Source organism: Euleptes europaea, chromosome 10 (genome assembly GCF_029931775.1).
Source record: "Euleptes europaea isolate rEulEur1 chromosome 10, rEulEur1.hap1, whole genome shotgun sequence".
Lineage (NCBI taxonomy): Eukaryota > Metazoa > Chordata > Lepidosauria > Squamata > Sphaerodactylidae > Euleptes > Euleptes europaea.
Window position 1 is genome coordinate 64,480,524 of NC_079321.1, and position 125,686 is coordinate 64,606,209.

The 125,686-nt window shown below is 42.4% G+C and overlaps 1 protein-coding gene across 1 annotated transcript; it reads left to right on the forward strand.

Annotated features, from left to right (window-relative positions):
• Positions 1-9,451: 9,451 nt before the first annotated feature.
• Positions 9,452-85,138, forward strand: AFG1L (AFG1 like ATPase). The gene is made up of 13 exons (XM_056856200.1): positions 9,452-9,875; positions 13,760-13,983; positions 22,617-22,668; positions 24,334-24,435; positions 25,825-25,955; positions 34,568-34,667; positions 41,107-41,165; positions 60,377-60,459; positions 64,394-64,464; positions 64,721-64,821; positions 74,697-74,837; positions 82,430-82,543; positions 84,970-85,138. The coding sequence occupies exons 1-13, from the start codon at positions 9,452-9,454 to the stop codon at positions 85,105-85,107; spliced, it is 1,740 nt and encodes a 579-aa protein (XP_056712178.1). The 3' UTR covers positions 85,108-85,138.
• The last annotated feature ends 40,548 nt before the right edge of the window (positions 85,139-125,686 follow it).

Below are 125,686 nucleotides of genomic sequence, written 5' to 3' on the forward strand. Positions count from 1 at the left end.
GTGTTCCAAAATCACTGGAAAAGTGACTGCACTGCATTCAGCAATGCTTGCATAAAATGGTTCTCAGATTCTTGGCTTCCAGAGGAAACAGCTTAGTCATATTCTGGGAAAGAATCTAAACCAATCCTGTCTTTCCACCATTCTTTCAGACTCTGGTGACAAATGTCAGAGCCTTTCCTCAGAATTTTAAGAAACATGTCTAAACAAAACCCATCTAATTGTGCAATACTTAGTTGTCAAAGAGTGTTCTTTAAGCTTGCAGTCTTGAACTATAAGATTTGAATACATGTAGTATGGCTAAAACTGTCAAATCAAAATAATGGAAAAAAAATTATAAGTACATAAAAAAGATACATTTAAAATGCTTCTGCATGTACAGAAAACATAAGTCAGCATTTTCTCTAAATTAGGGATGATGTTTGTAAGGATTTCTTCCAACCCCCTTCTAGTGTCCTTTCCTGACATTGTAAATCAGAATAGAAGTTGCTTATTCCACAGGTAAATCCCCACCAGGGACACACATTCCAACTAGGTTAATGTGGCCAGGACATTTTTGCAGCCCAAAGAGCAAAAGATACTGTTTCATTGAAGACAGACTCAGCAGTTTCAGGTCCTGAATTAGAAGCCTGTTCTTGATCCTGGAACATGAATCACCAACATCATGCATTAGTCAGAATTGCTATGCTCTGCACTTGCAAGCTGGGCGGAGTGTGCTTGAACATCTGGAGTGTCTTTCACTACTGCATAATTGCAGCCAGACCCTATTAATTTAGTATTAATATGGAAGGCTTCTATGACAGTGAGTAGCTTTCAAAGTGATGAATATTGGCTCCATCTTTCACCTGATTTCCAATAACACGATTTTGACATTAGGTTTAGTGATAAAAACGGGTGGCGTGCTATCTCTGATGGCAAGCTTAAACTGTTTGATCTATATGAATCAAAACATTCACTGGAGGGAAATTTAAATTGAGGGGCAGAAAGTTAAGGGTGCCTGTTTATATCATCAAATTATCTTGGTTATGATGTGTTATTTTAATAAGGAATGAAAAAGAATTCAAGATTGCCCTTCCTTCTAATGCTTCTAATGTAAAGTGCTATCAAGTTGCAGATGTCTTACGGCAATCTCACAGGGTTTTCAAGGCAAGAGATGTTCAGGGATGGTTTGCCATTGCCTGCCTCTACATAGAAACTCTGAACTTTCTTGGTGGTCTCTCATCCAACTACTAACCAGGACTGACCCTGCTTAGCTTCTGAGATCTGATGAGATCACGCTAGCCTGAGCTATCCTGGTCAGGTCTTCTTTCTAATAAGTGGTCGCTATTTATTAAACTATTAAGTCATCTCACAGTTTCTCCATTAGAACACTAGAAACCTGAAATGGTGATAAACATACAGGGGGGTAAGCAAGTCAACACATAAGCGGACAGCCTTAACCCAAAGCAACATTTATTCAGTACTTCAGATTCCTAAAAATTCAACCAGAAATCTTAGCCTCCACTTAGCAGGTAGGTGTGGCTATAGAGACCTTCCACAATGTTTTTTGTTGTTGTTGTTAATATCTAGGTAGGGGGATGGAGCTAAGCAGGGTCAGCCCTGGTTAATACTTGGATGGGAGACAACCGAGGAATACCAGGGTCATTATGCAGAGGAAGGCAATAGCAAATCACCTCTGCTTAACTACTTGCCTTGAAAACCCTACTGGGATGCCATAAATCGGCTGTCATTTGACAGCACTTTATACACATGCACACAGGGAGGTATGTAAATCATTTCTCCACTAAGAAAAGGGCCAGAGACTTACTTTTTAAATTAAAGCAAGTAAGTCAGATCATGGGAACAATGTAACATTTTCCCCCAATAGGAAATGCCAATTTTTAAAAGCCTGAGAAAAGCCCTCTGGTGGCAGGGGAGGGACAGCAACCACAGGAGGATGAGGCAAGGGAAGTGTGGGGAAAGCCGCCATGTGGATTCTCCATTGCCACTATAAATGCTTCTGTATTCACAGCAGGAATGATAAATACTTGGAGAATTGTCTCCATGTGGAATCAGCCAAAGACACACAGGCCCTTAGTGAAGATTAAGGAACCACCTATTATTCACCAGCAGCAATAAAGGACACTTTGCTTGGTAGAACAGAATGGATCATAACACCCGGTTTCATGTGCAGAAATACAAAGTGTCCCCCCCCTTACCCCACCTCTTTCACTGGACTAAGGAGATACAGCAACAGATACTTCATACCTTGGAATGCTATCAAGAACAAGTCTGACCCACACTGGAAATTTGACTGTGCCCTTAACAATGCTGGCTCTTTTGTCTGGTGCTATAATTGTACAGCTGGATCAGGCGTGCTGATGTCATTCTCACAGATGCACAATTAAAACTCTGCTGTTTGCAACTGAAAAGAAGGACCTGCATTATGGGAAAGGTATATTCCAAGGAAAGCAGACAAGATTGCACCCATTTTCTCAACACAGCCTTTCCTGCAGAAGTCTTCATAGCTATATTTAGCACAAATTTTGTCTCAAATGAATTCCCGGATACTGTGATTGGAGGCATGCCCCAGGGTTGCTTCAGCCCCAAGAAAAAAGGTACAGGAGACAGTGTTTGCTACTTCATCCCACATGCAATATGTTGATATCACACAAGAAGACGGAATATGAGCACAGCACACAAACACACAGTTTTTAGCCTGCAGGATTGCAGATCAAAAGGTTAAAGAGAGGATTTATTAAGAATGAGTAGTGACAATTTAAATAAATCAGATGTTTTTGCCGAAGATTATGCTGTGATTTTCTCCAATTATTCCTGACATTTCACCCATTCATATCGTGATGAGAGTTAATAATGCAAAGAGGGGGAAAAGACTCTTGTCTCCTTGTTTATTCATTGTTCTCAAGGAGCTAAGCTGTTTATAAGGAGAAGTTATTTGTTATTTAAATCACTTTTACTGAAGTTGTTTATTTCCTTGTTTGAGTTTCTAAAAATATTGCTTCTTACAATTGCAATGCCTTTTTGAGATGACTGTTCAATTCAAAGTGATTTGTGCTGGAATTCTTTGTTAAATGGGCCCAGGTGCTGATATATTTAACAAATCCAAAGTGAGTCAAAACCCATAAAAGCTCAAAGAGACAGGGAAGAGAAAATTCATTCCTAAAACCCATAAAGATGATATTATTATTAAACAATGTACATACAAATTACAAAATAATGTTAAATGTTTTGCAAATCTCATAGGACCCAGTTCAGCCATTACATTTTTTCATTTTTATTTTAGCTGCACATACAAAGTTTATTTTATTTTCAGCCAAAACAAAGGAAACACAAAAGAAAGTAAAACACTTTAAAGTCCCACTGATTGCAGTGGAAAAATTAGGCATATGTTTAACTTACTCTATTTGAAAACAATTAGACATGAAAAATCATGAATTTGGCTGAATTATATCTATAACTAATTTGCCATGATTACTGTTTAAACTGTATTTTCTGTATTAAGAACATTTACATAAGAAAATTTACTGTTAAAATGATAAATGGAGAGACTCATATGCTTCTTGGGAAGCCTTAAACATTCACATTACATAGCAAAACAGAACTCATTCTATATAGTGCAGAAGTTTACCACAGGGATTAAGGCTGCAATGCTTTCCTGGAGGTAAACCACACTGAATAAAATGAAATTTACTTCTAAGTAGACCTTATTGGGATTGCTCCTTAAGTAGGGTTGCCAGCTCCAGGTTGGGAAATTCCTGGAGATTTTGGGGGTGGAGCCTGAGGAAGGTGGGGTTTGGGAAGGGGAGGGACTTCAATGGTGTATAATGGAATGGAGTCCACCTTCCAAAGTAGCCATTTTCTCCTGGTGAACTGATCTCTGTCATCTGGAGATCAGTTGTAATAGCGGAAGATCTCCAGCCACCACCTGGAGGTTGGCAACCCTATCCTTAAGGGTTATTCTAGACAACAGGAAATAAAATTTTCAGTTTCTATGTTTTAAAGGAACTCCCCCTCACAAGTGGTTTCATTTACCATATTACCAGGATTACAGAGTTAGAGAACAATGCAAACAAAAACTGTCTAAGGCAGTGGTTCCCAAAGTGGACAGTACCATCTCCTGGGGGGCGGTGGGATTACCTAGGGGGGCACTAAGAGGCAAGAGGGCAGCAGGGGGGGTGCTAGAGGTGGGCCCTTCAACTGTGTTGTTCACTAATTTACAATAGATCAAGCTATGCTGGCAAATTTGGTGGAAACTATCAGATTTTTTTCCAGACTTTGAAGGGCTGGTACCACTGGATCAAGTTCATCAGTTCTGTTGAATAAATTTCAACTAAAAAGTTTTAACTTGATTATGAATTGCAGCCAACTTAGGCCAACCCAGTAGGGTTTTCAAGGCAAGTGTTTAAGCAGAGGTGGTTTGCCATTGCCTTCCTCTGCATAATGACCCTGGTATTCCTCGGTAGTCTCTCATCCAAGTACTAACCAGGACTGACCCTGCTTAGCTTCTGAAATCTGATGAGATCAAGCTAGTCTGGGCCAACCAGGTCAAGGCAACAATATTTTAGACAATAATATAAATGATGCCCTTCACCCAACGGTTTCTCTCTGACAAATATCAGGCAGATAGGAAAAAGGATCCCAGTTTTGTAGGCAATTACATTTTTCATACAGAGCACATCATGTCAGACATTAGTCGCCTATGGAAAGCAGCAGTGTTACAAAGAAGGCACAGGGAAGAATTTAGCACCTGTGAAATGCCAGTTGCATTGCTTGCATTTGGAAATCCAAGAAAGGCAGATAGCATGGAACAGGAGGAACAGACACTCACATTTTGACACCCCCATTAGGGGCTATGATTCTTCTGGTGTGTCTTCTCACCCTTTTCCAATCAAAAATATTTGTCTATCTCTAGAACAGCAGAATTCCAAGGGAGACAACTGATTCTGTGCATTATTAAAATGGCCAGGCAGGGTTTCATGGTGAGTAGAAGGAAGGCGCTTGACCCGAAAAGCACAATGAGAGAGGAGACAGTCTTGCTGGCACCCTTGGCAGCAGCCCATCTCCCAAGACAAAGTGTGGCTTTTGGGGGAGATCAGAAAAAAACAGCAGGCAAGAGCACTGATATCTAGAAGGAACCACTCCAGCAGTAGAATGAGCATCATGGTCGCCACATCTGGCCATCACTGAAACACCACAAAACTGCTGCTTGGGCACAAGCCACAGAGGGGGCAGTTGGGAGCAGAGCTACCACCCAACCCCTCTTCTGCATCCCTGGCCTGTTTGTTTTTCCTCTATCCATTCCCTAACTGGTGAACTAGTTTCAGTCTTTCTGTTTTACTCTTTTGCCTGTGTATTACACATTCTTGAAAATGTTATTGAAAAAATGGTGCCAGATATCCAGGAGAAGGGGGCACAAGCAAAATATTAGCTCTTGTGGAGACTGGACTACTGTAAATGCCTGCATCACAAAGTTAAGGGTTAAACCTATACTAATCATATTAGATGCCACTGCTGACCTGTGATCCACCAGTGCTTCGTTATATGCACAGAATTGTAATTTAAAAAGTAAAGAAGTGGATTTATTATAAAAGGAAACCAGAATTTATATAGTGTTTATAAATAAAAGGCAGAAAAGAACTAAACGTAGCCAAAGGCATTCAAAAGCAATAAAAACAGGTATCTTACCCTGAGTGGAGCCAGTCCTTAAGGGTGAATAGAGCATAAGTTTGTATAAGTGCAGGACTTTGTTAAGATTAGGAAAATACGGATTGAATTTCTGTTGCTAGCTGGCTTTCCCCCCTCTTTAATATGTGAATAATTCCACTTGGAATATGGCTTGAACGAAATGATTTTGGTAATGCAAATAAGCCTTATAACTGTATCGGGCTTTAACAGCTAGCACTGTTCAATGTCCGAAGGCCTTAAAAAACATATTCCGCTTCTACCTGGCATCCGAGGGAGGGTAAGCAAGATTTTTGTACCCTTCCCAGTCTGCACTACATGTCAAACAAAGCAGTTACTTCTGTGCCCTTCTGAAATTGCCCCTAAAGCAGTTTAACCTTATACTAACCACTAAGGGAAAAGGAATGGGTGATAGCCCCAAGCTACCTATTTAGTAATTGCAGCAAAATATCAGAGAACAAGCAAACAGGACCCACTGCTTATACAGAATCAAGAAACCCCTTCCCAACTCACACCGTGGAAAGAAAGGCCTATCAAGAAAAATCTCTTCCAACCAGTATGATTGTGATGACTGGAAAGATTCCTTGTCAATTTCATTATGATTCTCTCTCTCCTCCTATCTGTGAGTCTGTCTGGCCAAAAAGATGAATATTAATGAATTTCATTATTATTCCTATTCATTTTCATTATGACAATGATTAATGAGTCATTTCCATTACTAAATAAACCAATAATAGAAACTATACCTAACAGAAACTTTGAGAAAAAATTCAGTTCCATATCTAAATATGATGCTAGTGTTGGATCAGAATTATTATTACTTAAAACATGGTGGAGGGGAGAGGTACTGTCATCTAGAAAGACCCTAAATACAACAGGAAGGCCATGGTGAAGACTGGGTCTCAGGTAGGGTATGCAACCCAGCCTTGGAGTGGCACAGAAGGAGGTGCATGCCACCTCACCACTCATGCTGCTGCCACTCAGCTCCAACAGCTTGTAGAGCCACTCTGCACCTCCTTGGACCTGGGGTAGCAAAAGTGGAGAGGGAGCACATGCCTCTTCTGCTGCCATCTTGGCTCCAATGAGGTGTAGAGGGAGTCACAGGAGGTGGCATCCTTCCTTCTGCCTGGATCCAATATGAGGCATGTTATTTACTTAATTTATACCCCATCTCTCTTCTCATTGGGGACCCAGAAAGGCTTACAACATTTTTCTCTCCTCTATTTTATTCTCACAACCCAACCCTGTGAGGTAGGTGAGGCTGTGTGTGACTGGCCCAAGGTCACCCAGCAAACTTCCATGGCAGAATGAGGATTCAAACCTGGTTCTCCCAGATGGTAGTCCTACAAACTAACCACCACATCACTAGAAGCTGAGGTTAGGCAGCAACAGCAGGAATGGTGGGGGTGTCACTTCCTCCTCCCATGCTGCACTTCTGCCACTTGGGGCAGCCAATGAGTTGAACTGACCCTGACCAGGGGAGAGTTACACTCTTAGTCTCACCTAACTCACAGGGTTGTTACAAGGATACAATGGGGAAGGGGAGAATCACAGCTGCCACCCTCAGTTCCTTAGAGGAAAGGTGGAATACACATGTGATGACAGATAGAATAAGGGGTTTACATCTTGGTTAAATTGCATAGGATTGAGTGTTTAATGATATTAGAAGCAATATGGTGGAGGGCTTTGGCTCAGAGGAACAACATGCACTTTTTAACAGAAGGTCCCAGATTCAGTGCCTAGGATTGCTAGCTCTAGGTTGGGAAATTCCTGGAGATTTAGGGCAGACCCTGGGGAAGGCAGGGTTTGAGCAAAGGAGGGACCTTACTGCAAAATAATCCCATAGAGTTCACCTTGCAAAGCAGCCATTTTCTCCAGGGGAAGGGACTTCTATAATCTGGAGAGCAGTTGTAATTCCAGGAGACCCCCAGGACTCACCTGGAGGTTGGCGACCCTATCCTGGCATCTCCAGTTAATAGATGATCCAAACGACTCCTGAGAGCCAACACCAGTCAGAGGAAATAATGCTAACCATAATATATCAAAGGCCCAATTCAGAATTTCTGTGTTCAGGAAATCGGCTTTATGGCTGCAATCTTACACATGCTTATTGGGAAGTAAGCACATGAAACCGTAGAGGAATGGGGCCACCAGTGACCTTGAATAAACTTTTTAACCCTTACTGACACTCGCCAGAGTACACGGGTTGTCAGCCTCCAGGTGGGGCCTAGCGTTCTCGCCGAATTACTACTGATCCCGAGACGGCCAAGATCAGTCCCCCTGCGGGAAACGGGTGCTTTACAGGGCGCACTCCATGGCATTATACCCTACCGAGGTCCCTCCCCGCCCCCAAACCCAACCCTGCCTGGGCTCCACCTCCAAACTCTCCAGGAATTTCCCAAACCAGAATTAGCAATCCTACCAGAGTACTTGTAAGACTGTGATGCCAGTTTTTTAATGTCGCGGGGCACAGAAGAGTTGCAGTTCTCCGACGCAGAATATTTCAGAATTAGCAATCCTACCAGAGTACTTGTGAGACTGTGATGCCAGTTTTTTAACGTCGCGGGGCACAGAAGAGTTGCAGTTCTCCGACGCAGAATATTTCATTTCATTTCATTAACCTTTATTGGCATACCAAAAGACAGAGATAAATAAAACTTTTCTTGTTCTTGAAGAACTCCCGTAAGAAATTCAGCCACGGTAGCCGTAATTTTAGGATCACTCAAGAGAAATTGGCATTTCGCTTCATTGCTCCTGTATCTCTTGTACTGCAGCAAAGTAAAAAGCAGGTTTATCCCGCAGAGTCACATAGAAGGGGCAATCTAAAAGGATGCGGTCAATTGTATCCAACAAATTCAAACCGCACGTGCATAGGCGTTCGTGTCTAGGGATCTGAAGGTAACGGCCTAAGAGCATCCTAGATGGGAATGCGTTAACCCTAGCTAACAGAAAAGTGCGGCTTTGAGAAGGTATCTTTAGGTTATCTAGATACCTAGCCATTTTACCCGATCCATTATTAAGGCCTAGGGCCGCAGGAGAACAGATGGGGGCGGGGGGGAAGAGCTGGGTTAAAATCCTGCAATTCTACAGCCAGGAGACGCAGAATAAATAAAGACAATTAACGATACTGATAACGTATTTAAAAAAAAAAAAAAACCAACAACAACCTGTACTTGCAGCCTCCTGAGTAAAATAAACTCTTCCTCCTGAGTAAAATACCAGATGAATGCAGTAAAGATCAACAAATCATACTAAAATATCTGATAACAGCGGCAAGAATAGTCCTAGCCTCTTTGTGGAAAACAGAAAAAATACCAAAAAATTGAACTCTGGATCGATAAAGCATATGAATTTATAACAATGGCACACTTAACAGAACTATTACAAACAGGCACTCAAAAATCAAATAAAGACAAATGGCACATCTTCTATGAATATATTAAAACCAAAAAACAATAATAAAATTTTGCAAACGTTATAAAAGTGAAGTTGACAATTAAATGTATTATGTTAATAATGACGACAATTTGAACCTTGTTAAGGGGGTAAAAAGATGTATTTTCTTGTTAATGTTTTCCCCTACCCTTTTTTCCTTTCCTGTGTTCCTACTCAATACTAGAAACCAATAAAAAAAATTTTTTTAAAAAAAAAACCCTGTACTTGCAGCCTATACGCCTTTTGTAAAGCGTCCGCACGAGACGCGCATTGACCACTCTTCGGGCCTCCCTCCTCCGAGTCGGCTCGCTACGGTACGAAAACTCCACTTCCCAGCATGCAGTTGCGTCCGGTTGTGGTCGATCGCGGATTCTGGATCGGCGCGTTGCATTCTGGGGCTCGTAGTTTTCCCCGAGCGGGCGGCCGGGTTCGGCTCGGTGACAGCGGCGGCCGTCGCGCGGCGACTCCGCGCGCTCCTGTCCCGTACGGTCGGTTCTGGGCGGAGCTTCGGCAAGATGGCGCCGCCCGTGTCGCCCTTGGTTACGGGGCGCTGCTTTCTGCGGGCGGCCGCTCGACGCGCCGCTCTCACGGTCGCGGGCTGGTCCGAGGCCGGCGCCCCGCGGAAAGGTCAGTGACTCTGGGGCGGCGTTGGCCAGTGGTCCTCCGGGGGTGGGGTCAGCGCTCGGACCGGGCTGTGATGTCTCATCTCGGAGTCCTGAGAAGACCTTCCAAAGATGTAGGCCAAGGTGGTGGGATGGCCGGTACGTTTTTCTCCTAGGGCAAAAGGAATCCATCACTTGTTAAAGGCGCAGGGGCTCGAGCCCCTGCGCCTTTAACAAGTGATGGATTCCTTTTGCCCTAGGAGAAAAACGCACCGGCCATCCCACCACCTTGGCCTACATCTCTGCATAAGGGACCTTTGTGGACTTGTGATATTTGGTCTCTTGAGGCCTTTAAGGGGAAGTCTTAACCTTCAGTTCGTGACTGGAGAGGGAAACTATGGATGTATATGAGGGTGGCCAAATTAACAGAATTCCTACACGGAAAAGATATGGAAGAATTCAAAAAAACTTGGGCAAAGGCCATCACATATTGGGACAAACTGGCAAAAATGGATTTTACTATTTTAGTTAGTGAGTTATAGAAACAAGTTTATTTACTTTTATATTATTATTATTATTATTATTATTATTAACGATTTTTAAAACTGTTTAGACACTTCTGTGGAAGGTGAAGGGTCACTTTTTAAGGTGGGTGGAGGGGCAAAAGGGTATTTTGGCTTTGTTGAACTTTATAACTTTGTATAATTGTAATCGATAATCTTTTGTATTTTCTTTGTATTTTCTTTTAATTTTTTTGTTATTATTGTATTTGTTTGTTTTGTTTTATATTATAAAAAAATAAAAAAAATAAGGGGAAGTCTTAAGTTGTTCTATGGCGACAACGACGTTTGAGAGTAGTTTAACTAAGAAGCATCTGTTCCTTGTAATTTCCAGAGTAGCCGTGTTCGCTTGCTGTCGCAAAACTAAAAAAAAAAGGGAGCCTTATGACACTTTAAAGACTAGCCGGCTTCTTGTAGCACAAGATTTCTTGAGCTCACATCACCCAGTGCAGGAAGTAAACCCCCTGAGATTAATTTGTGTTATTTTTCAATCAATCAGTCATCACCTTTATTAGCATGAAAAGGAATAATCAGAACAGTTAAAATACACCCAAGTTTAAAATTTGCACAGTTAAGAAACAAGCTCCCTTATGCTTATTGCATGTTGTAGGAATTCTGCTACCCGATTAAGTCTGGGTTCTGGTTATTCAATAAGAACAATAATTTATATTTATCAGACGATTCCTTCTTTTGACTAAGGTTGCACCCCCAGTATCTAACAGTTAGAGCGGTTCCTCAGTGGAACAGACTTCCTCGGGAGGTGGTAAGTGCTCCTTCCCTGGAGGTTTTTAAGCAGAGGCTAGATGGCCATCTGTCACCATTGCTGGTTCTATGACCTTAGGCAGATCATGAGAGGGAGGGCATCTTGGCCATCTTATGGGCATGGAGTAGGAGTCACTGGGTGTGTGTGTGGGGGGTAGTTGTGAATTTCCTGCATTGTGCAGGGGGTTGGACTAGATGACCCTGGTGGTCCCTTCCATCTCTGATTCTATTCTATGAAGTGATCTCTAGCTGCTCCATGCCTCCAATCCTGGTCAGCTATTTGCTGTTTGTTAAAAACCCTAGAAGGATTAGCCCATTATGAAAACAATTAGGGTTAGAGCAGGCCTTCTCATAAAAGAATGCGTACTGGTGTGCGCTGGTGAACTGTCACAACATTTATATTAGCTATTGCCTGAATTGTATAAATCTCTTGTAAAACAGCTCTTCAGCTGGTCCTGCATCAGGGGTTGACCAGGATTGTTCTTCATCTACCCGACTTCCTTTCTACAGCTCCTTTATGATTTGTTGATGACTAAAGAATCTTATCATCAGATCATCAATGGGGTAGATGGCTCAGTCAGCATTTTATAGGTGCCTCAAAGCCAAGTGAGATGAATATGAAGAGGATGCCACTTCTTTATTATCTTTAAATATGTTTATTTAATTTATACCCCACTGTTCTTCCCAACGGGAACCCAAACTGTCTTACATCATTCCCCTTCCCTCACAACAATTGTGGTAAGGTCACCCAGCAAGCTTCCATGGCAGAGTGGAAGTCAAACCCAGGTCTCCCAGATCCTAGTCCAATACTAACCACTACCCTGGCTTTCAGGTCTGTCCTGACTAACTGTCATTGTTGCCTTGGCTTCTCATGAAAACAAGTACAGAAGAAGAAGAGTTGGTTTTTATATGCCAACTTTCTCTACCACTTATGGAAGAATCAAACCGGCTCACAATCACCTTCCCTTCCCCTCCCCACCCCACAACAGACACCCTGTGAGGTAGGTGGAGCTAAGAGAGTGTGATTAGTCGAAGGTCACCCAGCTGGCTTCATGTGTAGGAGTGGGGAAACAAATCCAATTCACCAGATTCGCCTCCGCCGCTCATGTGGAGAAGTGGGGAATCAAACTCGGTTCTCCAGATCAGAGTCCACCACTCCAAACCACCACTCTTAACCACTACACCACGCATTCATAGTTGATTAAATTAATGGTGTCTCATCCAATATGCTTTGACAAAAAAAGTGGCCAAATCCTGATCATACCCAAGACATAATGTAATTGCTCCTACATAAATCTTAAACTCTGCTGCTCCTGGGAACTTACCCCCAATATGGAAGCAAGTTAAATGAAATTAGAGATTTGCTTTCCACTATCTATGCTTACGAAATTGTTAGTCACAAATATGGATGAACATTTTCTACAGCATAAGTGTTTGTTGAATCCCAATCTGAAACATCCTGTTTCATTTTTTTTATCTCAACCCCCCCCCCCAATAAAACAAAAACACATTACTGGATTAATGATGGATTGATGCGAAGCAATAAATCTTCACTTGGCAATCAGAAATATTTTAATCAATGTTAATCAGTTCAGTTGTTATTAACAAAGCTTACATTCTCATTGTTAATATAACCTTTTAAATTAGAAGCTGCACAAGTAAAAAGATTATATTTACACTTCTGAGCAATTATGTACATTTTCATATTCTTATTTAAAATAGGTAAGTAGGTTTGAGTATGTAGTATAAACGTTAAGTGACAATGTATTTACCTGAATTATCCGAATGGAAAGGTTTGACATTATTAGCTCGATCTTTGGTTTTTTTACAAGATAAATAGTAAATTGTCATGGAATATATTAAATCATAAATATTAAAAACTTGAGTTGTGAGATTGAAGGTGAAACAGGAAGAAGGTAGTAAAAGTATGAACTTGGAAAATGACAGTCTTATTAGTTTCACTTCTATACCAATACTACAAATATATAATAAGAACAAAAAGTCTAGTAAGATCATCCTAGGTGAAGGAGAAGGAAAAAGATGAGCAAGAGGGGAACGCACTTACAGATTTTTAATACAACAATTGTTTACATTATTAACTGAAGACTAGATAATGATTTAAGTTAAAATTCAGGTAGACTTTCTTAATAGTAGTAGTATTAATTGGCAAATAAGCTGTATAGGAAAGTTGTGGAGTAACTATTATCTTTCATAATATAAATTACAGCTAATTTATATGTTGTTCTCTGTTTGCGGTTGCCACCAAAAAATATCTTTCCCGTGTGAAAGATCCTTTGATGCAAAGTAACATTTAAATGCCTGTATTGAATATACTGATATAAACAAGGCTGTGACCTATTAACCCAAACATAGCCCACCAGCCTTATATTATGGAATGCAAGACTCTGACAAATGCTTTTGTAGTTCTGGATAAGAAGCAAGAAAAGGAGTTTTACTGAACATCTAATGGGCTACCTTTGGATTGGGTCACAACTTGTGCTTGTTTAGGCTAATCGTTGCATGCATTGCATCACTGGGGACAGCTAAACCGTATGTATTTCTAATAAACAGGCAGAAAGTAATATCTAAATTGGCCTTGGGAAACAAGATTTATAGTAAGGAAATCTACTCCAACAAACTTAGTGTTACTGTTTTTGTTGATGCTATGTAACAAAATTGGAATTTTTTCCGACTGACAGAAAAACAATTCATATTTTACAGCTTATGCAGTTCAGGCAACTGAGGAAGCAACCAGTAGCACTCTAGCAGATGCTAATTCTAAGGCATTGTTGGTTTGCAATGGACCTTTAGAACATTATGATTTTCTAGTCAAAACAAAGGAGCTGAAGAATGACGAACAACAACGGAAAGTCATGCAGTGCCTACAGAAGCTTCATGAAAGCCTTAAAGGTTACAGTATCAGTTCAAAACACCTCTTATCAAAGGTAAGGCTCTATTGTCGTTAGGCATCTCTATTTTTTTAATGTTCAGGTTAGGTTTCTTTTCTGACTCATGACCACTGTGCTATAGTATTTAAGAATCCCTTTTTCGAAATTAAGAGCCCCGTGGCGCAGAGTGGTAAGCTGCAGCACTGCAGTCCAAGCTCTGCTCACGACCTGAGTTTGATCCTGACAGAAGTTGGTTTCAGGTAGCCAGCTCAAGGTTGACTCAGCCTTCCGATGTCAGTAAAATGAGTACCTGGCTTGCTGGGGGTAAAGTGTAGATGACTGGGGAAGGTACTGGCAAACTGCCCCGTAAACAGAGTCTTCCTACTAAACGTCGGGATATGACATCACCCCATGGGTCAAGAATGACCCGGTGCTTGCACAGAGGACTACCTTTACCTTTACTTCCCCCCCCCCCCCGAAATAGTCATATATGAAACGGGTTGAGTCAGCTCAGTAATAAAAATAAGCTTGGCTTTTTAACTGTGGTGTCTCATTTCCAAAACTATCAATGCTCATGAGGCTACATTGGCAGCCTGAATCAGCAGCGTTTGAAGTTTATTTCCACATAAAACTAAGTTTAAAAATTAGATTACTTATTTAGGTATTAATAATAGACAAGGTCCTCGACCCAAATTTCTTTGTGTGCTCTGACTGAGCACACGTATAAGTAAATTTCTTCCGCTGATTTCAGTAGGGGAAGCTTCACAAGGTCAATAGGGTCATGTAAGCTGAAGTAAAAGAAGAGTCTTTGCTTTCATGGAAGCTGTGTGTGCTCTATATTGAAGCTCCAATGTGAACTGAAGATTGGCAATTTACAAAAAATCTGCCTCTCCTGCTTTACAAAGGTTATTCTGCATTTTTTTCAAATTCTGTTTTGTTGTCGATGAGTGGTGTGTGTTGTCTCTGCTTAGCTTGTAAGTGCTCAACAAAATTACTGTGACAATCACTTCTTTATACCAGGGATGGACAGATTCACCACTAAAGTAATTGGATTGCTCCTGCTTTAATAGTGGCAAGGAAGTAGTCTGGCCCTACAATGAACATTTTGCCAGAAGATGGCAGAGTCAGACTGTAAACAGTATAGGGTTATGGAAAATGGATTATTCCATTCCTCTACACTTGCTCAAATAATATTTGGAACCAGAGATTCTGGAGAACTGCAGCCAGAGTGGCTAGTTCTGACCGAGAGAGAGGCAAACACCAATGATTCTATGGAAAACAATAGTCATGTACTTGCAGTTAAACAGTAGGATACAGGAATAGGTAGGGAAACAATGAAGCAGAAAGGATATACAGAGATATTGGGCAAAATAATGATATCAAGTACATTTAACAAACTGATAGAATCGAAAGTTATAAGTTGATGTCTGAAATGGCATCAGACCAATGTTCTATTTAGCCAAACACTGGCTTTGCTGTCCAAAACTGAGTTTCATCTTTGTTACTTAAGAGTATTTTACCTGAGATATTGGATATTATCCTTGGAGTCTTCTGCATAATAAACATAAACTCTATTACTTCATAGTGTTTCCTCCCTTGTAGGTGTACTGACACTATCTGCATTAGTCTATGCAATATATTTATTGTACTGTATTTAATGGAAGGGCCATGACTAAGCAGTAGTATGTGCTTTACATGCTGAAGGTTCACTAAATGGCATCTCAGGCTAAAATGGTCAGGTAGCAGATGATGCAGAAGACATCAGCCCAAGACCCTAGAAAGCCACAGTAGACAGTATTGGCCTTGATATATGGTCTGGCTCATGTATTCATGTAGTTGGCTCATCTGTAGTCAAAATAGAATTACTTGATAAAAGTATAATACTAGAATAAAGCCAGTGTATTACCTATTAATGGGAAATAGGCCAAAGTATCTGGAACTATTCTGTTTATATAGTTTAACAGAGCTGTTCATTGTAAAGAGGACAGTGGCAATCAGCCACAGGGTCATGCATTTCCTCTTCCCAGATCCATATGTATAAGTTCTCCTGATTTCCTTACCACCGCTTTCAGCCATAATTAGGGTTTGCTTTAGGCTTGCCAACCTCCAGGTGGGGCATGGAGATCTCCCAGAATTACAAGTGAGCTCCAGAGAGATCAGTTCCTTGGAGAAAATGGCTACTTTGGAGGGTGGACTGTATGGCATTATATTCCATCGAGGTCCTTCCATAAGCTCCACCCCTGAAATTTCCCATTATTTCCTAACCTGGAGGTGACAACTCTAGTTTGCTGTTAATACTGATAAGACCTTTTCAAATAGGTTTTTGGTATGACCTAAAGATATTTCTTTACAGTTAGTTTAGACCTATACAATTTTAATCTGTAAATATAGTTAGGTTTTTGTTTTGGGTTTTTTCTTCTAATGAATCTCTCTTTCTTATTCAGTCTCTCCAGTTGGAGAGATCCTTCACGGTCTGCTTGGTATTTTGCCATCTTGAAGAATTATGTGTCATCTGCAAACTTGTCCCTGCTTTCAGATCACTTATGAATAAAATAGGCTTCTTGCATACAACAAAACCTTAGATTAAAAACTAATAGTTAATGACCCAAAATGAATATAAGAAGAGCCCTGCTGGATCAGAGCAGTGATCCCTCTATTCCAGCATCCTGTCTCACACAGTGGCCTACCAGATTAGAAATGTTTAGAATTTGTCGCTCTGTTTTTGAGTGTTATAATGCAGATATGCTGTCTTAATTGTCAGTGTTAACAGGCATGCTGAAAAATGCCTTTGGCTCCATGCAAATGTCACAAAATAAACTCTGTTTGGTGGGAATAAGCCACAGTTTCCAGTCTCACACACTTTCTTTCCTTGCATGCTACACTGAGATTGAAAAGTAGGAAGTCAGTTAATTTGTTTTTACATCCAGTTCAGGAAATTGTGGTTTGTTTCTCGCTTACAAATAAGGATTAAACCATAGTTTGGAATCCTGGGTTGTAAACAAGAACCAGGCTGCAGTTTGTTAAAACTCATAATTCAGATGTCCCAATAAATTGCCATTTATTGAAGACGTGCTTGTTTTGCAGTATCAGTACTGCAGCCAAATAAGGAAGGGAGGAATCATGCAAACCATAGGACTTCAGCTTGTGCTTATAACAAACTGAAAATCCTCAAATTATTTGTCTTGCAGTATTGTTAAAGTATGTTGAGTCATTTCATCCAGCTCTATTAGTGGAACAGTTTCAGAACATCCCATTTTTGACTCACATTTTTTATAGCTCTAAATGTTAAGTGATTTAGCTATAATGGTTAAGCTTGTCTGGGTTGCTCAATATATTGGTACTTGGGAGGCACAGAGATCTTGTATCTATTTTGCTATCTTGGTTATATGTTTATTTAATCCCTGCAAAATTTGGGTATTCTAATAGAGAAAAACAGTGGGGGGGTGCTGCATTTTGTAATATAGTTTTCATTTAAGGAGTTTAGAAGTCCCTTGTTGGAGATTAGAAAATTGTATTTTATTTTTCCATCCAGTATTGCATTCAAACATTTGTATAAAGCAGTGGTTCCCAACCTTTTTTTGACCAGGGACCACTAGGACTTTTTTGTTCGGTGCAGGGACCCCAAGGTTCAAAATAAAAATTCCGAGAATTTGAAAATAAACTTTAATCATAACTGTTAGTTAAACATTAAACTTAGAATAATATTTGAATATATATTTTTTATAATAGAGAACTTTTAATTGAAAATATTAATGTATTATGGGTTTATAACTTTGTTTCGTGGACCTTAATTTAGTTCTCGCGGACCCCTGGGGGTCCACGGACCCCTGGTTGGGAACCAGTGGTATAAAGGCTGTGATTTAGAATAACCAAGCAATGCATTTGTAAAATATTATAGTAAGTGAAGTTTCATAAACTGACGAGACCCATCTTAATATCATTTTTTCCTGTGGGGAATGGTTTGAGCTTGGAATAATATGCACAATTAAAAATAATTCCCTCTTGTTCCTTAGCAAAAAAAAAAAAGATGTAGCAGATTGAACATATAAAGATAAAAGCAAAGATTTCAAACATGCTTAAAAATATTTAAGTGTGGTTGAGGTCCAAAGAGCTACATAAGCTCAGTCTAAGGACTTGTAACTGATATGTAGGTTTGGGATTTGATTCCTCACATTTTCAAAATCATGGCAAGGCTTCTGTTAAAGAAATGCAAGTCTAAAGCCCATCCTGAGTACAAGGAATCAGTTGGGGGCTTTTTGGATTGTGGCATTTCTGTCTTTAACTTTTGAAGCCCGTCTTCCTAATTTACCACAATAAGTTATTCCCAGCAACTCCTGTCCAAGCATGTCAAAGGGCAAACTTTTTTTGTTGTAAAGCGTATACTAAATCTTGATGCATTCAAGATTTTTTTTGTTATACCCTATTCAAGAGGCTCAGTGTGCTCTATCCTGTTTTGTTTTATCTTTTAAAGGGAAAGAAAAATCAGGGTAGGCATACAAGGGGAAACTGGCCCTCTAAAGCCTTTACAGTGCTCTAGAAGAGAAGACTTGGGTTGGGGTAGGGGAGTTTTCCAACTGTTACCCTCTTACAGTTCTTCACAGGCCCCCAACTTGTTATCTTTATTAACAATGTTGATGATCAAGTTATCTATTATTATGGCTGTTAAATGGGTCACCCTTACACAAGCAGGGGTCTTTGCATATTTGGGAAACTCCCAATATGCAGAAAAGCTTTGCAATTTTATTCAGCTCCCCCCATGATTCCTCATGGCCCCCAACTTTTAAATAATTGTGTGCAGTTTTATTTCTAAATGCTTTGCAGTGTGAGCTACGGAACGTTAGCTACTAGAGATTGCTAGGTACATTGTGGATTTATAAAATAAAGGCACTTTAATTCCCGTGGATCAAACATCAATCAAAATAATTTGATGTTACATCAATAGAGTTATTCCAAGCCAAAGAAACAGAGTCCATCAAAATCTTGACAAGAATATGCCAACAAATATGGAAAATAAAACAATGGCCCACAGACTGGAAACGATAAATTTACATCCAAATTCCCAAGAAAGGAGATGCCAAAAAAGGAAGAGGCACCAGAGATCATATTGCAAAATTATGTTGGTTACTGGAGCTCACAAGAGAATTTCAGAAGAAAATCAGCTTGTGTTTCATAGATTAAAGCAAAGCTTTTGACTGTGTTGATCACAAAAAGCTATGGCTGGTTTTAAAGGAAATGGGTGTGCCACAACATCTGATCGTTTTGATGCGCAACCTGTACTCTGGACAAGAGGCCATGGTTAGGACAGAATATGGAGAAATTGAATGGTTTCCAATTGGCAAAGATGTTAGACAAGGATTATTTTATCTCCTTATCTCTTCAATCTGTATGTAGAACCTATCATTAGGAAAACTGGATTAGATTTAGATGGAGTGAATATTGGGGGGAGGAACATTAACAATTTGAGATATGCCAATGATACTACATTACTGGCAGAAAATAGGGAAAACTTGAAACTACTGCTGAAAGTTAAAGGAGAAAGTGCCAAAGCAGGACTATAGCTGAGCATCAAGAAGACATGACTACAGGAGAATTAGTCAACTTTAAGGTTGACAATGAGGAAACGGAAATTGTTCAGGACTTTCTATTCCTTGGCTCCATCATCAACCAAAAGGGAGACTGCAGCCAAGGAATCAGAAGGAGATTGAGACTGGGAAGGGCAGCCATGAAGGAGCTAGAAAAGATTCTTAAGTGTAAGGTTTGTCACTGGCAACCAAGATCAAGAAAATTCATGCCATAGGATTCCCTATTACTATGTATGGGTGTGAAAGCTGGACAATGAAGAAAGCATATTCCTTTGAAATGTGGTGTTGGAGGAGAGTGTTACGAATACTGTGGACTGGCAAAAAAAAAAATAATCAGTGGGTTACAGATCAAATCAAGCCTGAATTGACCCTAGAAGCTAAAATGGGGCTATCGTACTTTGGTCTCATTATGAGAAGACAAGAGTGACTGGAAAAGACAATTATGCTAGGAAAAGTTGAAGGCAGCAGGAAAAGAGGAAGACCCAACAAGAGATGGATTGACTCTATAAAGGAAGCCAAGGCCATCAGTTTGCAAGATCTGAGCAAGGCTGTTAAAGATAGGATGTTTTGGAGGTCATTGATTCATAGGGTCACCATGAATCAGAAGCAACTTGACAGCACTTGACACACACACAAATTATAAAGTATCTCCATAAAGACAGCTTTAATATTATCTTTAAAATACCCTTTGCATTGTATATCAAGGAATATGCAGGTTATACTATATCATTTGCCCCTCACAACATCCCTGTGAGGTGGTAGAATAGGTAGTTTGAATAAATCATGCCTTTCTCAATGTCGTCTTGTAAGTTTCCTGACTGAGCAGAGATCTGAAACTAGGCCTCACCCAAATCCAGCATTCAGTTCATTGCCTTATACTTTCTCTCAGCTGGTGGATGTTAAGGGGTCCCAGTCCAGAGGCCTTTTGGGATAGTAACCAAAACAGGCTCCCCTGAACTCAAGGTGGGGCTGTCTTTAATACCCTAAGCTCTGAGACTGAAGAACCAAGTATACAGCCTTATCCAGGTGTTAATCCTGAAAGCCAGCCTTGCAAAGCTGACCACATACCTGTTGAGTTCCAGCCAAAGCAATTATACAGTAACCATGGTAAATTTGGCCAAGGTACTGATTCAGATCAAAGCCCAAATCCAAAGAAACACCACTCAACTAAAGGTTACATAAGAACACAAGAAAGGCCCTGCTGGATCAGACCAAGGTCCATCAAGTCCAGCAGTCTGTTCACACAGTGGCCAACCAGGTGCCTCTAGGAAGCCACAAACAAGACGACTGCAGCAGCACCATCCTGCCTGTGTTCCACCGCACCCAAAATGATAGGCACGCTCCTCTGATACTAGAGAGAATAGGTATGCAGCATGACTAGTATCCATTCTAACTAATAGCCATGAATACCCCTTTAAAAAGTACACAAGACAGAATAAAAAGACAAGAAACTCAAGTTCCTAAGCACGCCTGGCAGAGTTTGGTGTTTCCAGTTCAGATATTAGCATTCTATGCTATTACATCTCAAGAACAGAGAACCATATGTAGGCTCATAGCTAGAGTCTAGCCCCAAGACCAACCCTCTCCTTCCAAAGGCATGCTGAAGCCTGCATGTTTTTATGCCCCCCAAGGCAGACTTTAGAAGCCAATCAAGACACTGCCACGTAGATGATTTGATTCTCTGCCGCTGAACCAAATAACCTGATTACCACGTATTCATCAAGGTTAGTTCTAATGAGGTGATTGATAACAAAATGGGGAATTTCGCCTTCCCTCATATGGCCTTGGTGTAGGCATAATCCATTACACCTGGATCTCTGTACCAGCAAGTCTCTGTCTTTCTTATGCCCAGCTTCCCTCGGTTCTCTCTGTTAGGCCTACCAGGCAGGCATAACAGTATACAGACTCTATTCAAGCAAAGTTAGTTTCTTTACAGTGGATGCCACGTGGTGTAGTGGTTAAGAGTGGTGGTTTGGAGCAATGGACTCTGATCTGGAGAACCGGGTTTGAGTCTCCATTCCTCCACATGAGTGGCGGACGCTAATCTAGTGAACTGGATTTGTTTCCCCACTCCTATGCATGAAGCCAGCTGGGTGACCTTGGGCTAGTCACAGCTCTTAGAGCTTCCTCAGCACCATCTACCTCACAGGGTGTCTGTTGTGGGGAAGGGAAGGGAAGGTGATTGTAAGCTGATTTGATTCTTCCTTAAGTGGTAGAGAAAGTCTGCATATAAAAACCAACTCTTCTTCTTCTTCATCATCTGCCTACTCTTGGATAAAATGCCTTGATAAATGTTACAGTATGAATATATCTCTTAGAACATAAGAAAAGCCATGCTAGATCAGACCAAGGCTCATCAAGTCCAGCAGTCTATTCACACAGTGGCCAACCAGGTGCCTCTAGGAAGCCCACAAACAAGACAACTGCAGCAGCATCCTGCCTCTGTTCCACAGCGCCTAATATAATAGACATGCTCCTCTGATAATGTGGAGAATAAGTATGCATCATGACTAGTAGCCATGGATAACCCTATCCTCCATGAACATGTCCACTCCCTCTTAAAGCCTTCCAGGTTAACAGCCATCATCACATCCTGAACATAAAACCAGTAGAAACCATATGGTTTCTATTGGTTTATGTTTAGGCACCACTGCCCTCTTTATATATTGGTAATCACCACATCCTGGGCAGGGAGTTCCACAATTTAACTATTTGTTGTGTGAAGAAATAGTTCCTTTTATCTGTTTTGAATCTGTCACCCTCCGGCAGATGTACCCCGAGTTCTGGTATTTTGATGTGAATCATTCCTTCGTGGCCCATCTGTGGATACTTAAATCCAGAGAATGAGGCCATGGATAGACAAGACAGCTTGTTCTACAAACCTGAGAAAAGCTCCAGTTTGCAGAAAAATATGAAATCTAAAATTATCTAATATTAAATTGCACTCCAGGCTTTGACTTTTTACACAGTAGCTTGACTGAGCTGATGAAACTCTATTGGCTCTTCCTCTGTTATTTGTTACAATGCACATTTGTTGCTTCTTTTCTTCTTTGTCTTTTTTTATATGGACACAATTAAACATGTTTTTTTCTTCTTCTTCATCTGTAGTTATTTACAAGACACAAACTTTTAAAAGGCCTTTATGTCTTTGGAGATGTTGGTAAGTTTGAAGTGTTTTGCCAATGTATTTAACCAATGCGTATCTAAATGTACTGTATTTTCTGGCGTATAAGACTACTTTTTAACCCAGGAAAATCTTCTCAAAAGTCGGGGGTCGTCTTATACGCCGGGTGTCGTCTTATACGCCGGATGCTGAATTCCGAGCCGGACTGGAGAATCTGCCTGGGAGCCGCCTCCGCTCTGTCCATGTCCGCCGGAGGAGGGAGGAGAGGCGAGCCCGGCGAGGGCGCTCACTGCCCGGCTCGGAGTCGGAGCCAGGTGCGCCGGGGTGCACGGAGGGAAGTGCTCGGCTGTGCTCCAGCGGCAGCGCAAGGCAGGCATGCGGCTGGCTGGCCAGCTGGCCGGGGCTGGGGTGGCCACTCTCTTCTCCCGGCACAGGGTGTTTTGGCTGCCGCCTAGCACACCCAACATGCCCCCTTTCCTCCCCGGCCTCCGCTTCAGCTTCTGTCTTTATGGGCTTCCCTCCCCTCCAAACCCTCCTTTAGCCCCGCCCTCCATGGGCCGTCGGCTCAGTCCTCCCCTCGCCTTTAGCCTCACCCTTCTTGAGGGCCCTTACTCTCGCCCCCGTCCCCCTCTTCTTCCCCGCTCCCTTCTCCCCTCGCCGACTCCCCCTGAGAGCCACGTCCCGCCGCTCCGGGTCGGCACACACTCTTCCATGCCAGGAGGTCGGCCCCCGGCCTCCTCCTGTTCCTCCCGCCAGCCCCGCCTCCCGGCGCGCTGCCAGCTCGTCCAGCCGCCCCCGCCCCCTCTTTCTCCCGCCCCGGTAAGTGGTGTTGTTTCCCCGGGGGTTGAGCCGCCCCAGGAGGACCGGGGGTGGCCGCGGGGTTGGGGCGCAGTCCCGAGGGGCGGCCCAAGGCCGCGGACTCGGGACAATCCCAAACTCTATATTTTAACTGTAAAAATGGGGGGTCGTCTTATACGCCCAGTCGTCTTGTACGCCGGAAAATACGGTAGGTCTAGCTTAATGTTTGCAGATTTCCTCCAAATTTAATAAATTGTTGCAATGTAAATTTATAATTTTGTTACCAACAAACTATATGGATAAATAAATAGATGCTTCCTTTCATAGTTGATTTGCATCTTGGTGCATGGTAAATGTCTCAATACCAAAGAACAATTGGGTCTATCCATATTAATGTTGTTTCATTTTTGCTGCACAGATTACTAAGGAACCTCCTGGTTCAAAGGGAAATATGACCAATTGCTGGGGTAAATGTGGAGAGGAGGCTGTTAGCCAGCTGTTTTGTGAGTTCCCCAGAAGCATCTGGCTGGCTACGGTTAGAAACAAGATGCTGGACTGGATGGATTTTTGTATCTGATCCAACAGGGTGTTCTTATAGCTGGTGTATTTTTTGAAGAACAAAAGAAATACTCACCATTTATTCACAGTGAAGAACACTGAGGTTATTTCAAATGGAAGCAACAACTATATTTGATAATATACAAGGTTCAGATTCTAGTTCTGATAATGCGAACTTTCCTATCCATGTAATCTGAACACTTGCTTTCCAAAGATAATGATTTTGTACTGTTCAGATCACAATTATGATTTCATTAGCTCAATACTAATGAACAGTCATTACTGTAATCAGTAGATAGTGTTTCAGATTAACAACCTGTTGGGCATGTGTGTTTTTATTTGAAGGCACGGGAAAGACAATGGTGATGGACATATTTTATTCCCATATACGAGTAGAAAGAAAAAAGAGAGTCCATTTCCATGGCTTCATGTTAGATGTGCACAAAAGTAAGTTTAAATCTCGCCAGTATATTGCAGCGTTGCATGGATATAATGCTCTCTCTCTCCATGTTCTTAATTAAATCCGTCTGTCTCTCTTTCTCTTGTCTGTCCACTTTCTATTCTTGAATTGTTCTGCTGGCCCAGGTGGGACAGGGAGAGCTGGGAGCAAAAAAGCTGAGAGGAAATGGGTTGTTACTAGGTTGTTTGTTGGGAACATGTGACCTTTCACCTAGGAGACAGCCATCTCATGCGCTCCTTCTTTCTACAAACTGCTGAGGAGGTATGCAAGCTTCCTTTGCTCTGTGCTATCTCAGGCAGTGGACCAGGCTTATTGCCACACTTACTTTGCTTCTATTGGAAAGTGGTTGCTGCTGAACCTTCTTGCTGTAGGCATAGGATGGGCAAATTTATTAATTTATTTATTCTTTCAACTTCTATTCTGCCCTTTCCTGAGCAAGTCAGGCTCAGGGCGGCTCACAGCAGATTCCAATAACAATTTAAATCACATCAAATTACAATTTAAAATACTCAGTTTCTTTTAAAATCCCAATGGTACCCTTAAACCACAACAGTAGCAGGGAATCAATCAATGAGAGAAAAGCATAAGGGAAGGGAGGAACACTACGGTACCCTCAATCAAGGAAGGGATGGGGAGGGCAAGCCGGCAGCCAGCCAGCCAACTAAGATGGAAACTGTCACTGTACTCAACCGTGGGCCTGGCAGAACATCTCAGTCTTACAAGCCCTGCAGAATTGCATTAGGTCTTGCAGGGCCCGGGTCTCACTTGATAGGGAGTTCCACCAGGCCGGGGCCAGAGCTGAAAAGGCTCTGGCTCTGGTTGAGGACAGCCAGATGCTTTTCGGGTGAGGGATCACCAGTAAGTTGTTCCCAGCTGAGCGTAGAGCTCTTTGAGGGATGTATCGGGACTAGTGGTCCCACAAGTACAATGGTCCCAGTCCGTTTAGGGCTTTAAAGGTCACTACCAAAACCTTGAACCTGATCCAGTACTCAACCTGGAGCCAGTGTAGTTGGCAGAGTACCAGTTGCATATCTGCTCTCCAAGGGGTCCCTGTAAGCCTGAGAAATAAACTAGATTTGTTGAAGATGCTGTGCTTTAAAAAAAACAACTGGGCAGGAAAAGGAGATTAAATTTGATGTGGTTTTCAAGCACATTCTCTCCACCTTGTGAATTTCTGGCAAGTTATGAAACTGTTTATTGACTACTGACTGAAGGTTTTATGATGGCAAAGGATATCCACATTCTGTCTGCTGCCACTGACTATATTAATGTTTGTGGTGATGTTTCTGGAGATGTAAACCTAATGTTTATTTTTCGCTTAATTTAGGCATTCTAACACATTTATTGACCTGGTGTGTACATTGTGTTCATTTCAGGAATACATCGCCTTAAGCAGAGCTTACCAAGGAGGAAACCTGGGTTAATGGCTAAGCCATATGATCCAATAGCCCCTATAGCTGCTGAAATAAGCGAGGAGGCTTGTCTCCTGTGTTTTGATGAATTTCAGGTAAGAAGTGCGCATCCATCTCTTTTTCCTGGAAAATATCAATGTATTTCAAAATATGTCCTAAGAAGCCACGTGAGAATTTTGGCTGATATTAATTACCAGGATACCATGCAATGACAGTCTTCTGTCTACCCTTGTACCTGAAAATGTTTGGAAGTTTGTGATGTGTCACAGAAAGGCTTCCAAAAGCATGACTTGCCTCCCTGCCTCATCTGCAAAGCCAGCAGCTGTGTGCTGCCCCAACCAAGATCAGGATCTGCAGTATGGACAGAATTTTCAAATTTATGGCTTAAAATCATAGCATTGCCTTTCCAGACACATCCAGTGTATTCAGTCCAAGGCCTGGGACTCAAATTTATGTGCCTGGTTTTGAAAAAGCAGACGAGAAATTGTACTGCTACTTTTGCAACTGCTGAGGAGACAACCCTTGATCCGTGGATAGAATTACATATTATTTCAGCAACTGGGTGTTCCCAAATCCATGTTTGCTGAGAGGAATGTGAGGGCGAGGTGGGAGCTTCATACAGGAGAACTAGTGGGAAGAGAGGTGTTTAACCTTTCTCATTCCCACCAAATCTCTGCTTCAGATGCCATCCCAGGCCATTTCCCCCTTTCTGATCTGGTAGTCATGGGGTGGGGGGAGTCTTTGTAGGGGAAGGGGAAATAAGTAGGCTGATAAGTCCTCTTGATTCCTGCCTGGTCATTCTTCCCTGCAAATGCTCTACCCCATGTTAGCATTATGAGGCACATGCAGGGTTAGGAACTACATGTTGGCCTTGTGAAGTGTAGTTCCTTCCTGCATTATGTTGAGAAACAGTAAAATCTATGCTGATTAGGGTACTGATCCTCAGGATGGCCTGAATGGCACAGGCAGTGCTGGTGCAGCTTCCTGGCCAGCACACCCACTTGAATTATATGGAGGGCTGCATCTGGAAAAAGACAAAGCGAAGAAGTGGAGCTGTGGATGCATTCCTGAATTTAACCACTGCTGTATTCAATAGAGTGCTTTAATCAGCAGAGTCTTGCTCTACACACGGTGCCTTTGGTGACCTTTTCATATTTTAAGATTGTTTATCTGCAACTCTGGGAGCTTTCTTTTGACAAGAGATTTTGTAAATTTATTCCAGTTTTATTGTTTAAGAGGCCCAGGATTAGAACTATGTAGACATTACTGTATGGAATCCTGCCACTTCCCATTTGCAATATACCCGTATTTTTTCCCTTTGGCATGTGTAAATTCACAGCTGGGTTAAGAGTAATCAAGGTGGCACAAGGCAATCAAGTGTGTTTGTTTCCCGACAGGTGATAAATCTGTTGAGGAGTTCATCATTAAAATACTTGTAATCCCATTGTGTCTCCACCATATCCATCTCCTGAGCTATAGACCATTTGTAAATGACCAGTAGAGAATAGGATTATGATAAATAGCCTGAATTAGCCAGAAATAAATTACACCAGTCCAGCCTAATTTACTCCTTTGATAGGAATCTGGCATAGTAGACTATGGAGATATAGTGTATGTAGTATGCATTGACTCTAAGGCCTTGGATACTGTTTAATGAGTAACAGAGGTAAGTGTGAACTCTGGAAATGTATTAAGAGGACCGTCATCATGCTGAAGTACGATGAGGTATGATTTTGAAGGGGTAGCTGGTTGGACGATAGATGTGTAAATGGTGATGGTAGCTTTAGGTCTGAGATATCGCAACAATAGCCTTCTCAATGGAGAAAAGGAGCATGGAAATCACAAAACACAATCATGTGAAAGGGAATTATGAATAGAGTACTGGACCACTGTGTACGTAATATGTGGAATAAAATTTAACGTATGCCAAACTGGTGAAAAATGCCACCAAGTTGCAGCCAACTTATGGTGACCACATAGGGTTTTCAAGGGAAGAGACAAACAGAGGTAGTTTGCAGGACACAAAACCATATTTTTAGTTGGGGACTCCCAGAGGGTGGAAGTAACGCATCAACCAATGTGCACTGGGTTTGTTCCTGCCTCGGAAGAATACTCTATGAGTGGGACATGTAGTCCTGAGGCTTGTAGGATTCTGTCATGGCCACTATTAGAACACCTGCTGCATGTTCCTAGCTTGTGTGGGCCTTCTGGGTCCCCACTAAATACCTCTCCCTCACCCACCGTTGATGTTAAGTGTTAGCTAAAGCACTTGCAAAATTTGTGCAAAATGAAATTAAACCAAAAACACACATAGTAACTGTAACGTATTGTTTAGGGAGGTGTGCCTACTCCTCACTGAAGTGGAACTTTATTAGCCTGATTTCTCTGCATCTCGCCTTGTTGAGATGTGATGCTAAAACCCCAACTGGACTACAGCTTAATGTTGCCATTCTCTTCTACCTTAGTGGTTGTAGGAACTTCATCCAATGCTTTAAGGAAAGGCATTCTTGCTTAAGATACAGTATTAAGAGCACTTTGTGGAGGAGGCAGGCAAAGGCTTTCTGCAGTTGCATGTACATTCTGTTGGTAGAATCTTCCTTATCTGCATGCCTTGTGACCCTTTCAGATTTTTTAAACATTTTTTGTGCATGTCTTCACTTTATGGTAGTTAACATGCCTAACGTCACCCAAATCATTCATGCAGCTATGACAGAAACGGAAAGCTATGGCCAGGGGACAGAACAAGGAAAGGAGTATCCAACATGTGTTGGCAGCGTTCCCTTCTAAAGTAGGCTAACCAGAATTCAAGCTGGGTTATATTTATGTAATATCATGCCCTGTCCCTGCCTTGGGGCTAACATTCTGTTTGACTGTACGTTTTTAGTAAACGTTGTGGTCTTTCTTCATCCTCCATTAGTCTGTGGACTGGCTTTGCTTCCCACACCCACCCTTATCTTCCCTACTTTGGGCACAGCTTAGTGGACTTTTCCCCCTACCGCTGAGCTCATCTGAACTGATAATTCTAGGCTCAGTGTTGTCTGTACACATTTGTTCCGTATGCTCACTTGGAACTTTTAGATTCCATTAGTTGAAAATGGAATTGCAAATAGTTACCTTCCAATCCCCTGCTATGAATACTGGTTTTAATGATGAGCTGTGTTCTGGTTAACTGCCCTGTAGTTTTTAGATACGACTGATTAAGTTCATATGGGAGATCTTCTCACCAGCTCTTGGTTTTTAAGGAGATAGTGTTTCCTGGGCATTGGGATTCTCTAAATGTTTAGACTACTAGTTTGCTTTCAAGCTTCTTTTTGTAAACAGGTATTAATTGTAAATAAGATATTGTCGAAGGCTTTCACGGTCAGAGTTCATTGGTTCTTGTAGGTTATCCGGGCTGTGTAACCGTGGTCTTGGAATTTTCTTTCCTGACGTTTCGCCAGCAACTGTGGCAGGCATCTTCAGAGTAGTAACACTGAAGGACAGTGTCTCTCAGTGTCCAGGGTGTAGGAAGAGTAATATATAGTCAGAAAGGGGTTGGGTTTGAGCTGAGTACTGTCCTGCAAAAGTATTGTCCTGTAAGTATCAAGATAATGTGCTAATGAGGGTATGGTATGTTAATATGGAACCAATGTATCCTGAAGTGATCTGTTAATGTGTGTAATCCAAAGCTAATCTGCATGGCTATTGTTGAATGTTGTCTTTGTTAGTCTGGAGGTTTTCACAACAGGAAGCCAAGGAGAGTTTAAGAATGAATAAGGCTTGGCTTCCTGTTCTGAAAACCTCCAGACTAACAAAGACAACATTCAACAATAGCCATGCAGATTAGCTTTGGATTACACACATTAACAGATCACTTCAGGATACAATTGGTTCCATATTAACATACCGTACCCTCATTAGCACATTATCTTGATACTTACAGGACAATACTTTTGCAGGACAGTACTCAGCTCAAACCCAACCCCTTTCTGACTATATATTACTCTTCCTACACCCTTGACACTGAGAGACACTGTCCTTCAGTGTTACTACTCTGAAGATGCCTGCCACAGTTGCTGGTGAAACGTCAGGAAAGAAAATTCCAAGACCACGGTTACACAGCCCGGATAACCTACAAGAACCAATTGTAAATAAGATTTGTTGATGCTATAAAAGATCATATCAATTTTAAGCTTATTTTTTGCCTCCCCTGGATTCTGAATAAAGCATGTGCTCTAAACATAGCAAAACAAGTTCATGCTGTTTGCCACCATATTTTGCCACATATATTTGTATAAATCAAAATATGTGAAATTTGCTTAGGGTGATGGATATTAAATCTTAGAGCAGTAAGGCTGCTCTGGAAGCTGACTTACTGCGTTCATTCCAGCTGTAGTTATGACTCTCTGGAGGTAAGTTCGGTACAACAAAAGCCCCAATTCATAGAACCGTAAGAGTTGGAAGGAGCCATACAGGCAATCTAGTCCAGCCACCTGCTTAATGCAGGATCAGTCTTAAGCATCCCTGACGAGTGTTTGTTTAGCTGCTGCTTGAAGACTGCCAGTGAGGGGGAGCTCACCCCACCCTCGGCAGCCGATTTCACGGCTGAACTACTCTTACTGTAAATCCCCCCCCCAATATCCTGCCAGTACCTTTCTGTCTGTAATTTATACCCATTATTGTGAATCCTATCCTCTGCTGCCAACAGGAACAGTTCCCTGCCCTCCTCTAAGTGACAGCCTTTCAGATTCTTAAAGAGCCCATTCATGTCACCCTCAACCTGCACCTTCTGCTCTATTTGACCTGGCCCTCACAGGTGGGCCTCTGCTCTCCTTCACTGAAATCCATGTATTGGTCATCTCCTTCCTCTTGTGGTGTCATTTTAAAGCCCTTTTGATGAATCTCCCCAGGTTTTTGCCAAACACATTCTTCCCCAACCTTGATAGGAGAAGTCCATCATGTGCTACTACGCTGTCTTCCAGAAAACCTAGCCCGTGGTCCCAGAATCCAAACCGCTCCTGCCAGCACCACTAATTCAGCTAGTGGTTTGCCTCCATTATCTTCTGTTCCTATTCCATTCTTCTTCCTCTGATGGGAAGGATCAAAGAGAGTACAACCTGTCCCCCCATTCCCTTGAGCTTCCTCCCAAGAACTTCGTAGTCAGCCTTAATGCTTGTGTTGGCACTCTCAGCTGTGTCATTTGTTCCCATGTGGACCATCACAAATGGGTAATAATCTGTAGGTTTGATCAATTTTGGCATCTGGTCTACCGTATCTTTAACCTTTGCCCTTGGCAAGCAACACACGTCTTGGGCTAGGGGGTCAGGCCTGGACACATGATGTTCCATACCCCTCAGCAGAGAGTCACCAATGACCAACACTTTCCTTTTCCTTCTAATGCTTTTCTTCATATCCTCCTGCCCTCCTCACTCTGCCTTTCATGTCCTTGTGCCAGTGTTTCCGTCTCTGTCTCCACTGCAAGGGCCTGGGATCAATTCCAGAGTTCCCATGGCACTGAGTGCCGTGTCGCTCAATGTCTTCCAGTTCATGCCACAGTGCTCAGAGGAGGCTCATTAGGGAAGTCAACCACTCTGTTGTCCCTTTGACCAGTATCCCAGTCCCTATGCAGGGCCTCACAGCTTCTGTTAATGAAATCCTCCCCTTCCTTAATCTCATGACAGGTAATGATCCTTTCCTCCAGGCTCTGAACCTTCTCTTCTAAGAGCTCTGTCAGCTTACACATTTGACAAGTGAAGTCCATCTTGTAATCAGGGAGGAAAACAAACATGGTGCACTCCCTGCAAGTGACTGGAAATGAGCCTTGAGCTTTCATCATCACCTTCCAAGTGAATTGCTTCACCCTAGAATTTCCTTCATGTGTTGATGTAACCTGGAATTGACGGGCCTGACCTAACATCTTCTGAAGCCAAAAGTGTAACACATATTGGTTGTAAGCACTTCTTAGGTTCTTATAGGGCCCCTAGGCCCAATCCCCAGGTTAAGAGCTACAGGCCTAGAGCCCTTTGGCTCTCGCCAAAGGCTCACGCCTCTGACTAGGAGGAACCTTAAAGTTGAAAGGTGCAACAGCAGAGGGCGTGGCCAGCCATCAGCTCCAACCAAACAGACCCTCTTCAATCAGCAGCCACTGACCCTGCAGGCACTGTGCACAGAACTGGTTTACGGGTGCCCAAGACATTGCCAAGAAAGCTCCCTCCTTCTTCACTCTGCCAAACCATTTTGCCCATGAAGTCCTCTAACAAAAATTAATTAAAAGAGGAGATGAATGGATAAACAAATGAGCATTCACATGGTACTTTTTAAAAGTAAAAAGAAGAGGAGAATCCCAGGGACATAGAGCTCATGACATCAGTTCCTGAAGATTGCCAGTGGCGTGGGCGAGTGCAGTTGAGAGAGGTTCTCACTCCTTCCTGGGAGCTTTTCCTGTGCGCAGATGATGCTTCTTGACTGTGAAGTAGAGAGGGAGGGATGCGAGCGATGGCCACGAGTTCAGTTCACCGATATGTCAACCCGTCATTTCAATTGCAAAGCTGCGCGGAAACTGAGCTCCTCCCATAGCTCATGGCCACAGCGCTGATGCTCTTTTAGGCCTTTGAGTGATGGTAAGCAAAAAAAGATGGAATCCCTTTTCCTTGAAACTCCAAATAATTGAGAATGCTATGCATTATTTCCTATCACATACATCTGGTTAAAAAGACATTTTAGATGGACTTTGTAAGCCAGCAAAGCTGTTAAAAGCATGCAATAAAACAACAACAACAACTTAAGCTCTTATTTTTGTGCTTGCAATAATTACTGCTTATACGTGGTTATATTTATCATTCATTACAAGGAACTATACCAATCAGAGGATGACTGAACTTGAAGCACTTGTGCACATAAATTAACCATTGGATTTTTTTTTAACTTAAGTGAAAAGAAAGCAACTGTAGGTCATAAAAATCTTTTCTCTTAAATGCTAATGAAATTTCTCCATTCTCTCCATTAGCAGTTCCCTCTTATTGGTAATTTGTATCCTTTTCTTTTGTTCCCGTTTTGCAATGAATGCTAGGCACAGAAAGGACCTAAGCTTTGAGAATGTTTTCACTTTTGTCTTCTCTTCCAAGGCTACACAGGATCAAAAGGACATAAATTGGTACTCAAGTATGCAAAGTGACTCTTGCTTTTTTAATTATACAGCTTTTAAAAAATTAATCTATTTTGGTAGGCAAATAAATTCAAATTTTGCAACATCAAAACACCAACCGAGGAGGCCTCGGTAGTTTGCATTCTAATGTGCCAAAGGGCTATGTCTTGTCCATATCTTCCTATTGCAAATCTAGATTATTTATTACGTCTGTTCTTCTACCACTATTTCTTAACTAGAAATAGAATGTGTGTCCCTTTTTGTTCTCCTTTCTGTCTGCTTGTTCTGCAGATATCAGCGTTCTAATCAAGACTGGTAGCAGTGATTTTACTACTTAGTAGCTTTTTTTAGTTCCATGCCCAAAGATCCCAGTTTTCTGCTTACTTGCATATCAAAATTGACTGCTTGCTTTGCATCTCTGCACGTGCAACTACCAAACACTCATATGATTAGCTCTAGCAGTCAGGCTCAAAGCCTTGTATAAATTCGTAAGATGAGGTCCTTTTTAAATGTCATATAAGTGACCTTTAGAGAACCATAGAAGAGCACTGCAGGTAGCGGTAAAGCTGCCCAGTTACTTTGTCCAAGAGCGCTCTCTTCTCTTGTGGCCCTTTCAGCTGGCTTCTCTCTGATACTCTCGTTTATACGGACTCCCCTCCTCTATTGTAAGTTTACATGTGTGTTTTTTTTTTAAATTGTGCATATAATAAAGTTAGTGTCTTAAGCCCAGCTGTAATAATTTCATGAACAATAAGCAGGAAAGTGAAAATTCTCAGACAAAAGTTTCTTTTCATTATTAATTGTTGTCCCAATTTTTATTGGAGGGGTGTGTGCGCATGTGTGTCTGAGAGAGAGAGAGAATGGATTTGTGTCTGTGAAGGTTAGAAGAGGCTGACTGTGCTGGAACTGACTGCAGTGCCTTTTTGATTATTCATGGACAGTAATAGAAGGCACTTAAAAAGAACAATGAAATTGCTTATTTTTTGTGATGGGCCATCTGTTGAATTGTTTTGTGCAACAATCGCACAATAGTATCTATGTCATATCGTTCTATTTTCAACAGCAGCTAATTATGTATACTTGGCTACTTGTCCTTTTTTCTAAAAGTTCCATGACCATTTAAAGTCACCTCCATGAACCTTTGCTGGAAAGGTAATAGAAATCTAAAGCAGCTGGTGTGTATTTTCTTTTCTTGAACTTCTGGGGCTTGTGTGCGCATATGTGTGTGTTTGTTGGTTCAAATTAATGAGGCCTTTTAAATGTTGAGATCTGTGTTTTTTTTCTGTGTTTCCCACCTGTAGTTTTAGAATGGAAGTTAACATGGAGTTGTTTGGCAGTTTGTTTAAAAACCAGTGGAGCTCTGTAGCAAAGAGCCGACTTGTCTGAAAAGACTGCCACATTCTCACTGCTTATTAATTATCTCTTCCTTTTCTCCCACAAGTGGTAATTAGAATCTTCCACCATTTACCCAACAAGTTTCTCTCTCTTTCTCTCTTTTTAACTACAAAATCAGTTGCAAATCTGCTAACAGAACAAGTAAAAAAAAAAAAAAAAGGGACCTAATGATGGTGTTATCTTCTGTAGGTCACAGACATTGCTGATGCCATGATTCTCAAACAGCTTTTTGAAAACCTGCTCCAAAATGGTGTCGTTGTTGTGGCAACATCCAACAGGCCGCCAGAAGGTAGAAATAAACAATATGTTGCCGTTGGCCTTTTCAGTGAAAGTAACAGATGTCTTAATAAGCTAGCTTTACATGTATTCATTTTCTAATTAAGATGGATCTCTTGGATTGTTTCTGCTTTATTATTATTATTATTTTGTTTAGGCCTTACAGTATTTCATAAATGGCAGGCTTCCATGGTTTCCATCACCACTGTGGAAGTGAGGGACACAGCTATGCTCTACAGGCTGTATGAATTGCATATGCACTTTCTTGTAGGCTTGAAGAGCTAATATCTCTTGAGCAGCAGGCAAAATAAGGGAGAGGGAGGAAGAGGAGTGACTAGATAGATGTTTGGATGGGTGACTCCTCTCTAGACAGCTGGCTGGAATTTCTGCTGACCTCAGGAAGAATGGAACCATAAAAAAGGAAGACTAATGCCAGATAAAATGGGAGAAGGTTAGAAGGAGACAGAGGCTCCAACCGTGTCCTCAAGCATAAGTAATCGAGACCTACTCTGATGTAAGCATGTAGAGAAATACAGCCAGAATGAGTGAATGCAAAGTAGCAAAGGCAGTAATAATAAAACTTGGAGCAACAGAGTAGAAAACAACTGAACATTACTGAAATGAAAAATCAATCCTTAAGAAGTGTTCTAAGCAAAAATTTAATGGAAATACTACAAAAACATCTTTTTAAAAAAAATTGGGATCTGAAAATAAAACTCTTCCTATCTTAGTAAACTTTTCTTAGAAGTACTTGCTTTTTAAAAAAAGTTCTTTTCTTAAAAGCATTACAGCGGGGACAAAAAATAATCCACCAGCTGTGGAATCACAGAATAACAATGTAGGCAGACTTTTTCTGTGTGTGAGTGATGGTTTATAGTCAGCACAGTAAATCTAATACAAAGAACTTGGGAGTGGCCTGTTAAGTCTACTGAAACACAAATATTCCGGTCTTCTGGCACCTTAAAGTACACCATCCTAAACTGGTGTACTTGGAATCCTATTCAGGCCTATTTAATGGGGCTTGTTCACAGAAGCGTGTTCTTGGGATTGCCCAGTAAATGTTTTAAAATTCTAGTATACTTTTTTGTTGCATAATCCCCTTTCATTCACATTTCACAAAGTGGGCTTTGGTCCACAAAAGACTACGCTAAAACATTTTTAGTGTTTAATGTGCTGCAAGACAATTTTCTGCAGCCTGATGGGGCTGCCTAATAGATTTCTGAATTACATACCTGTATCTGTATACTAGTATGCACTTTCCAGGATCTATGTGGATGTCCTTATTAAGCTTCTGTGGGGCTTGTATGAAATGGCAGCATCTTTATGTAAATCTGGAGAAAAATAAGTTTGGGGGCAAAATTTGTCACCACAGTCCACCAGAGTTCTCCTTAAATTTGGGTAACTTCCATAACTCTGGGTTCAGTTTGTTAAAATGGGCTTGCATGGAACTTGCATATGCTCATTTCAGTTGAACCTTTTCAAGACATAAAAACACGCTACCAGCTTGATTCCCAAATGCAGGCATGAAGAGGTGTGTGAACCACCACTGCCCAGTGTTTCATCCGATTTGGTTTGGTCTGGGCTGCAGTGTTGAACTCTGTTATGAGATACTGTTATGTCCCACATTTTTATTGCATCCATTCCCACTGTGTACTGTATTTCAGCTATCTGGATGGCTTGAATATAACTGTTTGGAAGTATGTTTCCTCCCCTTTTTTAGGGAGACACCTGCAGATGCTTCCTTCTTGGACTTTTCTATAACAGTCATATTCTGAACCACATAGATAGTACGCTGACTTTACAAGTGGCCTGCAAGTACCTTAATCATTGGGGGGAGTACACTTTGAGGCTCCTGTTTTAAGAGGTTTACTCATTTTCTGTTTTCAGTTGTCCTAGAATCAGGTGCCTGGGATATATGAACATCAAATTTTGGGGCTCTAGTTCAGTAGGTAGTAACCTAACAGATACCACTATGGGTGAGTGAGCTAATAAATTAGTAATGCCTGAGTATCTCATATATAATATAATAATACAGGAAGGAGAACAAAGCAAAACAGAGTTGCATCCTGGGGAAAAGGTTCTCCATTGTTATCATTTGGGACCACTTTGCCAAGTACACACAAAATCATTTAAGAATGGCCATTCAGATACTTGACAGGCCAGGAATCCATGACACTAATGTGACACTAAGGTTATAAAATATACAGTCACACCCATAGGGTAGTATTATCCTATTGATATTTTGGTAGCAGTTTCAACCAATACAGCTAGCATCATTTTGGAATTGTGTGGTGTGGGGAGAGAAAATGGTATTGTTCATGGTGCTGGTCTCTTCCTGTGAACCTCTAAAAAGTTGAGGTCCAACAGGCCTTAGAAACCACTACATCCTCTATGTCCTTCACAGTCTCTGAGATAATCAGCAAGCATTTTTGTCTCAAGGCCATACCATAAAGACATGCTAGATCAGGGGTGTCAAATACAAGGCCCGAGGGCCGAATCCGCCCCCTTGGGGTTTTTATCCGGCCCACGAGCCAGCTGAGGCAGCCACCCACTCCCAATCTGGGCTGGCGATAGGGTTGCCAACCTCCAGGTAGTAGCTGGAGATCTCCTGCTATTACAACTGATCTCCAGACGATCGAGATCAGCTCCCCTGGAGAAAATGGCTGCTTTGGCAATTGGACTCTATGGCATTGAAGTCCCTCCCCATCCCAAACCCTGCCCTAATCAGGCTCCACCCCAAAAACCTCCCAGTGGTAGCAAAGAGGGACCTGGCAACCCTAGCTGGCAAGGCATGGCCCAGCCCGACCAAGTGACGTTTACGTCATATCCGGCCCTCATAACAATAGAGTTTGACACCCCTGTGCTAGATGAAACTATCGTTGCATATCTGGAACTTTTTCTCTTTGGAAACTTGAAAACGTGCATTGTAATCCTAAGCAAAGTTGATTTAGAGTGGTGTAACTCTTTTTTCGTAATATTTTTAAAACTGCATGTTGAAGGAATTAAAGATTTAAGAAAAACGGTACATGACAACATTTGTTTGGAATTCGCAACTGTATTTCATTGGTTCTTGGGTTAGATACTCTTCTTAAAATGGTTCTGGCTTCTGTCAGGTGTAGCTAATTTTTTCCCCCCAGGAGCTTTCCTTTGCCTCCCCCATTCTGGTACAGCATATATCAGATGGCAGGAAATTTTAAAGGGCATTTTTAACACTAGCCATATTCCTCCGTTGGCCCATGCTGTTAGTAAGTGTTGGAACCCCGTAGGGAAAATGGTGAGTAGTGCTAATGAAGTGGAGCTGCCCATCATAAATATTACATGATAATAAAGACTTTAAGGAGGAAGTTTCCACTGCAGCGAAAATGTTTATCCTTGGCTTCTTAGTTACAGGCTTAGCAGAGTGCCCACACGAAGCACATGGCACTGAGGAAAGTAAGGCATGCATGAAAATTCTGTCTTTTTTGCTCTACTTCATTGACAAATTATTCCAAATCCTATATAGTGTTTTTATTAAGCTACTGAAGTTTAAAGCTTGTGGTATAGTTCTTCATAACTTCCCCAAAAATTTTAGGGGGAAAGTTAGTATGAGTGTTTGTACATCTATTTCCCCTTCAGCTTAATTTTAGCTCCAAACGCCAACCCTATCAAACATTCTTGACAGTTGACTGTGATGCATGGTGAGACACTGCTGCATCTTTATTAGACAGTTGGATAGTTAAGGAGCAACCACTGCCTTTCTGCATGCTGTTGTCCTGTGAACTGAATACACCTGGCCCTGGCTACTCAAGTGTTCTATTATAGATACCAAGCAATCATAGCATCACATTGTGTGGGATATATTAGATTAGAATCCAAGGTGCCCATTAGATTCCTGACTTCCCAATTTCTAACTGATCGCATTAATTATTGCCCCCACCATTGTTTCTGCCTTTGCTATTGTTACAAATAATTTGGAACTGTATATGGAGAGGTGGCCTATAGACTAGGGAAAGCTGTATGCCGTGGACACGAGATGCTGTGTCAGACCATTGATCTATTAAGGCCAGGATTGTCTACTCTCAATGGTAGGAGCTATCCAAGGTTAGAAACATAGAGGGTTTTCTCAACACTGTCTATGCTTTTTTAAACAGAAGATACTAAGGACTGAACCTAGAATCTTGTGTATACAAGCTAGATGCTGAATCACCAAGCCATGGATCCCCTCTGGTTTCATTTGGTAGAGACTGACAAGGTGCTCAGTTTCAATTCTTGGCATACACCTTCAGTGGCAAACTATATTCATATTTATGTCATGCCTTTTTTCTATTGTGGAACTCAAAATACAATACATAAGATTCCCAGGAGGTCTCCCAAGCATTGACTTGGACACCAAAGTGCTTAGCTATGGCAAGACTGCTGTGCCTTCCAACTATTCTGCGGCTCCTTGGTTTTTATGCCTCACTGGCAGTCAGTGTTGTCAGATACGATGGACTGTAGATTCATCTGAGTGTAAAAGGAAAACTTATATCCTGTCTATTTTAATTGGGCTTTTGTGTTTAAATGTGCATTTGTGACCATCAGAGGGCAGGCCCTGCTTCCTCGGCCATATTCTGAAAAGACACCTGAAAAATGTGTTTGTGCAAAGCTCCTACAGCAGAGGTCCCCAACCTTTTTGAGCCTGCGAGAACATTTGGAATTCTGACACGGTCTGGTGGTCGCAGCAACAAAATGGCTGCCACAAAATGGCTGCCACAGGAGGGGAAGCCAGCCACAAAATGATTGCCATAGCTTAATTTCAGTAACACAGTGTAGCTCCGTGAGCTGTGGTGGTAGTTGGAGCCAAAGCAACATTTTTAAGAATCTGCACAGCCAGTCAAATCGCCAATAGTCTGTCAGAAGCCCTGGCCCCACCCACTTCCTAAAAACACTTGGCGAGCACCAAGGTGTCGGTGGGCACCATGGCACCCACAGGCACCATGTTGGGGACCCCAGTCCTACAGAGCAAGCTCATATGTATGTTTGTAAAACAGGATGGGCGTATATCCAAAGAGAAACAATTGTTATATTCAGGTTTATCACCCTGCTTCTGTCTGGTTAGGGGCCTTGGCTGTGAAATATTCGGCTGGAAGGTGCATGGAGGACTTTACACTGATGTGCTCTGACCTTTGATTCAACTGTGTGCATTGTTAATGGTTCCTGATGGGTCTGTTTGATGGGACAGAAAAAAGGAAGTGTGTCCAGGGTGGGAGTTAGAGAAGTTTGTGGTCAAGATCGCCAATGAAATTCATCGCGCAACATGTTGGGAACTAAAAGGTCAAACAAACTATTCTCCCTTGCACCTTGTTCTTCCTCAACACCCCCCCCCCCCCGCAATTACTGGTGCAGCCTTATTTTCTTCTCAATTTCTGTATGATGGGGACAGGTCTCTGTTCCACTTTCAGTGAACAGAGACCTGCTCCTTCAGTGTGTGAACAGTGCTTATAAGGATACAGATGTAAGGTGTGTCAATACATTAAATACAGTCACATAAATAACAGTGTGTGGCCATTAATTCACCTAATTAACTCAATAAGTTCCTTGCATTCCCCTACTGTTTTAACATAACAATGAGTATGTATATTTAGTGTTATGTATTAGTACACTACGAGTCCATTCCTGAGGGGGAGGTGAACCGCAGCTGCTGGAGTAGCGCAGCTGAGAAACCTCCTCAGAGGCTTCCTGGCCACTGTGGAGGGGGGGAAAGCCTTTTCCCCAAAATAAAAACAGGAAAAAAGGCTTTATCCCCCCATAGGGGAAAGTGGGCCTGTGCCACCTAAAAAGGTGGTGCAGGATCGCCAGCATCCCGGGAGGCAATCTTGGGGCGAAAGGGGTTTGGAAGCTGCCTAAAGGCAACTCCACCCCCCTGGAACAACCAGGGAACACCTCCTGGGATGCTGGTGCGCGGATTTGTGCCAGGAGAACGTCGGCTGAAGGCCCCACCAGTGTCCAAGCCCCGTGCTGCATCGTGGCATCCCGGGTCCAGCAGGGATGCCCTCTGCAGTGGCATAAGTGCCCATTATCCTGGGATAATAGGCACTTACGCTGCTGCGGGGTCACGTCGGCTCCTGACTCGGCTCTCCTTTTAAGAATGCACAGTTAGTCTTATATTAACACCCCCTCACATTAGTTAATGATGCCGTTGAAAGTTCAATAACAATAAATGCCAGAGTTATTATGTAAAGACTTTATCATATACCTCTTGCTTCATATTAGTTTAAAATCTAATTTTCCTCAGATGCCTTTTGAGAGACTTTCTTGGAATATTCTGTTTTTTCTCTTATTTAGAATATAATTGCAGCAGAAGAATATACATGCGTTTCTTCCCTTTTTCTTTCCAATTTCACAATTCATGTAGAGTATTTATTTGTAAGTCCCAAGGACAATCTTGGCAGACAGCTAAATAGCAAAGATAATACCAATGTATTCTCTTTCAGACCTCTATAAAAATGGGCTCCAGAGAGCTAACTTTGTGCCGTTCATTGCAGTACTAAAGGTAAGGGAAGATGCACTTATTTTAGGGTTCTTGGTTTTGCCTTACCTTAATGATACACATATATTTGTTGCTGAAGTGCTGTGTTCATATTTATTTGTTTTAGCATTATAGGGGTTAACTAAATAAGAGCGGTAGAGGTTAATATTTCCTGTCCCAAATTTTTAGAACCAGTCATTTATGTTCTGCTTCTGTTCACTGCCACCTTGCTTCCATCCCAAATATTGATGTGGCAAAACTCAACGATGAGAAGAAAGTAAACTATATTATTTAAATTGGTGGGAATTTTCGATCTTGTCAGTTTAGTAAACAATTCAGGATTCCTGGAGACAAGGCAATCTCTAGGAAAGCTCAGAACTACAGTACCTACAATTGCCTATTTTTGTTAATTGTATAACCAGCAATGTCTTTTCAGAAACAAAAATAGGCACATTTCTTTTTCTGTGATTATTGGATTGATTGTTTCTACCAGAAATCAAAGTTTGGATTTTTTTAATCCAAACATTTAGGTAGAGCAGTAAAGGAAGAAATTACCTAGGCTGCTTTCACATAGAAGATTTTGGTGTGGTTTTTTTGCATTTTGGCTATCCAACAGCAGCACCTTTTTGGGTGGGGAAAGCATCCCCACAAGATTGTGGTAAAATTGTGCTCCAGTTTCCTTTCCCCACCCTCACTAACCTCTATTCCAAACCTGCTTTCCATCTGTCTTCTTTGGAACAGCATAGTGTAAGTAAGTTATAAGGCATTCTGGGCGAGAAGGTGCACGTTATCCAAGGCCCTACCTATACAGGCACCATTTTGTTTCCCTCATCCCTTCACAGCATCCATTTTTCCTGCTTGTGTCACCGAAATATTATTTTCAGATGTGTGTGTGTGTGTTTTAATCAGTGACTGCCATATTGCTATAACATTATAACAATGAATTGACACAAACTGTTAGCTCCTCTGAATTACCAGCCTAAATGTTTTTAAGTTAGTCAGTCTAGCCTTTTTTGTTGCAGAGACGTAAGGGGGGAAAGTATATTCCTTATATTCTGTAATGAAAAGGGCAGAATATAAGGAATGGAAGATGGAACCTGGAGGAGCTAGTAGATTGTGGCACCAGATTGTTATAGTTCTGTTAAGCTATAGCAATCTACAGTTACCGATTATTATTTTTTTAAAAGCTTGAAAATAGCATGGGGGACAATGCTGGCTGTGGGGTGCTGAGGAAAGGAAAGTGCCGGGAAAGTGCAGTGTGGACACTTGTTGCCACTGCAAATGCCTCTGCAATCGCAGCAACAATTCCTTAGCGACACAGGAATTATTGGCATGTGGAAGCAGCCCTAAGTGAAGCACTTGGATTTGGCTCTTAATTGTCAAAGAAGACCGATTAATGGCTTGCTGTAGTTAGTAAGATTTTGTGGAGTGCTCTTTTTTTCTATTTTTTAAAGAGGGTGAGTGAGTGAAGTCCGTCAGGCATTTCTTCCATCTGCTTTTCTGGGTCTGGCAGAGGAGTCTAAAACAGCTCTGCTGGAATTAATAGGGGAGGGGAGGGGAGGGCACAGCCGCTGGCATGTGGTATTAGTTGCAGCCCTCTTTCTGATTGCTTATTGCCTACTCTAATCATTTAGATCAACATGTTCGTTGTGTCAAGAGAAATAAGGGTTACTTTTCATTTATGGTATTTTATAAACCCTCCTATAACCCATACTTTGTTTCATCTTTGGAAGAACTGGAGTCACCATCTTATATTTACAATAATAAAAATCCAAATAGCTAAGCTGGTTAGTTGGAAATACTGAAATAATAGAACTGAATATATAGTTCACAATCCAGCCATGTGCTGTAGTCTCATTGGTTTTGGTGGGACTGTTGAACATGTCCTTCATTTTAAGGGATTAAAAGTACTTCACTATTTGTTTGTTTGTTTATTTCATTTATACCCCACCTTTCTCCCCAGTGGGGACCCAAAGTAGTTTGCATCCTCCTCCTCTCCTCCATTTTATCTTCACAACAACCCTGTGAGGTAGCTTAGGCTGAGTGACTGGCCCAAGGGCACCCAGCAAGCTTCCACGGCAGAATGATTGATCACACCCATATAAAAATTGATGCACAAAAGAGGTGAATTTTAAAATAATGTAGTAAACTGAAAGTGAGTGTATTTTCTGTTTGTTTCTATCAAATGTATACATCCAAGAGAACTGTTTAAGATAGTGTGTGCAGTCCAAAACATATAAACATCCTTAAGTTCCACTGAAGTCAATGGGGACGTAAGCACATGGTTTCAGTGAAACAAACTTTCTCTTTGTTGAGTCTAACATTTTATTTAAGCTTCCTCCTTCCACCTGGGGGGTCCAGAGCAGCCATCCCTTGTCCCTTAGAAATGTTTTGATTAATTTCATGCTTCTTAGTCAACACAATGACCTAATTTCACACGAGCCATTGTGCCTGCTGATGAGTCTCTCTTATGGTACTTGTTAGCTTTTATGCAGTGATACTAAGAGGACAATCCAGTACTTGTAAGTAAAGCCCATTTAACTTACTTGTAAGTAAACATGTGTAGAATTGGGTTATTAGTTTATGATTCTTCTGTTGGATTTATTTCCCTTTCAGAGTCTGTCTTGTCTATTTGCAGTGCAAGCCCGTTATTAATTATGGCAGTAATACTGAATTGCTCACTATAGACAAGGGAAATGTAGTGCTTGAATCTTAGCAAAATCACTGGCAAAAATGGAGCTTTTGGTGCCATTTAGGAGATACAAAATGTCTTTGATTATATGTTCTGCCTTTGTGAAGCCACCTGTGTTACGGGCACATGGATTTGTCAATTGACAATTTCTATTAAAAAAAAGTCGTTTTGGTGATTAAATTGGTGTGTCAGTTACTTCCATTCTAATGCTGTGACAGACTAGTAGCTTTCAGCATGTTGAATAGTGGAAAGTTGCTTTTGTGGTCAGTGTCAGCACCCTGACCTCTGCTGAGCCGTCACCTGAGTCAGAATTGCTAGGATTAGGCCTTTGATATTGTGATGTCTTCACTTATCAATTGACTTTTTCATTACTGAAGATGTTAGGCCTTTTGTTTCCCTACTTAGTAAGTACCCAAGCAAGTCTTAAATAGAAGACTCTTTTTTCCCAAGCTGTGGAAGTTGTAGGCTCTGCCTTTCTCTTTCTTCTGTATTAATTAAATGGATTACTTTTGGATTTACAATACAGTTCAGTTGTGAATCACTGTGCTTAGCATTAGAAAAGAGAGAGAGTGCATATGCACACATGCAGACACTCAGTAATATAATGCACCAACTGCCTCAAATTCATGTTCACATCACACTGTACTTTATGGCTATTTGAATAGCATTGCAGAATTTGTGTTGGAGTGTGACTATACTTCGCCCAACAAAAGCAGAGCTCTAAATATTTGAGTGGCGTCTGATTCTCTGGGAAGTGTCTTCCAGTATAGCAATCTGTAACGCACTGTATATGCTTTTTGAGTCTTCTCTTAAAAGAATAGTATACAAAAATCAGACAAGGATTGAAAAAAAAATCTGGTTAAGTCAGGTGCTTTTTAACTCTGGTAAGATTGTCTCTAATGCATGTAATAGCACCAATTATTTCCCCCAAGCTATACCTTGCAGTCCTTCATTTTTGGTCTCCCAGTGGTAATATAATTACAGCTAACTCTCATAATCTCTTCCACGATGACCTTAATAATGGTTCTCCTTCTTTTCTGCTTCAGCAAATTGATCTGACTCAGAATTCTGTGACATATCTCATATTGCATTCTCAGTGTAATGGGATGTGTTCGTTTAATTAGCACATGGTAGTTTTCTTTGCTCGTTATGTAACATGAAATAAGGTCTCCCCTTTCTTCTTCCATCCCCCACCCCAGAGGTCCAAGCCAATTAATAAAGCTTTTAAGTGCTTTGTCACAGGGCCACCATGGAGGTCCGCAGAGAACAACTTTAATCCAATAAACATTTCATTTAGATCATGAAAAGAAAGCATGAGGAGAAGCTCCTGTTAACCGGCAATTCTCTCCATGCAGAGATGTTCGCATTTGCCAAATTAAGAAAGAGGCCTTCATACGTATCACACAAAACGTGGCAAAACTAATAATGGGAATAATTTAATTTTGGTTGAACCTTACATTGTGAATATTCCAAAAAGCCACAACTGTTTTCTTCAAAGACTTCACTGTTGAGCTGGATGGACAGGGCAAGGGGAGGTTGTGAGAAACCCAAATAGCAAATAACGCTGGCCGAAAGTTGGGGTGGGGGGAGGAATAGATAATTAGGTGTAATTAGCGTGTATGAATTGTTGTCTCCCTGCCCTTGGCTTGAATAAATTTGGAAGGAAAAAAACCCAAGGGGTGAAACTGCTTTGATGTAAGAGGAGTCATTGTGTCTTGGCGGCATAAAGGCAGTGTTTTATACTTACATAATGGTTGTGATACAGAAAGACTGAATGGACTGCGTCGCCCTCCCCCTCTTCCCGGTCTGCTTTACCAGCAAGGACTTTTGGATTCTCTTGAAACAAAACGCAGCAGAAGTTTTCAGTTCTTGGTAATGAGGTAGTAGACCTCATCCGAGTTAGGTGTAAGCCAACATTAGCTTTTGCTTAGATCTTAATTTTTTTTTTCTTTGGTTCTGGGAAATCTGGTTCCTTAAATCAACATTTCTCTTTTTTCTCTTCCCTGTTTGAAGCTCTGGCAGGAGCAAAAGCTAATATAAAGAAATAGAAATCAAATTTGAAACACATAAAGCCCAGTAAGCAGACTTCATCCCAGGCAGAACTGAACTAAAGGATTTGTCATCTTCTATATTTGACCTATTCTTATTGAATAACTGCACTCATGGACTAGTACAAAATGTAGCCAGTTTTTTTCTTCTGTTTTGCAAAAAGACATATATACTGCTGTCTTCTTTGAATAAACTTAAGATTCAGCATTGACAATAGGTTTGTATTTATCCTTCCAGTGAGTGGTGTTTATACTTTTAGAATTTAATACAAAACATCACAAAAGAGTAAAATAGTGAGAGTAGGGGTAGTTTGTTTCTAAAATCATTAATCCTCTTCTTTAAAAAAGGATGCCATCCTGTGTGTTTTCTTTTTTTAAAAGATTAATATAATTTCCTATTAATGTCTTGTTGACTTCACCTACTAATTTCAAAATAACATTATATTAATTTTGTGTATCAAAATGGGTATTATTTGTCAAAGTTTTATATTGGTTGCTGGAGTTCATGTTGACTTGTTTGGCTTCACTATGGAATATATATGGGAATGCGCAATATGAATATAAATTTTGCTGGCTTAATCAAAACAACTAAACCTAGTATTCTTAGAATCCAGAGCACAATAGAAAAGGAACTATCCATTGGTATGTATTTACTGTGTTTTACCAAGCAATACATCCAGTGACTAAACCAATTTGCAAATACTTAAAAATATTTAGTAAAGTTCATATAATTCAATTCATTCATTCATAAAGACAAATTTTTCAAGTTGCAGTTGTTGCCGTGATGCAACTTGCTGCTAAGCTCTGTCATGTACTTTGAATGTGTTTTGAACGGTAGATTCTGATTCAATATCTCTAGGGATGTGTTTAAAAATGTTATTTACCTTTAGATTTAAAACTTTGTATTTTAAAAAATTAAACATTTATATACAGGCATGCTATTCTCAATTTTTCTCTATAAACCTGCCAAGCTGTAGGATTCTGCAGATACTGGAAAATGCTGGGAAAGAAGGAAACTAGCATTTTGCTTAACCCTTTGTGGGTTTATTATGCAGAACAAGTAGCCTTTTGTACTTGAAGTTGTACACTCTGAAAAAAGCAACACCTGAATATCTCAGGAGCTTGAATAATTATGCCCGATTGTGTTTTGCTGGTGTAGGTCACAGCAAATTCACTTAGGGTAGTCTCTCTACAAAGCTAAGATATATGCAGATTTTCTGTTGTTGGATTGTGTAAAAATTATTTACTGTTAATACTTGCATAAAGGTTAGAAAGGTTGATGAAGTGATATTTAGTATTGCTTTACTATTCACTGCGTGTCAGGATGTAATTATGACTGATTCATGGAACTGTCTTAGGAACGAACCATCTTTATTAAAATGCTGATCAAGATAAGAGCTGACAGTAATAAAGAATAGAACATTTTAGTCTTGTTGCTTTTCAATGATTGCTAATTACCCCAGAGGTCATGTATAGTGCTCGGGAGGATTCATTGACATTATTTTCTTTTAAGTCTGATGTTTGAACAACATCTGAACATGAAGACAAAGACTGAGTGCATACAGAACAATAGTTTGACCAAGTTTTTTATTCCATCAAATGCTGGATGATTCCCTTTTCCCCCATTTTGTTATAGAAATTTGTGTTCCCGTGAGACATGCTGAAAGCCAAAGATCTTTGTTTTAAAGAGCCCAACCCCAATCATATCCATCACTGTCTTCTCTTCGGAAGGTCAAACAAATAAAGAGGAAACAATACATTGCTAACACTCCTATTGTTGGCTGAATGCATAGCATAACCCCAGGTAGAGCTAATTAAAAGCCCATCTCTTCCTGTGACTTTGGTCAGCCAGCAAATCAGACTCTTCATAAATCAGACTCTTAGGCTTATTTGATTGGATTACAAGATGCATTTAACTTCCCACTTACCCTCAAAGTGGGCAATATCGTGGTGAAACTGAGGTGTACATGACATTTACACACAAAGATCTCAAAGATAAGCAAGTAGCCAAACAAAAGAAACATGATGCATTTTCAAGGACTTTGCAGGGAATTAGACTGATGAGCTCAATGCGTAGCAGAGAAAGGAGGCGAGTGTTTTGAACCTAACGCATAAGCAGAAAAAAGGCCTAATGCTTCATTGGAACTAGGAGGTTCTGAAATAAGTGTAAGCAGGCAGGTCAGTCAGATTGCCTAGACCTGTAAGGGGGGAGGCAGCATAATTTGAGGTAACTTGCCCAGCTCCAGGTACAAGAGCAGCTAATCGTGTTGCATTTCCAGAACTGGTGGAGATGCAATGATGGGGCTGAGAACTCATAGTTAAAAGATCTGAAGCAGGTTGCTGCTGTTCTGCTCCCCCTCCCGCCTGGGATTTATTTATTTATTTAGAAAACTCACATCCCACCTTTCTGTTTAAAAATAAAAACTCAGGGTGGCTTACAACAATACAAGCCATACGAAACAGTTAAAATAGATAGCAGCCATTTCCATTACAAACACAGGGCAGGTCGACTTTTTTTTTTAAAAGGGTTCCCAGAATAATTTTTAAAAGTTTTCAGTTGATGCCCCAAGGCCTCTAGAAAAGGAACTGCAGTGTAAGGAGGAACAAGTGCCAAAGAGCAGTGGCAGCTGCTGAGGCAGCCATCCGGTGAGTTTTCACCATTGACATTTTTCTGTTGGGGTTCCTGCCATGAGGCTTCCTTGGCCAACGTCAGAACGTGAACCAGTATTTACCGGATGAGGCAGTCCACCCAGTTACCTTGCGTTCAAGCCATTTAGGACCTTAAAGATAACACCCACACAGATGTTTTGCTCTCCCTAGGCTGTTAGACTGGAACATTGTCCACTTTCCAGGATTTCCATTGTTTTGCTCCAATCTTTCCCACACCTGTTTTGCTTCAATCTTTCCGAAAAGATTGCAGTCCAAGGGACTTTGCATGCAGTGTGGCTAGAAAAGTGACTAATTATGAATCTCCCACCCACATCGGCGCCAATTTACTACCGAGTAGCTACTATAGTGCTATATCATTATGACACTATAGTAATATAGTAACTGTTTTTAAAAAGATGGGTGAGGGAATAGTGGCCACAAGGGGACGACCAAGGAAAGCGTAGAGGAAATTTCCATGTGGAGGCTCTATTGCTGCTGCAACTGTCTCTATTTGCAGATCCAGTGAATTCACAACAGAGGATCATCACTGTGTGGATGCAGCTGAAGTTTAATACTTTGTACTGAGCCTGGAAGCACACTGGCAGCCAATGTAATTTGGCCCAAGATAGGACCAATATGTGGCCGTTCCTTGTAAGCATCCTGGCAACTTAGTCCAACTGAATGTCACCAAATATGTGTGTATATGGTCAGGTTTGTCCTTCTAGAAAAGGCCTCACCTTGTGAACCAGCCTCAGTTGTAAAAACACACTTCATGCTGCCTCTATCACCTGGGCATCCAGGGTTAATGAGGTATCGAGTAACATGACTAAGCTGTGAGCGTGCTCCTTCAGGGGGAGTACAACCTCATCCAGTGCAAGTTGATCACCTATTCCTGAATAAGCTTTATCCTTAACTCACAACATCTCCATTTTATTTGGATTTAATTTTAGTTAGTCTACTAGTTACCTCTTGACACCAGTTAGTTCCAATCCCCTAGTACCTCCAGGCACCTGTTAAGCTCATTCACAGCTTTCTTGGTTCTTGGTTGAAAGAAAAGATATAGTTGAGTGTAATCCATATACTGGTGACAATTCACACTAAATCCCCGGATGATTTCTTCCAGCACTTTCATGTAAATGTTAAAAAGCATAGAGAAGATGGAACCTTGTGGGACTGTGCATTGTGTCGGCTAATGGCAAAGGCCCTTTTGAAAACTGCTTTCCACAAAGCTTGGGAACCGATCTAGCACAGCGCCAATCAGACCTATTTCTGCTGGATGAATCAGAAGGATACCATGGTGGATGAACGGTCTGGGAGAACCAAGAGGGATGTATTCCTACAGTTGGAAGATAGGTGTAGTTCTTAAACTGAATCTGAACCCTTGTGTTAAAGCTGGAAGTGAGCCCTGGTTAAGAGGGAAGGGGATTAGTTACACTAGTTAATGTAGGGCATTAGTTGCATTAGTTAATGTCAGTTGGGTGTATTCCTTCAGCACATTTAAAGGGGGGATCTATCCCTCAGAGGACAGCTGACGGAGAAAGTAATCAGCTCATTCCTGATTACTTAATCTTAATTAAGAGATCCCTAGAGTGATGCCTGGACAAACCCACAGTGTGATCATAGGCTGATGGACATAAATCAGGCTACATAGTCCTTAATTAGTTGGGAATGATTGGCTGTTAGGGGACTGTGAGCTCTTCAGGTCCAGGGAAGTTTCCGTCACACAACTTGATAACCTGTTGCTGGGTTCTTTTAGCTTCACTGCAGTTTTGTGTTTTGAAGATTAAACAGGCCCATCATTCTACATAAAATGAACCCTCATTTTGGGCTTGTATACTAGCCTAAATGGTATGTACTGTTCCAGAGAAACAGTACAAAAAATGAGCAGAACAGAAAATTGAAGGTATTCAGATAAATATTTAGATGTGAATTTTTCAAAATGAGGCTAAGGCAGGGGTCCTCAAACTAAGGCCCGAGGGCCGGATCCGGCCCCCGGAGGGCTTTTGTCCGGCCCGGGGACCGAGGAAGCCAGTCCCCCCTTGCCCCCCTCCCCAGAGCTTTTCTGGGCTTCCTGGCTGTGTACGCACAACTGGAAGCCTCCCTCCCGCCCCAGTCGCCCCCTTCCCTGCTCCCTCTCCAGCCCAAAACCCCTTTCCTGGGCACACAAGGCATCTTGCTGGTTCGCGTGCCGCCCGGTCGCCCCCTTCCCCCTCTCCCTCCCAGGCCCAAAACCTCCTTTCCTGGGTGCGCGAGGCGTCTTGCTGCCTCGCACGCCGCCCAGTCGCCCCCTTCCTGTCCTGGCATTCCTGTTTTGGCCACAGTTGGCAGTGTTCTCACGGCTCGGGGCTCTCTCTCCTCCTGGGAGTATCCTTGTGGCCTGGAGGTAATTGTAGGGGCCCCTTGGGGGGGGGGCTGGGCATATCTCCAGGGAGAAGAAAAAGACTTGTGGCCATTTATGCACAGGAGGTTTTGCCTTGGATTTGCCGCTCTCCAGATGCACATTTTCCCCATCCGAATTCTCAGAACTCAAAAGTAAATTCCCCCCACCCCACCCCAGGGGAGAGTTTGGAGAATTCGGATGGGGAAAATGTGCATCTGGAGAGCGGCAAATCCAAGGCAAACCCTTCCATGAATAAATGGCCTTGGTTTTTACATGCCAACTTTCTCTACCACTAAAGGGAGACTCAAATTGCCTTACAATCCCCTTCCCATACCCTCCCACAACAGACTCCCTGTAAGGCAGGTGGGGCTGAGAGAGCGCTAACAGAGCTGTAACTTGCCCAAGGTCAGCCAGCTGGCTTCGTGAGTAGGGGTGGGGAAACCAACCAGGTTCACCAGATTAGCCTCCGCTTCTCACGTGGAGGAGTGGGGAATCAAACCCGGTTCTCTAGAGTCCCCGCTCCCAACCACCACTCTTAACCACTACAGGGGGAATGACCGGGCTTGTAAGGAGGATGCTTTTCCGGAGGCCCCCTTGCGCCGCCGCCTCCTCCCCCGAAACAGTCCGGCCCCCAACAGTGTTTGAGGGGCAGTGAACTGCCCCCCTGTTTAAAAAGTCTGAGGACCCCTGGGCTAAGGTAACCAACATATTCTAAACTGGTGGTTCTTAACCTTTAATTCCCATACCAGTACCCTAGATAGTATGTATTATTATCAAACGTGTCTGCCCTCAAACCCTTTTGTTTTAAAAAAGGATATAATACAGCATTCCAGATAAGGCAACTTTGGATATATTGGTAGTATATGTATACCAGTATATGTATACCATACATAGATCTCAGGCATAAATTCAATGAGGCCTCCAGGCAACACTTTAATGTTAGGTTGCATTCCTATATGTTGTGTGCCATTTTGTAATCAGGTTGGTGTGACAATTTTCTTCTGCTAGCTGTCAGAAGCCATTGCAGTAACTCCTAAAATCCACATACCTTCTCCCCAAAAGGTTCTGGTTGCCCGATTGGGGGTTATATACCCCCATTAAGAATCACTGTTCCGAGTAGCTAATAAAAAAGGTGAAAGAAGACAGAGGCAGAGAGGTTTTTAAACCCTGACAACATTGATTTGGCATTTGTTTAAATGAAGGAGATGTTCCCACTTTATGTGCTGTTTTCTACACCTTTCTTAGTTGCTTATGAATCATTAGGGATTTCTAAGTGTACATCATAGAGAGCTACTGCAGCATAATTAGAATGCTTTATATGTCCCGTTGTGGGCACAGTCAATGACTATGGATACAATCTAGACAATAATGTAATAGCTCAGTGTACCCGGTGTAGCTTCGAACTCCCGTTGATCAAAAAGCAGTCTTGAATATCTGGAGTAGTAACTGAGCACACAAAGCTGCTTTGCACAGGTAGCAGACTCTGCCAATCTGGCCATGTAAATCCATGCCACAGTGACCTCGAGACTAGACTATTATAATGTACTCTTCATGGGTCTGCCCTTAAAGTCAACTCAGAAATTCCAGTTGGTACAGCTTTGTTACATTCTTGGTTAAATTGTTACATTCTTGGTTAAATTACCTATTCTGCAGCTGCTCCATTGGCTACCTATTAGTTAACTGGCTTGGTTCAAGTATTGGTTATCACATACAAAGCCTTTCATGGCCTTGGACCCACATATCTGCAGGACCGCCTCTCCTGCTATGGCCCACCACGACACCTTTGCTCATCTGAGCAAAGCCTTCTGAAGGTGACCATTCAAATGAGTAAGATCAACTGGTGTCCGTACAGGTGCATCCTCTTTTTTGGCTCCCACTTTGTAGAATGAGCTTCCTGAGGAGGCCAGGAAGGCTCCAGTACTTCTGTCATTCTGCAGATTGTGTATAACTTCTGTCATTCTGAAGAATTGTTCAGAATTCTGCAGAATTGTTCAAGAGGACATTTTTAAAGGAAACAGGAGTGTAGTGTAATGGAATTGGTCAGGAAAATGCTTCTTTATTAACCATTATAAAAAAGGTAAAGGTAGTCCCCTGTGCAAGCACCGGGTCATCTATACTTTACCCCCAGCAACCTGATATAAGGATGGAAGGCTGAGTCAACCTTGAGCCAGCTACCTGAAACTGACTTCCATCAGGAATCAACTCAGGTTGTGAGCAGAGCTTTTACTGCAGTACTACAGTTTACCACTCTGTGCCACAGGGCTCCAGGGCTCCCAAACCATTATAAAAAGGTACAGGAGTATAGTCTACTCCAGGGGTCGCCAAACTCATTAGTCAAGAGAGCCAAATATCAACAGTACAACGATTGAGATTTCTTTTGAGAGCCAAATTTTTTAAACTCAAACTATATAGGTAGGTACACTGTTTATTAACTTAATAAACTTTAATTAAAATTTAGCAGAAGTGGAAACCAGTAGGGCACCTACTGCACAGTGGGGTGATGAATGGCTGTAGGGAGAGTGTAAACCCCCCCGTTCCTTTTGAAAGAGGCACAAAGTAGCAGGAAGAGGGTAAACCTGTAGTAATAGGTCAGGGGAGGGCTATTGCCAGACAAAAAGGCCCACTGTTTTCTCCCCCCCCCCCATCACCCAGCGAGGGTCCAGATGTCCAGGGATCCCAGGCACAGAGGAAGAGGCCAGCAGGTCCCCGGTCTGTGTGTGTTCCATGCAAACAAACAAGGGGGAGATGCACAGTCCATCCATCCCCCCCCCCCACCCAAGGACATGCCAGTTCCCTCCTGGCCAGAGGGAGGGGCAGGTGCTCACCCCCCTACCATACTGGGACTGACAGGCTCCAGATTCAGGGCAGGCAAATGCCCGAGCAAGGTGGCTTGGCTGGAGGAGCCCCCCCTCCCTCGGCTGGAGGGGCAGGCAGGCAGGCAGACGTGCCCAGGCGGCTTCCACGGGGGAGGGGGGAGAAAGGAGAATCCCCCAACGGTCCCTTCCTCCCTCCCTGGAGAGAGGGATATGCACAGTCCATCCATCCTCCCCCCCCCCACGGACATGCCAGTTCCCTCCTGGCCAGAGGGAGGGGCAGGTGCTCACCCCCCCCACCATTCTGGGACCGACGGGCTCCAGATTCAGGGCAGGCAGGCGGGTGCCCGGGCAAGGTGGCTTGGCTGGAGGAGCCCCCCCCCCAGCTGGGGGGCAGGCAGGCAGGGCCGCGTGCCCAGGCGGCTTCCACGGGGGGGGGGGAGAAAGGAGAGACCCCAACTGCCCCTCCCTCCCTCGAGGCCACGGCGCCAGCCCCCTCCCCCCTCCCAGGGGCGGCCTGAGCATGGCCTTGGGCCCGCTCTGCAGCCCTGGGGGCAAGAGCAGCCGTACTGAAAGAGAGGCCCGCGTGGAAAGGAAAGGGGAGGTGGCGGCCACCGGGGCAGCTCGCTCTCTGCCTCCCCCTCCCCTCCGGGCTGCAGGCGGCCGCAGAAAGGCGCCGCGCGAGAAAGTGAGAAAGGCGCCGCGCAGGGATTCCTCGTCCGGGCGAAGCACACCCAAAGCAATGAGAATTTCTCTTGAGCCTTTCTGAAGAGGGACTCGAGGAGCTGACAGCAGAAGCCAGGAGGCAGCAGGCGGGCTTACTGTGCAAATATTGAAACGGCGGCCGCTTCCTCCGCTGCTTAAGAAACCCCCAATCCCCACAGCAGGCCAGCCAGCAGCAGCAGCACGTGGTCACTCCTTTGTAATTCCAGCGCCTCCTGCACAGACTCTCTCCCGCCCCCGCCCCTTTCGCTACTCAGCCGGGCCCGGACATGGAAAGAGCCGCACTCAAGGGCTCAAAGAGCCGCGTGCGGCTCGGGAGCCGCACGTTTGCGACCCCTGGTCTACTCCAATGTTGACTGAATGTTTTTCCTGCTCTTACCATTGCCTTCTACCTTGTAAATCCCATTTTCTGCAGTTTATGATATACCATGTCTGATACCTTTTTTCTGTTGTATTGTTTTTCTAAGTTTATAATCCTAGCCCTATTGCACTATTTATTGGATGTCTTATGCTGTCTGGTTACATTGTTTACATTGGGTGATCTGCCTTGAGTCTCAGCGAGAAAGTTGAGCTATACATAATAAATAGCAGACAAGTGCTAATCATGTGAATTTGAACTGGCAAGTTGATTTGCCTCACTAACATTTTGTGTAAATTGGCACCTTCTGCTGAACTATCATAAATTCTAACAAAAAAACCCAAGAGGCTTTTTTTTCTTTATGGACACTTAACAACAATATTCCCATCATACTTGATAATTTACTAAATGTCAACCATTGTTTCTGGTTCTCACACCATTGAATTCCAGTATGTACTACCTATCAGTTAGTAAAATGTTGATGATTGTTGCAGTTTCCCATGCTTCATTGCAAGAGTGCCCCTGTCAAAACAGGTATGCTGTTCTGCCTTATCTTGTTGGTGTACTGTAGTCCCCACTTCTTCATTCTGGAATTCAGCATAACAGCTCTCTACAGTTTTTGGTTGAGATCTTAAGTTGGTTAAAAAAAAAAAGTAGTAAAAGTTATCAGAATTAAAAACACTGGCTGTAACTACTCAGAGGCTCCTGTGCACTAAATACAACCATTATGAACATAATACATGAACACATGAAGTTGCCTTATACTGAATCAGACCCTTGGTCCACCCAAGTCAGTATTGTCTACTCAGACCAGCAGCAGCTCTCCAGGGTCTCAGGCAGAGGTCTTTCACATCACCTACTTGCCTGGTTCCTTTAACTGGAGATGCCAGGGATTGAACTTGGGACCTTCTGCATGCCAAGCAGATGCTCTACCACTTAGCCATGGCCCCTCCCCTTATGTCATGAAACTCATTGGACCTGCGATAATTATCTTAATTTTTTTTACTAATAACAGTGGCTTGTATCCAGCCAACCACCAGCAGCATGCTGATTTTCCTTGTGTTCCTCTCCCCCCACCCTGTCCCTGGCAGTAGCTTCCGACCCCCAAGGATAATATTCCTGGGTCACAGGATCTGCATGGGATGAAATGGGGGAAGGGACCCATTTTCCCTCATCAGCCTCCCAAACCATATAGCTTTTGTCCTCAGGGTCTATGTGACCTGAGAAATCAGCTATGCCCATTAGTTGCCTCTCCTTGGCGACTGGTTGGCCACTGTGAAATGGGACGCTGAACTAGATATCCCTCTCATCTGATCCAGCAGGATTCTTTTTATGTCTTGTCCTTCTGGGGGTTGAAAGAGATTGCTGGTCAGGCGAGAGGAAAAACCTGCCTGAAGAAAACAGGGTGCAGAGAGGGACCACTTATAGACACCAGCATAGCTCTTCCTGCACTAGGAGCGCCATTGTCGTGTGATACCAGGCCATTCATGGCAAGCTGCGGTCTGTTGATACCTCGCTTAAAACCTCTATTGGGCTGTTCATCACTGAGTTCCTTGCATACCAGCTAGATTTAGTAGGAGTATTTATTTCTGTGCCTGGCAGCCTGAAGAAGCAGGGGCTGCTAGATGCTTCCAGGTCAGATGAGAAATGTATTGGTGCATTGTGTGTTCCAGCGCAACAATTATACACTGCATACAGCAGCAGCATGGCTGAGGAAGGGTGATGCTGAGATTTGTGAAGGGCATGCATGGCCCTTTGCATGCATGGCCCTTATGCCTGTGCTTACTAGACCTGTTGATTCTAGAAGAGGTAAGATTGGTCTGTATTGGCAAGTTGCTGTTTTGTTGCTGTCCAGGAGTTACAGAACTTCCTTCCTTGGAAAATTAATTTGGTTTCAACTTGTTTTCTTTTTGAAAGCAAGTTAAAACTTTGGTTTCAATATGGCTTTGATAATTACAGGGTTTTATTCTGCTGTTTTAATCTCTCACAATTGTTTTGTTTTGTCTGCTAGATTTTAATTTTTGTAAACTGTCTTGTAAATTTATTTTCATTGAAAATTATATATTTTTAAAAAATTATATTGTATATTAATACCCCACAGCACTTAAAGTCTGTTAGAGTCTGAATGTTACAGCAAATTTATAATGCCTGTATTGGATAGCTATGTATTTCTCAATGGCTGTCACAGCTTTAGGGTTATTATTCCATTCTAACGAATGGTTTCTTTTATTACTGCTTACCCTGGGCTAAGTTGAAAAGCTTTTCAAGCCTAATTTTTTTTCTCTTACAGTAATGAGCGTGTGATAAATCTTTTTTTTAACCTTCTTAATTACATTTTCAGTGTGTAATTGTGTTTGTCCTTGCTATCCATAAATACATAAACCGATTCATAATAAATTGAGCAGCTGAATAATTCGAAGCAGTCAAATTGAATGGCGTAAGAAGTCACAGTCCTTTGAGGCTATAGTATTCAATTGTTCCTTTGGCATAATATGCAGCTATAGAGTTTGCTAGCTTTTACTTCTCCAGGGAGAAAGGCAGGAGATATTTAACACTATCTGGCAAAATACAAATGTTTAAGGACTTAAAAAAAATGTAAACCAATTGTTAGGATTGTAGCTTTGACAATTAAGGGCTAAAATATGAAGACTCCTGTTAAAAGTTCTTTAGCTGCTGATTAGAATTCCCTGATGGTGATTAGTGAGTGTGAAATGCAATCATGCCTGTAGGCTTTAATCAGGCTTGTGATGGAAAAGTCAGTTTCCTAAACAGAAATAGAGTTTTTATGTATTGTTGCTGTTGGATTTATTATTTTTTCTTTAAAAAAAAAAATTAAAGATAGAGGATAGGCAAACCTATTTAGCTTCCTTATTCTCCTAACAACTTCATCACAATTTAGAAGTGTATGAACCGAGCAGTAAAAGTTTAGTTCTGTCTCTTTGTACCTTAAGCAATTGTTTCTTTTTATTGCATTTTTTAGTGCATCAGCATGCTTTCATATGTTCAGTGCCCCCTAAATGTTATTCTTATTAGAGTACATGTGCAACTTTGCAAGTAAAATTTTAGCTCTGTAGGAATTTCAAATCCTGAGAAAGCCCTCAGTTTTTATTTATGAATTACTGAGACATTTCAATGGGAGTTTACTACCATAATATGGAAACTTAGTGCATGCCTTCTTTGTATGTAAGAACATACTAAGGACCCTACTGGATCAGACCAGTCTCCCATCTAGTCCAGCATCCTGTCTTACTAGGGTTGCCAGGTCCCTCTTTGCCACCAGCGGGAGATTTTTGGGGTGGAGCCTGAGGAGGGTGGGGTTTGGGGAGGGGAGGGACTTCAATGCCATAGAGCTCAATTGCCAAAGCGGCCATTTTTCTCCAGGTGATCGGATCTCTATCAGCTGGAGATCAGTCGAATTAACAGGAGATCTCCTGCTACTACCTGGCAGTTGGCAACCCTATGTCTTACACAGTGGCCAGTCAGTTCCTCTGGAGGTCCAACAACAGGGCACAGAGGCCAAGGCCTTTCCCTGATGTTGCCTCCTGGTACTGGGATGCAGAGGTTTACTGTCTCTGAACATGGAGGTTCCCTTTAGTCACCATGACTAGTAGCCCTTGATGATCTATCCTCCATGAATTTGTCTAATCCCCTTGTAAAGCTGTCTGTGCCTGTGGCCATCACTACATCCTTTGGCAGTGAGTTCCACGTTTTAATCACTCTCTGTGTAAAGAAGTATTTCCTTTTGTCCATCTTGAATCTACTGCCCATCAGCTTCATTGAATACCCTTCAGTTTTATTAATTGGGAAGACGGAGAAAAAGTTGTCTCTGTCCACTGTCTATACTGTGCTTAATTTTATAAACTTCAATGATGCCCCCCTTTACTCCTCTTTTCTAAACTGAAAAGTCCCTGTCTCTTTGGCCTTTTTCATAGGAAAGGTGCTCCAACCCCCCTATCATCTTGGTTGCCCTCTTCTGTACTTCTCTTAGCCCTGTAATGTCCTTTTTGAGATACAGTGACCGGAACTGCACACAGTATGCCATCTTAGTAGGGTTGCCAGGTCCCTCTTCTCAACTGGCAGGAGATTTTGGGGGCGGAGCCTGAGGAGGGCAGGGTTTGGGGAGGGGAGGGACTTCAATGCCATAGAGTTCAATTGCCAAAGCGGCCATTTTTCTCCAGGTGATCTCATCTCTATCGGCTGGAGATCAGTTGAATTAGGAGATCTCCTGCTACTACCTGGCAGTTGGCAACCCTACATCTTAGGGGTCCTGACCATGATAAAATCAGGTGATCTCCACTACTGTGAGCTTGTTATGGGCCATAGAATATCATCTGTTAACAGAATCTGGAGCCGGTGTGGTATAATGGTTTGAGTTTCAGGACTAGGATGTGGGAGGCCCAGGTTCGAATCCCCACTCTGTCATTGCAGCTTGCTGCATGACCCTTTGCCAGTTACTTTCCCTCAGCCCTAACCCATATTGCTGAATTGTGAGGGGAAAATGGAAGAGGGGAAAATGGCACAAGCTACTTTGGGTCTTGACTGCAGTTGCATGACAAAGGGGTTGCATGACATCTTATGTTAGGATTTGCACAAGAGTTTATGGAACATTACTAATTTATGATTGCAATCCACTGACAATTTATACAGCCCATCCCACTGTAACAACCTCCATAATAACCCTGGGAAAATGCATTAGAAGTAATAGTTTTAACAACATTCCTTAGAACCCTACCCCAATTGTACAACTGAATTCAGCATACGAGTAAATTATTTTTAAAAAATCATCTAGATTACAAATTTAATTACTTCTTTTTTTCATTAAAGAATTTGGACTTATTAAAATATGCTGGCTATGGTGTGCTTTGGCTTCAGTCCTGTGCACAATTATTTGACAGTAAACCCCACTGACTTCAGTAGGACTTACTTTTAAGTAAGTATGCATAGGATTGTGCTGTTTGACTTGCAGAACTGTGTGCAAATGATTATACTCATTGCAAGCATTCCTTGCCCATTTTGTATTTGAATAACCCAAAGCACTATAGTCTCTCCAGACTTGCATCATCTTTTGTACATCTTTGATAAAACTTTGCTTAGTACTCTGCTACTGTGATTTCCTTAACGGGTGATATCAGCAAAGTTGAGAGCCAGTATCCTATAGATACCAGAATGACTTTGGAGCAGTCATTATATTTCAGACTAACCTATTTTACGGGAGTGGTATGAGGATAATGGGGAGGGGGGAAAGAGAATCTGCACAGTATCTTGAGCTCCTAGAAATAAGGACAGGGCATCTTACATTACATGCATATTAATGCCTTCTTGATGCTGCATTATGTTTTGGTGGAACTATGGAGCAATCATGCAGCTAGTCCATTGTGCAGGAGAATAATCCATCCTGGTGTGTAGTTTACCAGACCCACCATTCAATTTCCCTATAACACTTGGGAACAGTATGAACAGGTGGGCTGGTAACATATGTTATAGACAGGAAAACCTTTTGTAATTATCTGCAAAATTCCACAGCACCTCCTTAAGAGGAGTAACAACAGTCTCTTTTTGTTTCTGTATGCAGAAATATTGTAATACCATCCAACTGGACTCTGGAATAGACTACAGGAAACAAGGGCTTCCAGCTGCAGGGAAACTTTACTACCTGTAAGTTGTTGAAGTTGAGGGTATTCCTTTCCTTTGTCCTATTAGCCAATAATTTGTACCAGGGGCAAGTAAATGGTCGGGGCGGGGGGAGGGGAGACACACCCCAAAAAACTTCCTTCATAGAATTGGAAGATTGTCACCCTGTGGGATAGTAAGCCAACTGCCTTCCACATTGCCACAGCTCTAATGCCATCAAATAGCATTTTCAGTATCTTCAGCAACATCATTTAAAATGTGTGACTGAATCAAAACTAATTAGATTTTTGGGAGGTGTGGTGTTTGCAGAACTGAAGTGACAGATGGCTATAAAGCAATGAATATCTTCTTGTGAAAGAGTGTGCGATTCCCTGGTAAATAAAAGAGCATCCTTTATTGTAGTAAAGTAATTATTTATACAAATCCTCTGACAAGGACTCATTTACTATTGGGTGTTCCCATTTGTGGATTCAAAAACTTGACTTATTTTGACAGATGATCTGCTTGTATCTAGGATGTTGATTTACTACAGCATTTATTCTGTATTTGAAAATGATAAAAAATTAAATGATACTATAATACAGCTATAAGTACAATTTATCTGTATAGCTCTGATTTCTGTTTCCCTAATGATAGTTTACCCTCAGAGCAATTTGAGAATACAAGTCTATGTGATGCAAAGTTGTTTCAACATTTAAGAAGAGAAAGTGGTTTTAATCAAGCCAATACAAGAACCAATCTACTCATAGCTTTATTGTGGTATTGTTTTCATATTTTTATTACTTTTGGAGATGTTAAATAATTACTGGGCTTCTGTCAAGCAAAATGTGCAAATGAACAGCCTCGGTCCAAGACTATAATTGCAGTTTACTCTTTGGACCGTCTTTATTGTTTTGTTTACCTTCTAGGATTACATAGAACCCTGTACGGAAACTTAATTTCTGAGTTATATACTTAGGGTTGCTAGATCAGAGGATTTGAGCCAAAGTTTCAGGGTTTTAGCCATTTTCTCAGGGTGAGATGCTTCAATGGAAAATTCCTGTGCATTTGCAGTGCTTTCCTTTTTTTCTGTTGGAGATGGTAAGTCATATCGTGCACTGGATTCTGGACCAGAACTAGTGCATGATGTAAACTATTACTCAGGGTTCAGAATTTCATCTCCTGAAGAGAAAAAGTCAATTAATATTTTGATAGAATTAATATTTGTCAATAAAAGTGTGTTAAATTAGAGCAGGGGTGGGGAACCTTTTTCCTGCCAAGGGACATTTGCACATTTATAACATCATTCGGGGACCATACCAGGTGTAGATCTCCCGGTGGAGGGGAGAGGCTGGGGTTGCCAGGTCTCCAGCCACCACCTGGAAATTGCCAGGGGAGGCCACACAGAGAAGGCCTGCAGGGCGCCTCCGCTCCCCCCTCCCAGGCAGGAGGGCAGCCAGCGGTGGGCCCGAGCAAACGAGGCACCAGGGGGGCGCAAGGGAGGAAGGGAAACAGAGAAAGAGGAAACGGGAGGGAGGGAGAGAGAGAGAGAGAAAGGGAGAAAGAAAGGGAGAGAGGGCGAGAAAGAAAGTAAAGGACAGAGGGAAAGAAAGAAAAGGACGGAAGGAGACAAAGAAAGACAAAAAAAGAGGGTGAAAGAGAGGGAGAGAAAGGAGAAAGAGTGACAGAAAAAGAGGAAGAAAAGAGAAAAACCTTCCGCCACACACACACACACACAACCGCGCACGCCAGCACCACACGACCGGGCCCCAGTCTCCATGCCCACCCCCCTCTGAGTCCACAAAAGCCCCCCCCCCAAAGCCCGATCGGCTCCTGCATGCATGCTCTGCTGCCGGGAGCCGCCGGCCTCTCCCCCCACCCCGCTGCTCAACAGCCAACAGGCAGCGAGAGGGGCTTACAATGTGCCGCGGCGTTCCTGCACGCCACAGCTGTAGGGGGCAGTCTTGGGGGAAGCGTCCCTTGGTCGGCGAGAGGAGGTCCAAAGGGCGCCATAGCGCCCCTGTAAGCCGCTGCCCCAGGAACGCTGCACCTCCGCGGCAGGGCCCCAGAGCTCCCGAGGGCCACAAAAAATGTCCTTGGGGGCCGCATACGGGTACAAAAAAAAACTTCAGAAAGGATAAAGGAAGTAGGTTCAGAATAAGTATAAGTCTGATTGAAAATAAAAAAGGACTCCAACAAAATGCTCAAAAGAAAAAGGGAAATGAAAGCATAAACACCTCAGCTAACTAGACACATTCTCGAGCAATCTAAAATACCTTGCAGACGGTGTGATGAATACTAGGATTCAGCCCTTCTCACTCCTATTGTGGTGGTCAGGACAGAAGAGCAAACAATGGCTTGGAGTCTTCTTTTATAGATTATTTGAAAACTTGCACCAGGTATCCAATTGACTTAATTTCCAATTTCCAATAGGAAAATGGGGCTTCTCTCCTTCACCTGGTCAAAAAACTCCTCTGTCTTGCCTGGATTGAGCTTCAGTTTGTTGGCCTTCATCCATCTCTTTGCAATGAAAGCCCAAAGAATGGGCGTCTGCTGATACTCTTGGAGCTCTCAGTGTTCATTTGTTTTTACACCGTTGGCCATTGCTACCTTCTGTGCTGGCTGATTGAGATGGGCATAAAGTGCTCAGGGTGTGTATAAAGTGCCATTAAGTCGCTGCTGACTTGTAGTGACCCCTGGTGGGGTTTTCAAGGCAAGTTATTAAGCAAAGATGGTTTCCCATTACCTTCATCTGCTGAGTCTTCCTTGGAGCTCTCCCTTCCAAGTCCCAACCCAGCTTAGCTTCCGAGATCTGACGAGATCAGGCTATACTATACCATTCCACATCCAGTGGTTCCAGTACTATCTAGCTAATCTGTCTCAGAAAGAGGTACTGGGGCACTGCTGTCCAACTCAGTTGCACCTATACTGTGGTCTTTCTTGTCTTCTGTTCTGTTTAACATGAAATCTCTGGCAGAAGTCATCTGGAGATTTAGGGAGAAGCATTATCATATATCGGATGCTAAACCTGCACATCAGAATGCAGTTTGAAAAACTCACACACTGGGGCCAAGTACAGGCTGGGGTGATGTTTGTACAAATCAGTGTTAGCACCAGTTTTGCAAATACACACAAAAGTTGATAGGAATTTTTAAAATGTTTCACTTATACCTGCTTAAAGCCATTAAAAAGGTAAAGGTCCCCTGTGCAAGCACTTGGTAATTCCTGACTCATGGGGTGACGTCACATCTCAACGTTTACTAGGCAGACTTTGTTTACGGGTGGTTTGCCAGTGTCTTCCCCAGTCATCTTCCCTTTACCCCCAGCAAGCTGGGTACTCATTTTACTGACCTCGGAAGGATGGAAGGCTGAGTCGACCTTGAGCCAGCTACCTGAAACCAACTTCCATTGGGATCGAACTCAGATCGTGAGCAGAGCTTGGACAGCAGTACTGCAGTTTACCACTCTGCCCCATGGGGCTCCTACTTAAAGCCATTGGTGGATAAAAATTAAAGTTGACTGTATTTTCTCCCTGATTCCAAGAGGCTTCAGATGCTTGACAGCTTTTGCCTCTTTGCTCTTATTTTGCGTGCAAGATAGCGACAGCGGCTTGTCTTTTTCATTGTGTGCATATGGGTGGTGTTGATGGCCTTGCCGTGCCAAAGTTGCCTCATTACTGGAAACAGTTTGAAACACAGAAGTCTTTCAGTGTATGCAAATAAAACAGAATCCTGTACCTGAGAGTTAATGTTCTCTGCTTTTAAGTGTATTCCAAATCTAATGTTTGTATTTACAACCTAACATCCTGTTCTCGGTCTCTCTCTCTCTCTCTCTTTCTCTCTGTCTCTCTCTCTCTCTCTCTCTCTCTCTCTCTCTCTCTCTCTCTTTCATGGGCAAAAAGCTAAGCAAGCTCAGGCAGCTGTTTGATGTTGGCTTCAAGTGTTATTAATTTCATATTCTATTATTCTTTTCACTGTAGCACAAGTGAAGCTGATGTGGAGGCTGTCATGGATAAGTTGTTTGATGAGCTGGCTCAAAAACAAAATGATTGTACGTAAGTTAATTTCTCTTGAAAGAGAATACATTTAGAACACAATGCCCAATCTCCACTGACCAATTAATAAGTTCCACTGCTGTATATGGGTTGATGCCACACTCAAGTGGCAGTCATTGTATCAGCATTTTGTCTAATTTATGTGTTGAATCATGTGCTATTATTCATCAAGCTATGCATTTCCTATCTGTAAGAGATGAGTTTTATAGTAATTATCCAGACAAGATTGAGTCTTTGTTCATGTTCCCATAGTAACTAGACCAAGGATTTTAAAAGTACAAGGCAGAGGGCTGAGAGTGAATAAAGCATGTGGAACCGTTGCAGACTTCACGTTTGAAGAGCTGTGTGACAGAGTGAGTACCCCGTCAAATCTAGATCAGTTGGGCTTTCAGGCTTCCCCCCCTTTTTTATCATATCCCATATCCGAACAAGCTTACCAATCTCATTTGAATTTATGACAATAACAACAACAAAACTCGATTTGCCGAGTGGAAAGGTAAAACACCGAATGGATGAAAAAGGATGATAAATGGTTTCTCCTGAGAGGTGGCACAAGAAGTCACTCTTGAAAGTAATCGATGATGTAATTTACATGCCGAAATGGAGCTTGCTGGTGTATTAATGCCCCAAAGTGATTCATAGTTATATGTTGTTAAAGGAAGAATTACTTGATGCTCAAATACAGATGGATCATTTGTATAAGAAAACAGAAGTCCAGTAGCACATTAAAAACTAACAAAATTTGTTCCTGCATAAGCTTTCATAAATCAGGGCTCACTTCATCAGATGCCTCTAATGAGGTGAACCCTGGCTCATGAAAATTATGCTGGAATAAATATTGTTAGACTTTAAGGTATCATTGAACTTCTGTTCTGTTTTGCTGGATCAGACCAGTGGGCTATCGGGCTGGCAAATTCTAAGCAACGTTTTCTGTATTGCTGCTATGGCATATACTGCTGATGAGTCCTGGTTTTTGTTTTTTAGTCTTACTGAAGAGATCAAGGTGAGACTTCAGTTCAGGTCTCTTGCAACTGAAGGACATACGTGGTGTGTAGGTTTTATATGTACTCCAAATCCATGTGTACATAATGCAGCTTTTCCACAACACATTCACCCTCTAACTCTGATTTTATAGGCAGGCATTTCCATGGCTCATTTAGAACCAACCTGAAAACAAGTGCTCTTATAACAAATGCACTGGTGCAAGGTCATTTCTCTTGACAACAGAAATGTACAGTAAAAGGGTAGCATGTAGTTATTGCCTTATGTGGTATCACTAACAACTTGATCCTGTGTATTTGTACTTGGAGAAAATTCCTGCTGAATTCTTTGGGTCCTACTAGTGTTGTAGATTACAGACTTAATTTTAAATGTGACAAAAATTATTTTAATTAAATTATTCAGGCCCCAGAAACTTTCAGAGAGAGAGATTTAACTGATACTTCTGTGTTGAAGACAATTAGCTATACTTGCAGACTGTGAGACAGTAAATATTCATAATTTCTTCAACAATTAAAATATTTTGGAATGGGAATATAGGTCTTTTATTATTAGCTAATTCAAGGCAACTGTATATTCTAGGATTTTTAATCTATGACCACCCAATCAATGTGTACACAGAGGCTTTAATATAAATATACAGAGCCCCAAAATAAGAATTTTACAATCAACAACCTTGTACAGATTTCAGTTATTTCATTTGAGCAGCTGTGTATGTTTGTTTTGAGGCATTGCAAGTTGAACTCTGGATTGTAACCAGTCTTAATAATAAAGTATTTTTAGTTTTTTCCAGTTCACTACTTTTTGTGGAAAAGTTAAATCTGTATATGTTCTCTGCAAACGTTATACAAAAATTTACGTACACGGCTCCAAATTATAAACTTGTTGATATTGAAATATTATATTTTGATCTCTACTTTTTATCTAAGGTTCTAGATGCTAAGTAGCAAATGATAGAAGTTCTACTAAACATTCTAGACTAATTATATAGTTTCTTTTCATACACAGCCCTGAATGTGTATAGAAAGTCACTTCACTTCTGTTTTTTCCTTCAGTCCATTAATATAAGGTCAAAGCTTGAATCAGTATATGAAGGAAATCAGTACTGACCTAAAGTGTAGATGTAGTATGGTTCGGTTCTTATTGTATTGGGATATTTCTATTATCAACATTTCCTGACTCCTCTTTACAAATGTTAGCGTGGTTATCATGGCAAATACTGCCCTCTGATGGTAGTAAGTGACTTTTTAAGGTAATTAAGATTGTTTACAGTCAATTACCTGTAGCAGCAGGACCAATTTGTTCCTTACCAATAGCCATAATGCAGTGGTAGTAGCTTGATAACAGAAAAAAAATGTACTGGAGACATACTGTGGAAGCAAAAGCCTATTCATTCTGTTTTCCTAATTGCAGCTGCTTCCTCTAGTAGTAAATTTCAGCCTGGAAGAAAACTTTTTTTTTCTTTTAAAAAGAAAAGAACTGAATTGAACTTCAAATATTGATTTAAAACGTTTAATATATCCTATAAAAGGTTTGCAGGCATGCACCAGTGTTTTGTGTTAGATGGACACTATCCAAGAGCTGCCCTGACCGGGATGGCCGAGCTAGCCCGATCTCATCAGATCTTGGAAACTCAGCAGTGTCGGCCCTAGTTCTTACATAGATAGGAAGTTCAGGGTTTCTGAGCAGAGGCAGGCAGTATCAAACCACCTCTGAATATCTCTTGACTCAAAAATCCTACAGGGTCACCATAAGTCGGCTGTGACTTGAATGCACTTTCCGCCACAACATCCAAGAGCTGCCTGTGCTGACCATACCAAAACTTATAGACCCCTGTTGCAGTAGTACAGTGTTGGTTTGGAAGCTTTTTCTTTTCCATTTCTAGGATATACTTGAAGAACTGGGGTCTGGTTTATACAGTGAAAATTGGCTCTGTGAGATGAATCTGGAACCATGTATAGTCATGTATGTTCTTACAACTGCATGGAGAATATAGTGGGTGAATCAGCCCATTCATAGTCAGCCATAATGACCCATCAGCTATTTCCACAATTACAGGAGCACTTTCATCAGCTGCTACAGTCTTGAAAATGATTATTTTGTCACTGGCTGTATCCATAGGCAGGTTGTTTAATCTGTTGCATTCTCCTCTTTGGTCATAATGTAGGGATGCTTCATGTATCCTGAATCACACAGTACTAACAGTATATCAGTTAGTTACCAGTGTAATTGTTGTAGGCAGTGATTAGACCTGTTTTGAAAAAACTCACCCTGAGTCCTACAAGGTCAGAAAATTTCTAGTGAGTCCCCAATCTTCCATTCTTAGGCAAGGTGCTAAAGTGGGTTGTTACTTCTGAGCTCCAGGAGCTCTTGGAAGAAACTGGTTTCTGGACCCATTTCAATATGGCTTCAGGTCCGGATTTGGAACAGAGGCTGCTATGGTCTCCTTGGTTGATGATCTCTATCAAGAACTAAATGGGGAATGTGACCCTGGTAGTTCTACTGGCTCTCTAAGTGGCCTTCAGTACTATCAAGCACAGTATCCTACTGAGCTGCCTCAGCACTGGGACTAAGGGGCACTGTGTTACAGTGGTTCGAGTACTATCTGGGGGGTCAGTGTCAGAAGGTAGATGGGGGATTCCTCCTCTGCCCCATGGCCATTGGCCTGTGGGATGCCACAGGGTTCCATCTTATCTCCATGCTATTTAATAACTATATGAAGCTACTGGGAGAGGTCATCAAGAGATATTGGCTGTGATGTCTCCATATGCAGATGATACCTGATCTACCTTTATTTTCTACTTAATTCTGAGGATGCTGTTGATGTTCTAAACCAGTTCTTGGAGTCAATAATGGGCTGGACGAGGGTGAACAAACTGAAACTTAATCCTGACAAGACAGAGGATTTCTGAGTTAGTAGAAAGACAAACCAGGACTAAAGGTCTCTCCTGTGTTGGATGGAATTATACTCCCCTTGAAAAGCTGGGTTTGCAACTTGGGAGTGCTGCTTGACCCAACAGCCACCTTAGAAAACCAGGTGGCCGTGATAGCTCGGAATGCTTTTGCCCAGCTTCAGCTGGTGTGTCAACTGTGTCCTTTCCTGGTTCAGTCAGATCTAGCCACCATGACCCGATGTAAGCACTTGTCCCCGTGGTAATCCCACAAACAGCATCCACAGACGAGGAGTCCAAAAGAGAGCTGATTTATTGGAAAACATACAGGTTTGCAGGGCTACAGGTAAATTGGCACGAATGGAAATGGGAGCACAGTGCAGGGCCTATAAGGGAAAGTACTAGTCACAACGGGTCATGGCGCCCCCCCCCCTCTAACGAGGAGCCGTTCCCATGGGAGATAGCTCTGGAACAGGAATTCAGCAGTTAGCAAGTTCGACCTTGAGAGGCACCTGGTGGAATCGAAACTAAAACATTCTCAGTCTGACAGGCTGCTGAGAGCAGTGGAAAGCAGGCCTGACACCCATGTCATGAAATGTGCTCTACTTGGAACTGCCCTTGGAGAGTGTTCGGAAGCTGCAGCTAGTGCAGAATGTTGTGGCTAGACTGCCAGTAAGGACCTGGTACCAGGAGCATATGATCCCGAAACTACAACAGTTACACTGGTTACTGATATGCTCCCGAGCCCAGTTCTAGGTGTTGGTTTTATCCTTTGAAGACCTACATGGCTTGGACCGGGGTATCTGAAATACCATCTTCTCCCATACATTCCTGCCCAGGAATTAAGATCTCGGGGAGAGGCCCTCCTGACTGTCCCACCAACCAAAACTCATCTGGTGGGCATACTAGAGAGGGCCTTTTCAGTGGCAGCTCCATGATTATGGAACAGCCACCCAAAGAGGTGTGCCTAGCCCCTCCTGTTGATCTTCAGAAGGCAGTTGAAGACTGTTTTATTCAGGACTGCATTTAACTGATTTAGTCTTTATTTATTGGCAGTCCTAATTGGAGTTTTGGATTGTGATCTTTTATATGTTTTTATAATTGTTGTTTTATTCATATTGTTTTTTATTGGGTTTTCATAATCGTTTCATTTATATTGTAAGCCGCCTTGAGTTCCCCAAGGGAGCTAATAAAAGTTTTAAACAAACAAAACAAACAACTTTAGCTAAGTTACTGATAAAACTTCACTGGGGTCACTTTGTACCCCAGGTAAGTTTTTGATGGAAGACCTAGGGTAGCGAACAAGGGCTGTGGTACAAAGCTCTAAATGACAAAATAACTGACTTTAACAGCAGTAATAATAGACATATTAATTTGGCAGTGAAGTGAGTGGACGGTTCAGTCAAAAAGATTAACAGCTTGGTAGGCCTATCTTATAAATAAATTAATTTTGTACCAGAGTTACTACAATAACATTCTACCTCTAAATATCACACATTAGTAATAGAAATCCAGTGTTTTGCTGTCATGCATTTTTATGTGAAAGCAAAAAAAAAATCAAAATAATAATCAAAAAGCACATTCATTTATTGCAAAGGTTGATATTGAGATGCCTGTAGCCTGACTGTGAGGACCTAGTTCCCCACAGACTGGTTTAAAAGTTACTCCTTTTCAGGGTGCTTTGAGAACTGTAGCTATGAAGAGGGATTAAGGTGTTTTTGTCTTTTAAATAGAAAATCCTTAGTATCACACCAAATGGCAGTTCCCAAAGGGTCATGGAAAACCATGACAATTCAAGTGATATAAATTGCAAATTTAAAATAGAAGTGTGTTGTATAAATGGGAATGGAGCAACCAGAAATTTTGGTTTGTTTTGATCAGAGTGAGGAAAGAGAGAGGATGGGGAATGGGATTGCTTTTGATCTGAACAGTACAAGAAAAGAGAAAAGATGGAGAATGAGATTGGTATGGGGGTAGGGAATATAAGTGTTAGTGAAGTGGGATTTTTGGTTGTTCCAGTTTTAACTACCAAAAACCCACTAATTTACTACAATAATTATTAAGTGCAGGGCTAAAGAATGTCATTATGAGAAGTAGGAGTTTTACCAGATAATCTTGTTTGAAACTTGAGGTGGAATAACATGCTCAAAGATGGTGCTTGCTGAAGTGCCATTGAGTATTCAAATCAAGCAAATCAGTTATTCATAGAGCAAGCTATGTGACTTTAGAATAATTATTTCCTCAAAAGTGGCATTGTGTTGAGGCATGTGGGCTGTTATTGACTGATATAGAAACATTACTCACTTCATAAACCTTACATTTCACAATACATAATTGTAATCATTGTATGACCCAGACTCCCTGTTGTCTCATACTAATCGATCTTTGATACAAAGCAACACCATGGACTCTAGATAAGCTTCAGTGGCTCATTCAGTAAAATAAAAACCATTTTCCAATAGGATGAAATGTTGTTTCATAGTAAACAGTGTCAGTAACTGGAAACTGTGGTTTATTCTCTCTCCTCCCCCCCCCCCAACTACAAAGTGCATCACTCAAACCCTGGTGGTGGTGGAAAGTGCCGTCAGGTCACGGCCAACTTATGGCACTCCCCATAGGGCTTTCAGGGCAAGAGATGAGCAGAAGTGGTTTGCCATTGCCTGCCTCTGCATAGCAACCTTAGACTTTCTTGGTGGTCTTCCATCCAATTACTAACCAGGGCAGACCCTGCTTAGCTTTCAAGATCTGTTGATATTGGGCTAACCTGGTACCTGAAGATAAAGTCATCAGTGGCATGGCTAGGAAGAGCGTCAGGCACTGGAGGGCTGCTGCCAGTCAGAATAGACAATAAGGCAGCTTCTTGTGTTCATAGGACCAAGCTGGATCCCGAACTTTGCCAAGTTTGTTTTTTCACATTTATAGCATATTGGCTTTATACAGCCCACTTGGATTTGAGAAATTCGGTCTCTTTTCTTCTTTTAAAGCATGTTATTTAAAAAGATTCAAGTTGTTTGGCTCATTTTTACATTTTAGAGTCCCTTGGTGTTGAGAGTCCTGGCGCAAAGAAATCTCATTGTCTGTGAAGACACAAAGGTTGTGTTGCCAACAACAGGCTGCAAGTATCCAGTTCTATATATCCTTAGCAGATGTGCCCAACACCCTCACAATGCCTGCAAAAGAACATCAGCTGTGTGGTGGGCAGCTGGCAATGCTGAAGTGATGCTCTTGAGAAGCTCTTGGGGCAGGGCACATGTTTTCTTACTGGAGGGTCTAATTCAGTGGTACTAGATATTTTCCAAAAGAATGAAACAGAGAACCTCTGGTCACAGTGCACCTGTTCTGTTCTGCAGAGACAACAATATTTGGTCACAAAGCCAGTTCAGAAAAGGCAGTAAGGTTAAGGTAGAGGGGAAAGACCATACTGGTTTCCCAACAAGTCTGGGTAAATTGAGGAGCAATATTTTCGTTATATAATCTTGTTCCTCTCTTGTGACACACTGGGGTCATGGAGGTCCCCAATACAGCAAACATACCAAATTCATCTGCCACTGAGTTTTCATAGTTTAAAAGTATTTATTTAGTATTAAAACATTTATACCTCGCCTTTCCTTATGGTTCAAAGCAGCTTACAATAATAATTAAAAACATTTTCAGTTAAAACCAAAATAAAGTAACAAACCCCAAATCCCTCTCTCCCTTCCTCCTTATTTACTGTCTGTCACCACTCTCAGCCTGCTACATCATTCCACTTGATGCACACACCCTGACCTGTAGAATCTTACACATGCATCCAGTAACAACCTAGATGAGTGAATGGGCTATTGCAGGCCCAGCAACAAAGAGATACCTTTAGCATTACCTTGTACATACTGCTTTTCAAAGGAGTCAGTCCCCATGTTCAGCTTCTGTAGTTGTCAAGTGTGGAGAAATCAAATGATATGTATGGACTTGCAAACAAATGCATAAGCATCCAACTTTCTTGTTCAGGATTCAATTTGTTATTGATAGCAATCCTAAACAGGTGGACTCAAAATCCTACCAAAGTCTATTCAGTGGGGCGTATTACCAGGAGAGTGTTCTTAGGACTATATCATCTACTTTCTTGCAATTTGTAATAGGTGATTAGTCTGTCTTTTTCAAACAGTCCTTTGCTCAAGGTGTGTTACCATAACACATTAAACGGAATTATCTTTTTATGCATTGGAAGTACCTCCCTCTTTGTGTTTTCTTTATTTAAGTAAAAAGTTTATATCCCAACTGCCCAAAGGCAGCTGACAATAAATATGTCCATGCATCAATAATTACATTAAAAAACAAAACAAAAAACCACTAGCCTAGAATATCAAAGGGAGAGAAAAGGCCCCAGTAACAGTGACAGACGTATCCTAAAACAGCTGCAGAATGCCCTCTTAAAATAAGACTTTACATCTCTTTTTAAAAACTGGTAGATGTGGCACCCTCCTGACTTCCTCAGAAGTAACAACAGAAAAAAAAACCTGATGATGACCAGGAGTTGCCTGGGGGCAGGAGATGATCAGAACAGCATGATTGGTACATGGGGAGAGATGGTGCTTCAGATATGTGGTGCCTAGATCATGTAAGAGGTTTCAGGAAAGAACCAGTACTTTAAATTGAGACCAGAAACAAAAGGGCAGCCAACAGAGTTGTTTAAGAACAGATGTAATGTGTTCATATCAGCTTGTCCCAGACAACCGATAAATGTTTCTGAGTTGTCTTTCAGGGCAGCCCCACTAGAGTATCTTACCATAGTCCCATTTCAAGGTAACAGTAGAATTGATTAGTATAACTAGCTTGTCTCAATCCAGAAGGAAAAAAAGAATGTATGGGCTAGATGCAATTAAACGAAGGCACTCTTGATAGTAGTACCAACCTGTTTCTCTAAACAGTATATAGGCCTTGCTCCACTGAGCATAGGTTTAAGCCTTCCTCCAGCTTTCCTCTGTCTAAAGTGGTCCTTCTTGTGGAAGAGACATTTAAGCTGAGGGAAGGCTTCTTAAACTGGAGGAAGGCTTCACACTTCGCTTAACAGAGTGGTAGGATTTGGGCCATTAGCTCCAAAAACAAAGCCTTCGCTCTCAGTCTATTTTATGACAGCTAATCTATAGGACTATTACATTCCCAAATGTGTCATGATGTACTGAGTGATCCGTCCATCATCTTCGATTTTGTATGTTGTAACTGCTATTTAATTTCAGTTAAATCAGTTGGGTGTTAGATTGGATACATTCAGGAACTCCTCTTCCACAGACATACATTTCATTCCAGTTTATAGAGATAGTATGAATAACATGTGTATTCTTGCATGATATCTCCTCAGCTATAACAAAGCAGTAGTTGGAGCTTCAGTTAATTAGCTATACATACTCTAATTATTTTCTGATTAAAACTGCTTGCATTTTGTTGCATTTATATAGCTATTGGAACAGTCCATTTATTTTTGCTACTGTGTCATTTTTTGGAAATTATATTTTATTTAAAAAGTACAGCAGCATGCCATATATGACTCAATGGGAATGTATGAACAATTAAATGATATATCAACAATTACAGCAACTCAAGAAAGAAAGAAAAAATTATTCCAAATATTAAGAACCACAAAACTTAATATCACAATAACCAAGGCTTGCACGCCAAAGAACCCCCTAAGTTTCCTTATACCCTTTTAAGTTGAGCAATCAAAGCTTAAAAAGAAAACTATACCATTGGAAGGAAGGAAGGAAGGAAGGAAGGAAGGAAGGAAGGAAGGAAGGAAGGAAAGAAAGAAAGAAAGAAAGAAAGAAAGAAAGAAAGAAAGAAAGAAAGAAAGAAAGAAAGAAAGAAAGAAAGAAAGAAAGAAAGAAAGAAAGAAAGAAAGAAAATATTATCTGTGTCATTTTGTTTTTGTGCCAGGAAGATTTTATCTCCACAGTTCCACAGCTAGAAAAATAGATAGGAGAACCATCTAGAAAGTGAAAGACTTGAGGATAGCACTTTTTATCGTGATTCCTTTTTTCTTCTTAGCTGTATCTGTACAGTGTTGTGTTTTCTGTTTTTTTTATTTTTATGTATATGTTATGATCTATTGGAAAATTATCAGGGAATAGTAAAATCCTCATATTGTTGATGCTGCCACAAATTACATGTTGATTAACTGGTAGAACATAAAGCTGAGCTTAATCATCGCCTTGCGGGAATAATTTCTTTAACTCAGACTTTTAACCACAAAATAGGACAAGTAGCTATGTTCCATCGCAGTATGATGTTGGCATTTCAAACTGTGGTGTGGTTCCCATCTTTTAATTTTTTTTATTTATCACATTTCCTGTTTTCTGTTGCAGCCACTTGGTGCCAGTGATTATTTGGAAATAGCCACACACTTTGACTTGGTCTTCATTCGTCACATTCCTCTGCTTACAATGGCAAAAAGGACTCCTGCTCGGCGCTTCATTACTCTCATTGATACGCTTTACGACAAAAAGGTGAGCACTCTGTAGATTCTTACAGGTTTAATGCATTTAAACTATTCTAGAGGACAGCTACCAAGAGAAGAGTCATATTTCAGCAGCAGCAGCAGCAAGAGGAGAAGGAGGAGAAAGAGAAGAAGAACAACAACTCAAACTGGCTTACAATCACCTTCCCTTCCCCACAACAGACACCCTGTGAGGTGGGTGAGGCAGAGAGTGTGACTTGCCCAAGGTCACCCAGCTGGCTTCGTGTGTAGGAGCGGGGAAACAAATCCAGTTCACCAGATTAGCCTCCGCCGCTCATGTGGAGGAGTGGGGAATCAAACCCGGTTCTCCAGATCAGACTCCACCGCTCCAAACCACTGCTCTTAACCACTACACCCCACTGGCTCTGGGTCATTTTATTTATTAATTGCTTTTGTCTGCTGCTGTCTAGCTACCACGTATGTGATGCGCAATTCACAGAACCATTTCACTACATTTACACAGAGAAATCACTGAAGTTGCAGCATTGTGAGTAGTGTACCATAGTCACAAGTCATAGTCATCAGAGGTTGAACTGTGTCCTCAGGTCAACTCTCATCTGTACCCTGAACTTACTTAGGTAAGCCACTGTCTTGGCTTCAGCTCACCTCCATCTGAAATAGGTGCAAAATAATACTCTCTTACCTTACTGGGTTGTTGTAAGCATTACAAAATAAAGGAAACTGCATATGCTGTTGGCATGAAAAGCATTTGTTTTCTTTCTATAGACCTCTTTATGCATTACATTTTGTAGGCATGCCATTAAAAATATAAAGTGTGAATGCACTCAAGAGGTGAGATGAGGGAAAAAATTAATGTAAAGCAAAGGAAATGAAAGTCTAGTTAATATTATGGAAGCAGAGTAGCACATAGATGGTTCTTGATATAGAAAATGTTGAGCTTGGGAGCAGCAGGTGACCATACTTGAAGAGTAATTTCCCAACCTAGAGCTGGCAACCCTATTAATCACTGTTACTACCTCATGGAGAGACAATGATTCACCTAACATTTTTCTGTCCTCGTCTATCATTTGAGGAATTTTCAGATGTCTCAAAAATTATCTGTCATTCTGTGGTTGCTCTGACTTGTACAGTTTAAAAAAAAAGCTGTCTGAAAGGAGGAAAAGATATTGAAAGGATGAGGAGAGTTAGGTATCAAGATTTCAAGTATTGAGAAATATGTCCATGTACAAAGATCACTCCAATGTTGTTCAAAGTTTTACATAAAAGTTAACATAAAAGTTCATCCATGCTGACTGAGAGTGAAGTGTTTTAGTGAAGAAACCAACAAACACAGAGATTAGTCAGGCCTCATCCTGTATATCTATATATATGGTGGTAGCATGAATGGTGAAGCAGTATTGAATTCCCTTCCCTAATCGCTTGGGGGAGTATCTGGGTGAGGGTGAAGCGGGTCAGTGCCTTTCAGTTGACTATGCTCTTAGAATTGACCCCTTCCTGAGAAGTGGTATGTTATCTTATTCAGTTAGTCACCTACTAAGCAGGACTCAATTTAATCACAAAAGTATGTCTTTTTATTTAATAGCTTCAATGTAATATATGTGTATATGCAAGTATTACAAAGTCTTTAAAGTATTAAAAGTGTATACAAGAATACAAGCAAGTTCTACATACTAGTAAGTTTTAAAATCCAATACTTAAAATATAACAGTTACAGAAGTCTGATTTAGTTAAAAGAATCTGATTCTCACTATCTAGAATAGCATATAAGTAAGTAGTTCATACATACCAAGCCAATATCTTCTGAGATTCTCTTAGTCCGAAGACTTAGGGAGATCTATCTTTCAACCCTTTTCCTGCCTGCATTTATACTGTCCAGTATCAACTACATATGACTTGGTTTCCACTCTACTGCAAGTCAACTTCAGCTGAATACTATCTGCATACTCCCATATAAGGAGTTCCTCTTCCAGCAGGATTATCTGCTGTCATAGCAAAATACTGAACAGTCAATACAAGATTCAGCTATTTTAGCTAATCTATACATTTATAATATTTCATTTAACAAACATCTTCATATTCTAAGGAACGTGGTAAAAATGAGTATATTCTTAATATTCTACCAAACCTCTAACTTGTATAAATCTTAAAACAGTATTACATTCATATAACATCCATTAGGTAATGTTATTGGCAATGTTTCACCATAGAGTAGTCTTCTGCTGTTCAGAAGAAAACCACTTATTCAGAAGAAAACCAGTTAGGTCACACTAACGTAGAAGTTACCAAGAGCTGAATGGCAACTACAAAGCATTTCCTCTGATATCATACTTGGCACAATATAAGACTAATTCCTTTGTTTATTTTGCTCCATTCACTTCAGCTCTTCACTTACAACTGAAGGTTAACTAATAAGGCATTAGTAACTGTTTGGCATTCTTCCAAGTCACTTAACTTCCAACCCACTTCACAGTGTCAGCAGAAATGCTTTTGTGAAGGAAAAAGATTTCAAACCTCTTTCAGCTTAAATGGAATGGAAAGGCAAGCCCAGGCTTGTCTTAAAGGCTTTTAAATGGCTTTAAATGAAAGCTATGATTTTACATAGGGTAATTCTGTCTATGTATAATACTAACACATCAGTCCATATGTTCCATATGTTAAAGGCTGTAACAAGGGGTGGTTGATGAAGGAACTGGGCTGCCCTGTCTGGTGTTGTCTCAGAGAAAAAGAGTGGGGACTTGGTGTTTATGTGAGTTGTGTGTTCAGTGCCATCAAGTTGTTTCTGACTCATGGCGACCCTATGAATCAGAGTCCTCCAAAATGTCTCATCCTTAACAGCCTTGCTCAGATATTGCAAACTGAGGGCCGTGTCTTCCTTTATAGAGTCAATCCATCTCTTGTTGGGTCTTCCTCTTTTCCTGCTGCCTTCAACTTTTACTAGCATGATTGCCTTTCCAGTGACTCTTGTCTTCTCATAATGTCACCAAAGTATGACAGCCTCAGTTTAGTCATTTTAGCTTCTAGGGTCATTTCAGGCTTGATTTGATCTGTAACCCATTAATTTGTTTTTTTGGCAGTCCACAGTATCCGTAACACTCTCCTCCAACACTCCATTTTCAAAGGAATCTACTTTCTTCCTATCAGCTTTCACACCCATACATAGTAATATAGCATGAATTAACTTGATCTTGGTTGCGGGTGACACATCTTTACACTTAAGAATCTTTTCTAGCTCCTTCATGGCTGCCCTTCCCTGTCTTAATTTCCGTCTGATTCCTTGGCTGCAGTCTACCTTTTGGTCGATGTTGGAGCCAAGGAATAGAAAGTCTTGAACAATTTTAATTTTCTCATTGTCAACCTTAAAGTTGACTAATTCTCCTATAGTCATTACTTTTGTGTTCTTGATGCTCAGCTGTAGACCTGCTTTGGCACTTTCTCCTCTAACTTTCAGCAGTAGTCGTTTCAAGTCTTTTCTATTTTCTGCCAGTAACGTAGTATCATTGGCATATCTCAAATTGTTAATGTTCCTCCCCCCAATATTCACTCCACCTTCATCTAAATCTAATACACCTTTCTTTTAAACCAGCCATAGCTTTTCGTGACCCACACAGTCAAAAGCTTTGCTGTAATCTATGAAACACATGCTTGTTTGATTTGGTGTTTATGAGGAAGTATGGTATGTGAAGTCTCCCATCTAAAGATACAAAGAAACCGTCGGAGGAAAAAGTTTTTAGAGAAAACTTTGGAAACTAGATTCAAAGCTGATACAAGTGAGATCACACTGACTAGAAAAGGAGGTTAGAGATGGAAGCAGACCTCATAAAATTAGAGACTAAACAGCTGGTGAACCTGTGAGTGCCTAACCTATCTGGACTCTGAATGGGGAAAGAAGGGGGATCTCTGATGGGAATGTTGAAGGAAAGAGGGGTCACAGTTTATTAACTCACATAGCTAGGGGCTTACCAGCTCTCCCTCCCAATTCAGAAATTTATGGTTTACTGTATAATCTCTTATCATCTCTGCTTCCATCTCTAACCTCCTTTTCCAGTCAGTGTGATCTCACTTGTATCAGCTTTGAATCTAGTTTCCAAAGTTTTCTCTAAAAACTTTTTCTTCCGACGGTTTCTTTGTATCTTTAGATGGGAGACTTCACATACCATACTTCCTCTGATGTCAACTTCACTGGCTTCCCAAAATGTTTCATCCAAGATTCCCTTTTGTATGTTTATCTTAAAAATTCAGTAAATTCCAGTTGCTTGAGGGTTCTGTAGGTAGCTGCTGAGAGGAAACTCTTGAAAACCATTTGGTTCATCTTAAGATGTTGTACTCCTTCTGAGAGTTTTAAAGACAGCTGTCATATTCTCCCTTTGCAATAAGAAATAAAAGGGTTGCACCAGTAACAGGAAATAAAAATAAGGCCAAGGCCAATGGTGCAAAATAGGTAAAAAGATTTATTACTCAGAATAAAAATATCCTACGCATTTCACCCAAGGGGCTTCTTCAGGGGAATCTGTAGTTATTGCAGTAGTCTTCTTTTGTACAGCACCTAAATGCACTAACTCCCCAAATGATTGCCAGTCATGATCATTTTCACAGTGCACCAACCAGCGAAGTGTTAATGGATTTGTCTCAAAATGATATTAATTTCTGAAGAAACAGCCACCCTGCTTCAGTCCAGGTTGTGCGACCTCTAATGAAATCGTAATGATAAACGCAGCACTTAACTTGGATTTGCAAAGGTTTTCCAATCATGGAAGCCAAATCAGCAATATTAAAACAACTAAAAAAGGCTCTTTAAAAAAAGCAGTGGAAGACATTACGCTTCACCCAATGTGTGATTATAGGTACACACTTAAATATTTATGCAATTAGGAAATATCGATTGAGATTAAACTTTCTCAAGAATGTCTTGGCAAAGAATTCCACAAAAAACTCTCTAATTCATCAAGATCCTGGGGGCCAATTTTCATAATCATTTTTAAGCTCTTTAAATTCTTAGAGGTGACTCATTGGTTGTGGTGGGTCCTGGTGACTTTCCTCAGCAATCTAACAACACTGTTTTCTACCTCATCCAAATTTATGCAATGTAGTTATGATTGTGCTATCATTGTATGAGAGTTGCATGCCCTGTTAGCTAGTGCTTGTGACCTTGCTAGGCATGAGTGTGATAAACCTGCTCCCCTCCAAATCTGCCTCATTTTGTAAATATTTTTAGAAGTTGCATTGTTCTGAATCTTTATAAAGGTCAAGGTAGTCCCCTGTGAAACCATATCACTAAAATTCAGGCATATTTATGTAACCCTCCAGCAGGACCTTCCTGTCTTACACAGCCAATGTCCTACATTTTGGGGGAAAGTTTTGCTTTCCTTACATTGCGTTCCTAAAGAGAGTTACACCAGTCTAAGCCCATTCATTTCAATGTGGTCTAAAAACAACAACTCCACAAACATTGTACTGTTGAAGAAAGTGCCAGGCTGATACCAGACCAGAAAGTTTCCATATCTTAACAAGGAGATTTTTCCTCTTTCAGCCCCACCCCTGCCTGAAACAAGAAGTAGGATCCAAAGTAGGCTTACCAGGTCCTGTTGGTCCATGGGCGGGAAGTTTTTTGGAGAGTGCGGTGTGCGCGCATGCCTGGCACGATGCGCCTGTGCGTCTACGTCACTTGCGGTTTACTCGGAAGTGATGCGGATGCTCTCAATCTCTAGCCGAAGTTGCTAGAGTGTCCACGTCGCTTCTGGGTAAACCCTGAAGCGACGTAGGCTCGTTGTGCGTGTGCACATGCACGCAGTACCCGCCGGCCCTCAGCTGGTTGGCGGGCAGCCCGGTGGATTGGCAGTATTTTACCCGCCACAACCAGGCACTTGGCAACCCTAATCCAAAGTATAGTGAGCAGAGGAAAGCTCATGAAAGGGGACTTTCCCATGTACCTCCCCTTTCTGCAGCCCAATGAGGCCCCTAAAATTTTGCTGCTGAGGGGCTGGGAGCTCTGCAGACCATATGGGCACTTGAAGTGGGAGGGAGGAAAAGTCGGTAAAAATCACATTCCATCCATGGTGGTGTCCGTCCACTAATACCAGCAAAATAGCATTTTTGGATTCAACCCCATGTAGGCACCAAAATGTACAGTGCAGTCCTTGCACCTTTGTAAGCCAATGGGCTTCAATGAGAAAGGTGTAACTCTGCTCAGGATTCATTGCTAGTTACAGGATTATTGCCTTTTAACTCAAGGTTAGAGGCAAACCTCCTTCTTTTGTCTGGCAGCCCCAAGAAGACTCTCATTTCTCTCTTCTCACCAAAACTTCTGCATCCTTTCTAGAAGGGGAATCACTCCTCTTTTATTCCTTGTCATAAGCTTTCTCCTATATCTGCAAAAACTTTCCAGGAGATCCCAATAATTTCTGTTACCAGAGTCTTCTGTAACTTTTTTCTGTGTACTCAGTTGTGAGTCCCCTTTTCTCACTTAGGACACCAGTCTACTTATCAACATATATATTTTCCCCAGGGTAACTGGGTTTCCAGCTGAAGTCGAACCTGGGAATATTGATTTCACAACAGCGTGCCACTGGGGAGGCAGATTGAAGTTACCACCTGAACTTAAACAGAGTGCAAATTAGATATTTTTCACCATCACTATAAATTTTACAAAGATTTCTTGTAGAATGAGGAGTCAATTAACTACATTCATTATTAGTTGTACTTAGTTACAGGAAATCTGTATATCCATACATATTACTACTGTGGTATAGTGGTTAGGAGCGGTGGACTCTAATCTGGAGAACCAGGTTGGTTTCCCCACTCCTGCACATGAAGCCAGCTGGGTGACCTTGGGCTAGTCACAGTTCTCTGAACTCAGCCCCACCTACCTCACAAGGTGTCTGTTGTGGGGAGAGGAAGGGAAGGAGATTGTAAGCCAGTCTGATTTTCCTTTAAAAAGGTAGAGAAAGACGGCATATAAAAACCAACCCTCCTCCTCCTCCTCCTCCTCCTTCTGTTTTCCAGGTGCTGCAGGGCTCTCCTACCCTTCTCCTTCCCCAAGTGATTTTGAACTCCTTTCCCAAGAACATTTGTCTGTCTCCCTCTATAATTGTCTTCTGCCAGCGGGCACAGACTTTTTGGGTTTTTTGGCGTTCCCTCACTACCTCTGACTAGCCCTGCTCCCTCTTTATGTGTTTTTATTATGTTTAATGTAATTATTTTAAATATTGTATTTTACATTGTTTTACATATTTTATATATTTTTATATTTAAAATCCTTTTAAACATCTGAAATGTTTTAGTGTTTTGTTTTAAGGTTTGACACTTTGAAGATCCTGAATTGAGTGGGAAAGTGGCATAGAAATACTGTAAATAAATAAAAATAAATATAACTCTATTAGTATTGAATTGGCATACTTAGATGTAGATTTTTCTGTTGAATGGTGGAAAGACATTTACTATATGAAGGTTGGGGGCCTACCTTGAACTTAGTTAATTATATGAATGACCAAGTATGTCTTTTCCCTACAGAAATAATATATTTAGTATAACAGTTTGTCACAGTTGAATTTAATTACTCTAGATTTACATGACCAGTCTAATATTTTAAAATAGCTTTTGAAACAAAATTTCCCTTTCTTCCAGGTACGCGTCATTTGTTCTGCATCAGCCCCACTTCAGAGTATATTTCTTGAAGAACTCCATGATAGTGGCCAGGACGAAAGTAGGATACTGATGGATGATTTGGGGTTAAGCCAGGTAAGCACTATGAACATTAGGGCCTTTGTTGCAAAAGGGTATAATTGGCTTTGCTGATAGTATTGGCACTATTGTAAAAACAAAAACAAAAAAGTAAGCATTTAATGGGTCATTTTCTTGCTTTCTGGCAGGATCAACATAGCACCTTTTCTGCTATTATAATTTAACATAATGCTATTCATAATTAGTGAAACGGTAGGTGAGTTACAATCAATTCAATACAATTCAAGGGATACTTCATACCTTTATAGTGCATAGGTTTCTAATATACTAAGAATACTGGCTTGGATCCTAGACACTGGAGCAGAGCTGCACTGCATAAATACCAATTTCCTGCTTCCCACCTCTTACTGCAGTTTTCTATAACCTCCAGAATTGTGCTCTCATAGGTCAGTGGCTGCCCAGGAACACTGTGGGGAGGTCAAGGGGAGCTGCAGTGAGAGGAGAGAAACTGCAAACATTGCCCTCCCACTCTTCCACAAGCCTCATGCCAACGTCAGACTAGTGCTTAATACAAATTATTCTAATTCAGTGGCCTACACAAGGTAGTAGGTTTCTACATTACAGATCTTTTGTTCAGTTACTAGCTAATAGAATATAGAGGTGGTAGAAGTGTCCCTTTTGCTCTGGATTCGTACACTATAATGTATAATACACAGGATATTTATACAGAGCAAGAGAGTCTCTGCCATTTTTGGCAAACTATTACCAGAGTTTGTCCAGTAAAACTAGTACTGTATAATTAACCTATACTTTGGTATATCTTTTGAAGCAAGACACAGCTGATTAGAACTATAGATTGAACAATTTTTGAGTGTACCTGTCCCATGAGAATCCGTACTATCTTTTTGTTGCTGATGTCTTTGTATGTGCTGCTAATGCATTGTAGGCTTTGTCAATCTTTTATTCCCTCCTAAAAATGCCATTAATCCCATGATGAAATTATCAGATTAGTGTAAGGCAGTGGTTCCCAAAGTGGGCAGTACCACACCCTGGGGGGGGTGGGATTACCTTGGGGGGCACTAAGAGGCAAGGGGGCAGCAGGGGGGCAGCAGGGGGGCACTTCAACTATGTTGTTCACTAATTTACAATAGATCAAGCTATGGCACCATGCTGGCAAATTTGGTGAAACTATCAGAATTTTTTTCCAGATTTGAAGAGCTGGTACCACTGGATCAAGTTCATCAGTTTTGTGGAATAGATTTCAACTAAAAAGTTTTAATTTGACTTTGAATAGATGTCCAGTTAATTGTTACGGTTTTGAAATTTTATTGCTGTTATCTTCTTTAGTGAGTCATGCAAACCCCTATTTTGAATAATGCTTTTTATAGGATAGGGTAGTGGGGTGCTGGGGTTGAGTTTGTGGAACCAAGGGGGGGTGGCCCGAAAGGTTTGGGAACCACTGGTGTAAGGGAACCATCATGTTTTTAGTTAGCAAGCCAACACAAATTCAAAAGCCTCCAGAACCTATACTCTCCAGTCCAAACATAGACATTCTTCATATGTCTCAGTTCCATGTTGGTTTTGCTGTGAGGCGGAATGGAAAATTTACCTTGAGGTGAAAGGAAAATAGTTTTGTGAATCTATGCTCCCAAGTAGGTAATTTCTTTGCACTTTAGAAGGACTACATTTCTATGACCATAAGGTATGTCAGACGTAAGTGTCTCTGAAAAATGCCGCCAGTGTCTACGTTGTGCAGCAGTTTTGCACAAAATTGTGATGTTCACAAGTGGATGGTAGAAGATGGGACTGGATTTGTATTCATCCCATTGACCTTTTGGCCCCATAAAGTCATAGTAGTATACAAATGTATGTACCTAATATTTAGTAGCAACATTCCCACTACCAACAAAAGATGTGCCAGTAGTTGTAGCTTTGAGAATGCCAGGCTTGCTTGCCCATCACAGGGAGTGAACAACTTGTATAGATAATACTGTTTTGAGGCACAGAAATGATAACTTCAGAGTCCTCCAAAACAACCATCACCAACGTGGGCTGTTCAATTTACAAAATGTTTTAAAATAGTAAAAATCACACAAAGCAAACCCTTTCCCCAGTTTCAGACTTCATATTTTTAAATGGTAAGGGGCAGCTCAAAAAGACTATTTAAAATAAAAAGATTTTTGTGTGTCACAGGCAGCTGCCTAAGAGCAAACATCACACAAAATTGCCTGTGTTACAAAAAAGAAAAAATCCCTGTTAGATCATTTAGAGAACAATGCCCAGAATAGTAAGTGCAGCTTTTGGGTTCTCTGAGGTTTCATGACCTGGCAGAATGCTAAGTACAAAAGGGGAGGAAAATGATGTTTCAGGGCATGTTGGAATAACCCAAAAATCTCTCTTAAACTCTGTTGAAAAAAATTCCGAGTTCTTTTTTTATCACTTCCTACATTGTTTGTTTCTTTTGTCGCTCTCTCTCTCTCTAGGATTCTGCTAAAGCACTCTCTATGTTTACGGGAGAAGAGGAGATTTTTGCTTTTCAGCGTACCATCTCACGACTCACCGAAATGCAGGCTGAACAGTACTGGAAAGAAGGGGACAGGAGCAAGAAGAGCCTATTGTAGCTTGAACGGCTACAGTGTCAATAAACAAGCATGACAAAGAAAAGTTCTAGCTCAAACAGAAAACATTTCTGATACTGCATCCTCTGTTGTTGCACTTCAACATTAAAAATGCAAGAGTTTGGGAAACAAAGGTGAAGAGGGTCTACTTGCTAGGACACTCCAGTGGGGGGCAGCTTTACGCCTTTTTTATACAAAATTTATTTTTCCAACCTATAGTGAAGTCTTTATCGAAGTGCTCTTCAGTCTATGAACTGTATGGAGCAAATGGGAAGAATGCAAACTGGCCGCCCCTCTGCAGCCTGTGCAAAGGTACAGGTTGTACAAGCCAAAGACCCAGGCCTGAAAGTCCAAAGGTGTGTCCGATCACTCTCAGTGTTTTACAGATGCTAAGCGTGAGGTATAAAATTGCAGGTCCTGTTTGATCCCTTTGAATTATTCTGATTTTGTTCTTCCCGTCACCCACTGAAGTTTCAAAACTTCCATATCCCATAACATATTGTTGTAACTGGCTTCGCTGAAGTATGGTTCTGCCTTTTTGAATATAATGATTTTAAGTCTCTTTTACCAACATTGTACAAAGGACCTGATCCCTTTAATAATTGAATGTGTTAGCTATGTGTATAATTTAAAAAAATGTAATTAAGTGAATGCATAGAAAGCACATGAAAAATGGGCTTTCCTGTGAACGGCCACTGAGCACTATATGGGCAGGCTTCATATGCAGGGGAGTTTTTAATCACATGGGTTCAGTTTGTACCTGTATTCAGAACTGAATCTCAGCAAGCCCTGAAAGAAGATGTTACTCTCACACAGACACGTATGTATGTACACTGAGGACCTTCTGTGTGTTCACAAACAGTTAATGATATGCAATTCTATTTTGTAACAGATATCAGCCAGCTCCAATTCAGTGTTCCTGCTACACTGAGTTGGCTCCTTATGGCAGAACAACATAATGCGTAGTCATTATCCTATGTGGTCCCAACAGTACATGAGAAAGCAATGCAATGCTAACAGAATCATGAGAACATTGCAACACTGGCAGACACGACAGACCCTGTGTCATCTTGGGATACATAAAACTCACAACCTGGAAAGCATAAGCTGCAGGCTATCGAAGCAGAATAAGCAGAAGGCCAGCAATTAATTTCTAGAGCCACGCTCTCTGTATTTACTTCCTTGTTTATTTTAAAAGGTTCTATCCGACTTGGACTCAAAGCAATGCACAATATATCAACTAAGGTTATAGATTAACAAAATTAAAAAGATTTAAAATATACAATTTGCCAATTTAAAAGCATTCAGATTTAAAACATCCAAGAGTTTCTGAAAGAGAACGAGAACTCCTTACATGACTGCCTAAATATAGCAAGGGAAGGTGACCTCACTGGAATGGGCCCATCATGGAAACAGCCCACGATCTTGCAGTGGTTGTGCAGGCAGTCCCAAGGAAGAAGGCTGTCTGAAGAGAGTAAATGGCACAAAGGGTTGGATCCCAGTAGAACAAACCCAGCCTGCAAACAACCACCTTTTTCCTAGCAAACCAACCGAAAGGATTGACCTACTAATTAGAACAGTCAACTCCATAGTTCAATGGGTATTAAACTGTGAAGAAAAGGCCATGAGCTCCCCAGGATAATTTTTTTTCTGTGGGAGGCACAGACAATGCAAACAATACAGCCACATTTGGGTGAAGAAAACAAACCCTTTGCAATGGAGAAGGCCATAGACATAAGGAAGAATTGGGGGGGAAGGAAACAGTACGGAGCTCATAGGGAGCAGATTCCACCTAACTGCTCAGTGGGAAAGAACACTACTATGGGAAATAGGAACAGAGGTCTTGAGACCTGCCACGGCAGAGGGGGAGTCAAAGTGACCACTCAAATTATTATTCCTTTGTTGGCTGTGCCAAAAAAATATGCAGTGGAAAGAAGCATGGCTAGACCCATAATGGTCCCTTACAGCCACAACAAAAAACATGTGCTGGAGCCTTTGTGATCGCCCAGGGGTCAAAGCCATAATATGCTCACTTCCCCCTCCACTGCTGTATCTGTCCAGCCACAGAGACAACACCTAGTGTTAGGAAAGATTGGTATGGAGCCCTAGCTGTGTAGCCACAGGCTTGCTACATATATTCCTGGAAGTGGTAACAATGGCTGACAGGAGTGCCACGTGGACAACGCAGAGACCTAGTCAAAGGGAATGATGCACAGAAGAACAGTTCTTATTTGCCCCGAGATGCATGTCATTTTGCCTAAACCAGAGACATCTTCCCCCCACATCCATTTGGTTGGTTGCCAGTGCCAGGAGGTCTCCTATGTAGGCAGTGTGCCGATCCTACTTAGCTTCAGCAAGGTGAATCACCTGCCTTCTAACCACAGCCTGGCCTAAGGCTGTAGTGAGCAGTCGGGGCCCGCCTCGCCACCCTTGCTGATGCTCCGGTGACGAGGCTCAGATCAAGTGGCAGGCTCTCCATCCAAATGTGGCAAAGAACGCCAGCCCCACTCGGTCTCAAGAGTGTATGCCTAAACCTGAAGGGCCTGAGGGGAGTAACAGCTGGAACAGTTGTAACTACAGGGCCCCTGTGGCATGGATAACTGCATGACAGACATGTGCAATTGGTGCAGCTTTCCCCACTTTTTGGCCCAGTGCACACTTACTCTGCAGGAGACACTGCTACAAGCCCTTGAGGTGGGGAGGATTATTTAGCCAGTACATGTTTTTCCAATACTGCAGGAAAGGAAAGGCATGTCTAGTGGTGAAATGTGGAGGAGTGCTGCTTTGAGCCATGGTCTCCCCCGGGCGTACTGTGTTAGATCCGTATTTGTTCTTGCATATCCAGTTGTAGAAATGGCGGAGAGGTTCCTGTTGGATAGGATCAAGAGGTAACCCTATATCCCAGGGGTGTCAAACTCATTTGTTGCGAGGGCCAGATATGACATAACTGTCACTTGGTCGGGCCGGGCCATGCCTCGCCAGCCCAGATTGGGAGTGGGGTGGGTGGCTAGCTCACGGGCCAGAAAAGAGCTCTCAAGGGGCCGGATCTGGCACACAGGCCATATGTTTGACACCCCTGCTGTATCCTTTTGCTGTTTTATTGTCATCCCTGGCTACTTGTACAAAGTGTCCTTTCACCCGAGTTCCATCACTAACATTTCTACATCAGCATAAATTGTGTCGCACTGTGCTCTGCCGTTACAGGCACACTTGGGAATAAAACTATCCCTATCCAGTGGGTATAACTTGAAGATTAATTCAGGTCCTTAATAATGTAAATATTTTTCCCGTGAAGGAATTTGTGTTTGACTTCAGTGTTGGGAGGGGGGGTTTCTGAAATGATCTTAAGAACTCTATTTCTGTCTAATTATTTGAGAACACGAAATAACTGGAGGATCAGGGTGTACGCTGACCCCAGTACACAGTGTCGTCATGTGGAAAAATTAGAAGTAGCAGATTTTGTAGGGAGTAATGTGGAAAACATGACCTGAACTTGTTCACAAATATGATTATTGCACTTTTAGTTCATGTTCTCATTCCCATGCTTTTAAACAGCTCTAAACACATTATCCAGAGGAAGATAACCATGCCTAAGTTGTGTTGAAATCAATGAGAGTTACATTTGTTGCAAATAACTTAGTAGTCCCCTTGATTTCAATTGCGCTAAGGCTTCACTAATAATATCTGGATCCATACCCTTGCCTCCATTGGCTAGTTGCTCCATCACTTTGTATTTTTCAGTTTCCAGTCCTTCTGTTCATAAGGAGCATTAATATCAGACCTAGGAATGTACGGTTGCTACAGAAGGCCAAGCCATGCTTCGTGTTTTGTTGGGAGGAAGGGCGTTTAATTATTTCTACAATTACTGTGATTGCAAATATTGAAAAATTAGGGAAACACCTGTAACTAAATTGTACATGCAAGATTTATGGGAGATACTCATGCAGTATCTCATGCAGAGTATCTTTATTCCAAGATTAAGTATAATTATTTTCATGCCAACCAATAGTGAAAAGGATTTGCTCTTTTTAATGGGAAAAAGTAATATGTCATTATTATGTTATTGAAAAGGGCCTTATTAAAAGCTGTGGCGTATTATATTTTGTTAACATACTAGGTTTAGGTAGAATGGAATTGAGTGTACATAGTCATTCCTCCTATCTATTGTGACAATCCCTGAGAAAGATGTTTGCCAAATAAATACAGTTGCTACAAATGTTCCTATCAGCCAAACACTGTTTCTAAGTACTAGGGACCTAAAGAACTGTTATTTCCATTATTTCAAAATCAGATCCTAAATGTGTGCTCATATTATATCACATTGGAATACAGATTTTATTACGCTATGCAATAAAATAGTAGATAGGTGGGGCAGTTTGATGACATCAATAAAATAAATCCGTGTGAGTAGATTGCAAATGTGGTCTTGTTGATATGACATTGTCTTCCTTAATGGTCACAAAGTTGCAGTGTAAATACATCGAAATAAGCAGGAGACCCTCATGGCCTTGTGGTGGGGGGGCATGTCATTTCACCTCCCCCACTTTTGCATCTTTCCCTTCCCTGAAAGCCCCCAAAGCCCCTTCCCTTTTCCTGCCCTCTTCTTCCAACCCACCAGCCAACCTACCTTTGCCTGCCCCCCTTGTCTTCAGCTTCCCTGCATTCCCTGGCTTTGTCAGCCTCTTTGGCAGGACTTGTAGGGGCACCCTTGTATCCACCTTCCCACACTATAGCCTTCCTTTCCCCCTTCTCCTGGCAACTGCCATATCCCCACCTTTCCCTGGTTCCTTCTCTTCTTCCTGCCTGTTATCTGCCCCTTATCTCCCCAATGGGGACCTGTGATGGCCAGGTACTTTCTAAGCTCCCTGCCCCTCCCAGTAACACTTTCCAGTAGTAGTGACTGAGTTGATTTTAGTTATGAAATGTGTGGTCAGTAAAGCAATGTTAACAAATAACTGTGCTGGATTACATGCTGCTATTATAGAAGAAGCCTGCAGAGGTAGAACAGGAATCTGAGATGATTTCGATTACTTCCAGCCTCCCTTCTCCTGGAGTATTTCACCCCAATGCCTTCCTTTCACAACACAAAAGAAACAAGTTTATTGTTTCTTCTTGAGAAGGGCTCAGTGCTTAGTGGTTTGATGGATAAGATAAGGAATGAAACAAGTTATTGGTTAATACAGCAAGGGACTCAGCTTTAAAACAAGTACCTATTCTCCTACCCACAGCTTTACTGAACTGTCAGGCTATTACTGGCTGTTCCCACACTAGGTATTCCCAGCGATGTATTAAGAGTTTGAAACTGTTATAAAAAATACTGTTCACACTTTGTTTGGCCCCTGTGAAGGCGTCTTCCAACCATGTTTTAGCCGTGGCATCCAAAAACCCTTTTAAAGCGGTGTGGTTTTTTTATAACGTTTTCAAACTCTTAATACATCGCTGGGAATACCTAGTGCGGTAACAGCCTCTGTCAAAGAAAGGAAAAGAATGGTTTTATTTGGAATTCCTCCTTAAACCAAGAATCTCTGCCAATTGAAATGGGGTTAGCTTGTCTCTTGGGATATTTCCCTCAATCCCTAACCTACTATTTCCCTAAGGTAACACAGGATACTAGCTCTATTGCTGCCTCTTTACTGGCCCCTTAGTCACATGCACCTAAACTGTACATGTCTACCTTCGCTGGGTGAAGCCTAACTATTTCCTGGTCGTTTTTCCTGTCTCTGTTGCTTCCCCAAGCCCTATCTGAGGTAATGACAGATTTTCCGTCAACTGGCCTCCTCCCCTTCCCAGAGTGTCCATAGCCTCTCATTGGCTGATGCAGTTCGGGATTTCCCTACTTCCCCTGTAGGGAGGGATTTGCTGGGATGCCTCCAGGGCAGGGCTAGAGGCCATCCACCACAGGACCCAAAGCAGCTTACAACGTTCTCCTTGCCTCCATTTTATCTTCACAACAACCCTGTGAGGTAAGCTAGGATGAGAATGTGCGACTGGCCCAAGGTCACCCAGTGAGCTTCCATGACAGAGGAGGGCTTTGGCCTCCCAGATCCTAGTCTGAAACTAACCACAGTACCACTCTGGATTTCATGGGGTGGCTGTTGTTGAACAGAAGCGAGCAGCTGTGCCTGGTTGAGTCATGGAAGTTGGGTGGTAGCAAACCTCTTGATGATCCCTGGTGGGCTCGACCTTGCTGAGTCCCCCCTCAAAGAAAAGCCCTGAAACTAGCCCTGCCCCTGCAATACTATTGTTGCTGCCTAGCAATGGCCACATAAGGCGTTTGTTTCTTAAAGCTCCTGTTGCTGCTTCTATTATTTGGGGGTGGGGGTAATCTTCCTGTTTTTTTTTTTTTTTTAAGATTTCAGATTTTTCTGCACACATGTTTGTTGAAAGATCTGTCTTGTCTGTTCATGGCTCCAGTCTCTGGACAAGTATCCATAGATTTGGCCATGTTGACAATTAATACATTGATGAAGAAATAACATTTGAGATTCTGTAGTTAAAAAAAAATAACAAAAGGCTATAACAATGTGTGTACTGGGAAGAAGATAACTTTCCCCTTCTCTTTCAGATTCTAACACATGCAACCCTGAAAAGCAATCTCTAATAAAGCTTTATGACTTTCACTAGGCTTCTTAATTACATCTGTTTGTGCTTCTGTTTGCCTTTCAATGTGTTGGGCAATGGACCTGTGATGCTATTTAAGTAATTTATTAACAGCAGATATAGGCTGCAGATATACCATTGAAGTGAACAGAAAAACATTTACGCATGGAACTCTGCATTGTCACATTCTACTTCACTTCACTTTTTTAAAAGCTAAAATATACCCCCCAACATAAATGAGATTGTGAAGGGCTAGGTACATGGGACACCCTATCTAAAGATAGGCCTGAGATTACCCACTTCTTGAAGCATGCCAAAACCTGAGAATAATGCAATTGCACCCAACCGCTGAAGCTAAATACTTTGAGAAGACCTAATCCCTTTCCACTAAAGTTTTTTTCCCCCATTGGTTTTATACACCATGCTCCCATGAATGTATACTCAGGAGCCAGGTACAGGCACACAAAGAATTCCAAAGAGGTGACTTGCTAAAGGTGTACCAAAGTTCCCATTATGGTTTTAATTATAGAAATGGGTTGCAGGAACACTACTGGCAGGGTAGCCAACTGGACTTTTACAAGACATGGCATGTGGCTGAGCTCTAGCGAACTTCTGGTGCTCACCTTTATTGTAGCCTTGATTGAAGAAAAGTTAATGAGATTTTAAAAACAAATGTTGGACCTCACCAGATTTAAAAGCCAGAGCTGTGACAAGGTCAAGGCACATGAGGTCCTTGCCTCAGGCACACAAAACTGAGAGGTGCAGAAAAAGTATACTATGACTAAAATAAACGTCGTGTTATTATTACTCTTGTTAGATATCTATTTACCTTTTTACCAAAATAACTACTATGAAAGTTTAGAGAGTGCGATTTTATATTCTTGTCTTGGACACAAAATTAGCTAGTTATGGCTCTGTTAAAAGCCAACCAACTTTGTAACTGCTATCTTATTAAAGTAGTTTAAGTTGGCTCAGAATACTTTCATTAGCTTTGGTTTGTTCCAACATTTTTGACTGCTCCTGAGAGAAAATTTTGACATTTAACGTACGAAACCGGATCAGGAGCCAGCAACCCATCTAGTACTGAAGAGATTATTTATAGCCATTTTACTACCGATACTGAAGAGATTATTTCTAACTTTATTTATTAACCCGTCTACTGGTGTTGCATCACTGAAGTGATATCCACAACATGTGGAAGAACAAGCTCAAGGATTGTATATTTACTCTTGATTCTATGCCAGTAGAATTATGTGTATTGTTACTTTGGATGTATTCCAGTCACTATATATATGTAGTTGTAATGTTGGTACATAATTAAATCTATGAGTATTTCCCCTTAGCCACATGCTTTTGTATTTTGCGGTTTGATTGCAGTATTGGTATGGTGTGGCTACTATTTTTTCTTGACATTTAATATATAACATAAATTAGTGACCCTAATTTCCCCAAGAAAAGGGTTCAAATTCAGTAACCTTAAAGACCAACAAGATTTTCAAGAATCAAAGCTCCCCTGTCAGATATATGGTGAAGGGAGTTTCGACTCCGAAAAACTTCTGCCCTGGAAATCTTGCTGTTCTTTTAAGGTGCTCTTGGATTCAAATCTTGCTCTTCCACTGCCAACCAACATGGCTACCCACCTAACATTAATTTGATCAAGCCTCTGTAGAGCACAGGTGGTAAGGAGAGGAGAGCTTTTATCAAGGCAATTGTTTAATTGATGCTGGAAATGAAGCTCCTCCAGTTCCCTAACAAGATATAGTGTTATGGTCTGAGCTCCCACGGTTTAGCTAGACATGATGATAAGAGATATGCAAACGGATTTCTCACAGCTTTTTAAACTTTCCATTCCAGCCGTGGGGGTCACTAATTTGGATTCAGGCTGCAACAAGCTCTATTTGCAATGTCAGTTGCCAGATGGTGACTTATACCCATATGGATTATGTTCTTCCTGCAAGGCAAATAGCAGCTTTGGTGTTGGTTGGTTGTGTGTGTGATTGAAATGATGGGAAAGTGCATGTGGAATTATTAATCCTACATATTATGGCTCCAGGTTAGGGGGTGGGGGGCATGGCAGCTATTTAGAGTTTAACAAGTGAAAGATCCATTTGCAGATGTCTCTCCATCATGTATAGTTAAATCCACAAAGAGGTAGTTATGCTATCTCTGGCCTATGCCATTTCAGAATGATTAATATACTAATATGATTTATTGTTCCTAGCCATAAAAATGTTCCTCACATAACAAATCATGTCAGAAAGAGGGGTTCCACCCTAGCCTTCCCTCTGTGGCTAGGGAAAGTACTAAGCCAGTATGTCATAGAATCACAAAATCTTAGAGTTGGAAGGGGCCATACAGGCCATCTAGTCCGACCCCTTCTCAATGCAGGATCAGCTTAAAGCATCCCTGACAAATGCTCGTCCACCTGCTGCTTGAAGACTGCCAGTGAGGGGGAGCTCACCACCTTCCTAGACAGCTGATTCCACTGCTGTCTTACTATATAAAAAAAATATTCCTATGTCCAGCCAGTACCTTTCTGCTCGTAATTTATATGCATTCTAGCGAGTCCTAACCTCTGCTGCCAACAGGAACAGCTCCCTGCCCTCCTCTAAGTGAAATGCAAAACACTCAGCTCCAACAACAGCAGTCTGCTAATGATGGCATGACGCAACCTCTTCAAGTATTAAATCCTATTTCCATCATGAAGCTCTAATTAATTAAAAACAAAAACCACTTTCTTCCAAGACTGAGTTTAACAGTTTATGAACTGGACACATAGCTCAAATCTATATATTTTATTCACATAGCTCAAATCTATGTATTTTATTTAGTGAGTTCAATAAGGCTTAATCCTAGGCAGAAGTACGAAGACATAGTTACACAAACAAGATTTGGATATTTGAATTATGAAAAGTAGGCATTGGCACCCCTTTTCTCATATTGCATCAGCTACCTATTTTATTCCTCGTGTACTTTATTCATATTAGATATATCTATGATGAAATATATATGATTAAATATAAATATATATGTAAACTGCATTACAGTTTATTGTGGTGTTCAACAATGCAATAATAGATTGCCCAAATTATTTCATGTGATATTACAATAACAATAATAACAGGTCCATTTAAAACTGTAGAGGTAAATATTTCCAAATAATATTCTGAAATATTATATCTGAAACCGAAGAATATGCAGTTAGGTTCAAAATACAGCAGTAATAAAACAGTCACTGAGCACATGTGTTGTATATATGCACCATATGTCGGCATCTAGCGCCCCCAAGTGTTTGGCTAAGTTTGTCTGCAATAGAAAATACATTTGACCTTTTCTCTTTCTATCATTGTTGCAGCTGCTGACGTATTCAAGAAACAACCCTCTGAATGCTAGAACATCTCCACTTTTGTCAATAGCTCTACAGCAGACAGACTGGAGTAAAAACTGCAGCATTAGACATCAAGATACTTTATTATAATAGTAATTACAGAACACATTGAAAAAAATCTTCTGTATCACTTGTAGCTTTCCATTGGTGTGCTTCAACTTCAACTTTGAGATGTCCATATATATATATATTTATTGTTGTTTTATAAAGTGAATTTCTTTGGTTAAATCCATTATTTAAACTATTAGTTTTAGTAACTCAAATAGTTTTTGTTCCCATTGATTTCATATGAAATACATTTACAGCTGCAATTCCTCTCCCCACCCAATTCAGATGAAATTGTCAGAGGCTGTACCAGTTACTCAAAGGATCCTACCTGCCAAATTTCAAACAGATTGGAAAGCATTCCTTGTTTGATACATAATTAAAATTCTCACTTGCAGAGCAGCATGGAGCAGCATTTGGCAACCCTAGAAAGTAGGTGATGTAGCAGCATGCACACATTCACACACTCTCACACATCAGGAATATGAAGCTTTCTTGTACTAAAGACTCATGTAGGGATCAGGCAAACATATAGGCCAAGATCCCACCCAACCTCTCTTCCTGCTCTGTGGCATTGGTATGTGAGGTTTTTCTCATTTCCCTCTCCTTAAGAGTAGGACACACAACCTGAGTTCAATCCCGACGGAAGTTGGTTTCAGGTAGCCGGCTCAAGGTAGCCTTCTTCCGAGGTCGGTAAAATGAGGACCCAGCTTGCTGGGGGTAAAGGGAAGATGACTGGGGAAGGCACTGGCAAACCACCCCGTAAACAAAGTCTGCCTAGGAAACCTTGGGATGTGACGTCACCCCATGGGTCAGGAATGACCCGGTGCTTGCACAGGGGACCTTTACTCTAAGAGAAGGACAAGTCCTCATTTGTAACTTTGTGATCCTTTTACTGACTGTCCCCCCACCCCACTCCAACTGAATGAAACCCCTGGGGCTATAATTTCAAGAGGGCATGTTTGTGGGGAGGGATAATATTTTGTTCAGCTTGCCCTCCTATGTCATTTTCTCGCCAAAACTTGTGGTGCTTCTACCTTCTGGTGGAGAAAGCTTTCATACAGGTGAAGATTACAGAGGGGTAACTTTGCTAGTTTGTTGCAGCAAAGTTAAACAGAAATCAAGTGGCATCTTAAAGACGAACGACACTTATTATATCATCACCTGTTAGTCTTTAAGGTGCCACTGGATTTCTATTTAATTTTACAGGTGAGGAGTTCCCCCCTCATCCTGTGTTACTGACTGTAGTGAACACAGATTATTGAGAAATATAGTAGATACTGCCCAGCAGCTGTGGGTAGCAAGTGCATCATTTGCCTTTAACCCGCTCCCCACTCTACAGTCCTGCATGTGGTCCAGGGATAGGGTTGCCAGGTCCCTTTTCACCACCAGCGGGAGGATGTTGGGGTGGAGCCTGAGGAGGGCAGGGCTTGGGGAGGGGAGGGACTTCAATGCCATAGAGTCCAATTGCCAAAGCGGCCATTTTCTCCAGGTGAACTGATCTCTATTGGCTGGAGATCAGTTGTAATAGCAGGAGATCTCCGGCTAGTACCTGGAGGTTGGCAACCCTATCCAGGGACGTGAGCAAAATGCTTGTCTCTGTCTAACATAGCAACACTTTCTATCAAGATAGGGAGAACAGCTGTATAGGGAAGATGTAATCAGGGGCATCCACAACTAGAATGGGTAATGCTTTGTTCCGTGCCAAAGGGAAGGATCATGCCAGTATAGTGATGTCATTAACAGGTGCTGAGATGGCATGCAAGCGGGGTGGGCTCCTGCCCCCAGCACAGTGCTGCAAGAGCTAATATTGTGCTTGTTGGAAATGGTTGTATGCACTGCTATGCAATTGCACTAGAAAGCATGCGCTCTTCAGCTGGTCATACTTCTAAACCTCCCCCCATCCTTTGACCATATTTCTGAACATACATGCTTACAACTGAACTGCAAAACTGTAAACAGCTAGGAAGAAAAACATTCCCTTCCTCATTCCTTTTCCCCCAATGGATTCTTTTATGTGCATGTGGGGGGGGGGTGTTGCTCTTTATATGATGTCATTACACAATTAATCAGCAAAACGAACTGTGAAGCCAACTGCGACAGGTTGGGGTGGCAAGACCAGGCAACAAAATATTTTGGGTGGGAAAAGCCCCACACGTTGCAGTGCCGCTGTCCTCACTGAGTAGCATGTCTGGATTCTGGGATTAACACCCCACTGTCCTGTCACACTACCAAGCACAGCTGAGAAAAAGGCCAAATAAATGTTTATATCATGGCTTGCTGGTGCTTGGCACTATTTACCGCTAGCCCCCCCTGAGTTAAATCATGATGGTGTTTCTGAAGTGCCCTCTTCCCTGCCTTGGTAAAACCTGACTGTGAGGGTTCGTGGGTACATGGAATGACATAGGGCGAAAACGCATGGTTGCTTTATCCTCCTTTAATCCCTGTTTCAGCCAGGATTCAGCCAGGATCGAATGCATGCGTTTCACCTAATGTGCATTCGATCCTGGCTAAAACAGGGATTAAAGGAGGCTAAAGCGACCATGCGTTTTCGCCCATAAATGCCCGGAAGTTGCTTAATTTTAACTTTTATTCTCTACTCTGAGTTACACAGCAGCTGTACGACACTTCTCAACAGCCCGTATCTCAAGGCTCTCAACAGTGGGTAGAATCTGGGCCTTTAGCAGGTAAGTCCAGCCAACGGGAGACCTCTTCTGTCAGGCTGTATCTTCTGTCCTGTTCCCCTTTCTGTTTCTCTCCCCACTCAGCTCCTTCTTGACATGCTCTTGGGAAATTTCTGAAGATCCCTTACTCACAAAGACCCTGTCCATGTGCCGCTGGTGAACTGGGGACAGTGGAGCACGTTCTTTTTAGGTGTAGTTTCTAAAATGAGGCGCGCTGAAAGGTATTGGGACCTCTTCTTGAGAAAAGTACAGGTTATGCTGAGGCAGATAGAGTAAATCTACTTCTAATTGATGAATTCCCAGACATATCCAAACAGGTGGCCAGGTTCTGTAGACTGGTGCGTAATGTAAGGAAGGCCAATCCGATTTATACTTTTATTCCAGCTCTTAATGGGGATTCATGATTTTACTAAATAGTGTATTAAGGATATTATTTGTATTCATTTATTAATGTATATTATTTAATTTTAACTATTAGTATTCGTTTTCAGGTTTGTATTCTTTGGATGTTGGAAGCGTGACTGTAGATCTCTGAATTTTATATGGAATTGGTCAATTGACCGCCATAAACGTGATGACGGGCCCTTCCTTCTCCTGGCATCACCTACTTGACTGACACGGGGGCCCACCCTTGCCATGAACGGCTGCCTCCCACCTGCCCATGTGTACTTCTGGGAGTGTGGGGTGAGGTGGGAGACCACCCCTGGGCTCTTGCAGGGCTGGGAGCAGACTTGCTGACAGAGGTTGGCTGCTGGGCTCCTGCCGTATCAGCTCCGGGGTCCCACTTGGCTTTGTGCAGCCTCCCCTCACCACCTCATAAAGTGCAGCGGGGGGGGGGGGCTCCTGCCAGCGTCGGGATCAGCTAGGTCTGCTGACTCCCCTGTTCCTACCTTCATGCTGGTTATAACTTTATCCTCCTTTAATTTCAAGGAGGAGAACAGAGATTTTAAAAAGAGGAAAAGGTTTATTTTTGCAGTGAGAGGAAAGTAGATAGTGGAGATTTAGAATCAGCTTTATCCAAATGTAACTCATTGACAATTTGAGTTTTGAAGACACAGTTTCCTGAGGGAAAATGTAGATATAGATAGTGTCAGGGTGGAGAGAACATCAATAACTGCAAAGCAACTGGAGTTTGTCTGCAAGTTTGAGCAAAGCCACAAGATGGCAGAATCAAATTGCTTAATTTAGGGAGCTACAGTTTCTGTTTTAACTTGAGTATATTTGCTCACAACATTGGGGGTTACCGCACTTTGTATTCCCGGCGATGTATTAAGAGTTTGAAAATGTTATAAAAAAAACATCGCTTTAAAAGGGTTTTTGGATACCATGGCTAATAAATGGTTGGAAAACGTCTTCACAGCTAAAGGGGCCAAACAAAGTGCGAACAGCATTTTTTATAACGTTTTCAAACTCTTAATACATCGCTGGGAATACATAGAAAGTGCGAACAGTATTTTTTATAACATTTTCAAACTCTTAATACATCCCTGGGAATACAAGTGTGGTAACCCCCATTATTTTGTACTGAGCTGTTGGCCCCCCATGCCATAACTCCGAAATTCTCAGACATCATCACAGCAAGCCTTGCTAAGTCAAGCACCTAACTGTATAACCAAGGGACCAGTTTCTTTCATCCTTTACTAGGTGGTGGAATTCTGTTTTGGGGTTTTATGTACACCTGAGATTTCTCCTGGGAACTCCATTACAGTGAATGATGTAGCATATTTATTTATTTATTCTTCATATTTATAGCCCGCCCTCATTCTCAGCAAGCCAGGCTCAGAGCGGGTATGAACGGGAACATCCTTGTTCTGAACATCAGTGGATTTTATCCTTTCCAATAAACTCTTTTTTCAATTTGATTTTTCTTTGGGGTCGCCATGAGTCGGGTGCGACTTGACGGCACTTTACACACACAACAAGCTCTTATTTACATTGAGTCATACAGCTTATATCCTAGAAGATGAATCTTCAGAGTACATATCTTCATAACATTTGTCTTTCTACTATTGCATAAAAAGTGTCAAGTTTTCAAGAAATTAGTTAACAGGTTGCTTGCCCTCACGTCTAATTAACTTCATCATTTCTAAGACTGGCCAAGTTTCTGCCAGTCACATAGAAATGGAACTATTTATATAGCTGCAACTAATTCTAAAAGGTAAAAAAATAAAATAAAGGTAAAGGTCCCCTGTGCAAGCACCAGGTCATTCCTGACCCATGGGGTGATGTCACATCTTGACATTTACTAGGCAGACTTTGTTTATGGGGTGGTTTGCCAGTGCCTTCCCCAGTTGGCTTCCCTTTTCCCCCAGCAAGCTGGGTCCTCATTTTACCAACCTTGGAAGGATGGAAGGCTCAGTCAACCTTGAGCCGGCTACCTGAAACCAACTTCCGTTGGGATCGAACTGCAACTAATTCCAGCAGCACAAAATGTTGATAATAAATTCTAAATCACACTTGTGCACGTTTTAAAGCCTTCAAGACCACATGTTACGGCAGTTGTATTGTTCTCAAGTCACACTACACATGCCAGTGGAGTCCTAGGAATCAAAAAAGTGACTCAGTGTGATACCATGTCTGACACGCCCTTAGGCTAAGCAAGGTATGATGACTTGTCTAGTGGCTATTTGGGGAGAGACCCGGGCTCAGTGACACAGCACATGCTTCACAGGCAAAGACTTCCTGCATCCAGTCAATAACATCTTCAAGTATCAGTGAATTGCATGCTGGTGGGAGGGGGGGGGAACCTTTCTAAGTTGAAACTCTGAAGATCCACTGCCAGTCATAGTAATTTATTTATTTGGTTACTTCATTTGTACCCTGCCTTTCTCCCCAGTGGAGACCCAATGTTGCTTACATCATTCCTTTTCCTTCATTTTATCCTCACAACCAGGGTTGCTAGGTCCTTCTTCGCCACCAGCGGGAGGTTTTGGGGGCGGGGCCTGAGGAGGGCTGGGTCTGGGGGGGAGCCTGGAGCCTTCCAAGCCCCCCTGCGCACGCACTCGGAGTGCACACACAGCAGGGCTGGGAGGAACGCTGCAGCCTCCCTTTCCATGCTACAAGCCGGATTGGAACAGGAGGCTGGAGCCTTCTTGGGAGCACATGGGGGATCATTCCCCCCCTTTCTGCTCCTTCCGCTGGCCATCAGCTGGTCGGCGGGCAGCCAGGTTGATTGGCAGGCAATTGCCCGCCACAACCGGGCAGTTGGCAACCCTACTCACAACAAACCTGTGAGGTAGATTAGGCCGAGAGTGGTGTGACTGGCCCAAGGTCACCCAGAGAGCTTCTATGGAAGAGTGGGGATTCATACCTAGGTCTCCCAGATCCTAGCCCAACACTCTAACCAGTACACCTCACTGCCTCTCAACAATATTAGACAATTTAAGGGACTGGCTCTGTTACAGCCAGCTTCATATGTGTTCCTATGACTATCTGTGTGAGGTTCTTCAGCCAACCTCGGCAATCCCAAAAAGTCACTCGCTCAGACAGGCAGGTCTAAAGCAGGTAAACGTTTATTCAGGAGCCGCAGGTACAACATGAGCAAACCACAGTTTCAAAGCTGCTAATGGCAAACCAAACTACAAAGCATAACTTTAAGCACAGAGTCAACCCAGGTGCAAAACCAAGTGGCCTGGGAATTAGGAGATAACGGTGCCTGGTAGGAAGTAGGGAGTAAGCAAGCCATAATACTGAAGTTGCCTGCTAGAGACTCAAGGTCAGAGCAGGGGGCCAAAGAGGAGCGGGGACAGCTTGAACGGTTCAGAGAAACGAAACCAAAGGTTAACACTTGACCAGACATGGGCCTAACTCATGTCAAGAGCCATGGACGGCATGACTCCTGACAGCTCGAACATGTCAGAGAAACAAACGCACTTGATACACTTGAACAGTAAAACCAACAGATACACTTAAACAGAAATAAGCATGAATAAGCATGACTCTTGGCATGACTCTTGACAATCTCAGTCCATCCTTCATAGCCTGACAGTCTCTGAAGTTAAAGAAATATGGAGCTCACTTTGCTTCTAACCACTTCTGTGCTCTATTGATTTTATTTACTTGCTTTATTTGTAGTCTGCCTTTCGCATTGACACTCAATGCTCATCCACCCCAGATGGCGGAACTTGACTATGTGTTGCAGATATAGCTTCATCTATTTAAATGCACCATAAGAGAAAATTAGCTGTCCACTTCTTCTCCCACGCAAGAGACACAGAGCAACACAACTGGAACAAAGAATGAACTTGTATTCCTCCAAGCAATTGATCCTATTTCTTTGGAAGATCTTCCTCATTAAGACCATTGCACTAGGTAGTTAAATGTTTGGAAGTACATATTTCTTCCTAAGGATATTTCCAGACTGGAAGGAGATTAAGTGTCAAGCACACTGATATATGTGTTTCTTGAAACAGAACAGCAAAAATGTTTTGAGGAAATGCTTTGCTAATCAAGTCGTAGGATAGGTCTGAATACTTTCACATAATGATCACAGAGAACCTCTGTGGAAAGTCCACCCAGTTTCCTGGGTCTTGTTGCTTTAAAATCTCCACAGTTAGTACTGGCATAGCTTGTACAGAATGAGGATAAAGTTTGATTATTGCCAGTTTCCCATCCAGAGTCTCTGAGATAGATCCAAAGATTCCCTTTGGCTAAGTGAAGATTCTGTTGATAATAGGACTTATTGTCCAATGGAAAAATCCTTCCCCCCCATCAGAGGAAACCTAATTGGATCCAGTGCTCTCTCACTTTCTGCCCTGGCCTCCCAGTATTTCCTTTACCTGTTCTTTTGTCTCATCTACAATGAAGCGCAACATAAGTACCACTTTCTACAGAAAGCAGGAGGGAGGAGTGTACAAATGGACAATTTGAGCATGGGGATGGAAGGCTCTGGGGCTACGGATGGCCTTGCAGTCTCTCAGCACAGACAAGCGCCTGGAGTGACCCTTAGCAATCTTGGTAGCTACTGAGTGGGTCCACTTGTGCTGAGATGAACGGATACAATGCTTGGCTGCCACCACTGAGCAGTGACAGAAAGGGGGTGAAGCTTGTATTTTAAAAAAAGGTAAAGATAAAGGTCCCCTGTGCAAGCACCGGGTCATTCCTGACCCATAGGGCGATGTCACATCCCGACATTTCCTAGGCAGACTTTGTTTACGGGGTGGTTTGCCAGTGCCTTCCCCAGTCATCTTCCCTTTACCCCCAGCAAGCTGGGTACTCATTTTACCGACCTCGGAAGGATGGAAGGCTGAGTCAACCTTGAGCCGGCTACCTGAAACCGACTTCCATCAGGATCGAACTCAGGTTGTGAACAGAGCTTGGACTGCAGTACTGCAGCTTACCACTCTGCACCATGGGGCTCAGTATACGTACAGGCAAATGCCACACTGGGGGTGTTGCCAGCAGGGACCAGATGGAATGGGTCAGGAGGAACAGATGTTGTCATGGTCTACCTGACTTGGGTAACCAGTGGTATAATGGCTCAGGCTGCACTGCTGAAGGCTAATGCAAAGGTACACCATGACTGTTTCTGCTGTGCCTCTTCTGACCTAGAGAGAAAAATTGTTGTGACAAGATTGAATCTTGAGGTGTGGAGTTCCTAACAAGAGTCAGCATATAAACCAGAACATAGATCAACATGGATTGCATTATATTTTGAGTTTGTATTAAATACAGAAACTTTTTCTAAGGATGCCCCTCAGGACCAATGCAGAAACAGCTAACTCTCCTACTGATTCCAGCCTCTGTGTGTTTTCCCTTGTCCTGTTGAGGCCTTGTCAGTCACAAATGTGGCTACCATGGTAGCTATTCCAAATCACTAAATTCACATAGACCTAGTGGATTTGTCACCACTAACTGTTCCACATTTTGTAATAGGAAACCCCCGTTTTTCTGACCAGGAAATTGATATGTACAGATTAGGACAGTGATGGCGAACCTTTTAGAGACCTAGTGCCCAAACTGCAACCGAAAACCCACTCATTTCTCGCAAAGTGCCAACATGGCAATTTAACCTGAATACTGAGGTTTTAGTTTAGAAAAAACAACTCATACATTAACATCCCCACTTCATCCCATGCTAGCGGAGTTGCTCTGCACAGGATTGCGCGGCCGGACAGTCTCCGGGGGGCGCGCCCCTCACCTTATAGAGCGCGTAGTGCAGGTACAGGTAAGGGGTGCATCGCTGGAAGTCGAACAGGGTCTGGGCTGATGGGTAGCGGAGCTGGAAGACAGGCAGGCTGCGCTTGCAGCGCCGCAGGCAGGAGCTGCGCTACAGGACATGCCCGAAGAGCTCCAGCTCAGCCAGCCCCTCGTTCAGCGTGGCGCCAGGGCCCAGCTCTCCAAGGGCCGGCTCCCCGAGCCAGGGCTCCCCCGGCCCCTCGCCTCCACAGCCATTGCACTCCTGGTGGCAATGCGCCTCACTGTCGCACAGCAGGCAGTGGAGGTGCAGGCTGGCCTCCAGGGCACGGATGCTCTCCTTCCAGCCCTCGCCCTTAAGTAAGTGTGCAGGTAAAGTAGGTGTGCTGCAGCGGCGGCAACTTGGCCGCCGGGAAGCTGCGGAAGCTGTATTTCTCGTACTGCGTGCCGGCCAGGGCGGCCAGCAGCAGGGGCAGCAGCAGCCCCTGGCTTCACCGCTCCGTGCCCACCCCGCCGCCACCTGCTGCTGCTGCTGCTCCGGAGCCGCTCGGCAGCTCGGAGGCCCATCGGGAGGCTCCGGGAAGCAGGGGGGGAAAGGAAGGTGGGAGGCAGGCCCGGGCGGATCCTGCAGGGTCTTAGCGCAGCCGGCGGGGAAGGGGAGAGACCAAATGGCCAAAACGCACAGGAGGTTTGGCTTGGATTTGCAACTCTCTAGATGTGCTGGGGCAATGGCTCGCGTGCCTACAGAGAGGGCTCTGCATGCTCCCTCTGGCACGCGTGCCATAGGTTCGCCACCACTGGATTAGGATATATACAGATTTTGGGGATTCTTGGCAAGAGTCTTGGTAAGGAAAGGAAAGGAAAGATATTGGCTTGGAGTTATTGGAGCATTTCCAAGGATGGAAGGATCTCCACACACAGAACGCAACATTTGCACCTCTTCTCTCCCAGTGCAGCCCCAAGTGTCTCCCAAATTGTGTTCTTGAAGGTCTTCTGTCCCCAAGGAGCAGCATTTTGGGCTTCAGTAGGAGGGAAGTGATCAAGTTGTGCTCCATGGGCAGAAATCCTTCCATCCACAGAAACATTCTGGTGGATCCAAGCCATTGCAGGGACTAAGCAAAGTGGTAGTCCAGTTGTATTCTTGAGGGAGTTGACTAGCCATTGGAAGTGAGTCAGGGACAGATTCTGAATGCTTGTGTTCAAAGGACCTTCGAAGCAGCATACAACTGCATATACATACCAACAGCAATGGCTGCAAGATCTCTCCAGGAAAATGGACAATTTTTAGAGACTTCCTAATGGCCAAACCTTCTCATTGTTCTCTATCCATGCTGACATCTTGCTCGCTTTTGTTTCCTCAAGGGCTGCATTTATTTTTGGGAACTTATGGAGTCTGTGCGCCAGCTCTGTCAGGCTTCAGAGTCCCCTTTCTCAGGCAAAGAAGTGCCAAGTTGTGGTTACATCCATGCCAAAGGGAATCACTATTAATCCATTTTGCAGAGTACACAATGACCACACATACCAACCATGTAGCTGTCTACTTTCCCCTCTTCTCAGGGGTTTTCTTTGAAGATCATAGAAATGGCTCTGACAACTCAGAAAATTAAGGGGACATTTTGAGTGCAGCTCCAAACCAAATCAACACATAGGATATTTAGCTTGGTAGTATGTGTGTGAAAACAGATATGAGAGAGCAAGAGCTGTGAAGACATTAACAGCTGCCCTTTGCAAAAGTAGTGGAAAAAACCCAGCTGCTTAGAGTTGCCAACTCCTGAAAAATCTGGCAAGAGGACAATTGTTCAAACAAGCTGAGAACCTGAGGTCATAAGGGTTTGTATATCATGTGGTTAAGTGTTAACATTTAAATCTAGTCTAGAGTAAATGAAAAGGAAAGTACCAAGAGAGGGGGAAAGTTCATTCCTTGCTAGTATGTGTACTTTAACACATAAAGAAAATAGTATGGCAGAAAGAAATTGCAAACATCTCTGTAAGTTTAGCATCGGCTGCTTAATCAAGCCATAGGGCTGTCACTTTTTTATATTTGTTCTTGTACCTTGTTTGATCAGCAATCATTGGCGAGTGCCAATGCTTCTCTCCATACTATGGTTAGTTTCATTTGTGGACTTCTGCAGATAAAAGCTGTTGTTTAAAGCATATGAGCCGTCTGGGCCAATTTTCTTCAGGTTGGTGTATTTATTTAGAATTTTTTTCTGTGTAAGCCTCCAGGGAACCTGCCTGATTCAGCTTACGAAACTAAACACAAAGAAACCTAAAACCATAAAACTTAACAATTAAAAACACAGCATTAAAACCCTAGCCAGAGCATGAAACCAACCCAAAGCGTTAAGCTGCATAAATTCTTAGACTAGAAGCAGCCCATAAAAACAACCCCCCAAAAAGAAGAAACTCTTCAATTAAAAGCCTAGATAAAAAGAAATATTTTGGTCTGGTGCCTAAAAGAGTGTAGGTACCAGGTGAGCCTCAAGGTGGAAAGCATTGCGGGGTGGGGTGCCACCAGTGGAAAAGCCCCGTATCTTGTTGCTGTCCACCTCCTTTCTGAAGGCAGGGGCACAGAGAGTGGGGCCTGGGGAAGCAGTAGGGTTGCCAGGTCCCTCTTCGCAACCGGCGGGAGATTTTTGGGGCGGAGCCTAAAAAGGGCGGGGTTTGTGGAGGGGAGGGACTTCAATGCCATAGAGTTCAATTGCCAAAGCGGCCATTTTTCTCCAGGTGATCTCATCTCTATCGGCTAGAGATCAGTTGAATTAGCAGGAGATCTCCTGCTACTACCTGGCAGTTGGCAACCGTAGGAAGCAGGTCTTAAGTAGGGTGCCAAATCTGGTTTGGGAAATTCTCTTCTCACCTGAGGACTCCCTTACCCAAAGCTTCAAGACTCTGCCACTGCCAGGCCAGGAGCAGCTCCTAGACACTGCCTATGGCCATTGCTAAACCTGGCATGTCTCCCGGCTGCTGCCAGGCCAGAAGCAGCTGCCAGACTCTGCCACAAGACACAGACAGTAGGAGTTTTAAAAATTTTCTATTTTTATACGCTGATGGCTAAATTAACAGATTCCCTACATGGGAAAGATGTGGAAGAATTTAAAACCATGTGGTCAAAAGCCTTCGCATACTGGGATAAGCAGGCAAAAATGAATTTTATTAATATAGTGAACGAGTTGTAGATTCAATTTTTGATAATTCAGATTAATGCTAAAATAATGTATTAATAAACTGTTTAGACACTTCTCCGGAGGTTCAACATGGTGGTGGGAGGGATTAAGGGCATACTGGTGGAGGGTGGGGGGAATAAAATGGGTAAGATAAATATAATAAGAATGTAATGATTGTATTTTGGTTTTTTTTAAAAAAAATTATATATATATATATATATATATATATATATATATATATATATATATATATATATAATTCTTATTATGTAGTTTTCTAAATTGTTATACTTTTTAGTTGTTTGTTTTATTTTGTTTGAAAATATAATAAAAATATAAAAAAATGTTTCTATTAATATATTTATTTGGGGGGTTTAAACCCCCCCCATGTTTTTTTTAAGGTTTTCAGGTTTTTCTGCAAAGGTCCCCCAAGTTTGCAGAACTATCTGTTTTGTGTGGCTCCAATGTGAAGATTTAAGTATCCACAGATGAGGCCCCACTTGACTATTAGGATATAAGATTTTGCAGTCATTAATTTTTTTTAAATAGCCAGATTCTCAGGTTAACTGGACTGCTGCAATAAATGAACTCAAAACATAGATCTGCATGGAAACTGCCTTGATGTGCGTTCAACTGCTAAATGACAGGATTTTTGCTAGGCTACTCTGGAAGACTATGGAAATAGCCCTGATTATTCTGAGCCTTTTATCTGGCCTAACAAAGTTATACAACAGGTCATGACCTAGGTAATATGATTGAGCCAAAACCAGTCCCTGTAAATTTCAGAAAAAGAAATCTCTCCATTCCTTATGTCTTTGTCAAACACTCTGATGCTGAAGAAAATGTTGCCTCTGCCGGATTATGGAAATCGGTAGCACAAATCCACAGGAAGTGGCGAACAATCATCATCTTAAATCTTAAGCTTGGTCCATTGCTCTGTTGCAATTTAAATGTTGTTCTGGCCCACATTGTCCTTTTCCCGCTCTTTGTATCTTTATTGTCTTTCCTCATTCTGGAACCATAGGCTCATTATGCTTTGTTTTTAAACAATGCTAACGATGTTCACGGAAATCTGTGCATCACCTGCACACACCAATAATGCTGAGGCAATGCGTAAATAAAGGTGGGAGGACCCATGAAACCTCCCTTCTGATGTCGCATAGCCAAGTGGCAGGAATCTTCTTTCAGTTCCATCTAGGCTGAAAATAATGTACATTGGGGATTCACCATTAAGCAGCATTTCCCTTTCTAGTTGCTATCAAGAGGGTATTGAACAACTGAAATGATGAGGTTCATTACAGATTTTAAACCAGCAGCCTCTTAATTATGGTGTGTGTTACATATTCAGCCTATTTTACTTACAGATAGAGTAGATCTTGTGTTCAATGATGAGTATTGGCTTCCAACCTACTGCAGCAAAAAACCTAACAACCCTCCGATCTCAATTTCCTGAAACCCGATCAACGCATGCAGACAGCCAGTGTGGTGTGGGGGTTCGAGTGTTGGACTAAGATCTGGGAGACCCAGGTTCAAATCCCCATTCTGCCATTAGGGTTGCCAGGTCCCTCTTTGCCACCGGAGGGAGATTTTGGGGGCAGAGCCTGAGGAGGGCGGGGTTTGAGGAGAGGAGGGTCTTCAATGCCATAGAGTTCAATTGCCAAAGCAGCCATTTTTCTCCAGGTGATCTCATCTCTATTGGCTGGAGATCAGTTGAATTAGCAGGAGATCTCCCGCTACTACCTGGCAGTTGGCAACCCTATCTGCCATGGAAGCTTGCTGGGTGACTTTGGGCCAGTCACACATTGTCAGATTAATTTACCTCACAGGGTTGTTGTGAGGGTAAAATGGAAAAAAGGAGAACAATATAAGTTGCTTTGGGTTCTTAAAGGGGAGAAAGACAGGGGATTCTCTTGTCCCAATATTTTTGCATGTAAACACCAGGCCTGACATTATCAAGGTTACAGATCTTGGGATCATTTGCACACAAGGGATCTACTAGAACACAGTTCAGGTTTATTTGTTTGTTTGTTTATTTGCTTTTGTTTATTTTACTTACAACATTTAGATCGTACCTTTCTGCTCTCACAAGGGCCACCAAGACAGATAACAATTTAAAACATCCATAATAAAATCACATTTTAAAACCATTAAAGTCAACCCCCTCAACACACACATCACTAAAACGATTAAAAATAAAGTTAAAACACGTACAATACATTAAAATAGCAATTAACGCATTGGTTACAAAGGAGGGATCACTGAGGGAATACCAAATGAAACAAAAAGTCTTCACCCACGGTCGAAATCAGTAACAGAAGGGGATAGATGAGTCTCCCTGGGGAAAGAGCTCCAGAGATTTGGTGCCCTAAGCAAGAAGGCCCTCTCCCAGGCTGCCATCCACCTGATCTCAGGAGGTGGAGGCACCCAAAGCAAGGCCTCTGAAGGTGACCGTAGCAGTCGGGCAAATTCGTTAGGGAGTAGGCGGTCCTTCAGGTATGTTAGTCTCAAACCATACAGGGCTTTGAAAGTCAACACCAGCACCTTGAATTGTGCCTGGAAACAAGTTGGGAGCCAGTATATATGGACCGAGACTGGAGTGATACAGTCCCTACAACCCACCCTGGTCCACATGCTGGCTGCTGCACTCTGTACCAAATGAAGTTCCTGAACATTTATCAAGGGCAACCCCACGTAGACCACATTTCAGTAATTTAAGCTAGGTGTAACCAAGGCATGCACCCCAGTGGCCAGATCTTGTCTGCCCAGGAAAGGCTGCAGCTGGCTAACCAGTTGAAGCTGGTAAAAGAAACTCCTGGCCACAGCTGCCACCTGCTTATCCAGCAGTAGGCCTGGGTCTAAGAGCACCCCCAGACTACACACTTGTTCATTCAAGGGGAGTGCAACCCCATCCAGAATGCGTGACACCTTAAATCTTGGGTCAGACCTTCCGCTCATCAGTAACACTTCCACCTTGTCAGAATCAAGCTTTCCATTAAGCCCACATCCACTTGTAAGCTGCCTCCAGACATTAGTTCAGGGTTATTACAACCTCCCTGGGATCAGCTGGAAACATGAGCTAGAGCTGAGTGTCATCTGCATATTGGTGTCAACCCAGATGACCTCACCTAGATGACCCCATAGGAGCTGAGCAGCAGTTCCCCTGCACAACCATCTGAGTCCTACTCACAGAATGGTGCCTCTCATTCCCAGCTAGGGTTGCCAGGTGCCCGGTGGTAGCGGGCAAACCACCAGCAATTTGCCCCTTTGCAAATGCCCCTTTGCAAATGTGCACGCGCGTACACGCCGCTGCAGGTCACTTCCGGTTTACCCGCCTTGCGAGGGGCCTTAAAGTAAGAGTTTGAGTGGCATAAGGCCTCTCATGAGGCGGGACTTTCGGTCGTAAACCGGAAGTGATGTGCACTCGCGTCAGCGCATCCACGCGTTGCCGCACGATCCCAAGCTGTGCCTTAAAAGTCTCCCGCCAGAGGAGAGGTAGGACCTGTCAACACTATTCCCAGCCCAAATAGGCTGTCCAGAAGAATGCCATGACAGATGGTATCAAAAGCTGCTGAAGGCCTTGACCTGGATAGACAAGGCTAGCCTGATCTTGACAGATCTCAGAAGCTAAGTAGGGTCAACCCTGGAAAGTATTTGAATGGGAGACTTCCAAGGAATACCAGGGTCGTGATGCAGAGGCAGGCAATGTCAAACTACCTCTGAACATCTCTTGCCTTGAAAACCCTACAGAGTTGCCATAAGTCAGCTGTGACTTGATGGCACCCACAAAAAATGTACCAGGAGATATCTAGACGGCACCCACCTTGACTTGGTTCCATAGACACTGGAAAGCTACTCACTCTGTTTGCAAGTGCAACTGATGCTTTTGAGGCTGAGTGGCTGTAGAACAGGTAAAGAGAGAGATGATTTTTGGTTGTGAAAATATTTGTAATGTGTTTTTAGATTTGCTTTTGTAAGCTGCCATGAACTGTCCTGGATTATGGGAAAAGCACAATATAAATATTTTAATAAATAAAAATAAATACGAGGTTCAGATCTAAGGATCTGCAAGGTCTGCTCAGCTTTCACAAATCTATCTTAGTAGACTCATTAATTAGCTTCTCTGTCAGAAAGCTACAAAAGGTATTGCCCAGATTAGAGTTGTACAAATAGAGCAGAATAGTACATACATCTACTGTTCAGTCTTAATGTAGCAACTCAAGGCAGAAATTTAACGTTTCTGATAAGGACGTATGTTTTGGAATATGACCCGTTATATAATGACATTTTCCAGATCTGAAATTAATGAACAACTTGATTAGTTGTATCAACTTATCACTTTTAGGAAATAGGGAAGTTGTAATTGTGAAATCACTTACATAGAGAAAGTCACATTCATGGTGTGGCCATGTGTTGACAGGATTTTTCTTGCTTTGGTAGATCTCCTTTTTGAGATGCCAAAATTTGATTCAGACAAACAATAGGATGAATTTAACAGGATAAATCCAGAGAAAGAAGCTGCATGATGTTAGTCCTAATACCACTTTTAATTTTTTTTAAATATACACTGGTAATTAAAAACAATTCAAGCAATTATGTCTTTTAGAAGTCATACTGGTTCATACCTCCTCAAGACAAAGGTACTTATAATACTTGAAGCAGCCACAGTCCTCTGACTATGCTCTTGCTACTAACAGGATGCTCTTGCTACTAACAGGATGGATCCAGAGAAAGAAGCTGCATGATGTTAGTCCTAATATCACTTTTAATTTTTTTTAAATATACACTGGTAATTAAAAACAATACAAGCAATTAAGTGTATGTCTTTTAGAAGTCATACTGGTTCATACCTCCTCAAGACAAAGGTACTTATAATACTTGAAGCAGCCACAGTCCTCTGACTATGCTCTTGCTACTGGTGGAAAATGCCATTAAGTCACTGCCAACTTATGCCGACCCTGTAGTGTTCGTGAGGCAAGCAATGAACAGAGGTAGTTTGTCATTCCCTGCCTATATGTAGCAACACCGGACTTCCTTGGTGGTTTCCCATCCAAGTGGTAACTAGGGCTGATGCTGCTTTGCTTCCACGATCTGATGAGACTGGGCTAGGCTAAGCCATCTAGGTCAGGACCTTCCTACTGTACTGGAGGTATCATAAAGAACGTTGATCTTCATAATCACAGTGATGCAAGTAAGTGAAAGTGATCTCTGAGATATTTAGTGGCCAAACCATTTAGAGCATTGTAAGTCAAAAACAGCACTCTGCACTACTCCTGGGAAGTAAATGGAAGTCATTGATGTTCATGCACGTGTGCTTGTGGTGACCTATGGCTCAGGCCACCAGACAGCAGCGAAGGGAATCCCCATACTGAACATCTGTCAGTAGGCTAGCTTTGAAATTACTCAAGCATGAATAATAAATGCATGGTCATGAAAAGATAGGAAGGGTAGTGGAATGCAGCCTTCTCACTTGATGGGCCTTGTGGCACAGCTAGCTACTGCTACAACCTGGGCTTCCAAGCCACCTGGATCCCAAGCAAAGATAAATTATGCAGCTGCTGTATCTCCCACCCCATTTCTCCACAGGTCCTTTAGAAATATGTATATATGTCATTTCTAGAATATGTATGGAGAACAATAAAAATGGTGGAACTAATGAAAATTAGTAGAAAGGTAAAAAGAAAAAAGATAACATCATTGTTCTTCTTTTCTCTTTTTAAAAAAATATTGTATTAAATTTTCAGTATATACAAACAAACAAACATAAAATCACACATCCATTCGCACAGTTTATACTCCTTCGGGGAGTCTGTTTCATCTTATATCTCAAAAGTCTTCTGCATTATCAATATAGTTTACATAGTAAATTCCTTCTATTCTAATTATAACAATTTGTATATTCCAAGTCTTGCATCTATCAATCTATCCCTTTTGTTGAGCATAATCTAAGTAGCTTTCCCATTTTTGTTGAAAATCATCAGTTGTCTTCTCTCTCAATAAGCTAGTTAATCTGGCCATCACCACGAATTCATCCATTTTCTGTTGCCAACTTTCTAAATCTGGAAGGTCCTCCTGTTTCCAAAATGTTGCCAGTACCAATCTGGCCGCCGTTGTCATATGGCCAAATAGTTCTCCCAAATTCCTGTCCAAATTATTGGGTTCCACTCCTAGTAACATAGTCTCTGGATTCAACGGAAATTTTATTTTTAAATTTTTCTGCATTTCTTGATGTATTTGAATCCAAAATTTCTTAACTTTCTTGCATGTCCACCACATATGAAAATATGTTCCATCTATGTCTTTACATTTCCAACATTGACTATCATATGACTCAACCATTTTTTTAATATCCATCGGTGTGATATACCATCTAAAAAATTTTTATACCAATTTTCACGCAAATTATTGCTGGCCGTAAACTTAATAGATTTAGTCCAAAGTTTTTCCTATCATTGTTTTTCTTAAAGGAAAATGTGCCTTAAATAATGGTAAAAATTAAACTGATTCTATGACACACTCCTGTTTGTCACATCAGATGAATTCCACTCTTAGTTTTAGACTTGTGTGCAAATGCAATATCTAAGTCCCTACATGTGGTCTTTACCCTAGCAGAAGCTGCCAGTTGAGGATAGAGGACCTGCAGAGGAAACATTTCTTTCCTGAGCACCATGACCTGTGCGACTGAGACAGCAAAGTGCTGACTTGTTGAAAGGCAACCTATCCAGCCTTCTGTAGCCAAGAAAGGACACTTTTGTACATAAACTCAACACAGAAACTGTTTAAGTACTGAAGGGAAATGTTCCTATCCTGAGAAGAAAAGACAACATCCAGAAAAGTCAAATTGGACACTTGAGGGGGGTAGGGTTGCCAGGTCCCTATTCAACACTGGCAGGAGGTTTTGGGGGCGGAGCCTGAGGAGGGTGGGGTTTGGGGATGGGAGGGACTTCAATGCCATAGAGTCCAATTGCCAAAGCGGCCATTTTCTCCAGGTGAACTGATCTCTAACAGCTGGAGATCAGTTGTAATAGCAGGAGATCTCCAGTTAGTACCTGGAGATTGGCAACGCTGGGGGGAGTTGCACAATTAAAAACATAAGTTGATCTAGCATGTACTATGAAAAAGTATGGAAGCAGCACTGGGCTGCTAGGTTGTAGATGGAGTTCATATAAGCCATTTGTGTTTGCAAAATGGGTGGACAGATCCAATGAATAAGGCCTATTTATATAGCAATTTGTGTACTTAGATGCTGATTCATGTTAAAAGGTTATATGTGCAGTGAACCAGGAGACATGTAGGTATGCTTTGCGTCCATGTGGGTTACGAGTGAAGCAGCTTTATATATTTGAGCAAGTACATGCATGGGTATCACTATTTACAGACAGGACCCCCCGCCCCAGACCAAACCCACTGCTCAAACCAACAAACGCCTTTGTGAATCAGTTTCCACTTATTTTAAAAGGATACTTTTCAGTGCTGTCTTATAGGCCATATGAACAGTTGGTTTATAAATGTAGACTTCTTTTTATTTGCACATCACAGTCTCAAAAAAAACTCTCTGGATTAATTGGTCTTTCTTTCTGTTGCCTGGCCGGTTTAGGGACATGGTTTACTTTACATCAGCCTGATGCAAGCAGTAATCGGATACAGATTTTGTGACCCTGCCATGTTAAATCACACAATGTAGCACTTCTCTCCTGCTCCAGAAGACTTTCTGCATTAGTGGGTACATAAAATTACACCAGAAAGATTTAATACACTCTACAAAGTAATAAATGACACCATATGGTCTTCATTTTTTAAAGCAGTACACCACTGTTTTTAAGCTATGTGTCTAATTTTCCATTTAAAGAGCTTGACATAGATTTGGTAACACAGGGATGCACTTCAGTTCTCCCCAGCTAAGAGATCAAGGGAATCAACAGCTTTGACAGTCAAGTGTTACCTTTAGTCAGGAAGGGTTCCTGGTTAATTTCTTCCTCCTTCATATCAGACACCACTGGCATCACTATTACGGCTAAGACATGGGACCCAGAGCTTCTGGATATATTGCAATGGGTATGTTTTTCCTTAAGCCTCTTGAAATTGAACATATGTCAGCCCTGAACTGGGCCCCTACCCCCGCTTTCTCACTCAATTTGCAGAGAAGGAAAATCTATTTTAAAATAGCACATCTTTGCAGTGCTCCTCAGCAAGAAGCTATTTAAGCGACAGCATCTTCTCCCACAACAGATCTTTCCCTTCTGCTTTTCTAATGTTATGCCACTGACAACTGTCAGCTTTAACTGCATTATTTCTCGACCGTGGCAAAGATGCAACAAAAGTGAGATCAAGAGGTCTAGAAAACTTGTGCGACATTGTTGCTGGATTTAGCGAGCTTCTGGAAAGACAGTAATTATTATCTTCATTATTAAATAAAATGCCATCTGCGCACACAGAGCCATAGTTGCCATTACCAGAAATATGGCTGTGTTCTGGATGATATGCATGTGCATATGAAAGAAAAAATAAGCATGTCTGATGGAAAGGATATTTTTGCTTCTTTGTGGGAGACCCTAAGATCCTATGAACACTGACTTGATAGCCTTTTCCATTGAACTTTTAAAGGACTGGGCTGCATGTGCTGTCCTAGGTGAGGCTACTTTGAGCTTACTTTACAAAACATACACTGGCTATAAGTATATTCCATTCCATGCCCCCACTTCCCTGGTATCACACAACATGCACAGGTGACACAAATAATGAAGGAAAACTTCAAACATGTTGTTTAATGCATGAGGAAAGAAAGCCAACACATCTAGGCACATGAGCATGCATGCTTCTGAGCAAAACATTCGTAGAGAAGGTACCAACCAACAAGCTATGGTTATATAGTGACCTTAAATAAACAGTGTTTATACCTGAGCTAGCTTATCTCTGCTGTATTTGCTGGAATTTCTTTTGTCCACATATACACATATTTCTACAAGTGCTAGAACATCTCCAGAATAAACAGAGGCATTTCCAAGGACAGCAGGTGTGGGCACACAGAGAAGTCTATAAAGATTGCAAAATGAGAAATGAAATGTAGATGTTCCTACGGTGTCAAATATACGTTTTATAGCTTGTTGTTACCTCAGGCCTTTGAAAAATTACAGGCCTTAGATCAACCAGGCCGTCAATCTTTTATGGAAAACATGTAAATAATAATGTATCAGGCCATGGGCAGTAATACACCAGTTATGTTAATCTCCTCCTGTTCACCTTTCACACCGAACAGGATTCTGTTTAATAGTTCAGTGTGTACACAAACGAGAGAGAATAAGTAAATATAGTGATAATTCTGTTACTCCAGACTCCAATGAGAAGGGGGCGGGGTGAAGGGTGAGGCAACACACAGCACGCGCGTACATGCACGCACGCTAAATACGTGAGGAAATAAGAGCATAAATTATTGTCACCAATATTTTCAGTCTGATTTTATTGTGGCTCGTGATCGTTTTATTGTAAGGCATTTTCAGACTGAATGCAAAAAAAAAAAGCCGCTACCAATCTAAAATAAATTGCATATCAGTTATAGCACAGGTGTTGCGCATTGGTTTCCTCATATATAGAGAGCATGCATACTGCCTCGCGCCCTGTATGACTATTGCTCCGTTCGTTGTGCTGCGCGCAGTCTCCTTGTCTCCTTCTCTGCCCTGCCTCATGCATGACTCCCATGGTGTTTATCTGCACGCATGCGCTTGCCCTTCGAGACGGGCCGCGTTGGACCCACAGGCAGCAACCCTCTAGCCTCTTCCACGGCCCAAACAACTTTGGAGCCACCACCATTCCGGTGCCAGCCTTGCGCCAAACGCCCTCGCCTTAGTCGAAGGCAGCCAGGGATGCTCAGGGCTCCCTCCCTCCTTGCCCGCCCGGGACTGAAGCTAGCTGGCAACAAGGGGACGAGCCCAGAGGCCGGACCGGGCCCCGAAGCACGGGGGGAAGAGCTGCTCCGCTGCAGGGGGGCTGGGTACTGCAGCCGGGCGTCGGGACGCGCCACGGGGTCGCGCGCTCGCCCCGCGCTTTCCCCACCTGGGGCCCTGGGCTGCATTTTTACTAGTTTGTTTATTGTTTTGCAGGGGCGGAGGAGGGGCGGGCGGCTCAGCCAATCGCCGCCTCCGCGGCCCGGACGGACGGCGCCTCCCGAGCAATGCGAAAAGAGGGCGGGCCCCTGCGGTCACGCGCTTCTTCGGAGGATGACATCATCCCCTTCGCGCGCGCGGCAGCCTAGCTTGGCGGTCGGGGGCGGAGCGGACGGGAGCGGCCTGCGGCGAACGGGAGGGAGGGGACGGGGGGGGGAGACGGGGCGGGGCTTCTGGGAGGCGGGGCTTCTGGGAGGCGGCGGGGGGAACGCTGCAGCGCGAGCGAGGGCTGGAGTACGTTGCAGCTGGTGGCGCGTCGGGAGTGTTTGGGTGTCCTGTGCAAAGCCGTCCGGCTCCTGTTGTGAGCACGCGGCGCTGAAGAGGGGCGCGCTTGAAGAAGACACTGTGGGCGCTTTCACACGTGCCGAACGATGCGTTTTCAAAATTTTGTCCAAGGCTTTCACGGTCAGAGCTCATTGGTTCTTTTTTTTTTTTTTTTAATGAATATTTTTTATTGGTTCTTGTAAGTTATCCGGGCTGTGTGACCGCGACAAGAACCGATGCCTTTTCAATTCACTTCCAGTGCACTTTGAGGCTGGATTGTACTATGTGGAATGGCGACATCCACTTGCAAATGATCGTTAAAGTGCATTGAAAGGGGATCGAAAGTGCATTATTCAGCATGTGCGAAAGCGCCCCGAACGATGCCTTTTCAATTCACTTCCAATGCACTTTGAAGCTGGGTTGCGCTGTGTGGAATGGCAACATCCACTTGCAAATGAGCGTTAAAGTGCATTGAAAGGGGATCGAAAGTGCATTATTCAGCATGTGCGAAAGCGCCCCGAACGATGCCTTTTCAATTCACTTCCAATGCACTTTGAAGCTGGGTTGCGCTGTGTGGAATGGCAACATCCACTTGCAAATGAGCGTTAAAGTGCATTGAAAGGGGATCGAAAGTGCATTATTCAGCATGTGCGAAAGCGCCCCGAACGGTGCCTTTTCAATTCACTTCCAATGCACTTTGAAGCTGGATTGCACTGTGTGAAGCGGCAACATCCACTTGCAAATGAGCGTTAAAGTGCATTGAAAAGTGGATCGAAAGTGCATTATTCAGCATGTGCGAAAGCGCCCCGAACGGTGCCTTTTCAATTCACTTCCAATGCACTTTGAAGCTGGATTGCACTGTGTGAAGTGGCAACATCCACTTGCAAATGATCGTTAAAAGTGCATTGAAAGTGGATCGAAAGTGTATTATTCAGCATGTGCGAAAGCGCCCTGTGAGACAGGTTACGCATTTTGGGTGCTCAGAAAAGGAGCGCTTTTGCTAAGGAAGGCTTGCATCTGAAACACTTCTCTTGTGGAGAGGGGGTTCCACCGAAGGGCAAAGTGTTTCACAAGGTCTCATAAGCAACACAGGCGGATATGATCAGGGAAAGGAAGCAGGTTGTGTCTCCTCGTTCAGAAACTGCGTGGGGGGGGATAGTTAAGGGCTAATCTAACAGGAGGCACAGAAGTGGGCTGCCTTTCCAAATGTTGTTCTAGCCACTGTAGTTTCTCTAGTGTAGTTCTTGTAAGCTTTTGGCAGTACTATTCACGAAGACTTTATCCATCTGCTTTGTTACCATCCCACGGTGCAATTATTTATTGGTTGCCCATTGCACACAAGTCCTTTTGTGGACGCCTTTCAAATGCTTGGGTGACCTTTCACAGTGCCTAGCCAAAGCTCTTTCAAATACAATGGTTTGACTACAGAGAGGGCTAATGACTAATAATCATATTATAATTAGGTGTTCATCAAGTGTTATTATCCATATTTACATATGGACAAACTGGCAAAACCGGTTGTATGACTTAAGCAAGGTCGTACAGGGGTGTCACTAGTAAGGCAAGAGCAAGTGTGTATTTCCTCATTCTCCGCCTCTTTAGTCCTTAAGTTACTTTTAGGAGTTACTTTATAATGTATCCTTGCCCTCAGTTTGGCAGCAGCTACAATAATACATGGAATATTTATTTTATCTGTAAGTCTGCACCCTTAGTTAAGCTCTTACGCAATAACTTTTTTAAAGTTCAAACTGCCCAAATAAATTCAAACCAGTAAAACTTCACTGACATCCTAAAAACGGTTGATATAAGAGACAGAAAGCTAAACGTTCTACTCGGGCCTTCTGATTACTAGAAAAGGCCAATTTACCATTAGTAATCAAAATCCACAACTAAAAATATTCCCTCCTTAAAGCAGCTGCTACTCCTACATACACCAGACTGCACGTGTGACGGGGGAGTTGCAGTTTCTTTCACCAGCAAACATTAGACGGGGTGAGTGAAGATTTTTAATGACAGACAGAAATGGAACTGAAAATGGGATGTGCCCCTATGCATGACAGAATGGAAGGGTATGAAAGTTCCCCTTTTACACACTTTAACAATCTTTGGACTGGGAAGGATGAGTTTCCAGTAGCAGTCATGAATATGTGTATAAGCACCGAATGAATTTGATTTTCTTATGTTAGACTATTGGAGAAAAGGGCCATTCTCAGCGTGGTGTAGAGGACTGCAATCTGGAGAACCGGGTTTGATTCCCCGCTCTTCCACGTGAGCGGCAGACTTTAATCTGGAGAACCAGGTTTGTTTCTCCACTCCTCCACGTGCAGCCTGCTGGGTGACCTTGGGCTAGTCACAGATCTCTCAGAACTCTCTCAGCCTCACCTACCCAACAAGGTGCCTGTTGTGGGGGAGGGGAGGCGATTGTAAGCTGCTTTGAGACACCTTACAGTAGAGAAAAGCAGGTATAAAAACCAACTCTTCTCATGGAATATTCATTTGCAAGTGTTATATTGCAGAGCTATGCACTATTACCTTTCTAAAGTAGTTCAGTGTGATAAATGGATTAAAGCTACTGAATCAAACAGTTTGTCACAATGATCAGATAAACTTGAGGAGAAGAAATTTCAGCAAGACTGCAGAATTGCATACACTGTAAACCACAATGGATCTCAAAGACCAAGCCCATCCTTGGAGAGGCCTCTGGGCCTAGGTTGCCACATTGTTAATTCTAACAGAGTAAGCTTAACAGCTTCCTGACTGGCAAGAATTCAATAGGCTTTCCCAATCACTACAAACCCATTACAGGAACACTCTTATCTGCTAAATTTCTGCTAGTCTTGCAGCCCTATCAGGAAAATGGTGGCAGTCCTCTGGCCCACAAACAATGCCCAGGCCTACAATACTGGAGTAAACGTTTGTTTTCAACAACCTTTATGGGAATATAAAACCAGCCTTTCTGAACTGGTCAACAACCCATCTTTCAAAAACAGCTACAGCTAGACATCTGCAACAAGCAGACAGCAAAGAACATTTTAACACAAGTGCTGGATTTTGTAGGGCACCATTCCCCTTCCAGTAAACATCATTAGTCATATTCTGGAACAATTAGTATTTAAATTCAAAATGATTAAAAGTGATTTCCTCCAACTTTTTTGATGTCTTTTCATAGCTGCAGGCCTCTCAGATTCATTGTCTGTCTTATTGTTTTTGTAGTACTAAAGAGCGTATAGAAGTTTCCAGAGTTCTCTTTTTGAACCTGCTCATTATTTATGTACCTGCATCACCTATCATGTCACTCACTTTTTGTTCAGTCACAGTCTTTTGCCTCCCTCTTAGTGTGTAAATTTTTGTTCAGTGATCCGAAGTCCTTTCTGCTGGATCTTCTTTACGAATGGATTTTCAGATCTTACTGGATTTTCCTTGCTTGGACTTCTGCATGTTTAAAATATATCTCTGCCACAGACTTTAACTAGCTTACTAGTGATTGCCTGTAACTTGGAAACCCTGTGGTTTTATAATGTGGTGTGTGTGTGTGTGTGTGTGTGTGTGTGTGTGTGTGTGTGTGTGTGTGTGTGTGTGTGTGTGTGAAGTGCCTTCAAGTTGCAGCCGACTTATGGCGACCCCTTTTGGGGTTTTCATGGCAAGAGACTAACAGAGGTGGCTTGCCAGTGCATTCCTCTGCATAGCAGCCCTGGTATTCCTTGGTGGTCTCCCATCCAAATACTAACCAGGGCTGACCCTGCTTCACTTCTGAGATCTGACGAGATCAGGCTAGCCTGGGCCATCCAGGTCAGGGCATAATGTGGGCTAGGGAACTCTAATGAAGAATTCTTAGCTCCATCACCAAACTACAATGCCCAGGAATATAAAAACAGTCTTACTGAATTCTTTTTTTTTGGGGGGGGGGCAATCATGACAGTTAAATAAGTGTGTGTGTGTGTGTGATAGTGATATAAATCTAGACCTGGAGAATCCTTTCAAGGAATTGAAAGCAATGTTGGTTCTACCAAGCCTTCTCAAATTCTTATATCATTAAAGAACGGGCAGTTCATATGCATACAAAATGGTATGGTAGGTCTGACATTTTTCATTTATCAAGTTTGAACCTGTATATGGATTGTTGATTTAAATAATGATAGCATTATTTAATGCTGGATGGCCCAGATAGCCCGACCTTGCGAGATCTCAGAAGCTAATCAGCATCCGTCCTGGTTAGTACTTGGATGGGAGACCACCAAGGACAGTTGCTACGCAGAGGCAGGCCATGGTAAACCACCTCTGTTTATCTCTTAAAACCCTGTGGGGTCACCATAAGTCAGCTGTGACTTGATGGCACTTCCCACCACCAGCATAAGTAGCAGAGAAGTGATGTAGAATTCCATTACAAATGTCTGCTTTGCTTGCCTAAAAAAACTTGCAATGTATGGGAGCTAAATACAAATGCAGCAATTGAACTCAACTAAGATAGCTACTTGGCAACTTTTAAGTCATCCTGATGGGGTTTTTTTGGAGGGGGAGGACCCTTCACCATTAGTGCTGTCTAACAGAATACCTGGTATTAGTTTGGTGGGTCACTGAAAGTGCTGACTTGTCCTAAGCATAAATACACTTGATATTTCATGTCTGGTATGGGACAGATTAGTTTCAAAGATAACCAGCAGGGCCCTGCTGAAAGAGACAAATACTGATAAGGTGGAAAGTATTGTAGCCAACTATCTACCAACTACAGCCAGTCAGAAAGTCATATAGCTGCAAGAGGCCAAAAGGCTATCAACTCTTATCCCTCCAGTGCAAACCAGGACTTTGCTCACCCAGAGAGCAGTTCAGATCGCAGCATGCCACAAGAAGACTAGATGCACCAGCCTCAGGTGCTAGCAAAAACAAACAGTTCCAGATGCCACATCCTACAGAGAAAAAGAAGGCGAGAACCCAGCCCAAAGCGACTAGCCAGGATGACTTGGGAAGTCCTTCTCAGCCCCAAATTCTGTGAGATCCCAAACCTGAGCAAAACCTATCCATGAGTCTACAAAGAATATTTCATGGGAATGCAAAGCCATTGCACCCTAGGAGAAAAGGAAGAAAATACAGTTTCTGAATATAAAAAACCTTTTGAGACTTCTACAGACCACAACTGAAGCACTAAAGAAGAAATATTAACAATTAATTAATTACAAATATTTGTATGCCACCTCTCCAGACCAGGTATCTCACAATAAAAGCAGTAAAAACAAGTAATACCAATAAGAATAAATAAAACAAAATCAATATCAGTTTTGCCTACAAAAGTAAGCCAGAGTATAAAAAGCATTCACAACAGAACACACTAAAGTGATGTTGACCAAACAGTCTGCAGGCTAGAAGCTGAACAGAAGGCTGCTATAAAAGATGGATCCCCTAAGTTAAAACCTGGCTAAAGATTAATGTTTTGGCCTGGTGCCTAAAAGATAGTAAGGTGAGCCTTAAGGTCAGGCCACCACCATTGAAAAAGCTCTGTCTGTCTCTGGCTGCCATCCACCTTGCCTCTGCAGATGGGGTCACAGACAGCAGGCCTTGCGAGATCTCAACTGGTGGGCTAGACAATATGGGAAGACAGTCCTTCTAGTTCCCCAACCCCTAAGAACAATTTCCTAGGAGTAAGCCCCATTGAATATACATGAGTAGAGCCTTGTGTAGACCTGTTTAGGGTTGCTGTATTAGGGCTGTATAGGTAAGCAGCAGCACTTTGAATTGCACTGAGCAGTCAATGCAGATCTTTCATCGTGGGGGGTGATACATATAAGAACCATCTAAGAAATGTATTAATGTCTGTGTTAGAGAGGAAATGTTGGTAACAAAAACATGGGGCCTAGAGGTAGATTTTGCTTGTGTGATAATCTGATTACTGTTAAGATTGGGAAGGGCAGCCATGAAGGAGCTAGAAAAGATTCTTAAGTGTAAGGATGTGTCACTGGCAACCAAGATAATTCATGCCATAGTATTCCCCATTACTGTGTATGGGTTGGACAGTAGACAATGAAAAAGGCTGACAGGAAGAAAGTGGATTCCTTTGAAATGTGGTGTTGGAGGACAGTATTAGGGATGCCGTGGGCTGCCATAAAGACAAATCAAGCCTGAACTGTCCCTAGAAGCTAAAATGACTTAACTGAGGCTATCGTCTTCTCATGTGACCAAAGTACAAGAGTCACTTGGGAAAAAACATGAATGCTAGGGAAAGTTGAAGGCAGTAGGAAAAGAGGAAGACCCAAAATGAGATGAAGCCTCTGTTTGCAAGACTTGAGCAAGGCTGTTAATGATGGGATATTGTGGAGAACGGATTCATAGGGTCGCCATGTATAGGAAGCTACTTGATGGCACTTAATACACACACGTATTTATACCAGTAAATCAGTGATGACTTGCTGTGTATCTACATAGCTATGTTTATGCTAATGATCAGTTCTTTGGATTCTTTGGATCAGTTACTGAGCAGGAAATAACTATTCTTCTAACTCCATAGTTTTTTGTTTTTTTTTAAGGACTTCTGTGAAACTGGAAGCTGGAAAGACAGGTCTGAACATGTCTAAAGCTGCTTCCTCAGTGTTAACATCCAAAAGTCATTTCCAAGTTAAATTGGACCTCATCGTTTTGGTTTCCTCAGCTGTTATGGCTCCCACAGAGAGAGGATTTGTCCCAGTTACATCATTAAAACAACCCCCACCCTCCCAAAAAAAAAAAACCCTTCCAGCAGCACTTTGTAATAAAAAGGCATTGTTTTGGTCACCCACCTACATGCTTTGTAGTAAAACAACAGAGAATTGTAAAGATTGCCCCAATGTTCTAGGGCAGGAAAAAACCGTCAGCATGCGTGCCACTATTTCTCCCCAAAACACAAAAAGCACCCAATGCCTTTCCCCTCTGTATTCCAAAGTCCATTTTACAGAGGGCAAAAGGGAATGTACTGCTGATTCAGGGGGCAAAGGCAAGATGAAATGAAAGAGAGGGGGAAAGATCCGTGCGGCTCAATCTTTAATAGCTGCGGTGACTGCGCACGGTCACATAACACAGAGATCATTTCCACATCCCTCCACACACACCCCTTTATTGGCATAACAGCAGCATTTCAACATGCGATAATACAAACGCCCAAAGGGAAAATCCTATTCGATCATGAGCTGTCCATCTGCTCCAACAAGACTGCTCAATGTCCCCTTCTCATAGAACAAGCAGATCATTCCATCCAAACCCTTTAATGTCAAATACACCGGTACGTATTTATACAGTTCTTATCCTATACCGCCACGAGTCTTGAAGGTGCTCCTGGACTCTGGCCCTTTGCAGACAGACGAACCCACTGGGAATCGACCACCATTCCCTCTCTCTTTATCTGTACAACAATAGCAGCCTGCTCAGCAACCTCCGGGATTTGCATCCATTCATAAAGGCGCAGCGCTCATGCCTGCTGTGTTGTTTTTTGGGGGGGGGGGTCGTGGATGAGGACCGGCGCCGTTGGCGAAAGAGCGGGCCGCGCAAGAGGAGCGATCCTGTTCCTCAGGGCCCCGCGCGCCCCAGCGACGCTTCTCCCCGGGGCCGTGCAAACCTCCCGAAGGGGCTCCCGGCCGGGGGGGGGGAGGGAGGGAGGGAGGGGCGCGCCGCCCCGCCACCCGGCTGCCTGGAGGCCGGGCAGCGAGCAAGCCGCCCCCACCTACCCACCCCCCCCCCGCCGGCCGCCTCGGCCCTGCCCCCTTTGTGGGCGGCCCCCCGGCTGCCGCGGGGTTAGGTTGAGGCTCCCTGCGCGCGCCTGCAACTTGGAGGAGGAGGAGGGATGTGGGGAGCGGAGCGCAGGCTGGCGCGCTGCTCCGGCGGGCGGGCGGCCACGACGGCGGCGTCTCCTCTGGCGGGCGGCTCCTCCGCCTCCTGCCTCGGCTTTGCAGAAGGGGCGGCCGCGCGGCCCCCGGCCCCCCCCGCCCTTTGCTGCTCCTGCTGCCCAAAGTGAAACGAGACTCAGCCCCGGGAGGCGCGCAGCGGCAGCGCGGCCGCCCCCCTCCCTCCCGTGCATTTCGGCCCGGGTTGCCTTTGCGCGTTGGGTTGTGTGTGTTTTTTTTGGGGGGGTGTGTGTGATCCCTCTTCGGACGTCCCCGTCCGGATTCCTTCGACCGGGGCCGC

Excerpts from the sequence above, each read along its gene's own strand:
- AFG1L (XM_056856200.1), top strand. The coding sequence starts at position 9,452 with ATGCAGTTGCGTCCGGTTGTGGTCGATCGCGGATTCTGGATCGGCGCG. Across the intron at positions 24,436-25,824 it reads CATGTTAGATGTGCACAAAA|GAATACATCGCCTTAAGCAG; the intron begins GTAAGTTTAAAT and ends TGTTCATTTCAG. Across the intron at positions 60,460-64,393 it reads GCAGGGAAACTTTACTACCT|CACAAGTGAAGCTGATGTGG; the intron begins GTAAGTTGTTGA and ends TTTTCACTGTAG.